The sequence below is a fragment of the Aedes aegypti genome, chromosome 3 (assembly GCF_002204515.2).
Source record: "Aedes aegypti strain LVP_AGWG chromosome 3, AaegL5.0 Primary Assembly, whole genome shotgun sequence".
NCBI lineage: Eukaryota > Metazoa > Arthropoda > Insecta > Diptera > Culicidae > Aedes > Aedes aegypti.
Genome location: NC_035109.1, coordinates 29154427 through 29276322, shown reverse-complemented (window position 1 = coordinate 29276322; position 121896 = coordinate 29154427). Strand labels below are relative to the sequence as shown.

At 37.6% G+C, this 121896-nt stretch overlaps 2 protein-coding genes across 8 annotated transcripts; both read right to left on the bottom strand.

Moving 5' to 3' along the window:
• Nucleotides 1-364: 364 nt before the first annotated feature.
• Nucleotides 365-8578, bottom strand: LOC5570781 (endothelin-converting enzyme 2). Of its 7 annotated transcripts, none has more exons than XM_021850140.1 (11): nt 8407-8578; nt 3336-3507; nt 3204-3273; nt 2491-3141; nt 2157-2427; nt 1505-2089; nt 1281-1440; nt 1170-1218; nt 909-1107; nt 676-840; nt 365-613 (listed from the first exon to the last, which is right to left on the bottom strand). In XM_021850140.1, exons 2-11 carry the CDS (start codon nt 3364-3366, stop codon nt 440-442), a joined length of 2355 nt encoding a protein of 784 aa, XP_021705832.1. In that variant the 5' UTR covers nt 3367-3507; nt 8407-8578; the 3' UTR covers nt 365-439. The 7 variants fall into 7 exon arrangements, with proteins under 7 accessions (XP_021705832.1, XP_021705833.1, XP_021705834.1 ...); XM_021850141.1 differs by having other exon boundaries at nt 3336-3429; XM_021850142.1 differs by having other exon boundaries at nt 3336-3411.
• Nucleotides 8579-16025: 7447 nt separating this feature from the next.
• Nucleotides 16026-90022, bottom strand: LOC5571713 (neprilysin). Its single transcript, XM_021850139.1, has 12 exons — nt 89470-90022; nt 70682-70862; nt 49193-49295; nt 49000-49094; nt 22412-22964; nt 21420-22347; nt 21200-21359; nt 21084-21132; nt 20814-20881; nt 20615-20745; nt 16413-16577; nt 16026-16353 (listed from the first exon to the last, which is right to left on the bottom strand). The coding sequence occupies exons 2-12, from the start codon at nt 70725-70727 to the stop codon at nt 16177-16179; spliced, it is 2475 nt and encodes an 824-aa protein (XP_021705831.1). The 5' UTR covers nt 70728-70862; nt 89470-90022; the 3' UTR covers nt 16026-16176.
• Nucleotides 90023-121896: the final 31874 nt, after the last annotated feature.

Below are 121896 nucleotides of genomic sequence, written 5' to 3'. Positions count from 1 at the left end.
CAGATAGGAACAACCCCAGTGGTAAAAAGCAAAAGGTAAGTGAACGTCAAACATATGATCATATTTGTCAAGGTTCAAATTTGGACCTATTTTTATAATAATATATTTATATAATCGTTATTTGAGCGGAAAAAAAATGCCAAAGTAATAGCAAGAACACGCTTTTTCGTGTTATTGAATTAAAACAAGGTTTTATCAATAATTTTAGGGCCCCTAAATATAAATATCCCTTTTGCATTGTAGATAATAATACCTCTCGTAAGGTGTTCATAAACGATAAAACTTTATCATTTCTTTTTCAACGTATGTAAAATAGAGGGAATGCTAAATAATTTTCGGATTTCTGATACGTTGATAGCCCATATCCATTTACAAAACTCCAAGAGAAATATATTACAAATCTTTCACTGCTATTCTTAAGTACTCAACAGTCAACAGTTCACCACACGCGACACTTCCGCTTTGGATTCATTTTGCTGCCGCTAGGGCACTGGTAGGCTTCGCCAAACTCCGGCATGTTACTCAGCACCCCAAGGACCCGAAACTTGGACGGACTGTGCTCGTCTTTGACCAAATATTTGGCAACCGCTGGGCTTACCGTTTCGCAGTATTGCTGAAAACGATTATATTTTCTTGAATCTAAGTCATCTAAGTTTAACAACGCTGCAGACTTACATTCCCAAACGAGATGAACAGCAACTGTTCGTGAGTGAAATCCTCGAAGCCTGGCAACACTGGTTCGGGACCGTTGCGCTTCACGTACGCCTTGTAAGCGCGGAATGCTTCCCGAAGTCCTCCGTTGTCGGCAATGTTCTCCCCGAGCGTCAGCGTACCATTGATCTGTGAATCAGGGAACTTAGGTTCAGAAAGATTCTTGCACGGAGATTTCGATGAGTGATGTTTCATACAAATGCCTTCGCTTCCGGAAAGTAGTACGAACTGTACTGCTCCTCTAGACACTGGGCGCGCTTGTCGTACTCCTGCAGCGTATGGTTGGACCACCAGCGTTTCTCGTTGCCGTATTTGTCGTAGTGGCGGCCTGCGTTGTCGAACCCGTGGGTCAGTTCATGCCCTAGAACTTCCCCTAGGGCACCGTAGTTGAGCGCACTGTTGGCAAATAAATTCGCGTTTAATAGTATCCGAGTAGATAATACAAGTGAGATGCTTACTCCAATCCAAGGTAGTAGAACGGATACTGAATGATGGCTACTGGGATATCTGAGGAAAGTTCAAAACATTACAAGTTTTAAAAAGGACAGACCACCTCATCGACAACTTACTGATCGCGTTCCGTTCGAAGATGTTGTACGCATTGACCACCGTTGGGTCCATGTCCCAAACTTTACTGTTCTTCACCCGCCATGAACGCAACCATTCCGTATTCATGAACTCCAAAGCGGTAACCCAGTTTTCCACGTGATGCGTTGGACTGATCTGCAACTGTAACGAAACCCCCATTTGTACTCACAGAACCAACCTTCAACCCAATATCCCTTCAAGCTACCCCTTGATAGTGCTCCTCCAGTTTCTCATCGTCCAGAATCCACTCGGGGAACCCGATCAATGACTTCATGGCCTTGGACTTCTCCAGCGACTCGTACTTGGTATAAGCGTCCATCCAGTCCGTCTCCAGCACCATTTGGTCGAACTCGTTCCGTATGTCGGTCAACATCTGCTCCACTCGGGGCTTGGTCCGCTCGAGGAAGGTCTTGTCCGCGATCGCATAGCTGACGGCCAGTCCCATCAGTTTGTGGACGACCTGGGCACAGTCCTCCTCCAGCGTAGCGTCGTTGAACTCATGCTCCACCAGAAACGAGGTCACCGTTCCCCAAACGTACAGCTCAATCAGGGCCGGAGACTTTTCGGAGACTACATCGATCAGCTTTCCAAGGAACTCGACGTTCTCCGGTGTCATCTGTAGCTGTTCGTCACTGGAGGGCTTCACGTCCGGTTGGTTGGCGAACAGCACATCCAGATAGCGTTGCCACACTGGGTACGGCTTTTTAGGTTTGATGTGATTGTCGGTCGCATTTTGCAGCTCTTGAACGGTGTAGTACTCAAACTTGGCTTCCTCTTCCGACTCAACAAGCTGGAAATGGATCAAATCACTTATCAAATGGCTTATCCCTGAAATATCCCACTGTTATGGTTCAAACCTTCGGAAGCGACTGATGGAACTCGGCGAATCGCTCTGCCAAAACCTTCAGCTTGTCATCCATCTCGCTGGTATCGATGCTTGGATTAATCGCCTCGATGATCCTAGCGAACGACTCCGCCATTTCACTAGTGTCGATCTCATCTTCATCGTCCTCACCTGCTTCGTTGTCCGCACTTTCGTCATCCGACTCGTCAGTGTCTTCTGAGCTGGATCGTACTGCCTGTCGACGGTTGCGAGTCTTCGCCGTCAGCTTTGACCATTCGTAGGCTCTGTCCAAAGTGAAAAACAAGAACTTAGCGATCAACGATTGATCCCCACAACAGAAAACTCACGGAAATCGCAACTCATCCGGTCCGTAGTGGTACTCCAGCGTCAACCGATTTCGATTCTTGTCCACATGGTCCTGGTCGATGTTGAATCCCACGATCACGTTCAGACCCAACTTCCGTTGGATCTTCGCCACCGAGCTGATCCAGTCGTATTTGTACTTCCGATAGGAAGTCTTGGTATGGTTGAGCAACGTCGGCGTCAACGGGAGGTCGAACTCTTTAAGATATCGCTGAACTGCGGTGTAGCCGTACCGTTCCCGGTTGACTTCACTCAGGCACGCTTTGTACATCGACTTGGCCTGGGCGACCGGCTTAGGGTCCAACCGGCTACTATTGGCCTCCAGCTGAGTTCGTATATTTCGGTAGATCCTGGTTTGTCGCTCGTCATACCAGCTGTAGGCGCCGTGTCGTTCCGGACGTGGATGATCATCGGCCCAGTTTCCGCAGACGTACGAGTAGAAGTCCTCACAAGGATCTACGTTGAGGTCCATGTTCTGCTTGAAGGCGGCCGCTGAACGGAGACATTCCTTGCTGTGGCAAACGTCCGGAAGGCTCGATGTGTAGCTGTAGATGGCGTAGACGATCGACGACAGGATGACCACAGCCGCGAGGAGTATGCAGATGAAGAACCGCCGGCAGAAGACATGACAGGAGCTAGATTGGGAAGGCGTGGTAGATTCAGAAGGTGGGATGGATCAGAACTTTTCGTGTCATACCTTTGTTTGGTGAAGGTCATGGCTGTTGGCTGGAATGTCTTGAACTGTGCGGCTGCTTGCACGTTCATTGCTGCAGAATGTCATAAGTCTATTACACACGTCTTTTTTTTTATAAAAATATGATAATCTTACCCATGAACCTGTCCTCAAATTGCGTGGCCATTTTCTTCAAGTTCTAATACCTTACGATCTGTAGAAACTCATTGAACTAGAATACGAGCACAACCTTAAAGATCCCGTTGATAACACAGGTTTACAAAATCAGATCAATTATTGGATTGATCTTTCGAGTTCCAAAGAAATCCTGAGAAAGTTTCTTTCAAAATTCTGAGAAGACTTCCTTCGAAATCCTGAGAAATTTTCCTTCGAAATTCTGAGAGAATTCCTTTAAAATCCTGAGAGCTTTCCCTTCAAAAACCTGAGGAAATTTCCTTCGAAATCCTGAAAAGATTTTTTTCAAAATTCTGAGTGAATTTTTTTTGAAATCCTGAGAGGATCTCCTTCAAAATTCTGAGAGGATTTCCTTCAAGATCCTGAGAGGATTTTCAAAATCAAGAAAGGATTTCCTTCGAAACCCAGACAGAATTTCATTCGAAATCATGAGAAAATTTGCTTTGAATTCATGAGAGGTTTTCTTTCGAAACCCTGAGAAATTTTCCTTTGAAATCCTGAAAGGTTTTTTTTCGAAATCCTGAGAGAATTTTCATCAAGATCCTGAGAGGATTTCCTTCAAAATCCTGAGAGGATTCCCTTCAAGATCCTGAGAAGATTTCCTCCATAATTCTGAGAGGATTTTCTTCGATACCATGAGTGAATTTTCTTCGAAATCATGAGATAATTTCCCTCGAAATCAAGAGAGGATTTCTGTCGAATCCTGAGAGGATTTCCTTCGAAATCCTGAAAGAATTTCCTTCAAAATCCTGAAAGAATTTCCTTCAAAATCCTCGAAGAATTTTTTTTTTAAATCCTGAAAGATTTTTTTCGAAATCCTGAGAGGATATCCTTCGAAATACTGACAGGATTTCCAAAGAAATCCTGAGAGAATTTCTTTCGAGATTCTAAAAAGATTTCCCTCATAACCCTGAGAGGATGCCTTCGAAATCCTGAGAGGATTTTTTTTCAAAATTCTAAGAGGATTTTTTTCGAAATCCTGGGAGAATTCGCTTCGAAATCATGAGAGAATTTTCATCGAATTCATGAGAGGATTTCTTTCGAAATCCTGAGAGGTTTTCCTTCGAAATCCTGAGATGATTTCCCTCAAAATCCTGAGAGGATTTCCTTCGAAGTCCTGAACGGATTTCCTTCGAAATCCTGATTGGATTCCCTTCGAAATCTTGAGAGATTTCCTTTGAAATCCTGAGAGAATTTTCTTCGAAATCGTGAGAGGATTTTCTTCGAAATGTTGAGAGGATTTCCTTCGAAATCCTGAGAACATATCTCTCGAAATCCTGAGAGGATTTCCTTCGAAATCCTGAGAGGATTTTTTTCGAAATCCTGAGAGGATTTCCTTTGAAATCCTGAGAGGATTTCCTTCGAAATCCTGAGAGGATTTCCTTCGAAATCCTGAGAAGATTTCCTTCGAAATCGTGAGAGGATTTTCTTCGAAATGTTGAGAGGATTTCCTTCGAAATTCTGAGAGGATTTTCTTCGCAATCCCGAGAGGATTTCCTTCGAAATCCTGAGAGGATTGCCTTTGAAATCCTAAAAGGATTGCTTTTGAAGTCCTGAGAGGATTTGTTTCGAAATCATGAGAGAATTCGGTTTGAAATCATGAGAGGATTTAGTTCGAAATCCTGAGATGATTTCTTTCGAAACCCTAGAGGATTTCTTTGAAATACTGAGAGGATTTCCTTTGAAATCCTGAGAGGATTTCCTTCGACATCTTGAGAGGATTTCCTTCGAATTCCTAAGAGGATTTTTTTTCGAAATCCTGATTGGATTTCCTTCAAAATCTTGAGAGATTTCCTTCGAAATCCTAAGAGGATTTCCTTAGAAATCCTGAGAGGATTTTCTTCGAAATCCTGAGTGGATTTCCAACGAAATCCTGAGAGGATTTTCTTCGAAATCCTTAGAGGATTTTCTTCGAAATCCAGAGAGGATTTTCTTCGAAATCCTGAGAGGATTTTCTTCGAAATCCTGAGAAGATTTTCTTCGAAATTCTGAGATGATTTTCTTCGTAATCCTGAGAGGATTTTCTTCAAAATCCTGAGAGGATTTTCTTCGAATCCTGAGAGGATTTTTTTTCGAAATCCTGAGAGGATTTCCTTTGAAATCCTGAGAGGATTTCCTTCGAAATCCTGAGAGGAATTACTTCGAAATTCTGAGAGGAATTTCTTCGAAATCCTGAGAGGATTTTCTTCGAAATTCTGAGAGGATTTTCTCCGTAATCCTGAGAGGATTTTCTTCAAAATCCTGAGAGGATTTTCTTCAAAATCCTGAGAGGATTTTCTTCAAAATCCTGAGAGGATTTTCTACGAAATCCTGAGAGGATTTTCTTCGAAATCCTGAGAGGATTTCCTTTGAAATCCTGAGAGGGATTTCTTCGAAATCCTGTGAGGAATTTCTTCGAAATCCTGAGAGGATTTCCCTCGAAATCCTGAGATGATTTCCTTCGAAGTCCTGAGAGGATTTCCTTCGTTATCCTGAGTGGATTTCCTTCGTAATCCTGAGTGGATTTCCTTCGAATATCCTGAGAGGATTTATCTTGCAATTCTGAGAGGATTTCTCTCTTAATCCTGAGAGAATATTCCTCGAAATCCTGGGAACATTTCCCTCGAAAATCTGAGAGGATTTACCTCGAAATCTTGAGAAGATTTCCCTTCGAAATCCTGAGAGGATTTTGCTCGAAATTCTGAGAGGATTTCCTTCGAAATCCTGAGAGGATTTTCTTTTAAATCCTGAGAGGATTTTGCTCGAAATTCTAATAGGATTTCCCTTGAATTCCTGATAGGATTTTCCTCGAAATCCTGAGAGGAGTTCTCTCGTAATCCTGAGAGTATTTCCCTTGAAATCCTGAGAGGATTTCCCTCGAAATCCTGCGAAGATTTACCTCGAAATTCAGAGAGAATTTACCTCAAAATCCTGAAAGGGCTTCCCTCGAAATCCTTAGTGGATTTCCTTTAAAATCCTAAAAGGACTTCCTACAAAATCCTGAGAGGATTTCCATAAAAATTCGATGGGGATTTGCTTCTTAATCCTGTGAGGGTTTCCTTCGAAATCCTTAGTGAATTTCCTTCGAAGTCTTGAAAGAATTTCCTTCGAAATCCTGAGAAGACTTCCTTCGAAATCCTGGTAAGATTTTCATAGAAATCCTGATAGAATTTCCTTCGAAATCCTGAGAGAATTTTCTACGAAATTTTGAGAAGACTTCCTTTGAAATCTTGAGAGGATTTCTTTCGGAATCCTGAGAGGATTTCTCTCGATATTGTGAAAGGATATCATTAGAAGTTCTGAGAGGATTTCCTTTGAAATCCTGAGAGGATTTCCTTCAACATCCTGAGAGGATTTCCTTCGAAGTCCTGAGAGGATTTTCTTCGAAATCCTGATTGGATTTCTTTTCAAAATCTTGAGAGATTTCCTTCGAAATCCTGAGAGGATTTCCTTAGAAATCCTGAGAGGATTTTCTTCGAAATCCTGAGTGGATTTTCTTCGAAATCCTGAGAGGATTTTCTTCGAAATCCTGAGAGGATTTTCTTCGAAATCCTGAGAGGATTTTCTTGGAAATCCTGAGAGGATTTCCTTCTAAATTCTGAGAGGAATTTCTTCGAAATCCTGAGAGGATTTCCCTCGAAATCCTGAGATGATTTCCTTCGAAGTCCTGAGAGGATTTCCTTCGTAATCCTGAGTGGATTTTCTTCGAAATCCCGAGAGGATTATCTTCGATATCCTGAGAGGATTTGTCTTGAAATTCTGATAGGATTTCTCTTTAAGTCCTGAGAGAATTTTCCTCGAAATCCGGGAAACATATCCCTCGAAATCCTGGGAACATTTCCCTCGAAAATCTGAGAGGATTTACCTCGAAATCTTGAGAAGATTTCCCTTCGAAATCCTGAGAGGATTTTGCTCGAAATTCTGAGAGGATTTCCCTCGAAATCCTGAGAGGATTTTCTTTGAAATCCTGAGAGGATTTCGGTCGAAATTCTTATAGGATTTCCCTTGAATTCCTGATAGGATTTTCCTCGATATCCTGAGAGGAGTTCTCTCGAAATTCAGAGAGGATTTACCTCAAAATCCTGAAAGGGTTTCCCTCGAAATTCTGAGTGAATTTCCTTTAAAATCCTAAAAGGACTTCCTACAAAATCCTGAGAGGATTTCCATAAAAATTTGATGGGGATTTGCTTCCAAATCCTGTGAGGATTTCCTTCGAAATCCTTAGTGTATTTCCTTCGAAGTCTTGAGAGGATTTCATTCGAAATCCTGAGAAGACTTCCTTCGAAATCCTGGTAAGATTTTGATAGAAATCCTGATAGAATTTCCTTCGAAATCCTGAGAAAATTTTCTACGAAGTCTTGAGAGGATTTCCTTAGAAATCCTGAGAAGACTTCCTTTGAAATTCTGAGAGGATTTCTTTCGGAATCCTGAGAGGATTTCCCTCGATATTGTGAGAGGATATCCTTAGAAGTTCTGAGAGGATTTCCTTAGAAATTTTGAGAGAATTTTTTTCGAAATTCTTAGAGGATTTCCTTCGAAATCTTGAGAGGATTTGTTTCGGAATCCTGAGAGGATATCCTTAGAAAGAAGAGGAATCCTGAGAGTATTTCCTCCGATAATCTGAGAGGATTACCTAAGATTTTTTTTAGGTCTGGAGAGATATTTTTAGAATTGTTAAGAAACCTAGTTTGTTATTTTGAAGGTAATTTTTCAGAATACCTGAATTCCTCTCACCAGTGGGTGAATTCTGGCGAACAATTTCTTTTAAGAAATCAAATTTTCTTCCATTACTCAGTAGCAAAAAAATTTTCTTCGCTTCGGAGAAAATATGCGCCGGAAGGTCTCGTATTTTTTAAACATTTGAATAAATCCCATAGGAATATTCCTTGTAGGAAAATCTTGTTCTAAAATGCGTCTGGGTTATCTTCGAAGTCTTGTGAGTATTACACTTTTTCCTGTTTTCACTTCTCAGCATTACAGATTTTAAATTATTTTCCACTGGTTCACTTCGTATCACCAAATCGATCCTAGTAGCCCTTCATGTGGAACTCACTTGCCCAACACTTTCACTGATCAAAGCAATCGCTTCCGAAACACTCCGCAATGAATCTTCTCGCGCCGAAATTCGATCACCGAAAACCTGGACCACGAGCAACTTTTCAACAACGGCTACTTCGATCGCGCCTCCACGGGTGACTGCTTCCGCAGAATTACTCGACTTAGCTACTGACGCGGAACACTATCTCTATAGCGCCCTATAGGTACGCGATTACGATGATGAATCATATTTAAATCGCCGAGCGTGTCTCTTTGTAAATGTAAACATTACATATTCTGAATGTGACGATTTTTTTGCCTTTAATTGTGCGCGAGCGCCTACCTTTCCGAAGGATGGAGTTCTCGCGCAACGCGTAACGGATATGGGGGATGGATGGGATCGGTTGTAATGGGAGAACTGATAACGTGATTTGCCGCCGCTGGCTGGTTCTACCGCACAGAGGCTCAGTTTTTTGAAAAGCTGGTAAAAATTCAATTTCTTTAAACTAGATTTCATGTTGTGAAACAAACACGGAGAAAAGTGACATTAGCTTGGAATAACCACTTCGTTGGTTGAAATTTATGGTCGAAATTTGGTTGTATTAAATTGTATTTTTGTTGATTCGAAGTCTACATTTTTATTGAAACAAACTTGTTCGAGAATTTTGAAAGAAAACTGTAGTTCATTATTTTCGGATGTCAAATAGGGGCACATGTTGAAAAACCTTAACTATTCCATCTTCACTAAAATCCGTGTAAATTTGGCTTTTAGCATAGATTTTTCTGGTGGATAACGCATTGTTGGTAGATTTAACATGTCTTCTTTCGTTATCCTCATTAAATTGACAACTACTATTGTAAGTATATCAAATGACATTTCGCATTAACATAACATTTTTTTTATGTCTCAAGCAGAAATATACCGCTATTTTCTGAATTTAGAATTTTTGAATTATTGCCGTTTCCAAAAATATCATAGCCCGTCTTGATTTAGTGATATTGGCTGTTGAAAATGCATAATTAGTCGATTTACGCCAAATCGCATGCAAGTTTACCAGCTTGTATTGTAATTTATTTCTTTGAAGAATATTTAACAATAAAATTCCACAATACTTTCGATGCTGGAATTTATGTTCAAATACTTTGGAAAAGTATTGTATCTTGCCAAACATAATACATCATCATCATCATCATCATCATCATCATCATCATCATCATCATCATCATCATCATCATCATCATCATCATCATCATCATCATCATCATCATCATCATCATCATCATCATCATCATCATCATCATCTCATCATCATCATCATCATCATCATCATCATCATCATCATCATCATCATCATCATCATCATCATCATCATCATCATCATCATCATCATCATCATCATCATCATCATCATCATCATCATCATCATCACATCATCATCATCATCATCAATCATCATCATCATCATCATCATCATCATCATCATTCATCATCATCATCCAATCATCATCATCATCATCCATCATCATCATCATCATCATCATCATCATCATCATCATCATCATCATCATCATCATCATCATCATCTCATCATCATCATCATCATCATCATCATCATCATCATCATCAATCATCATCATCATCATCATCATTCATCATCATCATCATCATCATCATCATCATCATCCATCATCATCATCATCATCATCATCATCATCATCATCATCATCATCATCATCATCTCATCATCATCATCATCATCATCATCATCATCATCATCATCATCATCATCATCATCATCATCATCATCATCATCATCATCATCATCATCATCATCATCATCATCATCATCATCATCATCATCATCATCATCATCATCATCATCATCATCATCATCATCATCATCATCATCATCATCATCATCATCATCATCATCATCATCATCATCATCATCATCATCATCATCATCATCATCATCATCATCATCATCATCATCATCATCATCATCATCATCATCATCATCATCATCATCATCATCATCATCATCATCATCATCATCATCATCATCATCATCATCATCATCATCATCATCATCATCATCATCATCATCATCATCATCATCATCATCATCATCATCATCATCATCATCATCATCATCATCATCATCATCATCATCATCATCATCATCATCATCATCATCATCATCATCATCATCATCATCATCATCATCATCATCATCATCATCATCATCATCATCATCATCATCATCATCATCATCATCATCATCATCATCATCATCATCATCATCATCATCATCATCATCATCATCATCATCATCATCATCATCATCATCATCATCATCATCATCATCATCATCATCATCATCATCATCATCATCATCATCATCATCATCATCATCATCATCATCATCATCATCATCATCATCATCATCATCATCATCATCATCATCATCATCATCATCATCATCATCATCATCATCATCATCATCATCATCATCATCATCATCATCATCATCATCATCATCATCATCATCATCATCATCATCATCATCATCATCATCATCATCATCATCATCATCATCATCATCATCATCATCATCATCATCATCATCCTATAGGGATTCTATCAGGAGGGTACATTTGGGGATTCTATCAGGAGGGTACATTTGGGGATTCCATCAGGAGTTATTCTGGGGATTTAATCAGGAGCTTCTCCAGGGATTTCATCATGCCTTCCTTAAGGGATTCCACCTGCAATTCCTTCAGAGATTATTTATATCAGGAGTCTCAAGGAGTTCAATCAGGATTTCTCACCAGGGACTCCTATAGGAATTCCATCAGAAGTTCTTCTGGAGAGTTAATCAGAAATATCTTCAAAGATTCCACCTAAAATTCCTTCAGAGATTATATCGGGAGTTCCTCACGGAATCGCATAAGGGTTTCTTGAAAAACCAGCAGTACTTCCAGGGCTGGACCGGGAATTTTACCAGAGTTTCACCAGATTAACCAAAAAAATCCCAAGTAGTCCACAAGATTTTTTTTTTTTTCAGAAAATCCACCAATAATTCCGTGAGAAAATCTACCAGGAATTCCGCGAAGGATTCAACTAGAAAATATTCTTTACTCATACTTTAGGTATTTTATCTGAAAACTTCTACAGAATTTAAAGAAAAATCCTCAAGAGATTCCCCTTAAATTTTTTTCAGAAGATTTAACAAAACATTTCTCTTGACGCCTTCAGGTTAAATCCCTGAGGAGACACCTGAAACAATTGCTAGTTATTTTTTGAGAAATCCATGGATTAGTTTCAGAAATGCTTGGAGGAATCACCAAAAAAATTGCTGAAGAAATTCCTAAATATATACCTGGAAGAAGTTGGAAAGGATTCTCTAAGGTAATTTTTGGTGGATTCCTTGAAGAAATTCTTGCAAGAAATACCGAAAGGAATCCCTGGAGGAATTGATGGATAACTTCGTTCAGGAATCCTCGGAGGAATTTCTGGTAGATTCTTGAAATAAAAGAATCATTTGAAGATTCCCTAGAAAATCCCCACAGGAAAATCTGGAGCAATCTGAGAAAAAAATGCAAGCGGAATCTTTAAAGGAATAGGTGGAGTTCCATGGAAAGTTGTCATGAATTATTTGCAGTATTTCTTGCAGAATTGGAATTCTTGTTGCATTCCCTGAAGGAAGTCATTGATGAATTCTTGAAGAAACTCTGAGTTTCCTAGTGAAATTTGAATGATGAATCCTTGGAGAAACTCTGAGCAGAATTACTGTTGGAACTTCAGGAATAAATCTCTGCAGGTATTTTTGTAGGAATTTCTCGAGAAAATCGTTTGGAATCCCTGAAGCAATCCCTGGAAGAATGATTGTATTGAAAGATTGAAAGATTTTCGGGAGGAATCTGTGGTGCAATTTTTCGACGGAACTCATATAGTAATTTCTTGGTAGGGATCCCTTAAGCAATCTCCTTAGGATTTTTTTAAAGAATTTCTGGTGGGATCGCAGGAAATGTATCCTGAAAGAATTTGTTTGGGGATTCCTAAAGTTATTGCAGAAGGAAATCTTAAATAAATCTCTGAGGGATTCTGTTGGTGAAGTTCTTGAAGTAAGCATTGAAAAAATCTGTAGAGAAATTACTAGAAAGAATTGATGCAGAAATTGTTGGTGGAATTTCTGATAGAACTCCTGGTGAAAGTTAAGGAAGATACCCTGGAAAAAGTCATGGAAAAAGTATTGGTAAAATCCCTGGGGGAATTTTTGGTGATGAATTTCTTAAGAAATCTCTTAATAAGTTTCGTAATGTAATGTCATATTCGTGGAAAATTCTGGATGGAATCTTTGGAACTAACTTCTAAAGGATTTTCAGAAGGAATTTTTGAAGAGTTTTATGTATGAATTTATAGAGGCAATCTTGGAGTAAGCCCTGAAGAAATACTGAAGAAATCACTTGAGTTTTTTTTTGATTGATCTTTGAAGATCTAATACATCTTTGAAAGAATTCCTGTTGGAGAAATCCTGAGAAAAATCATTACAATTTTTCCTGGGGAAATCACAGGACTAGGGGAGAAGCATTAATTTGCCACCTACAAGAATTCTGTGCTAATTTTCGGATACAAAGTAGGCCGAAATCTTATGAATGGGTCGACATTGCTGCTAGGTCGAAAATTGGTGCTTTTCCCCTAATTTTTCGACAAATTTATTGCGATACGATTAGATATGAAATCAAATTATATCACTTGAGGTGTGTTCTGGTTGAATTCCTTGATAACTTTCTGAGGGAAGTTTCTGTTTCCCCCGAAATCTTTATGAGAGTTTTTGAAAAGTAAACTCCTAGAATAGATTATTTGAAAAAAAAAAAAAAATTATGGAATCCCAAAGAATTGCATAGTACAATTTCTGCAGGAATCCTTACAGGACCGAAAAATATTTCTTTGGTAATTCCTAGGATAGCCCGATAATTATTTAAGACAAATTACTTTGAAAAATTCCTGCCAAAGGCTACGCTTGGGGATGTTCCTAGTAAAATTTCTGAACGAATCCTTGAAAAATTCCTGGAATGATCCTAGCAGTTTCCGGTAGGATTACTCAGAATGATCATAAAAATTAGAGTTTAATGTAAACTTCGTAAAAAAAACTCAAAGGAAAAATTAATAGAATTTCTGAAATGCTCTTGAAGGAGTTCTCTGAGGTATACTATGGGCGATCAGGTGGCCAATAATCGAAAAAAAAAAAATGACTTGTTCTGATCGGTTCTTCTTGTGAATCATTCCATAGTAAACACTTTTGTTAAGATATTAGAATATTAAAGCAATATCTTTTGTAGTTTCATTGATACAGTATGCCTAAGTTGTTTTCAAGAAAAACAAAAATAGTGCATACACAAGGTATAAGTTGGATGGAATATACTGCATAATCGTAATATTTTTTGAATATCTCTATACACTAATCGAAAGCCTACTTGAAAAGCTACTTAAAAAAATAAAATGAAATCAAAATTCGTACTGTAGTTCAGATAAATGTGGAAACTACACTGAAAAACATATTCGATTTTTTATCGAAACTTCACACATCCCATACTGTTTTATCCCAAGTTGTCCCAGGCTAACATGTATTGCCAAGGGTATTTTAGGATGTAAACTAAAGGATTGTGAAGAATTTAGTTGCATATATTTGATTTTTTTTTCAATACTTTTGACAATTTTCTTTTATTATCAGCTTAAAATTATTTCAGGGGATAATTGAATATCGCCTTATGATTCATATCATCATTACTATGTAAGCTCTAATATTTTAATGGTTTTTATAACGTTAATTGTATAAGTGACCTATATGCATAATTAGTAAAACAACGCATTTTTTGCAATAAGCCCTTTACAAAAGTTGGTCTCGATAACTAGTTTATTTAATACAAACATCAAATTTGTACCACAAAACTTATATGTATGCTAAGTATGCTGTTTCGCTCAAGAAGAGCAAAGAAATTCCTTGACTTAATGGGTCAAGCAATTTCCTACAGAGGATCCCATTTGAAATGACATTTCTTTTAAACTGCGTACTGCGATCGGAAAAATGTGATTTTCTGGACCATTTCTTTTAAGAAATTTTTCACGCATCGCGGTAGGCGATTACTTTTCTTGTCAGTAGCAAACCGGCCTTTAATCAATAAAGTTAGTGCTCAAGTGAAACTCCAAGTTGTTTGAAGTGTTATTTCGTCCTCCGTCCCAATACTATAGCCTGTTAATTCAGTTTAACCACCATTAGAAGGTTTAAATTGTATCCCTATTTTCTGTTCATTTTTTGTATTTCATTTATAGTTTATGTAGGCAATTACGGCCTTTTTATCTGAATTGGTTAAAAATTCTTTCTAATAAAAATATCCTGAAACAAAGTTGTAATGTTTGAAATTCATTATCTAGGATTTCCTCAAAGTATGCACCGAATAAAGTTGGAAAAATATCGTTTCCAATCGATTCGGAGCAGTTGTGAGGTTTAATCCGACTTTCGTAGGAAGAAGTGCCACTGCGCATTGCGAAACGACAACCTGCTAGCGGCTTTGGCTCTGATGTGTGGAACCGGTTTCGGATGGGTAATTTGACAAATCTGGTCACGCGGTTCGATACGCCAAAGGCAAAATCGCTTTGTGGGGGTTTCCTTTGGAATGCAGCGAGCGAGATGCGAAAGAATGAAGGGTCAAATTTCCGCTTGGGAGTGATCATTGTGGGAAAACAGTAGGCTTTGCGTCGGTGAACCGTGTTGTCAAGCAACCGCCCGTTCATTACCTTGCTACTGCGATTGTAGCAATTTTTGTTTGATTTTAGATAGATGGCTTGCCTCTCGAATGTCAACATCATAAAAACGAACATTTATTTTTCACTTAGCAGTTAAAATTCTCCCTTTTAATGACGACAATGTGAAGAGAACGCGGCGGTTTGTTTTGAATCACGCTGCTGGATGCAAAGCGCATCGTAACTGCCTACCGGTCGTGACATAACCTTAAAATTACAGCGAACCAATTATTCAAAGAATGCGACGATTGTTCGTGCGATGCCAGAATGGAAACCTGTTTGCCTGTCTGGAGATTACACCTGTGATTGTTTGAACAGAAGCTTCTCAAAAAATATATTGTTTAATATTATTAACATTATTTATATTATTTATTTATTTATATTATTTATACTTCTTCTTCTTATTCTTCTTGGTATTAGGTCCTCACTGGGACAGAGCCTGCTTCTCAGCTTAATGTTCTAATGAGGACTTCCACAGTTATTAACTGAAAATTTTCTTTGCCGATTGACCATTTTTGCATGCGTATATCGTGTGGCAAGTACAAAGATACTCTATGCCCTGGAATGTCACGAGAAATCTTTACAAAAAGGTCCTCGACCGGTGGGATTCGAACTCACGACCCTCAGCTCAGTGTTGCTGAATTGCTGCGCGTTTATCGCTATGGCTATCTCGCCCCAGTTGTACCCAGTTCCAATGTACCAGAATTGAAACCCATTTTCTTCTGAATATTATATTTGAGAACGTTCAAACAGAAGCTTCATAAACGAATATTCAATTTCATACAGACATCGGCGAACAAGTTCGAAGAAAGAAAAAAAAACGAACCTACATCAACCGTGAACAGCCTGGAACAAATGGTTTATTGCACTTGAATATATATCACACCTGTTGCGAGATCAAAATTGGTCGAAAAATCTACTCTGCTAAAATCACACAATTTGATTGCTTGGGGTTGTCAGAATCCAGAAGAAACGTTTTCACCAAATCCGGCACTTATCGGCTGAGGGATTCATCCCGCTGCCCGCTTTGCAGCCGAACGTTTGACTGAATTCCGGTGAATTACTCAGCACCCCTTTGAGCCGAATCCAGCCCGGACAGTGGGTGTCATCCAAGGCGGCCTTGGCCGCGGACGCCGTGTGCGATTCGCACCAAAGCTACGAAAGAAAGGAAGGAATTTTTGAGGAAAGGTAGGCGTGAGATGATTAAAACTCACGTTGCCATAGGAGATGAAGAACAGCTGCTCGTGGGTGAAGTTTTCGAACCCTGGTAGAAGCGGTTCCTTCTTATTGTTCTTCCGGTAGATTTTGTACGCCTCAAACGCTTCCCGGACGCCTCCGTTGTCGGCGATGTTCTCTCCCAAAGTTTGAAGTCCGTCGATCTGCGGAATGAAAGTGTAGTTTGTGAGTCAAGTGTAATTTGTGAGTCTTCGTATGAAACGAATTGGATTGGACTTGGACTTGGATTTGGATTTGGACTTGGACTTGGACTTGGACTTGGACTTGGACTTGGACTTGGACTTGGACTTGGACTTGGACTTGGACTTGGACTTGGACTTGGACTTGGACTTGGACTTGGACTTGGACTTGGACTTGGACTTGGACTTGGACTTGGACTTGGACTTGGACTTGGACTTGGACTTGGACTTGGACTTGGACTTGGACTTGGACTTGGACTTGGACTTGGACTTGGACTTGGACTTGGACTTGGACTTGGACTTGGACTTGGACTTGGACTTGGACTTGGACTTGGACTTGGACTTGGACTTGGACTTGGACTTGGACTTGGACTTGGACTTGGACTTGGACTTGGACTTGGACTTGGACTTGGACTTGGACAAAATCCAAAATCCAAAGTCCAAAATCTTAAATCCAAAATCCAAAATCCAAAATCCAAAATCCAAAATCCAAAATCCAAAATCCAAAATCCAAAATCCAAAATCCAAAATCCAAAATCCAAAATCCAAAATCCAAAATCCAAAATCCAAAATCCAAAATCCAAAATCCAAAATCCAAAATCCAAAATCCAAAATCCAAAATCCAAAATCCAAAATCCAAAATCCAAAATCCAAAATCCAAAATCCAAAATCCAAAATCCAAAATCCAAAATCCAAAATCCAAAATCCAAAATCCAAAATCCAAAATCCAAAATCCAAAATCCAAAATCCAAAATCCAAAATCCAAAATCCAAAATCCAAAATCCAAAATCCAAAATCCAAAATCCAAAATCCAAAATCCAAAATCCAAAATCCAAAATCCAAAATCCAAATCCAAAATCCAAAATCCAAAATCCAAAATCCAAAATCCAAAATCCAAAATCCAAAATCCAAAATCCAAAATCCAAAATCCAAAATCCAAAATCCAAAATCCAAAATCCAAAATCCAAAATCCAAAATCCAAAATCCAAAATCCAAAATCCAAAATCCAAAATCCAAAATCCAAAATCCAAAATCCAAAATCCAAAATCCAAAATCCAAAATCCAAAATCCAAAATCCAAAATCCAAAATCCAAAATCCAAAATCCAAAATCCAAAATCCAAAATCCAAAATCCAAAATCCAAAATCCAAATCCAAAATCCAAAATCCAAAATCCAAAATCCAAAAAAATCCAAAATCCAAAATCCAAAATCCAAAATCCAAAATCCAAAATCCAAAATCCAAAATCCAAAATCCAAAATCCAAAATCCAAAATCCAAAATCCAAAATCCAAAATCCAAAATCCAAAATCCAAAATCCAAAATCCAAAATCCAAAATCCAAAATCCAAAATCCAAAATCCAAAATCCAAAATCCAAAATCCAAAATCCAAAATCCAAAATCCAAAATCCAAAATCCAAAATCCAAAATCCAAAATCCAAAATCCAAAATCCAAAATCCAAAATCCAAAATCCAAAATCCAAAATCCAAAATCCAAAATCCAAAATCCAAAATCCAAAATCCAAAATCCAAAATCCAAAATCCAAAACCCAAAACCCAAAATCCAAAAAACCCAAAATCCAAAAAACCCAAAATCCAAAAAACTCAAAATCCAAAAAACTCAAAATCCAAAAAATCCAAAATCTAAAATAAGCGGGTTTCATTGAAATCCTGAGAGGATGTCCCTTTAAATCCTGAGAGGTTGTTCCTCTAAATCCTGAGAGGATTTCTCTTGAAATCCTTAAAAGATTTCCATATGAATTCTGAGAAGGTTTTTCTTGAAATCCTGAGATGAGTTTCTACGAAATTTTGAGAGGATTTCCCAAATCCTGATATGATTTTTCTCGAAATACTGAGAGAATTTCCCTCGAATCTCTGAGCGGATTACCTTTGAAAACCTGAGCGAATTTCCCACTAAATCCTGAGTGAATTTCCCTCGTTACCCTGAACGGATTTTTCTCAAAATCCTGAGTGGATTTTCCTCAAAATTCTGAAAGGATTTCCCTCCAAATCCTGAGCGGATTTTCCTCTAAATTATGAGAGAATTTACCTCAAAATCCTGAAAGGACTTTCCTAGAAATTCCGAGAGGATTTCCTTAGAAAACCTGAGAGGATTTCCTTCGAAATTCTAAGAGGATTTCTCTCGAAATCTTGAGAAGATTTTCTTCTAAATCCTCAAGATTTCCCACTGAATTTTGGGAAGATTTCCTTTGAAATCTTGAGAAGATATTTTTCTGAAATCCTGAGAGGATTTCCCTCGAAATCCTGAGAGGATTGCCCTCAAAATCCTGAGAGAATTTTCCTCTAATTCTTAACAGGATTTCCTTCGAAATCCTGAGAGGTTTTTCATTGAAAGCGTGAGAGGATTACCGTCGAAATCATGAAAGGATTTTTCTCGAGATCCTGAGAGGATTTCCCTCGAAATCCTGAGAAGAACTCCCTCGAAATCCTGAGAGAATTTCCCTTGCAATCCTGAGATGATTTTTTCGAAATCCTGAAAGGATTTCCCTGAGAGGATTTCCTTTGAAATCCTGAGAGGATTTCCCTCGAAGTCCCGAAAAGAACTCCCTGGAAATCCTGAGCGGATTTGCCTCGAAATCCGGAGAGAATTTCCATCGAAATTCTGAGACAATTTTTGTCGAAATCCTGAGAGGATTTGCTTCGGAATCCTGAGAGGATTTTCTTCGAAATTCTGAGACGATTTCCTTCGAAATCCTAAGAGGATTTCCTTGGAAGTCCAGAGAGGATTTTCTTTAAAAAAACTCAGAAAATTTCCCTCGATATCCTGAGAGGATTTCCATCGAAGTCCTGAGCGGATTTCTCTCGAAATCATAAGAGGATTTTCTTCGAAATCCTAAGGGTATTTCTTTCAAAATCTTAAGAGAATTTCTCTTGAAATCCTGAGAGGATTTCCCTCAATATCCTGAGAGGATTTCCTTCGAAATCCTGATAGGATTTCCTCCAAAATCCTGAGAGGATTTTCCTCGAAATCCTTAAAGCATTTCCTTTGAAATCCTGAGAGGATTTCCCTCGTTATCCTGAGAGGATTTCTCTCGAAATCATGAGAGGATTTCCCTCCAAATCCTGCGAGAATTTTCTTCGAAATCAGGCGGGGATTTTCTTCGAAATCTTCAAAAGATTTCCATCGATATCCTTAGAAGATTTCCCTTGCAACCCTAAAAAGATTTCCCTCAGAGGATTTTCTTTAAAATACTCAGAAAATTTCCCTGGATATCCTGAGAGGATTTCCCTTGCAATCCTAAAAGGATTTCCCTGAGAGAATTTTCTTTAAAATACTCAGAAAATTTCCCTCGATATCCTTCAGAGGATTTCCATCGATATCCTAAGAAGATTTCTCTTGCAACCCTAAAAGGATTTCCCTGAGAGGATTTTCTTTAAAATACTCAGAAAATTTCTCTCGATATCTTGAGAGGATTTCCATCGACATCCTGAGAGGATTTCTCTCGAAACCTAAGAGGATTTGCCTTGAAATCACAAGAGTATTTATTTCAAAATCTTAAAAGAATTTCCCTCGAAATCCTGATAGGATTTCCTCCAAAATCCTGAGAGGATTTTCCTCGAAATGCTTAGAGCATTTCCCTTGACATCCTGAGAGGATTTCCCTCGTTATCCTGAGAGGATTTCTCTCGAAATCATGAGAGGGTTTCCCTCGAAATCCTGAGAGGATTTCCCTCGAAATTCTGAGATGATTTCCTCCGAAAAAACATTTGATCCTGAGAGTACTCCTGGGGATTCCTTTAAAATTGCTTTTGAATCCTTAGACGACTTTCTTCGACATACATAGGAATGCTGTTTGAATATTCTTTGATATCTTGAATGTATTTGTTTGAAAATTCTAAAAGGATTTCCCTTAAAATCTTTGTGGGGATTTTTTTTCTTTTAAGACTTTTTAATATTTTTTTCCCTAAGTCGAATTTTGTTGAAAAATTACTATAAATTCTTAACTTTAGAGCATTTTGAAAGAGCACAACAAAATTACTTACGTAGTCTTCAGCTTCTTCAATGAAGTATCCGTTGTACTGCTGGACAAAACATGCCGTCCGGTTGACGTACTCCCGTACCGTACTGTTGGTCCACCACTGTTTTAGGTTACCATCCTTGTCAAACTGCCGACCTGTAATGCACGTGATTCCCAAATTACAATCGAGAACTATTCCTTCAATCGCTCGAATCCCAGCTCACCACTATCGTCAAACCCGTGGGTCAACTCGTGTCCCAACACCGTTCCGATCGCTCCGTAGTTCAGCGCCCTGAAAGTTAGATCAGTTCGTCAGCAATACGGCACCTTCTAGGGGATCCTCGGTCAAATCAGTGACAACTAAGCAGTTTCGGAAGTGGCAGGCAGTGCTAGTGCTATGAGGGTTCAACTCTCACTTCAGGTGCAGTGGAGGAAGTGTTCGATATTCGAAAACCAATCCATTACCCAAAAACCAAACCAACAAACTCGCTTACTCTAGACCCAGATGGTAGAACGGATACTGCAGGATGGCAATCGGAATCGCTGCATTCCAGGTCGGGGATAACTGGATAACGTGACACAGTTTATCATGATTGTGAATCATACTTACTGATTGCGTTGTCCTGAAAGGCGTGGAATGCGTTTACGTTGGTCGGATGGGTGTCCCAGCTTAGGACGTTCTTCATCCTCCAGCGACGCAGGAATTTAACGTTTCGAAGCTGGATCAGTTGAACCATGTTGTCCAGGTGTTGCGTGTCGCTCAAGTTGATCTGTAATTTAAAATCCGTCATTTCCATGTATCTTCTTGAAAAGATCCTCAGTCTACTAACCGCATCGTACAGAAGCTCTAGTTTGCCCTGATCGAAGATCCACTCCGGAAACCCGATCAAGCTCCGCATCGCCTGTGACTTCTCCAGCGTTGAGCTCTTCGTCTTCCAATCCATCCAGGTGGTGTCTCTGACCAGTCGTTCGAAAGCCTTACGGATATTGTTCAACATTTGCTTCACCTTGGGCTTCGTATCCGTGAGGAAGTTCTGATCCGCAATGGCGTAACTCACCGCCATACCCATCAGCTTGTTCACGGCTCCGGTGCAATACAGCGATCGTGGAGTGTATCCTTCCGTCACGATCATCGTCTTGTAGTACTCGTAGTGCAGCCGGCGGATCTCGGCCGTTGTGTGAAGAATGAGCTCTTCGACCACCGTCCACCAGATGAACAGCTCGATGTGAACCAGAGGAGTTTGCGAGAGGTAGTCTGATAGCAAACGCAAATAGAGAATATCTGCGTTGCTAGTGAGGATCTGATCCCGACTCAGATCAAGCTGTGCCTCGGGTATGCCTTCGAAGACTTCATTCAGGTACCGTTCCCAAACGGGGAACGGGTCCTTCGGGAAGATGTGCTGATCGGTCATGTTCTGCAGCTCGTGTACGCTGACGTAGAGAGTGTCCTGCAGGTTGAGTCGATCCTCCGTATTGTTGGTTTTGGAAGCATTCTCTGCTTGCTTCTCCATCTTCATGAGAGCCTTGGACATTTTGATGTAGATGTCGGCCGCTTTTTGGAAGTTGTCCGCCGACGGTTCTATCTCTGCTTTGGAATCCGTGTTGTTCACTAGAATCTTCATGGCTCCAATCATGAAGTTCTTGTAGGCTTTCATGTGCTGGGTGTCCTCCACTTCATCATCTACGTAGTCTTCCTCGTCCTCGCTTACTATGACTTTGTGCTTGGCCCGGGACATGTGCTTCAAGATGTTGTCGTTGCTGAAAAAACACATTTGAATCGTAATTATAGCATTATAGAACGATCTCACCATTCCCAACTTACAATGGCAAATCCGATCCCTGTTCCGGAGTACCCAGCACCAATCGGTTTGAGTCCCGGTTTTTAGGATCGGGGAACACGTCGAACCCGATCATGATATCCATCCCGAGTATTTGCTTCACCTTGGCCAACGAGCGGATCCAATCGAAGTCGTAGCTCTCGTAGTCCACCTGCGTGAGGTTCAGCAAAGTCGGGTAGTTCGGCAGGAAGTACTCACCCAGCAGTTTGAACAACGGATCGTACCCCAACGAGTCCATCGCCGTCAGATTCATGCATCCCCGGTACATGGCCCGGGCCTGCATGACCGGTTTCGGATCGTCGAAGCTATCGTTTCGCTGCAGATACTGGCGGATGTTCCGCAGGATACGGGCCTGCCGCTCGCTGAACCAATCGTAGCTGGTGTAGGTTTCCGGCCGGGGATGATCGTCGGCCCAGTTACCGCAGGTGTACGCGTAGAAATCTTCGCACGGGTCGACTCGGCGGTCCATGCTCTGCTGCAGGGCGGCGGCTGCACGAAGGCACTCCGGACTGTGGCATACGTCCGCTGGGAAGTGAACTGTTTGGGGAATATGGGATAAGTTAATGGGAGTCAGTGGTCGCCGGAAATTCTCCTAGAGAAATGTTTAGTTTTGAAGATATCTATATAAGCACAATCGATATCATGGTCTATGCCAATTTCCTAACTTCCATGCAAAATAGACCAAATATGAACGAGTCGAAAACTAGTTATTGGATTAATATGAGCCTCCTTAATTGTTAAGGAAGAAATTACCGCAGACGTGCAAATAGGGGCCTTAAACTTAGGCCATGAAAATGTTTTCTATGGATTAAGCCCAAAAACCCTTTTTCCGGTTTTTAAGATTATGCCACAACTCTTGGTTTAAACTCAATTTTTAGGTGCATTTTGTTTCCCGTGTACCTTTCAAAATGTCGGATAGGAACAACGAAACAACTCGTATAAAAAGAAAACCCCATGAGGCGTTTTTCTTGATTAAGTGCACGTTGAACATAATCAGAAGTGTCGAGTTCAAAAATTCAAAATATTTTTCATATTAAAGCTTAAATATACTATGACCGTTATTTGAGCGGGAGAGCAGTAACAGTAGCAGTAGTATGATCTATCTGGGTTTTCAATTAAAACAAGCCTTTATCAACAAATTTAGGACCCTATTGTGAAATCACAAGAGGCAGAGCAACAGCTGTTCCTGCCGATACGATTCCAAAATTTCCAGATGGGATTCCTATGGCGCTCGAAGATTCTATCCCTTTGGGCCTAATGTTGTTAGGCCAAATGCCTGCAGGCATAAATCCATTAGGCCCAATGCTGTTAGGCCAAACATGAGTAAGGTTAAGAGTGATTTGTTCAACTATTAGTCAACAAAAATGTTCGTTGAGAAAGACACGATAGAAACAAAGAGTCGCTATGTCGATAAAATTAAAATACCAAAAAATCCGTTAAATCAAAATTGCTAAGAGATTTACTAAAACAATGTTATGGAAAAGTTATGCACTAAAATAATATTTTGACTTCAAAAAATATTGGGAACAAAAGATCTTTTTGTATGATGTTGATGAAATTATTAGAAGACTAACCACCAGCACTACAACACAGCTCGGAAGAAATGATGATGTTAAAAAAACTCATCTTCTATAGGGTTTTAGTCACCATTGAAGGTATAATAACTCTTCTCATGACGAAGTCATCTCCAACTTTGCAGTCTATGACCGAGACCCTTCCATTTGAAGATGGAAATCACGGCGGAGTGTATGCAACGTAATTGTACTCATGTAGATGTTTACAGAAAGATGTCAAGTACTACTATAATTAGTAGAAGTACAGTGTGATGCAAAACAATTAAATAGAATTAAGTAGACTAAATAATACACTGAGTTTGATATTACTCAATCCTTAAATTATTGGTCTTAAGACTATAATTAGCGTAGGCCATTGGATGAAAACATGGTGTTCTATGACTAATCTGTAATTGTATTTAAAGTGGGTTATTCAACAAACTACCTTTAACAGTCAATTAACCAAGGGAAGTCAAACTCTTGATTTAGCTTGAGGTTATAAGCTGACTAAAAACGCTTCAATAGTGTCTGAATTTATGATACCGGTGAAAGAAACCCATGATAAGATCTGCAAATCTAAGAACGACTTTGAAAATCCATAATTAAACTCTAGAAAACCTCTAACAATGGCTTAAGAACCACGAAACAGTCTGAAAAAGCAATTAGGATCTTTCAAAACCGACTTGAGATCTTAGTAACTCTAGGAACCCCCTTGGGATCGTTTGGAAGTTACTTGAAAATGCAATAGTGCTCTTCGGCAGTCCTTGAAAATCCTTTGAGAGCTCCATTCAAACTTTTGAAATCCCATTGAGCTCTGGGAAACCCCTGCGGAATTCTTATATTACACGCGTAACAAAAAATGACATTGTTGCGTATCTCAAGTTTCTCTAGTTTCTCTAGTAGAAATACTGGTTTCATTGATGTTTGCATGAAATTTAAAGTATGATTCATCAATCTTCTTGTGATCTAATCCACCAAGGATGCAAAATAGAACTTCAACTTTCATTTCAGATATAATTTGGTTGAAATTGCAGGATTAAATTTAGATTAAACTGATTTTTTCAACATGCTCGCAGTCGCCTCACAAAATTTTTCATTCTTCTTATATGGCAACATAAAATCATCAAAAAATAACTTTTGAGCATCGAAAGTATTATGTACTTTGTTGATAATAATTGTGATACATATAAAAATTGAATTATGTAGCAATTTAAGCAAATAAATTGTCATATCAGTTGGAAACTTGTATGCAAGTTGGCTGAAATAGTCAAATTATGCATTCTAAACAGTCAAACTAAAACTAAACGTACTATTCCGAAACCGATCTTCCGACTTGGGTTCCCAGTATATATCATGAAACTTGAATAGTGTTGTGGTGTTGAGTTGAAATTTTATTGAAATCGGCTGAAAATTGTGGAAATTAGAACCAAAAGATCATGAGAATGTTGTTGTGCAGGGACAGGAACGCAAAGGTTAACTGAAAGCTTCCTTTGTCAAAGTCGTCATTTTTGTTTTTGTACACACTCAATCACGATTTGCTTGTTCGGTAATTTTTGACGTAGAAGTACGTCTCTCTTCTCTATACAGGAGTGAAATTGGATTTTCAAAACCAAGAGCGTTACGTTGGCATGAAATATTTTAAACGTTTATAACTTTTCGCTGGCTTAACGAAATTTCTTGATTAGCATCTCAATCGAAAGCCAAGACATCAAAGCTTCATGTCGTTTACTTACTGAATCCCACATACCTGTCCAAATAGTTTAATAACTGTTTTAAAAGAGAACGTTGATTTCAAGCAAATCTATAAATAGGGGTGACTAGAGAAAATTTGACGTCATTTGCTTTTCACTCTCCGATTGGCTCACATCTCAGCAGGCGACAGATCGGCTTGTTCTGACCGGGCGTGCTTCTCAGGCACAGACATCGATAGTGAAGGACGCCCCCGTTTGTCTTGCTTCGCTCAAATCAAACTGTCGAGCGAGCGAGAGAAGATGCCGTCCGAAGCTAAAGCCATCACCGCTGCCACCGCCTAGAAGAAGAAGAGAAGCAGTCCACAGGAGAAATTGCGGTCGAACTGTGAACACGGTCGGGCGAGTCTTTCTCGCTTTGTGGTTCACCGCTTGTTTGCGTTCACCCAGCCATCGTCATCGCCGCCGCAAATTTCATCGGCCGAGGAGCTGTTGACCCGCGCTTCAAAATTTCGACTCGTGATAAAATCAGCATTGGTGGTCAAGAAGCAATCCCGTTAGGAACAAATACCAGAAGCCCCCTGAGTTTTGCTGGTCCGAGCAGTGTTATTTATCCGTAACAACATCGAAGCTAACAAAGCCATCGGTTCTTTTCAGAGCCATCAAATTTGTGGAAAAGAGTTAAAAGAGAAATATTTCCGACTTTATTTATAACTTCTAGTATTCCTAAATCAATTTCACGGCCTCATACAAAATTTCATTTGTCGTGAATAATTTATGACTCAACCATTTGGGATTGTACTCGCGGACGCTGCTGCAGTGCCGTCGGGTGAGTGCTCATCATTTCACAACGATTGCAAAATAGAGTGGCTTTTCCAACAGCGCCTTTTATGTTCCATATTTTATGGGAACACTTTGATTAGGAAAATTATCCCATGTGACAAAATTGCGACATATTTAGAATGCTTTTGAAAAGACATTCTCATTGAACAATTGTAATAATTTTGGCACCCATGGATCAGAAATTTACCGTCATAATAAAGAAAACTATTGATTACCATTATCTCGTATTGAATATTTAGTTAATGTCAACCCTTCCAGCAATTCATGTTCGACCAATTTCTCACGCATTAGCATTCTCCGCAATTTTCAAGTAATTCCAAGCAAAACACATTATTGGCACTTACCCATTTCCCAGATTGGTCGATCAGAAAGCGAAGAGCACAAAAGGGAGGAGCATCATCTGCTATTCCAATGTTATAAAACATGCTGCCTTCGTTGGATTCAGTTTCATTCCATTTCCGCTTTCGAGCTGGTAAGAGCTCCTCCGAACTTGCTTAGCGAGAAGTACCTCGCTGCTAGGAGCCTGCTGAGCTGTTAATCCAGAATCTGGTTTGTGATATCGCTCAAGATTTCAAGATTGAGCTACGTTTCCAGATTTCAACTAAATCCCTGTGTACGCTACTCTGTTGCTGTTGTGTACCCATGAAATATTAAGCTTGTTTGTCGAATAAACAGAGAACTTATTCACATCTTCTTATTCTTCTTCTTCTTGGCATTAACGTCCTCACTGGGACAGAGCCTGCTTCTCAGCTTAGTGTTCTTATGACACTTCCACAGTTATTAACTGAGAGCTTTTGTTGCCAAAGTTTCCATTTTTGCATTCGTATATCGTGTGGCAGGTACGATTATACTCTATGCCCAGGGAAGTCAAGAAAATTTCCATTACGAAAAGATCCTGGACCGACCGGGAATCGAACCCAGACACCTTCAGCATGGCTTTGCTTTGTAGCCGCGGACTCTAACCACTCGGCTAAGGAAGGCCCCAACTTATTCGCATGCATTTGCAACTTTTTCGATTTTCCATACAAAATGACCAACTTTGGTAAGTTAGATCTCAGTTATTTATGGAAATGTTTTCGAATGAAACATTCACAGAACATCATATGTAACTCGAATTTTAACATATATTTTTGAAATTTTTTCCAATCACAAGTTTATAAGTAATAATGGTTTACTAAACTGTAATTTTCGACGAAAAATTCAAAACTTTTTATCTTGAAATCTGATAGCCTTACACAAAAACTGTCTTCAACAAACTTATTCATCTCGTCAAAATCTACAACTTTTCTGAAGATACCATGAAGCTATTCCTTCAATATGTTTAGTTATGTCAATCATAAAAAATCGTCAAAAAAATCACTTTAGTCAAACCGTTACTGCTTTTCAACGTGTGATTGGAAAAATCACTCAAAAACATATGTTAAAATTTAAGTTATGTCTGATATTCTGTTAAAATTTCATTCAAATCTGTCCATAAATAACTGCACTGAGCCAGAAATTGCGTACGAATTTCATAAGAGAACGCTTGTGGATTGATTTCTTGACTGGTTTTCTCTCTTTCATAAGATTTCATAACACAAAACGTCCGATATTCACAAGAAATTCTTGTCGTTATCATTAGAGATCTTATGAATATTTTTATTTTCCTAAATTCAAAGAGCGATTCTCTAAATACATAATGGTATCAAAGAATTCCATAATTGATATCTATGATCCTTCATAAGAGTATCTTATGATATTATACCTATTTATATTATGAACGCAATGATCGATGGAAGTTCACAAGTTTTTCTTATGAGTCTCATTAGATGCTTCTTATGTCTTTATTCCAAAAGAATTTCGTATGAAATTCTTACGTGGTTTTTGATAGGAAGTCGACTGTTTTTCACAAGTGTTGCTAATCATTGTCATACGCGCGCTTATGAATCTCAATCGTGAATATTTTGTTATTAGCATCTCTCCACGTAATCCATAAGATCTTCGTATGAAATTGTTAAGAAAATCGTACTCCATTAGATTGTCTTATGAATGCCAATGATCGATGCGTTTGATATCCAAAAAGAGTTTCTTATGGAATTATATCTGTCTATGTAATGAGTGTTATTTCATAAGTCAGTTGTGGAATGTTATAAGATTCTCGAATGAAGAACAAAATACTTCTTATGTCGTTATTCCATAAGAAATTCTTATGTACCTCATACGTTCTTTTCCTCAGTGTGAGATATAGTTTATCAAAGTTGGTCATTTTGCATGAAAAATCAAAAGAGTTTTAGTTTTTATTTCTCAGCGAAGAATCACACCATCAACGAAAATAGCGCGAAAGCAATAACCAATCGCGTGCGAGCAGCGAACGGAGTGACGAAACAACCAAGCGAGAACCCCACCACTCGCCATCGGTGAACGGAGCTCGAGCAAATAAAACCACTGGTTGTTCTGCTCCCAGTTCATTCACAAATCGAACGGCATAACGAACGGATCAAGCAGCGGAGCAGCAAAGAAGAGTGCGTGAAAGCCACAGCAGTGTGCGAGAAGCGAACGGAACCAGAGAGCGAAAGCAACAACTGAAAATCATTCAGTGGACGGACTAGTAGTCAGCGCCAACCGGCGACCTGTTCGAAAGTAACGCCAGCAAAATGTACACCATCTGCCTCTCCTTACCATTCATATTCTTGTACTTGATGAATTCAATGAAATGGTTTGGTTTGGCGATGGAGCAAAGAGTTATTAAGGATGATTTTACTTAACAAAGAGTTGTTGATAAATATTCCAATCAATAAGAGTTGTTTTGAAAAATTTCACTTTTATCAGAAATTTCTGCTTTACCAAAGAGTTGTTAATGAAATTCCTGCAGCGAAGGGTCGAGTTTCTCCCCACGAATATTTCCAGCCAGGACCAGGCATGGAGGACAATCCATCCCGAGCATCACGGCCCCCGCTTCCAAAATTCTCGAGTACGGAAATTGGAAAATTAGTACATAATGCTCATCTTGTACATCCCTTGCCAAGACATCAATTTCATATAGCCTATTTCTCAGATTAACGCAATAGACTAACATGTAGAAAAATTTCAGATCAATAGTTGCTTATTACAATTGGTCAGGAAACAGTTTATTGAACAGTATTTAAAATCTGTCGCAATTTTAATACATTTTCCAATTTAATACTCGAGAATTTAGGAAGTGTTCCCCCATTATATGATAAATCAACGATGCTGTTAGAAATACCATACAATGCTGAGTAGCATGATGTTATTACGTTCCGACGGCGCTGCAGTGGTAAATTCTCAAATTCATGTAATTATGTGGGGTAAATTATGTGAACCAAATTGTAGTATACCGCGATATTTAGATCATTATAGATAAATCAGTAAATATCATCCAATAAACCCTTTTATGAACGTATGTTGGCCCTGAAAAGGGCCGATTGAGCTTGGATGCTGTGACCACGAGTTTACCACGAGGCGAAATCTAGAAGCGCGGATCGGTCAACCTAGAAATCTTGAGCGATTTCACAGACCAGATGCTGAATTGGCAGCTTGAAGAATAATAGCTCAGCAGATTTCTAGCAGCGAGGTACTTCTCGCTGAGCAAGTTCAGAGGAGCTCTTACCAGCTCGAAAGCGGAATTAGAATGAAACTGAATCCGACGAAGGAAGCATGTTTTATAACCTCAGAATAGCAGATGATGCTCCTCCCTTTTGTGCTCTTCGCTGATCAACCAATCTGGGAAATGGATATGTGCCAATAATGTGTTGGGCTTAGAATTACTTGAAAATTGCGGAGAATGCTAATGCGTGAGAAATTGGTCGAACATGAATTGCTGGAAGGGTTGACATTAACTAAATATTCAATACGAGATAATGGTAATCAATAGTTTTCTTTATTATGACGGTAAATTTCTGATCCATGGGTGCCAAAATTATTATTATTCGTCCCCTTAATGCTACAACTAGATAACTCGAAAATCAAAATTTTGAGATGTGCAACTTTGAAAGTATGACCGTTTAACAAGGTGATGGTTAATCGCAGAGATTATGATTGAAAAATAATCTTTAACTTGTGTATTTTGAATCACACGCTTAAGACCTGTGGATATTTTGCAGATCTAATTAAGAAAAATGTTTTGACATATTGAAGTCAAAAATTTCAAATTTCGAGTTATCTAGTTGTAGCATCAAGGGGACGAATTGTTCAATGAGAATGTCTTTTCAAAAGCATTCTTAATATGTCGCAATTTTGTTACATGTGATAATTTTGCTAATCAAAGTGTTCCCACAAAATATGGAACATCAAAGACGCTGTTGGAAATGCCACTCTATTTTACAATTGTTGTGAAATGTTGAGCACTCACCCCGACGGCACTGCAGCAGCGCCCGCGAATACAGTCACAAATTGTTGAGTCATAAATTATTTATGACAAATGAAATTTTGTATGAAGCCGTGAAATTGATTTAGGAATATTAGAAGTTATGAATAAAGTCGGAAATATTTCTCTTTTAACTCTTTTCTACTAATTTGATGGCCTTGAAAAGGGCCGATGGCTTTGTTAGCTTTGATGCTCTTACAGATAAATAACACTGCGGGATGTTATCAGTTGATTGCCATGGTCAAACGGGGAATCCTCAACTCAAATGTATAAATTTGAGCAAGTTATTTGCTTAAACGACGAACCGAAAGTTTCGTGACGTGGATGGCGCACAACAGTAACAGGTAGTGGATCACCGGGCTTATGTCAAAATCTGATGATGGCGGCGATGACGATGGCTGGGTGAACGCAAACAAGCGGTGAACCACAAAGCGAGAATGACTTGACCGTGTTTACAGTTCGACCGCAAATTCTCCTGTGGACTGCTTCCTCTTCTTCTTCTTCTTCTTCTTCTTCTTGGCGGCGGCAGCGGTGATGACTTTTACTTCGGACGGCATCTTCTCTCGCTCGCTCGACAGTTTGATTTGAGCGAAGCAAGACAAACGGGGAGGTCCCTCGCTATCGATGTCTGTGCCTGAGAAGCACGCCCGGTCAGAGCAAGACAATCTGTTGCCTGCTGAGGTGCGATCGAAGCGGAGAATTGAAAGCAACAAAAGTCTGGATGACTATGACAAAAGTCTGGATCAGCAATTGGTATATGTTGGTTTGTCGCGGGTTACTACACTGCAAGGACTATTTTTAACAAACTCTACCAATTCTTCCCAGTTCCATCACGCCAAAGGCAGCAATTCCAAGGGTTGACTTGAGGAATGAGCTGCAGCGCTTAGGCAATCATCGATTAGTGACGCTTTGAGACGTGCTAAATGCTGATGCAATGGATATTGCTACAGACCATAGCACTGGACCGATTCAATCGATTATCACGATCGAAGCACCCGAGCCATCAAACATCTAATCTACTGGAGGAGTTTGGCGAACTACAGCTGGAGCCAGAAACCGATCACCCAACCAAGCAACACAAGGAAGCAACGACCAAACAAACAAATTCAAACACCTGGCATTATTCCTGGAACACCATACACTGGTTCTCGAAACCACAGAACGACAAATGGTTCTTTTCAGGACTACCAAAATGAGTCCAAAAAGAGTTAACTTCTGAAAACTTCATCCGATCAATAACAACACAAAAATAGTACACTTACAAATTCATACACATGACAAATCAAATTATTAATCATCGTAGTTCTACGTCAACCCCGCGGTAATGTAGTAGACATTACCCACCCCAATTTTTTATACTGGGTACGAGTTGTAAACCATAAAAAATACCGAACTTTCAGCTTTTTGATTAAAAACTTGTGAGGTTCAGTAATAATTTTTAGTTTTTAATGAACTACGGTGCCGTAAGGTGAACTATTGGTTTTGGAAAATATTCGCATTTGGAAATTATATTGAACGATTGGTCTGAACTACTATTTTTAGGTCCCAGTTGCCCCGGGGTACATTATTATTTTCAAGCTTTCCAACACTATTTTTAAGTAGTACTAGTGATCCCGGCAAACTTCGTCTTGCCATCAAGTAGGCTGTTGGAAAACGATTTGAATCACCCCATACAAAATGACAGGTCCGTTAATTCTCGTTTTTTAGACTTTTCTGGTGAATATCTTTGGATTTTGATGCACACAAACACGTCGAAACCCTTGTCGAACGAAGCGGAGAAAGAATCCGTAGACCCGTTCGTAAGTTATTTCGTGACATACAAACACCATTCCAATTTTTATTTATATAGATTTCCATCTCCATTAAAATTCGTAGGAGATTGGAAGATCGGCTTATTGTTTTTTGTTCTCATACAATTGAAGGTTCTCATACATACGAAGTGAAATATTGCTGAAAAACTTTCAAACTGTTGTTTAGAGCAACAAGTTATTGTCCTCTACACCCATTGATCCCAACTTGCGCTCCTGAGGGTTGTCAGCAGTCCAAGCACAACTTAAATTAATTAAAACCTTATCCAGAACATTGAGTATGGAAGTTTTACGGAAAGTTACCAAAGAGAACAAACTATACCATCAACATTGTTTTCTGAGGCCCCCACAAGACTCTGGCCCCAGGGCCCCCACATTTATAAATCCGGCCCTGTATGTAGTAAATGATAAGCGTTACGTATTGGAGCGATCTAATTGCACGTCTGATATAACCTCGAAACTCCATATGAAAAAATGTCAACAATTCCAGCAGTGAATGTCAACTCGAAATCTAAACGGTTCCAGCAGTGAATGTCAAAGAGCAGGTTAGTCAATTGACCGTGATGAAAAAGGAACAGAGATAGAGAATTTTTCGTGAATAGGTGAAATGAACTTGCGTAGTACAAAGAATTAGTGTCTTGTAAGGGATTTTTATGTAGTTCACCTTCGTTTCTGTAGTTTGTTTTACTGGGTAAGTGATGAGAACATCGCTCCAGTGATTAAGGTTTCTTTGATTCTAGGAATTTGTATTTAGAACTTTAGTGATATTGATTGCCGAGAAGTATAACAGCTTATTTAACGCTGCCGGTCTCTCTTCCAAAGTTCTTTAAAATTAACCCCTCCCTGGAAAGGTCTTAGGCCGGGCAAACCTGCAAACTACTGGGTGGTCTTTTTTGACGTAGAAGTACGTCTTTCTTCTCTATACAGGAGTGAAATTGAAATTTCAAAACCGAGAGCGTTACGCTGGCATGAAATATTTTAAACGTTTATAACTTTGCACTGGCTTAACGGAATGTCTTGATTAGCACCTCAATCGAAAGCCAAGACATCAAAGCTTCATGTCGTTTACTTACTGAATCCCACATACCTGTCTAAATAGTTTAATAACTGTTTTAAAAGAGAACGTTGATTTCAAGCAAATCTATATATAGGGGTGGCTAGAGAAAATTTGACGTCATTTGCTTTTCACTCTCCGATTGGCTCGCATCTCAGCAGGCGACAGATCGGCTTGCTCTGACCGGACGTGCTTTTCAGGCACAGACATCGATAGCGAAGGACGCCCCCGTTTGTCTTGCTTCGCTCAAATCAAACTGTCGAGCGAGCGAGAGAAGATGCCGTCTGAAGCTAAAGCCATCACCGCTGCCGCCGCCTAGAAGAAGAAGAGGAAGCAGTCCACAGGAGAAATTGCGGTCGAACTGTGAACACGGTCGGGCGAGTCATTCTCGCTTTGTGGTTCACCGCTTGTTTGCGTTCACCCAGCCATCGTCATCGCCGCCGCAAATTATCGGCCGAGGAGCTGTTGACCCGCGCATCAAAATTTCGACTCGTGATGAAATCATCATTGGTGGTCAAGAAGCAATCCCGTTAGGAGCAAATACCAGAAGCCCCCTGAGTTTTGCTGGTCCGAGCAGTGTTAGTTATCCGTAACAACATCGAAGCTAACAAAGCCATCGGTTCTTTTCAGAGCCATCAAATTTGTGGAAAAGAGTTAAAAGAGAAATATTTACGATTTTATTTATAACTTCTAATATTCCTAAATCAATTTCACAGCTTCATACAAAATTTCATTTGTCATGAATAATTTATGACTCAACCATTTGAGATTGTAATCGCGGACGCTGCTGCAGTGCCGTCGGGGTGAGTGCTCAACATTTCACAACGATTGCAAAATAGGGTGGCTTTTCCAACAGCGCCTTTTATGTTCCATATTTTATGGGAACACTTTGATTAGGAAAATTATCCCATGTGACAAAATTGCGACATATTTAGAATGCTTTTGAAAAGACATTCTCATTGAACAATTGTAATAATTTTGGCACCCATGGATCAGAAATTTACCGTCATAATAAAGAAAACTATTAATTATCAATAGCTCGTATTGAATATTTAGGGAATGCCAATCATTCCAACAATTCATGTTCGACCAATTTCTCACGTAATAGTATTCTCCGCAATTTTCAAGTAATTCCAAGCCCAACACATTATTGGCACATAGCCATTTCCCAGATTGGTCGTTCAGAAAGCGAAGAGCACAAAAGGGAGGAGCATCATCTGCTATTCCAAGGTTATAAAACATGCTGCCTTCGTTGGATTCAGTTTCATTCCATTTCCGCTTTCGAGCTGGTAAGAGCTCCTCCAAACTTGCTTAGCGAGAAGTACCTCGCTGCTAGAAGCTTGCTGAGCTGTTAATCCAGAATCTGGTTTGTGAAATCACTCAAGATTTCAAGATTGAGCTACGTTTCCAGATTTCAACTAAATCCCTGTGATCCGCTACCCTGTTTCTGTTGTGCACCCATGAATTATTCAGCTGGTTTGTTGAATAAACAGAGAACTTATTAACATCTTCTTCTTCTTGGCATAACGTCCTCACTGGAACAGAGCCTGCTTCTCAGCTTAGTGTTCTTATGACACTTCCACAGTTATTAACTGAGAGCTTTCTTTGCCAAAGTTTCCATTTTTGCATTCGTATATCGTGTGACAGGTACGATTATACTCTATGCCAAGGGAATTCAAGAAAATTTCCATTCCGAAAAGATCCTGGACCGACCGGGAATCGAACCAAGACACCTTCAGCATGGCTTTGCTTTGTAGCCGCGGACACTAACCACTCGGCTAAGGAAGGCCCCAACTTATTCGCATGCATTTGCAACTTTTTCGATTTTCCATACAAAATGACTAACTTTGGTAAGTTAGATCTCAGTTATTATGGAAATATTTTCGAATGAAACTTTCACAGAACATCAGATGTTACTTGAATTTTAACATATATTTTTGAATAATTTTTCCAATCACAAGTTTGTAATTAATAACGGTTTGACTAAACTGTAATTTTCGACGAAAAATTCAAAACTTTTGACGTAGAAGTACGTCTTTCTTCTCTATACAGGAGTGAAATTGAAATTTCAAAACCGAGAGCGTTACGCTGGCATGAAATATTTTAAACGTTTATAACTTTTCGCTGGCTTAACGAAATTTCTTGATTAGCACCTCAATCGAAAGATAAGACATCAAAGCTTCATGTCGTTTACTTACTGAATCCCACATACCTGTCCATAGTTTAATAACTGTTTTAAAATAGAACGTTGATTTCAAGCAAATCTATAAATAGGGGTGGCTAGAGAAAATTTGACGTCATTTGCTTTTCACTCTCCGATTGGCTCGCATCTCAGCAGGCGACAGATCGGCTTGCTCTGACCGGGCGTGCTTTTCAGGCACAGACATCGATAGCGAAGGACGCCCCCGTTTGTCTTGCTTCGCTCAAATCAAACTGTCGAGCGAGCGAGAGAAGATGCCGTCCGAAGCTAAAGCCATCACCGCTGCCGTCGCCTAGAAGAAGAAGAGGAAGCAGTCCACAGGTGAATTTGCGGTCGAACTGTGAACACGGTCGGGCGAGTCATTCTCGCTTTGTGGTTCACCGCTTGTTTGCGTTCACCCAGCCATCGTCATCGCCGCCGCAAATTTCATCGGCCGAGGAGCTGTTGACCCGCGCTTCAAAATTTCGACTCGTGATAAAATCATCATTGGTGGTCAAGAAGCAATCCCGTTAGGGGCAAATACCAGAAGCCCCCTGAGTTTTGCTGGTCCGAGCAGTGTTATTTATCCGTAACAACATCGAAGCTTACAAAGCCATCGGTTCTTTTCAGAGCCATCAAATTTGTGGAAAAGAGTTAAAAGAGAAATATTTCCGACTTTATTTATAACTTCTAATATTCCTAAATCAATTTCACACGGCTTCATATAAAATTTCATTTGTCATGAATAATTTATGACTCAACCATTTGAGATTGTACTCGCGGACGCTGCTGCAGTGCCGTCGGGGTGAGTGCTCAACGATTATAAAATAGAGTGGCTTTTCCAACAGCGCCTTTTATGTTCCATATTTTATGGGAACACTTTGATTAGGAAAATTATCCCATGTAACAAAAATGCGACATGTTTAGAATGCTTTTGAAAAGACATTCTCATTGAACAATTGTAATAATTTTGGCACCCATGAATCAGAAATTTACCGTCATAATAAAGAAAACTATTGATTATCAATAGCTCGTATTGAATATTTAGGGAATGCCAATCATTCCAACAATTCATGTTCGACCAATTTCTCACGTATTAGTATTCTCCACAATTTTCAAGTAATTCCAAGCCCAACACATTATTGGCACATACCCATTTCCCAGACTGGTCGATCAGAAAGAGCACAAAAGGGAGGAGCATCATCTGCTATTCCAAGGTTATAAAACATGCTGCCTTCATTGGATTCAGTTTCATTCCATTTCCGCTTTCGAGCTGGTAAGAGCTCCTCCGAACTTGCTCACTATTGAGCTACGTTTCCAGATTTCAACTAAATCCCTGTGATCCGCTACCCTGTTGCTGTTGTGCACCCATGAAATATTTAGCTGGTTTGTCGAATAAACTGAGAACTTATTCACATCTTCTTATTCTTCTTCTTCTTTTTCTTCTTGGCATTAACGTCCTCACTGGGACAGAGCCTGCTTCTCAGCTTAGTGTTCTTATGACACTTCCACAGTTATTAACTGAGAGCTTTCTTTGCCAAAGTTTCCATTTTTGCATTCGTATATCGTGTGGCAGGTACGATTATACTCTATGCTCTGGGAATTCAAGAAAATTTCCATTACGAAAAGATCCTGGACCGACCGGGAATCGAATTCAGACATCTTCAGCATGGCTTTGCTTTGTAGCCGCGGACTCTAATTAAACCACTCGGCTAAGGAAGGCCCCAACTTATTCACATGCATTTGCAACTTTTTCGATTTTCCATACAAAATGACCAACTTTGGTAAGTTAAATCTCAGTTATTTATGGAAATATTGTCGAATGAAACATTCACAGAATATCAGATGTAACTTGAGTTTTAACATATATTTTTGAATAATTTTTCCAATTATAAGTTTTCCAGTAATAACGGTTTGACTAAACTGTAATTTTCGACGAAAAATTCAAAACTTTTTATCTTAAATTCTGATAGCCTTACACAAAAACTGTCTTCAGCAAACTTAATCATTTCGTCAAAATCTACAACTTTGCTGTTTAGTTATGTCAATTATAAAAAATCGTCAAAAATTCACTTTAGTCAAACCGTTACTGCTTTTCAACGTGTGATTGGAAAAATCACTCAAAAATATATGTTAAAATTTAAGTTATTTCTGATATTCTGTGAAAATTTCATTCAAATCGGTTCATAAATAACTGAGATATGGTTTATCAAAGTTGGTTATTTTGCATAAAAAATCAAAAGAGTTACAGTTTTTTTGACGTTGGATAACGTCCTTCGGCAACATATGGGGGTACAATTTCAAAAAACGAAAAATTGAGCATGTAACGAAAAATGGTCAGGTTTTGACCGCTAAAAACTCAGCAATTTGTCGATAGATTTTCAATATTTATACATCAATCGATCGGAAATTTATCTACGCGTCAATTCAAATTGAGGACAATATTGATTATTGGCAACGAACTATTGAAAAATCGTAAAATGTTGACCCCTTTCTTATTCAACCAATCACGTTCAAGCACAGTTTTGGGTTCCGCTTCCCACTATAAAAGCGCACTGGTCCTGCTTCTTCCCTCAGTCTTCTTTTTGCGGTCGAATTGTTTACACGATCGGGCGAGTCATTTTCGCTTTGCGTTTGCTCCCGCCGTCACAGTTCAATTTGTGTCGTCGGAAGAGGAAGACGCAAGATTGATTTTCGGCGGCGATGACGGCGAACTACTGCCGCTCGGAAAAGCGTCCAAGCCGTCGTCATCGCCGCAGCAAATTTATCCGCGCTTGCAGATTTCGACTTTGAATTCAGCATCGGTGGTCAAGAAGCAAGCCCGCTAGGAACGAAATACCACAGGCCCTCTGAGTTGCTGATCCGAGGAGCTGCTTCTAATCGAGCGTTGGACTTGTGAAATCGCTCAAGATTTTAAGAGTGAGCATCGTTTGCAGATTTCGACTTATGCCCGGTAATCAACAACCCGTTGCTCTTGTGCGCCATCCACGTCACGTCATTTAGCTGGTTCGTCGTATAAGCAAATCGGCGCTTTTCAGGGCCATCAAATGTGTTGAAAAGAGTTGAAAGAATAATATTTTCGACCTTACTACATCTTATATTTCTCAATCAATCGCACAGCTTCATACAACAATTAATTTGTCATGAATTTGATACTGTATTCGCGGACGCTGCTGCAGTGCCGTCACAACATTTCACAATGATTGTAAAGTAGAGTGGCATTTCCAACAGCTTCTTAAACTTGCCATATTTTATGAGAACATATGTAACAAAATTGCGACATATTTAGAATGCTTCTGAAAAGAAATTCTCATTGAACAATTTTCATCATTTTGGCACCCATGGATCAGAAATGTTCCTTCATACAAAAGAAAACTATTGATTATCAATAGCTAACCATTGAATATTAGAAATTTTTCTACGAATCGATTCCAATAATTCAAACTATTGATTCTCATGAATAAACTTTTGAAAAATCGATAAATATCAAGGCATGTCTTATTTTCCATAGAAAAGCACATTTTTCTTGTGTATTCCTGACACAGACATCATTGCGCGATATCTTAGCCACTTTCGTCATTCAAAGGGAAACGCCCCTTTCGGTCTTCTTCTTACTTCTCTTATTATCTCGTGTTCAGTCGAAGCCAACCAAACTCGCGCATCAGTCAATCGTAGACCAGCAACCGGAGAAGGACTCATATCGGAATAAATTTTACACGTTCGTCGCTGCTGCTGCTGCTGCTGTTTATTCCCAAGCTAAAAGCTGCGGGTTCCGTGTTATCGCTCATCATGGCCCTTGGCATCCAGCTCGCCCATCGAATTTGTTGAGAATGTGTCCAGAAACCTTGATAATTACCGTCGGAGGAGTGAGCATACCATCGAATACAAGGATGGACAAGAAAGCACAAAATTACCGACGGCATTTCAATTTAATCGTCTTCGGTGAGCTTTTTGTGTGTTTCTGTCTAACAATGGAATGAAAACCCAGTTTGATCGACGGTGACTACCAACAACCGTCCTTTTCAGGACGACAATTACATTTTAAAAGAGTTGTGAGAATTTTCCACCGTGAAGAGCGACATTACTGATGATTGGATGTAATTGATTCAGATTTTGGTCAGTCATTTGCACGCAACCACAAATGGGACATGAATTTCCGATTGTGCGCGCGCGGGGCAATCGTCGACAGTGTGTGCATGAGTCGGATAAATTGCGAACGGCACTTGAATGAAGAATCCCTCCCAGTTTGTTTCGCATTTAATGATGATTGCATAATGCCGTTATCGCCGTCGCTACCTACATGATACTAGAGCGATCAATATCAACTCGTCGAACACAGAGCTAAAACTAATCAGCAACAGCTTTGTTGACGTTTCGATATGGTAAGACATTGTCGATCGAATGGAAATACACAGACAGAAAAGACTGCGAAAATGCTACCGCCGCCCGACCCGAACGACGGGAATCTATGTTAAACTTTGTTTGCCATTTATCTCCGTTGAAAACTAATCATCCGATACTATAATTGATAGCTAAATAAATTATTTAATCAATTGTGGCCCTGAAAAGGGCAGTTATTTGAAATTGTGCTTCAATGCAATTTCAGCACGTTCGCCACGGATACGACGAGTATCGAAAGGCTTCGGATCCCACTTAAGCAATCAATCTTAGTGGATCATGCGTTGACCTTCAAGCGGAATATTTGTTTGTTGAGCAAAAATTATCGCTCATGCTTCTTCTTCCATCTACCGGTTGAAGAGTTTATCGAACCAACCAAATAATAACACAAAATGTTCATAATAGGTCAGAATTGACATGCAACAAATAGTGCGAAAATTGATTAGAAGAGCACTTATTTTCCTCCTACAAGAATTCTGTGCCAATTTTCGGATTTTCATACAAAGTAGGCCAAAACCGTATCGAAAATCGGTCGAAAGTTAGTGTTGGGTCGAAAATTGGTGCTGTTCTCTCAGAAATCTTTCATAAGTTCGTGACGGTCTCAAGCCAGGAAATAGAAGATGCTAATGTTATCCAACGTCACTTTGGCGGTCGTATCTCGGAAACAATCTCTTACTTTTGACGTTGGATAACGTCTTACGGCAACATATGGGGGTACAATTCAGAAAAACGAAAAATTGAGCATGTAACGAAAAATGGTCAGGTTTTGACCGCTAATAACTCAGTCATTTATCGATAGATTTTCAATATTTATCCATGAATCGATTGGAAATTTATCTACGCGTCGATCCAAATGGAGGACACTATTGATTATTAGCAACAAACTATTGAAATATCGTAAAACGTTGACCCCTTTCTTATCTAACCAATCACGTTCAAGCACATTTTTCGGTTCCGCTTCCCACTATAAAAGCGCACCGCACCCTGCTTCTTCCCTCATTCTTCTTTTTGCCGTCAGACTGTGAACACGGTCGGCGAGCAAATTTCGAGAGTCATTCGCGTCCTCAGTTCAGTTTTCAATAGGACGCGAATACAACACGCATTAGAACCGAAGAACCACGCATTTCGGAGCCGCAGCAACTGAAGCCGCTCATTTGAGTGCACCAGCCAGCATAATCGTTTTCGGCCAGAAATCGTCGCTACCAGCCAGTGCTCCGCTGTCATTGCCATGCGGGAGGCTAGCGCGGTCATTCTGGTTCATTAGATCGAGCGGCACAGCCGTCACCGTCCGTGTAATATTCCCTAATTTGTTCGAGATGGCTGAAGAAAATCGACCAAAGCCGCTTGTTGAAGCGCACATCGTCATCCGCACCGCTAATCTCATCGGGCGAGGAGGATTGAAACCAGTGCACCGTCAAAATATGTCCGTGTTACGCAAATTCAACAACTCAATCGGCCCTTTTGAGAGCCAACAAATGTGTTTTAAAGAGTTATTTGTATAATATTCCCTAATGTGTTTACCACATACTTGCTATAATCTCTTAATTCATCTCATAGCATCATACAATAATTGATTTATTACGAATAATTGACAATACGGCAATTTGAAGCTGTTTCCGAGGATGCTGCTGCAGTGCCGTCGGGTTGCAATAACAGCATAATGCTAATCTGTACATCCCTTACCCAGACATCAGTTTCATATAGCCTATTTCCCAGATAAGAAAACGAAGAATATGAAAGGAGGAGCATCATCTGCTATTCTAAGGGTATAAAGCATTCCTCCTTCGTTGAATCTGGTTTCATTCTGTTTTCGCTTTCGAGCTGGTAAGAGCTCCTCCAAACCTGCTCAGCTCCTCGCCACCAGAGGCAAGCTGTTGTACGAGATGGCTGAAGAAAATCGACCAAAGCCGCTTGTTGAAGCGCACATCGTCATCCGCACCGCAAATCTCATCGGGCGAGGAGGATTGAAACCAGTGCGCCGTCAAAATGTGTCCGTGTTACGCAAATTCAACAATTCAATCGGCCCTTTTGAGAGCCAACAAATGTGTTTTAAAGAGTTGATTGTGTAATATTCCCTAATTCGTTCGAGATGGCTGAAGAAAATCGACCAAAGCCGCTTGTTGAAGCGCACATCGTCATCCGCACCGCTAATCTCATCGGGCGAGAAGGATTGAAACCAGTGCACCGTCAAAATATGTCCGTGTTACGCAAATTCAACAACTCAATCGGCCCTTTTAAGAGCCAACAAATGTGTTTTAAAGAGTTATTTGTATAATATTCCCTAATGTGTTTACCACATACTTGCTATAATCTCTTAATTCATCTCATAGCATCATACAATAATTGATTTATTACGAATAATTGACAATACGGCAATTTGAAGCTGTTTCCGAGGATGCTGCTGCAGTGCCGTCGGGTTGCAATAACAGCATAATGCTAATCTGTACATCCCTTACCCAGACATCAGTTTCATATAGCCTATTTCCCAGATAAGAAAACGAAGAATATGAAAGGAGGAGCATCATCTGCTATTCTAAGGGTATAAAGCATTCCTCCTTCGTTGAATCTGGTTTCATTCTGTTTTCGCTTTCGAGCTGGTAAGAGCTCCTCCAAACCTGCTCAGCTCCTCGCCACCAGAGGCAAGCTGTTGTACGAGATGGCTGAAGAAAATCGACCAAAGCCGCTTGTTGAAGCGCACATCGTCATCCGCACCGCAAATCTCATCGGGCGAGGATTGAAACCAGTGCGCCGTCAAAATGTGTCCGTGTTACGCAAATTCAACAATTCATCAATCGGCCCTTTTGAGAGCCAACAAATGTGTTTTAAAGAGTTGATTGTGTAATATTCCCTAATTTCCCCTTTTCAGGGCCACAAAATCAATGAAAAGAGTTATTTTGAATTAATACATTTGAAAAACAATTCTTCAATATAATCTCCCAAGCTTCTGAATACATGTAAAGTGATTATTTTGTATTAACACAAAATAATAACACACAATGTCTATAATAAATCAGAATTGACATGCAACAAATAGTGTGAAAATTAATTGGATTTTTAGCAAAAGAAATGTTTCATAAGTTTGTGACTGTCTCAAGCCAGCAAATAGAAGAAGCTAACGTTATCCAACGTCAACTTGGCGGTCGTATCTCGGAAACAACCTCTTACTTTTTAAGTTCCATCACGCCAAAGGCAGCAATTCTCCCAAGAGGGTTGACTTGAGGAATGAGCTGCAGCGCTTAGGCAATCATCGATTAGTGACGCTTTGAGACGAACTGCGTGAAATACTGGATCATAGCGGCCAAGCCTGCATGTTGATAAGTATCAATGTACAGAGCCTAAATGCTCATGCAATGGATATTGCTACAGACCAAAGCACTGGACCGATTCTATCGATTATCACGATTGAAGCACCCGAGCTATCAAACATCTAATCTACTGGAGGAGTTTGGCGAACTACAGCTGGAGCCAGAAACCGATCACCCAACCAAGCAATACAAGGAAGCAACGACCAAACAAACAAATTCAATCATCTGGCATTATTCCTGGAACACCAAACACTGGTTCTCGGAACCACAGAACGACAAATGGTTCTTTTCAGGACTACCAAAATAAGTCCAAAAAGAGTTAACTTCTGAAAACTTCATCCGATTAATAACAACACAAAACTAGTACACTTTCAAATTCATACACTTGACAAATCAAATTATTAATCATCGTAGTTCTACGTCAACCCCGCGGTAATGTAATAGACATTACCCATCCCAAATTTTTTAGAAGTGGCGCTTAAGTCATCCACTGACGGACGGGAAGCGCGACGGACTGGCGGGTTATGTTGTCAAAAATGCTCTGAATTGTCGAATTGAACTCATCCTCCTACATACCCTACCCGACTATGGGTACATAACAAAATTATATCACCTTATGATATTATAATATAAAGATTTTATCGAACATAGGTTGATACAATGTTGATGCAGAATGTTCTTAAAATAACTAAAATTATAACAAAAAAAAATATTTTATTTATATAATAAATATAATTTAATGTGATTTAACTCTAAAAACAAATAAAAAACATATCAAACTCAGTTATAATTATTTATACAATGTATCAAAATTATAATACTGTGTAATATACGAGGTAACTCGTTTAGTTACGAGTTTTTTGATCAAATATCAGATAATTCTAATAAGACAAGATATTCCGCACAATAAACAAAAAAATGTATGTTTTGCTATAGAACAAGCAATTGAATATTGTGTAGCAACAAGTTATTTTTAATCACTTGCAATTATTCAATTATTAAATGATGATCATAACATTTTGTTAACAAATCCAAGAGATTGTTTTTTATTTTCCCCAAATGAAAACAAAGTTACTCATTTTTATCATAAGTTAGTTAATATTTACTAAAAAAGACATGATATGATTAACAACAATATAGATATACATTTTGTTGGTTGGTTGGTTTGACTTTATTAACGAGATTTTTAGCCCTAGGCTAGTTCATCTCGGGACCAACGGCTTTACTTCCCTTCCGAAGGAAGTCGTCACTATAACTTTTTACGTCATAAGTGACTATGTCGGGGATGGGATTCGATCCCAGGTCCTCGGCGTGAGAGGCGAGTGTTCTAACCACTACACCAGGTCCGTCCCCATATACATTTTGTGTAAATGTTGAAACAATAAAGAATCGGATTGAAATGAATGGATGGAAAATCTCAAAACCAAATAATCGTAAGTCTAGAAAAAAGTAAATTTCCAAATATTATAACTTATTGAAATGCACTGATATGTGTTCAATTTTATTATAAAACTGATAAAAATAAACAAATAGGAACATGTTCAAAATAAATATAACATATTATGATATATTTTTGTTTTAATACTTTCTGTGGATAACAGTGTCTAACAATATTACATCATAATAAGATGTGTAAATCATATTCTGATGAAATTTCATTTTATTTTTGTTATATGCCTCTAGTTGGGCATCCTACTTAAACAATCTCTCTATCCCGTGACGTTTATGAAGATAGTTTTTGTTCCCTCTATCTTCTTAGGTAGACATTGAACTAACATTCCTTCCCTTTCCCTAGCGATTGTAAGGACATAGCCAGGTGTGCAATGTGATGTGTGTTTTGTTTATTTCTATTATGTAGAAAAAGACGTTTATCCCAAACGTTATTTTGCGATAATATATTTTTTTCTTCTTCTTGGCATAACGTTCTCACTGGAAGAGCCTGCTTCTCAGCTTAGTGTTCTTATGAGCACTTCCACAGTTATTAACAGCAAAAGTTGCCATTTTCGCATTCGTATATCGTATAGTTACTACAATGATACTTTATGTACAGGGAAGTCAAGGAAATTTCCATTACGAAAAGATCCTGTACCAACCGGGAATCGAACCCAGACACCTTCAGCATGGCTTTGCTTTGTAGCCGCGGACTCTAACCACTCGACTAAGGAAGGCCCCCATAATATATACAGATTTTTCAAAAAACAATAAAGCTGAGCATTGTACAGCCACCCACGATTTGTACCAGTCGTTAATGCTATGCTAAATGGCGGTAGTGAACATGTGAAATTGAGAACAGATCAAAGTTCGTGTATTCGCCAAATTTGTTCAGACAGTCAAAGAAATCCGGACGGCAAACAATTTGATTCGTTGCTCTCTCGATCATCCTATTATAAAACACATAATCATTGTTACTGCGGTTCAAGGTAGCCATGTAAACCAACTTTACTCCGGGTCTTCACCCGATATCGAATGGAACATCCAGTTATGGCGGGTTGACTGGACCTATATTTCATGATGTTTATAAGATATAATGTACAGAATGTTGTTTAGGAAGCCATTTGGAAGTAGAAGTGATTAAGGTCAGAATCAATCAATTTTCAAATTTAGATCGGTTTCATATTCTAGTGTTTCAGGTATGATTTACTTCATGTACGAGTAATTCAGGCCTGACTAACATCATATTCAAACTCTTCAAGTCAAAACCACTTTATATCCAAGCGTTTTATATCTAGTTCAGTTCATATTCAACTGTTTCATGCTTGATTCACTCAAATTTCAAGTGATATCAAGTGGTTCATGTCTGGTTCACTTCATTCTTAAGTGTTTCAAGTTTGATTCACTTTATATTCAAGTGATTCATGTTCGATTTGATCCATATCCACTTGATTTTGGTATGAATTACTTGATATTCACGTGATTCAGGTTTGAAATACTTTATATTCAAATATTTCAGGTATGATTTGAGCAGGAATTCGTTCATATAAATGGCTTTCTGCTGAACATAATGACTCATGCAGTGTAGTGTAGTTACCACCGTTGTGAAAATCCTCTATTTCATGTTTTTACCAAAAAAATATGCTTCGTCATGAGTATTCGTTAGACTGAAAGGGCCGAGCATGTAATTAGGCCAAATTAATTGAAATTAAGAAATAATAGTCTGTAAAAAAGAAAGGAAACATTTCTGATCCCTGTTAAGTTTTGAAAGTTTTGGCCTAATGACTACACTATGGGTGACCAGGTGGCAAATAATCGAAAAACTGAACGTTTCTGATTGGCTTTTCTTGAACAACAGAACATAGTAAACACTGTTATTAAGGTAATCATTAAATATAAAAGCAAGATATTTCTTAGTTTTATTGATACATTATGTCAAAGTTAGATTTTTTAAAGAAAAATATAGAATTTAATGTAAAAAAAAAACAAGGATACATTGAATGGAATTTATTGCACAATCGTGATATTTTATATAAATCTTTACACACTGTTAGAAAACTTATTAAAAAAGCTATCTAAGAAAAATAAAATCGAATAAAAATTCGTACTTAAGTTCGGGTAAATGTGAGAACTACATTTAAAAAAATATATTCGTTTTTTATTTAAAGTTTATACATCCCATACTTTTTTGTCCCAAGTTGTCCCAAGCTAAAATTCATTCCTAAGGGTACTTTTAGATGTAAACTGAAGGATAGCAAACAATTTACCTGCACATATTTGCACTTTTTTCATCTAGTGCTTTTTGACTTTTTTTTTGTAATTTTTAACAATATTCCTTTGATGGCGGCTAAAGATTTTTTCAGGAGATAATTAATTATCGCAAAACGATTCATGTCATCATAACTACGTGAGTTCTGATATTTATAGTGTTTTTTGCTGCGTTTAACGCATAAATGGCCTATATGAATATTATTATCACAACTCATTATTACACTATAGTCCTTTTTCAAAAGTTTGTCTCGCAAACTTGTTTTTGAACACAAAACATCAAGTTTGCATCATATAACTTATACATTGGACATGAGAAGGCAAACATATTTATGGCCGCTAGTGTATATGAAAATCGCCCATAGTGGACTAATTTGGCTTAACGAGCTTCGGCCTAATGACTTGACGGTAGTAACGATTATTGCAGTTGTGCGGTTACAACTAGCGTTGGGCGATTTTGAATCGATGTTCCTAAAATCGATGTTTGGAGCACCTAAAATCGGATGAATCGATGCTTTTCATTCGATTTTTTTATTCGATTCATTTTGTTGAAATCGTTAAATATTTCTTAATGAGTTTGTCGAAAAGAAACCATATTTTGAACTTATCTTGGAGTAGTAAATCTGTTTGATTGATTTTCGAAACAGTTTTGATTGAAAGATTTGAAATTTGATTTGTTGAATTTATCTAGAAAATCGTGATAAAAATAACATAGAATTTTAGTTTGTTTTAAACTATGCATTTTATTGATTTAAACCATAATTTTGTTTGTGCAAATTTCAACCCAAAAAACTGTTTGAAATTAACTGAAAAATGGTTGAATTTAACACATATTTTTCTCCGTGCATGTTTGGAGTCTCCGTGCAAAATTATTTATTTCTCTCATATGGCAAAATAAAATACTTTTCTAAACCAACAAAAAATAACTTTTGAGTATCGGAAGTATTCCGAACTTTGTTGATATGTATTGTTATACACATGAAATTTGAGTTCTGAGGCAAATTAAACATATAGATTGCCGTACAAGCTGGCAAACTTGAATGCCAAATTTAGCATTTTCAACAGGCAAAATCCCAAAAGCTAGACGTGCTATGATATTTCTGAAAATGGCAGCTGATTCAGCAACTCTAACTTAAGTAAATAGCGTTATTTTGGTGCTTGAGACAAAAGCGTGATCCGCAGTGTTATTGAAAAACTTGCAGAGATCTTCAATATCCTAGAACATTTAATTGCCTGATGAAATCGATAAAATGGATGCAAAACAGTAAACTAATTCATTCCTAAATATAGCCACAGCTAATGCGATAATACTGTCTTGATAACGTAACAATGGATTAGTCTTCTCATGCGATATGAAATATTTAGTCTGATATAATTACACGGTAGTAAACGACTATTCCTTTTGTGATAAAGCTCCTGGTAGTAAAAAGTACAAATGGAAAGAATGACGACACTTCTTTAATTCCAAAACCTGAATTTGATTCTATATAACTGACTGTTGCAAAATTTACTTAGTTGATTCATAGATGTCGCAGTTGCATCGCTGTTCAGAAATCAATAATGTTGCCATTCTTATATGTAATCTTTGCTATAAGTACTAAATATGCGTGATGAATATCAATATTCATATAAATATATACAGAACCCGATCCCTTCCCCGCGGATAATGACTCCATACTCACGCAGACAGGCAATCACGATGATGGCAATCAGCAGAATAAGGATGATAACGATCAGGGCTATGAAAATAGATTTGTGATAATAGCGCCGGCGAAACCTGCCAAAGAGAAACACACCCGTGATGAGCATTCCGAGAAAATGCCGCCAACTGAAAGTTCGGTTGATTGAAAGGGTTTGTTGCTTGTTGGGACTTACCTGGATTGCACTCCGACAAGGTAGGGATTGGCTGCCGCGTTGCCGGAAGCCGAGATTGCAGTGCCATTGTTGTTGTTGCCATTTATTTTGCTGGGCAAATGGTCTGCGTTGGAGGAAACGAAAAAAAACAGAAACAACGGAATAAAATCATTTATCTCAATGATTATACCCCAGATAAGCAGACGTAACACTGACTAAATACCATTTAACCACGGTTTAAACAGTCAATTCAAATTTACTTTGTTCCATACCTCACAACCAGGGGCGTGCGCATCGTTTCCCTCTGTGTGTGACGTTTCACCCCAACGCCTTCTGCAGGCTTTGTTGCACATAACCATGTTGGTCTATGGACTTTAAAGGAAATTGTCTTGAATCTGTCTGTGATTCTACTGTATTTTACTAGATTATTTTCAATGACGGAACATGACATCATAGACAAATAAGTGCAGTAGTAGAAAGTGGCTAAAGTGTTGTGTCGGTTTGTCTGTTATGTCACTTTGTTGTTTGGGCAACTGTTTTACAGATGTTACATCTGTTTGTCTATGGAACCTTAAACAAAACAGTTATAACCATAACCCACAGATAGATTTTTATGTTACGAATTTTCCTGGAGAAAATATGAATCGGATTACTCCGCCGAAAACTGTGAAGCCGCCTGCTTTGTTTGAATTTTTGTAGCCTCCAGTAATTGGACCCAAGTCAGAGTAGGCGGCATGACAAAAGCTTCTCCACGCAATCGATCGCAAAATTTTATATAAATGCCATTATCAAAATACAACACATGGTTCATCCTTCCGAGAAATTCGTTAGCGAAAACATAATACATTCTCTATCTCTCCACTGTTTCCCTCACGGCTCGGCCACAAATATGGAAATTCAATTATAATATAAGAACCACTGCCACAATGATCCGAATCGACAGTTTAGCTTGAAACACACTTTTCACTGTTCTCTTTGATTTTAGACGTATGATGCCTTCAGAGAAACCGTTACGAAACTCTGAGTTTTGCATTTTCTTCGAAAAAAAAAGATGGAGGGTGGTCTTTAATCAAGATTACATTTTGAAACATCTTTTTGAGTAAATGAAAACGGAATTTAGCCATATACATATTATTTAATTACAACTACAAATTGTATCGTTTGACAGATACACGTATTTTGACCTCAAGACCTGTAAGGCTGTCTTCAGTGTCGTGTGCTAGTCGAGTCTTTTCATCATTTTTGTAGGAAAGGTTTCGAATTAAGTTTCAAATTCAACTTCAGATTCTGTTTGAGATTCAGTTTCAGATTCAGGTTCAAATACAGTTTCAGATTCTATTTCCGATTAAGGTTGAGATCCAGTTTCAGGTTCAGTTTTAGATTCAGATTCTGTTTCCGATTTAGATTTAGTTTAATATTCAGTTTCAGAATCACATCAATTTTCAAACAAATAGTTTGATACCAAATTTAATCTATATACATAAAAATGGAGTGGTGTTTGTATGTCACGAAATGGCTTCCGAACGGGTCAATCGATTTGAATGATTATTTTTCCGTTTTGTTCGTCAAGTGTTCCGACGTGTTTGTGTGTATAAAAATCCCAGGATATTCACCGGGAAAGTTGGAAAAACGAGCGTGAACGGAACTGTCATTGTGTATGGGACGATCCATAGCGTTTTTCAACAGCCTACTTGATGGCAAGACGAAGTTTGCCGGGCCCACTAGTGTTAAATAAGAACCACCCTATTAATTTTTCATCACACGTCTAAAATCAACGAGAACAGTAAAAAAAACAAATTTCTGCTAAATCGTCGATTCCGACCGCTGTGCACTGTCGGTTCCAGGTCCCTTAGGTGCTCAAATTGAAATGACATGCCGCGGTTAGCAACCGGTCTTTCAGCACGTGCTGACGGACATGTTTGTCTGTCATCCGCGGGGTCGTCTGGGGTCGCGTCGGTCGTCCTTTCGGTCATTGCTCCATTTAGCCATCATCATTAAGTACCGGATAGTTTGTTGCAGATTAGGATCGAGTAGCTGCTAATGCTGCTAGTGAAATGCCATAAATCAAATCAATCATATCGATTGGGTTAACCGAGGGGTGATCCGCCGATACGGATTGACATGTGTCACTACCGAAAGGGATTCCCCTAGTTTGCCAGTGGCAAACCCCTCGAGTTTTATTTGTTTGGAAAAGGCCTACTGCGAGGCTGCTAGAAACAGCTCCAAGTAGGCGAGTGAGTGCACTGTTCGACATAAATAATGCAAAGATCGCGCTCTGCCGGGTCGGAGAATTATGGACAGTCACTCGGTCAGTGCCATTTGCAGTCCTCCTCGGCCACACAGGTCGGCTTTGTTACGGGGGAAACCCGTCAGTCCGAGTCCGGGTAGTTACATTCTCAGATAACGGCCAAATTTGTAAGGATGTGAAATATGTTTGTTATGCATACACACTTCCGATGTTGTTCTGGCGATGCAGGGTGTTGTGTTGTGAGGTGTTTGAAAACGGATGTCTACTGCAGTGTTTCCTAATTCTGACACTACAATAATTGTTTGATTAGAGCTCTGTTCTAAAATTTTCCAATGCAATCAGTTTATCTGTTCTGCTTTGCCTTTTGAATCTGCTTTGCCCATTGGCCTTGCTTTGATTTTTGACTCTGCTTTGCCTTTTGATTCTGCTTTGCCTTTTGACTCTGCTTTGCGTTTGAAATCTGTTTTTCTTTTCGACTGTGCTTTGCCTTCTGGTGCTGCTTTGCCTTTTATCTCTGATTAGCCTTTTGTCTCTGCTTTGCCATTTGACTTTGCTTTGCCTTCTGACTCTGCTTTGTCTTTTGACACCGCTTTGCCTTTTGACTCTGCTGCGCCTTTTAACTCTGCTTTGCCTTCTGGATCTGCTTTGCCTTCTGGGTCTGCTTTGCCTTTTGACTAAGCTTTGCATTTTGACTTTGCTTTGCCTTTTTACTCTACTTTCCCCTTTGACTCTGCTTTGCCTTCTGACTCTGCTTTGCCTTTTGACACTGTTTTGCCTGTTGACTCTTCTTTGACTTTTGACTCTGCTTCGCCTTCTGACTCTACTTTGCCTTTTGACTCTGCTTTGCCTCTTGACTCTGCTTTGCCCTTTGAATCTGCTTTGCCTTTTGACTCTGCTTTGCCTTTTGACTCTGCTTTGCCTTTTGACTCTGCTTTGCCCTTTGAATCTGCTCTGTCTTTTGACACTGCTTAGCCTTTTGACTCTGCTTTGCCTTTTTACTTTGCCTTTTGACTCTGCTTTGTTTTTTTACTCTGCTTTGCCTTTCAACTCTGCTTTGCCTTTTCACTCTGGTTTGCCTTTTGATTCTGCTTTGCTTCTTGACTTTGCTTTGCTTTCTAACTCTGTTTTGCCTTTTGACTCTGCTTTGCCCTTTGAATCTGTTTTGTCTTTTGACTCTGCTTAGCTTTTTGACTCTGCTTTGCATTTTGACTTTGCTTTGCTTTTTGACTCTGTTTTGCTTTTGACTCTGCTTTGCCTTTTGACTCAACTTTGCCTTTTCACTCTGGTTCGCCTTTTGATTCTGCTTCGCTTCTTGACTCTGCTTTGCCTTTTGACTGTGTTTTGCTTTTTGACTCTGCTTTGCCTTTTGACTCTGCTTGCTTTGTCGTTTGACAAACCTCGTTTGGGAAGCCCAGCTTCTGGTGAGAAGCTTTCCAAGGTTCTGGTGAGAAGCTTCCCAAGCTTCTGGTGAGAAGCTTTCCAAGCTACTGGTGGGAAGCTTTCCAAGCTTCTGGTGAGAAGCTTTCCAAACTTTTAGTGAGAAACTTTCCAAGCTTCTGGTGTGAAGCATTCCAAACTTCTGATGAGAGGCTTTCCAAGTTTCCGATGAGAAGTTTTCCAAGCTTCTTATGAGAAGTTATCACGCTTCTTATGAGTAGCTTTCCAAGTTTCTGAAGAGAAGCTTCCCATGCTTCTAATGAAAAGATTTTCATAATTCTAATGAGAGTATTTCTTAGCTTCTAATGAGAAGATTTCTTAGCTTCTGATAAGAAGATTTCTTAGCTTCTGATTGTGAGCTTTCTAAGCTTCTTATGAGAAGCTTTCCAACATTTTGATGAGAAGCTTTCCAAGTTTCTGAAGAGAAGTTTTCCAAGATTCTGATGAAAAGCTTTGAGAAGATTTCTAAGCTACTGATGAGAACTTTTCCAAACTTCGGTTGAGAAACTTTCCAAGCTTCTGATGAGAGGCTTTCTAAGGCTTCGATGAGAACCTTTCCAAGGTTTTGATAAGAAGCATTCAAAGTTTCAGATAAGAAGCTTTCCAAGCCTCTGATGAGAAGTTCTCTTTGTTTCTGATTTACTGATGAAAAGCTTTCCAAGCTTCTGATGATAGCTTTCTAGCTTTTGACGAGAAGCTTCCGAAGCTTCTGATGAGAAGCTTTCCAAACTTCTGGTGAGAAGCTTTCCTAGCCTCTGATGAGGAAGCTTTCCAAACTTCTGATGAGAAGTTATTCAAGCTTGTGATAGATGTTTCCTAGTTATTTGGTGAGAGCTTTCCTATCTACTGGTAAAAAGCTTTTCAAGCTTCTAGTGAGTTTCTTTCTAGTTAAGTTTCTGTTAACGAGCCTTCTAAGCTTCTGGGAACAGTCTTTCCAGGCTACTGGGATAGTCAATCTTTACAAGCTTCTGGGAGAAGAAGTTTTTACAAGTTTCTAGGAGAAGCCTTTTCAAGCTTCTGGTAAGAGCATTTTGAGTTTTTGAGCTGTTAAGAAAAGCTCTTCACTTCTTCAGGCTCTTGACTCATGCATTGTCTCGTTTCTTATCTCATCTCTCGTCCCTCCAAAATTCGAGTAGAAGCTTTTCTAGCTTCTGGTAGAAGCTTTCCAAAGCTCTGCTAGAAATATTCCATACTTCTGGTAGAAGATTTTCAAGCCCCTAGTCGGAGCATTCCAAGCTTTTGAACTGTTGAGAAGTTTTTTCAAGATCTTGTCTCATGCCTTGTCTCGTCTCTCGTCTCTCATCTCTCGTCTCTCGTCTCTCGTCTCTCGTCTTTCGCCTCTCGCCTCTCGTCTCTCGCCTCTCGTCTCTCGCCTCTCGTCTCCAAAATCCAAAATCCAAAATCCAAAATCCAAAATCCAAAATCCAAAATCCAAAATCCAAAATCCAAAATCCAAAATCCAAAATCCAAAATCCAAAATCCAAAATCCAAAATCCAAAATTCAACATCCAAAATCCAAAATCCAAAATCCAAAATCCAAAATCCAAAATCCAAAATCCAAAATCCAAAATCCAAAATCCAAAATCCAAAATCCAAAATCCAAAATCCAAAATCCAAAATCCAAAATCCAAAATCCAAAATCCAAAATCCAAAATCCAAAATCCAAAATCCAAAATCCAAAATCCAAATCCAAAATCCAAAATCCAAAATCCAAAATCCAAAATCCAAAATCCAAAATCCAAAATCCAAAATCCAAAATCCAAAATCCAAAATCCAAAATCCAAAATCCAAAATCCAAAATCCAAAATCCAAAATCCAAAATCCAAAATCCAAAATCCAAAATCCAAAATCCAAAATCCAAAATCCAAAATCCAAAATCCAAAATCCAAAATCCAAAATCCAAAATCCAAAATCCAAAATCCAAAATCCAAAATCCAAAATCCAAAATCCAAAATCCAAAATCCAAAATCCAAAATCCAAAATCCAAAATCCAAAATCCAAAATCCAAAATCCAAAATCCAAAATCCAAAATCCAAAATCCAAAATCCAAAATCCAAAATCCAAAATCCAAAATCCAAAATCCAAAATCCAAAATCCAAAATCCAAAATCCAAAATCCAAAATCCAAAATCCAAAATCCAAAATCCAAAATCCAAATCCAAAATCCAAAATCCAAAATCCAAAATCCAAAATCCAAAATCCAAAATCCAAAATCCAAAATCCAAAATCCAAAACAAAATCCAAAATCCAAATCCAAAATCCAAAATCCAAATCCAAAATCCAAAATCCAAAATCCAAAATCCAAAATCCAAAATCCAAAATCCAAAATCCAAAATCCAAAATCCAAAATCCAAAATCCAAAATCCAAAATCCAAAATCCAAAATCCAAAATCCAAAATCCAAAATCCAAAATCCAAAATCCAAAATCCAAAATCCAAAATCCAAAATCCAAAATCCAAAATCCAAAATCCAAAATCCAAAATCCAAAATCCAAAATCCAAAATCCAAAATCCAAAATCCAAAATCCAAAATCCAAAATCCAAAATCCAAAATCCAAAATCCAAAATCCAAAATCCAAAATCCAAAATCCAAAATCCAAATCCAAAATCCAAAATCCAAAATCCAAAATCCAAATCCAAAATCCAAAATCCAAAATCCAAAATCCAAAATCCAAAATCCAAAATCCTAAATCCAAAATCCAAAATCCAACTCGGAATCCTGTGAGAATTTTTCTCGGAACCCTCGGAATCCTGAGAGGATTTCCCTCGAAATCATGTGAGGGTTTTCCTTGCAATGGTTAGAGGATCCTGAGAGGATTTCCCTCAAAATTCTCCTGTCTTGTTTATCATGTCTCTTGTCTAAGTTTTAGTTTCCTTCTTTCGTCTAGTTTCGTCTCTAGCATCATTTCTTTTCTCTTCTCCACTTTTGTCCCTCATCTTGTCTCTCATCTTGTCTCTCATCTTGTCTCTCATCTCGATAACCACGACATTCCGTAAGAGATTAACCAATTTCCCACAAATGAATTTTCCTTCTCGTTTGGTTGGACATTCCTGTTGTTTCGCTCCAAGTTATGATTGCATGAATAATAACTCGAGCGAAGTCTTTCTGGGAATGCAGCCCCCCCCCCCTTTCAATAATGGGAGGGCAAAACGATATACCTAGGAAAGGAATTCACTCGTTCCGTTTGTTGTTACTCGTGTGCTCGCCACCAACTCCATAATGATGATTATTTATTCAGCGTTGAATTGCGTGGCACTGATATGAATAATGATTTACTCTGTCGTCTCGGTACAATAATGTGTGAGGTTTCCATGCTGTTAATGGCGACCGAAGCCCGCGCTGTCGTTGTCGGTTGGAATTCATAAGTGATGGGGGTTTTCGGTGGGTTCGGGTCCGAAAATAGCGAATGTGGTTTGAATCATATTGAAATAATTGAAGTATGATTTATGGATCGAGTGAATGATTGGCAGAATCAGGTTTTCTTTGAACCGTTGGCCTAGAATATCAAAAAATCTTGCGTTATTGAAGAATTCAAGTAAAAATAGGGACTGCCAATGCGGAAATGTAGTTGAAAGGTATAACTCAAGCATGTAATTTCTGCCGGCTTAAATTCGAATTAACACGAATGCGCTTAAAAACTTTCCGACGAAATAAACTGTATGAAAAATTATACCTCCAAGAGAAAAATCATCAAATGAAATCGAGCTTTATATCCCTAAGTTTCCTACCTAAAGGAGCAAAAACTACCATCCCATGTACTGTAAAGGACGCCCAAGCCACCCACAATTTTACCACTTTTTCAGCAATACTGACGTAACGGGGAAATCTTTCAATTCTGCCATTATAGCTAAAAGTTTTCCCTACCAAAAGCCACCTTTCTGGCGGAACTAACTCACAGTTTTCCAGCAGAAATGGAAGCCACTTCCCTTTTGCTTTACTGTAAAGTACCTCCATAGCCAGTACTGTCGAGCGACGCCTTGAGAGCAATTTTCGGCTATTAAATTGGCACAACAATGCCAAAGTTTTTTTTTTCATGTGCAGTTCATCCTTCTTCGAGCGAAAGAAATGCCGGAAAGTCGGAGACGACAGTGCTGGTGTATGATATATACTACTTTTCAAAATAATATAACCTCTAACAAAAATTAAAACAATGACTGATTTCTAGTGGAATTACAATGTTAAACATTCGGGTAATTATCAGTTACACGTTTTGAAATCTAATAAAATTGAAATAGGGTAAGTGTACCAGTTATGGCCATAGTGGTTCCCTATTTGGCCATACGGGATAACTTGAATGTCTCCAAATTTTGGAAGGTTTTGTGTGTTTTAGTAGTAAGATATAAGATATATCTTGATGTTAAAACATTCGAAAAGATTTAAAATGTAAAGGTTATTGAAATTTCACATTTGGCCAAATAGGGAACCACTATGGCCATAACTGGTACACAATGAAATATTCAAGAATTTAAAAACCTTTGATTTTTTCAAAATATATGTAAAATATGTAACATGAAGATATTAAAATGTTGCCTTGAGGAACACCCGTTATAATAGGAATTCTTTCAGACTTGGAATTCTGATAATTAACCTGAAGTGTACGATTTGACAGATAACTTTGGAAAAATGAAGTTTTTTATTTTACAATCAAGCATTCATGATTATAAATCTTCGAGAAATGCTTGCATATCAAACACGGTAGAATCCTTTTTCTATGTCTAGAAGACCAAGACCAGCAGAATAGCCTTCAGATTTGTTGTAACGAATAATTTTTGTTACTCGTAAAAGTTGGTGAGTGACATGTCCATATCGGAATCCGAATCGTTCATTGGCAAAACTTGAATTTTCGTTGATGTGGATTATCAGTCCGTTTAAAATGACCTTTTCAAAAAGTGTACTGATGGAGGAAAGCAAGCTGATTGGACGATAGCTGGAAGCTTCTGCATGATTTTTGACCGGTTTCAAAATTTATACAAGCTTGACATTTTTCCATTTGTCAGGAAAATTTACCAACTGAAAGCATTCGTTAAATATATCAACAAAAAATGATTAGCCACTCTCTGGAAGTTTCTTGTTGAGCATGTAAACAATTCCAAAAATGTCACTGTTTTCAATTATCAAATGATTACAAGTTTGTATTGCTGGCAACACTGACAACCTCAAGCTTTCGGCAGGAAAACTTTTTCTCCTCCGCTTACTTGGATCGAAGCTTGGAAAGACGCCGGAAAATGTGTTGGCACAGTTTACTGTGGTGTGTGAAATTTTCGCCCAAACGAACGACTATTCGGTTTCACTTTATCATCACGAAACCAACGTTCCCATCAATTGGTTTTCCGGTACGTCCGACATGCCCACAACCGGAAGATATCGAAACACATGCCAAATTAGCTAAGTGCCAACACGTGCAGAGAGCAGAAGGCTTCGCCGGATCTTACCCCTAGATTTAACTTTGGCAAAGCATTACTTAGTTTCGGTCTTCCAGATTTTGGAATTTTGCAGGGAAGTTGGTTGCAGTTGCAGCTGATACAATCGCTCGTACAAAAGCAAGTTGACATTGACAATGAACGTTCCAAAATATCAAAACCCAAATAGTAGCTGTACTTAGGCATCGGAACAGGGCAGCCCCCCAGAATTTTTTATGAACTTAAACTTAAAAACGAATAAAAAACAGTCTTCATTACTCTAGCTAATTGATGTAGAGTCCCCAGAGTCATCCAGGCCCCCTCCAGAATTTTGGATGATAATATATATTAAAATGAAAAAAAATATTTACATAATTCTAGAGTGAAGAAAAATCTTCAGATACAATTGACAAATATTCAGTAGTTACGTTATTTTATTCTGTTAAACAATAGTGGGAAAACCTTGCTTGTCATACAAAGCATCAGTGTGACGGTTCTGTCTTCGGTGAAACGTGCGACCATCGAAATATTAATCGTCCGGCTGTCGCTCGACAACTTCGTTGGAAAAAAAAAATACTGTGATACTAAAGACCGTCAATATGCAGGAAATGCAGTTCCTTTAATTCGTATTTTTCGAATAGTACAAAAAATACTATTTCAAATGTTTTAGCATAGAGCAGCATTCGACTTGCTATATGATTTCTTATGTTCTTGAAGGTGCCCTAAATAATTACAACTTGGAGGGTCCATACATAATTACAACTCGTATAAAATAATACAACTCAACAAAATTAATAGATATTAAAGCTGACGGCAAATAAATAAATAGGCAAAATTACTAAAGGAACTTCTTAGATATAAGATAGCTGGAATTATTGACAAAAACAAGACCTTATTCATAACACATATCTTCAAGGAATTTCAACCTGGTTAAGGCTAGTACCAAAAGTTTGAAAAAAATATCGGCCATAGTTTTTCAATCCAACAATATGTTCTTTCTTTGTTTTCGCTTTGATTTTTTTTAATAATTTCTTGAATTATATTCAATTGCTTAAGTTCTATACTACGTTTTACCTAGAAAAAAATGTACAGTCTCAAGAATTTTGGTTTAATAAAATTCGTTAAGGTATATTTAAGAGTGGCTTTAGACTTTTTGCTACAAATCTCTTAAAAATTAGTCAAATAATATTGTGAATTTTTTTCATGTTGAAGTTGATCCCGAAATTCAACTAAAATATTTATACTTAATCTTTCAAAAGTTCAAACTTTGCCTTAGCCAATTTTCCAAAAAAAAATCATTGATTCTGTCAAACTTCTTCATATAGTTTTCCCAAAAATGTTATTAAAAACTTTATCGCAAAGTTCATCAAAAGTTCTTCAGAAATATTTTAAAAATACATAGTAAATTGCATCACAAATTCTCCTTTTTTTCTGTAAATTCTTCTTCAAATCCTCGGATTATATAGGAATTATCTATAAACAGTATTTTTGGAATGCCTTTCTGCTTTGAAACTTAAGATAAAATTTATTGAAAACTCCCATGAATACTTTTGCTCCCAAAATAAGCATAGCGGTAAAGTAAATCTGTGAAGAAACATGTAGAATAATAACTAGGCAGGGAATAATTAAGAAATTTATAAAGATATTCCTTGAAACATTACCTTAGGAATACCTTTATAATTCTGCAAAAAATCCATATTCTGGAATTGAATTCTTGTGTAATTCCAAGGCGGAATTCTTAAAGGCTTTTTGGTAGAATTATGGGGAATCTAGAAGTCAAAGAAGGAATTCTTCTTGATTTCAAGAATTATTTCTTAAGAAGATTCTGATGGAGCTCCTAGAGAAATTTATTTTTTAATTCATTGGAGAGGTTTCAATTATCCTGCAGTTATTCATCTCCAGAAGAAGAAATATAGATAATCATTTATCTATGGTTGTTTTGTTATCTATCTGCTTTAACATTTTGTTGTTTCTCCTTCTTTGGCATGACGCTTTCTCGAGAAACTTTGTTAAAAATCTTTCTCCAAAAGCAACATTTTAAAGAATCCAACGGAAAAATAATAATTCTAGTAGTATTGAATAAAATCAGGATTTTTATACGTATGGGTCCTGATTTTTTAAAGTCCATCAAGAATTCCTCAACGAATTTCCAAAGTAATGCACAAATTTCCTCTAAATGTAAAAATATTCCCTCAAAAAAGTTTGTTTGGAATTTCTGCAAGTAGAAAAAAATAATTTTCAGATTTATCAGTTAGCCATACTACCATGAAGTTTCGGAGTTCATGCAAAACATTTTCTAACATGTTAGAAACAAACACTTTCAGTAAAAATTCCATCCGTTTTAACATCATTGCCCATTACAAAAGACGATAAAAATATACAAGGTTTTTTGTAGTTAATCTTACACAAGAAACCACAAAAGCTTTTTCTGTGAGGTACATCGTCAGGAATTTCACCAAAAAGTATCAAAAATTCTATGGTGAACTCATGAAATTCCTGACAAGAATTCAGATTTTTTTCCAAATACAATTTGAACTTCAATCAAAAAAATAGAAGTCAATGAGATTCGTAGAGCAATTTGTAAGGATTTTGAGGCATTTCTGGAGAAGTTTTTTAGCCAAATATGGAAAGCGGATGGATTTCAGGTATTCTTCAAAGAAGAATCCTTGAATAAACATTCGGAGGAAAATATGGAGTATTTTTTTAAAAATGAAAATATATTCTCATATATATACCTTATGGAATTTCTGGAGAATATTTTATGAGATGTTCAAGAATGAATTTTAAAATCCTTTTGGAAATCTATTAAAAAAAATGTTTTTAAAATTTCCAGAAGAATCGATAATGCTGTTTAAAATAGAAAATCTTTGGAAAATTCTTGGGTGGATCTCTGATGATTTTTTTTCGAAATAACCGACGACATTCCAGGGGAAGCAATACTATAGCTCTCTAAAGTAATCTCTGAACAAATTTCCCGGGAATTTTTAGAGTATTTTTACGGAAGAGTTTATGAAAGAATAGCTGAACGTATTTCGCTAAAAATGTTGAAAAGATTGAATTTAAAAAATAGGTAGGCGTGATTAAACAAATTTTAAAATATTAGAGAGGAGTCTGCGAGAGAGAATTTTGAAAGAATTCGAGGATCAATTTCAAATTGATTTTCAGACAAATCTTCAATTTTTTGTGAAAATAAAGCAGATATTCGGAGGAATGCTATCGACAGAGGGAACTGGCAGTAATCTGTTATTGGCTTTTGGCTTTTTTTTTTTGGATTAGAATCCTAATCCTTGAAAAAGGTGTTAAATACATCGAAACGTCGGGCAATTGAAACGAATCAGCTTTTGATTTACACTGACTGCAACGTCAATAACAGGTTACTGCCAATAAAGCAGATAGATTTGTGGAAAACTTTTCTGACAAATCACTAAGGACATTTTCCCAATTGAATCTTATGAAAATCTGGTAGAATATTATAATCTTGAATTAATCATCCAACTTTTTTTGTAGGAAGTCCTGGATAATATTTGTTGCGAATTTTTCGAGCAAACCTTTATGAATTTCTGAGGGATTTTATTAGAGATTTTCTGAAAGATTTGGTGAATAAATCTGAAGAGTAACTTTAGGAAGAATCACGAAGGCAAAGTTTGAAAAACCTTTAAGTGCACTCTCTGATGAGTTTGTGGGAAGAGTCCAGTATTGGTGATCCTGAAGACAGTTTTGGTAATATTTATTGTACTATTTTCTGGAGAAAAACTCAATATATCCTAAAAAACCTCAACAAATTATTAGTGAACAACTGGATTATATTTTCAACCAAAAAATTAAATTTTATGTGTAATAAGTATGTAGTTTACCTTCATGGAGAAATGTTCAAAATTTGGAATTCTCCAAGAGCAAATTCCAAGAAAAAATCTGTTAAATAATAATTTCTAATCCCGGAAATGATTTTCCGTGGGAGTTTCAGCAGATACTTAGTGAAAACTGGTAAGTCCAGAATGCTCGGATACTTTTCGTTGAAAATTCATAATTCTAAAAGTACATTACTTTTGGCGTGAATTTTGTTACTAATTGAAAGATCTACGATTGAACAAGAGGAATAAAATATGTGTGGCTCATTAAGCCGTCACAATATGGTTTTGAAAGCTGTCACACTTTTTGTAAAAATTTGCAAAAATTTTTAGGTGTCCTCTATGCCCGGATACTAAATTCAGTTAACTCGTACAAGTGAACCAGTTGATGAAAATTCAAACCAATACCATACACTGAAGATATAACATTTGTTTTTTCTGCTTCATATAAATTGATTATTGTTTTATGCACGTTTATCGACAAAATCAGTGTTTTCCAGGGGTCCAAATTTAAGCTTAAAACTTCCATATAAGTGTCCGGCTTTTAAAACACATGTCTCTGTTTCATAATCTGTGAAGACAGAAATGTCATATTCTGTGTAACCAAATAAATTCCCAATAGGTATTGTATTATGGTGTTAAACTTTTTAAATTACTCTTGATTTCTGAAAAAACGGCTAGTGTCCGGGTATAGAGGTTGTCCGGTCATACAGAACTCTCCCCTAAACGCGTTCTGCGAGAATGTGCTGGAAAGGCTCGGAAATAATTCATGAATAGATCCCCGATATCTGAAAAGTTCCTGCAAGAATTACAAAGAGATATTCCTCGTGAGTACTTTAGAAGAATTCTTGAAGGATTTTTTACTGGATTAAATATTTACTAGATTGAATATTTTCCGTAATGAAAATTGAAAATTACAAGCAACAATATACAGGATGTGAGACAAAATCACAAATATATAAAATTTATGCAAACTACGAATTTTGTGAATATTGCGAGCGACATTACTTCGGTAAGTCAACAAATTTGCTAGGCCCCCCTAGGCCCACTCCAGGGAAAAATCCTAACTACGCCAATGGTCATATGGCATAAAGTCGTTTGGTATAATGGTCGTTTGGCATAATGATTCTGAAACCTAGATTGTCTTAAGATGACATTCGTTTTTACGTTTCTATTGAATCTTTCTGATGACATCGAGCCTGTTTTGGAGCCAATTGGTACAAAATGACACTTTATTCAACAATCATATGCTCTTGAATCAACTAAAGAATATTAGGAAAGTTATTGCCAATAGTATTTTATTATTTAACCAGAAATTACAGTTCTTTCAAATATCAATTCTTCTTTTGAGTTTCGCTATTGGAATATTTTTTTTCACTGAAAATTTTGATATTTTTAGCACAAATTTACCCTTCTTTCAAACGTTCCATGTTTTTCATTCTGAATATGATGTAACCATAATTGAAGGTACAAAAACAATTGATTTAAATTTAAATAAATTTCATCTTCTTTTATACATAGGCTGTTCTTCGGAGCTATATTTTTTTGAATACTGTTTTGTTTCCAACTGACAAAAAGACGGCAACCGACAGCATCGATCGGTTACTGCCAGGGTGGGTGTACTATTATAGCACCTATTTAAACTGCACCACTTTTCGGGGAAACGACATTCGGGGAAAAGTGGCACAATCACTTCGATGATTCTGAATGCAATTTTTGATGTCTTTTCGTTTTATTATGCAGCAATTATTTTTGGCGTCCAATATTCTATTGGTTTTATCATTAATTTTGCCTTCTTTAAAAAATAGGCTGTTCTTTATATTTGTACTCTTTTCAAATTTTATTATTTAGTAAACCTTAATGTTACGACGTTAAGACGTGCTGTTATAATGGTTATTACTTAGAACCTGCTAATATTCAACTTATATTATTTTTGAAAACGCATGACCTCCTTTCGAGATATGCTGGAAAAAATATTATTTCAATCCCAAATTTTCCATTCTTTCGATAATAGACGGTTTTTTTATGTACACTTCCAAATTTAAAATTTATATTGAATCGGTAAAAACATTTTGCCACAAATGTTTCCTTTTAATAATGTGTTGTTCATTTGAGTTATGCTGTGAGAAGATTTTTTTTGCATTAGAGCCTTAAACATTTTGAACGAAAAATAATCTGCTCTCGTATATAGGCTATTTTTGCACTATGCTGCATTTATAGATCTTTGGATTAGAGCTGTAATATTTGGCAAATAAATTTTCCCTTCTTTTATCAAGTAATTTTCATCAAGTGTTACGTCAAAACTGGGACAGAGCTTGATCCCTTTATTATTAACAGCGAACTTTCTTTGCCAATTAACTATTTTCAAATATGTTTATCGCAACAAGCTCAAAGATACTCTATGTTCTGGGATGTAGAGAAATAATCCACCAGACCCGTCATGAGTTTTTATTAGTAATGCTCTCTAAAGTTACAACAAATTTTGGCAAATCTCTGAACAAACTCCACGCTAGTTGAGTTGTTTTGCTATGGGCTCGTTGGTGTTGATCTCGGTAAAATATTCAAAAAATGTCGATTCTAAATTCTATTTTATTCTAAATCACTTATTATGCCTAACGGCCATTATGCCAAACGACCATTATGCCAAACGGCCATCATGCCAAACGACTTTATGCCAAACGGGGAACAATCAGCAACTGATTTATTTTTTCAAACGAAATAATTAAATTAGTTTTGTAAAAGTACGGTTTTGATTTGTGGTTTGCCTGCGCAGTGAAGCTAGTGTACTATAAGAACCGAAATTAGATATAGTGATTCTATAGGCAAATGTGTTCCTATATAATGCCACAGGCTTTATTATTTTTTTTATTTTATACTAATACTAGTGGTCTCGGCAAACTTCGTCTTGCCATCAAGTAGGCTGTTGAAAAACGCTTTTGATCGTCCCATATAAAATGACAGTTTCGTTCGCGCTTGTTTTTTCAACTTTCCCGGTGAATATCCTGGGATTTTTATACACACAAACACGTCGGAACCCTTGACGAACAAAACTGAGTAAGAATCATTCAGATCCGTTGACCCGTTCGTAAGCCATTTCGTGACATACAAACACCATTCCATTTTTATTTATATAGATTTGTTCTTGGCTATGCGGCTAATAGTACACAGAACCTACTCCAAATTTTTTTGCAAAAACAGGGGTGAGGATCTCTGTAGTTAACCTATGCTATCAACAAAGTTCATAACATTTTCGATGCTCAAAAGTTATTTCTCGACAATGTGGAGAACTCTTATATGTTTCCATATGAGAGAAACGAAGAATTTTGATGGAGACTGCAAGCATGAAACTTCTCAGTTTAGTATAATGAAAACTTTCAAAGATCTTCATCAAAATTTCATCAAGGAATTTCGCCAGTGATGTCTGTTTTACTGGCGAAATAACTTGATGAAATTTTTGGAAACATTTCGGAACTAATAAATTTTTTTCAGCTATTATTTGCAAAAGTTAAATTAAAGTTAGGTTCACAATCTGAGAAAGACTTTCGTCAGGATTCCTTGGCCGGATTTCCAGAATTGATAGAATTTGGAAGAAATGTAGGCCACACAAAACGCTAATAGAGATTATGGAGAAATTTGTTGATAACTAATTTTATGTTGAAAAAAATACTTGGTGAATCTTCAACATTCTAGGCCAATTTAAGGTTTTCTGCTGGAATGATGTCTGTAAGAAATGTATTACCAATGTAGGGGAGATTAGGAGACTCGATCTCACTCTAATTTCCTGGGAATCAAAACAATTCAATTCTACATAATTTTATGCAACACTTCGTTTATACGACAGACAATGTCAGGGCTTGAAATCTGTGAGATGGTATGAAGAATAATATTTCAGGAGCAAATTGTTAGAAATCTTCTGTATTGTGTCGATCAATGTGTGTCACCAATATTCGTATGGAAAACGGGTTTGGAAACTTCACAGTCCATTTTCTCAATGCCTACTTTTTACAGATGGGACTGACTTGCGATTCACGACAGTATAATCCCATATGAAGCTGAATCATAGCAAACAAACTCATGAATATTTCTTCTCTCTTCCTAAATCGTCTTTGGGCCACCTTTAAATCGCTACCCAGAAAGCTGAAAATTTCACAGAACACTATTTTCATTGTAAAGATGGTAGCAAGATATCCCTTTCGGGACGAACCAGCACAATTGTGCTGTTCGGCACCCATGATATTACATCGTGTTTAGAAAACAACAGCTCAGTATAAACAAAATGTAAACAAACACCGTAAGAATTGAAAAAGTTTTGTTTGTCGCAAGTTTTCAACTATTCGTTTTTTCTAGGTATGCACAGATACGAATCGAGAGTGAAAGAGTCATTCTTTGAAATGGTGAAGACATAATGGGAATTGTTTCACACAGCAAAGATTTCTGGAGGGACAAAGTGGGACCAGCACAATGGATCATCGAAGGTAGTTTTTGTCAGTGCTCACCGCATCAAAACAAAGGCGCCACTGTATATGGGATTTAACATTGTGACAGCATTGCTGTTCTGTCAAACACACAAGGCAACGGTGGCGCTATCTATGCTTTCCATAGCGACCGTTTTGGTTATTTTAATGATCCATTGTGCTGGTGCCGTCACTTACCCGGTCGATGTTCGTTGTGGACTACCAATTTTCATTTTCAGTATTTTGATCAAGTTAAGTGGCTGAATCTGGTTCTAATGTCCACAATAGTGCATTAAATTGCATTAAAACATGAATGAGTGATTACATACGAATCATAAAAATTATGTACCTTAGCTTAGCTTAGCTTAGACTGACTACACATATCAATGGTTGCTATTCCGTGATTGACCGAAGTCAGTGAAAATGCACAAAGAATCAACTAGAAGTTCGGCTGGGATTGGCCATAATCTTCTTCAGTGTGCATAATTCAGTGCCTCTATTTATACAGGGTCAATAACGGCGCCGGCCACGTCCTTGCAGTCAGGTGGGATTGGGGGAAGGAATGTTAGTGTGTAACCTTTGCTTTTTGGAGACCGTGTTTGCCTCTGCATCTCCACAAAGGTTACTGGGAGGGATGTTTGTTAATGGGGAGGATCGTTGGGTCATAGGATTCACTTTGATAAGCGATTAGACCATGATAAACAATGATTTGTGAGTTATATACATGCTTATACGTAAATATAATATTTTCATTTGATATGAACAATTTCTATGTAGAGGAAAATTATGCCGACACTTGAGGTGACGAACCATTCAAAGTTTGTTGAACAAATACCTAAATGTAACATTCCTACAGCTGTCAGGACGAAAGCATGTGTTATTATATTTTTCTCATTTGAAAAGAAACAAAAAACTCGATTGGTTGGGTCATCATAGAACACTCTTATTATTATGCCGACACTTACAGTGGCGAACCATCCAAAGTTTGTTGAATAAAGTGAACCTTTCGCAAGTCTACACTTGTAGTGTCGAACCATTCAAAGTTTTTTTAATTACAAAAATAAAGGTATGTAAGAGGTGTTCTGAAAAAAAAATGTTAAACATAAATAAATCATGAATCAGAGTTTGTGTCGACACTCACAGTGACGAACCATCCATAGTTTGTTGAAAAATCATATTTACATCCCACCATTGTAACGATTGAATGTGCAGTCATACATATTTTATAGATTAGAAATAGTAACATGAAACGAGCTCACCAATTGATCCGTTATCCTTGACTGAGCAGCCACAATCCACTTTCGGCTTCACTCGTTTGCTCGGCTATAAAAAAGCACTCAGGAAAAAAAAATAAGCGCGCGACCCAAAAAGAATAAAAAAAAAAAAAAAAAAAACTGTTCGGGCTTTCTTGACGCACTGCCCAGGAGCAAGCGTCAAGGTTGAAGGATCAAACAGAACTCCGAATCATAAAATTATGTACCGTACAAAAACTATGTAACAAAAATCCAAAGCTTTGGTTTAAAACCTTTTTTTATAAGTCCATATTTGAAATAGATTGGGAATCACATTTATTGTCTTAAATCTCCTATAGCAAAGTTTAAGAAACAGTAAAAACTTTGGGGAACGTTCAAAAATTACGTTAATTATTTAGGGAAGTGGGGGTGTACGAAAGTGTGACAGTGCATGTACTGCTTGGGAAAAAGCGTGATAGTGAGCATAGGAAGGATTTCGATAGACTTAAAAACAACGGACGTAATATTTGAATGTCCCCTTGCTTTGATAATCTGTGAATTCATTGTTGAATCGATAATCCATTTTGATGTTCTACAATGCATGCTGGTTCAATATCTGCTATAATATTTATGAAGTTGGACAACTGGAGCTGAAAACCTTTACTTTCTATTTGCTTCTGAACTGTAGAGTCTTTTATATGGCATACTATTGAGGTATCCATCCCATGCTGGCAAGTCTCTAAAAACTCTTGAAAGGTCTCTAAGGTCTTTGTTTCAATCAAAATTATCTTTAAAGTTTCTTTTTTTCGTTATTCTGATTGCCGTGAATCCGGATGCAAGAATCTGCAGGCTCCAGAGAAAAATTCAAAGACTCTAACGCGGCTATTCAGCAGATTTTTCAATAATTTAGTCTAACCTATAATAGTTTCCTCAGGGATTACCCTATTTTCTTCCAAAGTCTATACTAGGAGTTTCTTCAGATTGTTTTTACTAATCCTTCAATTGAATTGTACAGTTGTTGCTCTAGGAGATCTTAAAATAAGGGGCCTTTGGGCCATGGCCACCTCAGCCACCACCCCTAAAAATGCAAAAATGTTGTTTATAATGTTGATCTACGAAATGCGTTTTAAGGACATATAGGAAGGAATCCCTGTCATGGCAGTGAAAATGGCTTCCTCACATATACAAACACATTTCTAGAAGTCCACATTATTTCTCAAAATATTTCACTTACCTACACTAAGCTCACTCCAAAATTGCTAACGAGGCGTCAGAACACTATTACCTTACGATTTCCGTAGTTTTAACACTAGTAGCTGGTGGAAATTTCTTGAACCGTGCTAATTTTCAACACGGACGTTTAACTTTGCTACCATTGTTTACACTTTTCCGCCTGCGAACGAAAAACACTTTTCGCTGAATGTTACTACTTTCCCTAAACGCAGAACCTCCAACACAGTTTACTTTCACTACTTGTTAATTAAAGAACAATTACTGGTTGATTTCTGATGAAAACAACTTAAAATTTCACCAAACCGTGCTATAAACAATCACTTGATCACAGCATTTCGCTTTTTTTATTTTTCTAATTTTACGCCGGCTGCTCGCTTGCAGGGCTGTCAGATACGTTGATGGTTACGTACGACATCAAGCAATCTTATTTAGTCGAAGGGGAAAAGACTCAAATTGAAGTAGCGATTACTGTCACTGCAACAACGTCTTATCAATTATAATTTCACTATTACCAACAAATAGGAGAATATTTTTTGTGAACCACTACTTTTATACAGCCTAGGGCTGAAAATCTCCTTAATAAAGCTATAATAATAATACTTTTATACAGTAATTAGTGGATTGAAAGGAGTTTCACCTTAAACTGGGAAACTTTAAATTTTTGCAGTACTATGAAATACTCAACTAAACTATTAGGTAATGTATGAAGTTCTGGAGTCTATATTATCCGCTCATATAAAAAAGAAAATATCGTTTCGTTTCGTTTACCTTGAAAAATGTATTGATATATTCAAAATTAAAATCTGGACTTTATTGCCGTACGTATAGTGTTGCAAAGTAACTAGCTTTATTGATCAAAGAAGTGAAGGTTCAGTTCCCGCTGCAGTGTTTTTTTTTTCGTCATGAACGTATTACGACTGTGTCATTTGGCGTTGCATGCTAGTGCTTTCCAGGTAACTTTCTGTGGTAGGATTGACAGCTAAAAGTGCCCATGCAACCGAAACGTAAGGGAAAACAAAACTTACGAGTATGGTCAGGGGTCATTCAAAAATGACGGTCATCATTTAGGGGAGAGGGGGGGTTAATGAGAGTGTGACAATGCATGTATTAGGTATTGGAAAAAGGGTGACAGAGTGGGGAGGCGGGGTCTAGAAATCCCGAAAAACAATGGACGTCATACTTGAATCGTCCCTCAGAACTTTACATTTTCCTTTATAATCGAACGGTCTCATCGTTTACGAAGCTTTAAAAACTCATAGCAAACCAAAAAGCCTGCTGATCGCAGCTGTCTTATGGATTGTCTTTTTAGAAGCATTGTCAGTGTCTTTATTTTCAAATATGATAGTTTCCAAACATTTGAATACATTCGAAAAAAAAAATTGTTTTATGTAACTGTTATGGTTCATAAATTGTTAAACTTTCCGAATATGGGTCATTCGGCTTATTCGGATCAAAATCCTAACTCTACTTTGAATGTTAATGTTACAAATTTTTACTGAATGATCGCTGTTACCCTTATATTAGTACATGTGTTCTAAAGGGGACCAAGTGTCACCTAACTTTTCGAAACGCTTTATAAGACATGTGAATAAAAGAACAGAAAAACGTCGAATGCACAAAGGAAACCTCCCTCCAAAATCCTAGCTACGCCATTGCTTACCATCGTTCCTGTGGACGTCTGTGGTCCAAATCCTTTGCGTTGACATGTGGCCTGCTTGGATGTTAGTTAGTTTGGGAGTTAAGTTGTTGCTCTTCTGGTCGCCCCGGCTCTCAAGAAACAATGCTCCTATCCAAGCTGGCTGGTATGCGATGTGAATCAAGTTATACGCCTACTGTGGGTCCTATGAGAATGGAAAACCGTGAAAGGAATTATTGTTACTATGTTGAATTGGTCTCGAGGATTCTCTTTAGTACGTCAACTGGGAGTTTGCAAGCTTAACATCTTTATGCGGGTGTTATTTTTCGTACAGTAGACAGATGAGAGTTCTCCAGTGGGGGTGTGAGAGAACAAGCTTGAAATTTTGGCATACATACTTGGTTCGGTATTATCTCAGTATTATTCTCGAATGGGATTTGTTGTTAACACGGAATAATTGCTCATCGTCGTTGGCAACCAAAGAGTCAATTATTTCATATAGTATGTACCGAGAAGTGCCTTTATTTGAGAGACACTTGCTGCTAGGCTACCGCATTTCTGTGCATTCATGTTCGAGTCAACCTCGATATGTTCCTAGACTCTCAATGGATATGCTTTGCTCATGGTGCTGAGACAACTATTTCTATTATATGATTAGATTAATTGAAAAGGCATTGGTTGTGTGGCTGAAAGTCTACCGAGCCGGTGTGGATTGCAATTTTTGAAATTTAATGACTTTGTCCAAAAGTTGGCAAAAATGTGGAAGAACACTAAGCTAAGAAGACTTTGTACCAGTCAGGATGTAACATAGGAAAAAAGGAGATGTCTCAGAAATTTTTCCACACCTACTGTTGACAAGAACACTAGGCGTGCTCTTTATGATTCAATCTTGTCATAATCGTATTGGAAAACCAACGACTGAATGAACGAATGCACGCACGTACGCACGCAAGCGAGCACGCAAGGAATTCATACAATTATAATCTATGTCACTTGTCGCATTGACAGTGCGACAGGTGCATTACTTTCCCACGAACCTCGGCAGAATATGTGGAATGAAGGTGCAAAGGCTCATTATTCACTTACTGGGACAAAGCATCGACCTACATTCATCCTGGTCTAAGTCCTGACGGTGCATTATCAAACAGACAGACCGCTGGCTCCAATTACATAAGGCGGGTCGTAATTGAAGACCGTTATCCTATAGTGACAGATCAAACAAACGTCGCTTGAGTATTATATGTTTTGTTGTCTTAAATTAGATTCTTTTGAACGGTTAAAGCGTCACCGGTTTTGATTGATGTTGGTCGTTGATGTAACGTTGCTTGTCTAAGAAGTCTACAAGTATTATTATTTCGCTCGCCATCTATGAGAGGTCGTGGAGTTCTCTGCATCTTTCTTAAGTAGGTGTTCAATTGATCATCCTTTCCAGCTCCCCAGCTTTCGCAAGGACGTGGCCAGGATAATTCTCGACTGCTGGAGGCTGTGTCAATCTTGTCTGAGAGTAAGAGATAAGTCCCAAATCTCTGACTTTGGAAACGGACGGGAAGGAGGCAATCCTCATACTATGGTCCAGGGCTGTACCACCCACGAATTTGTGTGAAATGCTTAATGCTAATGCTAATGGAGAGTCAAGGATATGCCCATTGTCATTTTTTTCACAATCAGTACATAAATTTGCACAAAAATCTGTCCCGAAATTCGTCCAAGAATCAGTTTGTATTTCTTTAAGATTATTTTGTAATTGATACTATTAAGATGCTTCAATAAATTATATCGGGAATTATATCAAGAAAATTTCAAAAACTAAAAAATAATCTGCAACTGATCTGTAAAAGTTACTCCTTTTTATGGCACCACTACACTATGGGCCAGGGACGCAATCTGGCGGGACAAAATCAATAACTCGGTAACGAAGCGTTTTCGGTATTTGGTGCATTCGTCAAAGTTTTTTGTAACACCGTGGACCATCTACTGACATAAACGGATAGTTCGTAAATTGTTCGTATAGGTGGCGCCACAATCTAACTTTTTACTGTGACGTTCTGGAGACTTGACATTTTCGGCAAAGTTGTTCATTTTAATAAAACAAACGACTCTCTCGAAGACGTCATAATTCCACAGCCTACTGATTTCGAGTTATTGGCAAAAGTATAAAACATTAGTGAAAAACGATTTTTCTCACCGAATTTGACATTTTTACTAAGAACCATGTCATATAATATTTTTCGCTGATAAATATATAACAAACATAAGCTCTGGTGGAAGAAAATTAATAAAACGACGCATACAAATTAAGAAATCATGAAAAAACTTGAAAAATAGAGCAATTTTTAAACCTTAATATCTCCAAAAGCGTAAAAAATCGCAAACTCAAATTTACAGGCAACATTGAACAATACTTGATGAAACAAATGTCAAAATTTCAGAGAGGTATATTTTGGTGTTTTTGAGATTTTTATTTTTTTTACGGTTTTATTTTTATTACGCGATTAATATTTTCTTGCCAAATACTTAAGTGTATTTTAAAACTAGCGGAAAAATAAATTTAATTATTTCATGATATTATTATATTTGCTCACTGTACAAGCTGGCTTTGGATTTCATCTCGAATTCGTCTGTTACAGTTTTACGAAAGCTCAAAATTTAAGCAAATCCGGTGATTAAACACATATTTAAGGTTAAACAACCTAAAAGTTCTCAAAATCGAAGGAATCTTCAATTTGATACCTCTGTCCAATCTCCAATCTATCCTCTGTTTCGAAACATCCAAGGATCAACGCTCTTTCCGCCTTAAAACAAATCTACAAGACCCGGACAAGAGATCATGCACTCTAAAATTTTAGTATTTAGAGATATCGACTTGAATATGCTTTAAAATTTGGTTTTTCGTATTAAAAGTAACACATTCACAAAATAAATTTCTCACCTCGAGCCATGATGTCAACAATTAACTGACACATGATCAAGTTTTTCATCACATACTATATCATTTGAATTATTGAACAAAAACAAATTTGTACTTAGTTTTAAACTACACTTTCATCAACATAACTCGATATCAACTAAAGAAACTGCTCTTAAACAGAATTTCATGGCTACTGTGATGACTTTAAACAGTTTTCTGAAAGGTTTTGTTCCATGACTCGTTACTTCTTTCAGATTGATTCATGGAAATTTAACAGTATTGAAGTAATATAATCATTGTAAAAAAAAGAAAAAATCTTAAAAAACACTAAAATATACTTCTCTGAAATTTCGACATCCGTTTCATCAAGTATTGTACTAATTGCCTGAAAATTTGAGCTTGCGATTTTTTGCGCTTTTGGAGATATTAAGGTTCAAAAATTGCTCTATTCTCCAACTCTTTAATGAATGTTCGAATCCTCTGAGCAGAATCTCAAATAGAGAAACTTAAAAGTAGATGGAGTACCGTGTACCTTTTAATTCCGCTCCTAAATGCTTATCTTTGACAGATACGCGTATTTCGACTACCACTTGCAGTCTTCTTCAGTGTCAGTTACTCGTATCCACTCATTGTATCAAAATGAACTACTTTGCCGAACATGCCAAGTCTCTAGAACGTCACAGTAAAAAGTTAGATTGTGGTGCCACCTATGCGGACGATTTGCGAACTATCCGTTTATGTCAGTAGATGGTCCTCGGTGTTATAAAAAACTTTGTCGAAGACACCAAACACCGGAAACGCTTCGTTACCGAGTTATTAATTTTGTCCTACCAGATTGCGTCCTTGGCCCATAGTGCAATAATTATTAAGTTCTTCCTGAGTAAATTTTATGAATATTAATAACATCTTTTAGAAGAAACTTTTCTTGAAATCTTTGTAAATAATTATTACATATTCACTATTTTTGGAGGAAATATTAGAACTTATATGAAAACATCTAACGTATTTTAACACTGCACTTCAAATTATTATCACTTTGCAAAGGAAAAAGGGGAAGAAAATAAAATACTTTTGAAAACCACTAGTAATGATGAGCTAAGCGTAACCATTTTGAAGGTAACTAAATAATGTCATGTGACTTATCAAAATGCAAATTATTGCATTCAATGGCTAATGGCACAATTTGGATCTAATTTGGCCACTTTGAAATTGTAACCTCGATTTCAATTCCCATTATGACCACTTAGGCGATTAACAAAGGAGTATCTTCAAGATTTCATTCAAAAAGTTCTCCTGATATTTTTCCAGGAATTTCTATATTGATTTCTCATTATTGCATTGTATGGGATAACTATTACAATTTTTTAAAGGAGACTTTTAAGAATTCCTTCAGATATACTTTAAGAGAAATACTCTCTTGCGAAAAATTTCTCAAGAAATTCCTCAGAGTTCTATAAGTTATAATTCACAATTCTTATAGTATATTTCCAGAAATTTCCATGACTTTTGTAGACTATTCCTTTAAAATTTCTGCAAGAAATCTGTAGACAAATTATAAGCACGAGACTGAGCAGTTCTTCCACAGAATGCATTACCTCTCAAATCATGAAATTTGAAGTGTCGCATGATAGTATTTACTCGATTCCAAAAAATGGCTCCGGAATCGGTTTCCCGGAACAACCGGAAATTTCGATCCGCGCATTGTAGTGACCATGATGTACTTTTAGACATCCATCTACATCGTTATAGAGCTAATAATTGTAATTTTGCTGATATCACATTGCAAATCTACTTCTAATCTAATCTAATCTAAGTTGGACATTTTGAAACACCCTTTTGATGCCGGAACCAGGTGCCTAATCCTAAGATTCTGACCAAGCCCTCAAATTAGAAAGATATCCGCTTTTTGTATCGAAATTTGGTTCAAAAATATCCAGAAACAGAAAAATTACATCCAAAAACGTGATTTTTCCAACTCTCGTTTAGGTTCGTGGAGATGTAGAGATATACTCGGTCTCTTATAACAGTGGCTGTTCAACATTCCTTCTCTTCCTCGATGACCGAAAGGACGTGGCCGGTGAGGTTTTTGACTTTTGAATTTTGAGCTCTCGATTTGTGCACATTGAGAATGATAAGCTAATCCCAAGCCCCATTTATTGAATCTCTGTACAACTTCGAGTGTTCTGAGATTGTTGTTTTTGTTTCAGTTACACGGGTAGAAATCAGAATCCAAAAACAAGATTATGACTCATGATATCATGATTCCAACTTCGTCTTATGAAAATACACCATGATTTGCACTCATGATATCATGAGTCAGATTGCCGTAACGCAACACACGCGTTAGGTTTTTGAAGCTGATTGCTCGGAATCATGATTCAAATGCCAAAAATGCTGAGTCGCGCATCCGTTTTGTGATCGATAAAATAAAAAAAAGTTAAAAATTGCATACATTGAGATTCGAGCCAAGAACCTTCCGATTGTGAGCAACGTACTCTACCACTCAACCGCTTCGTCATCTTGAATTAAGAGTGATCGATACGAATGAGATGAAGCAAAGTGCGCCGCTTAGTGTTTTCACACTGGATATTACGCTCATGAGGAATCATGATTATGACTCCAGGAACCATGATTTGTGATCCTGATATTATGACCTAACCAATTTATGAATTTCATGATTTGTAAATCATGGTGTGGGGATCAGATTTTTATCCGTGTACGGAGTAACAACTACGAATTTTACGGTCATCTATGCCCATACTCTAATATTAGAATGAAGAAAAGAGGTATTCCTAGAGTAATGTTTAATGAAATTCCAAGTGGTGACGGTTAAATTGCGTCCAAAACTGTCCGTCGTTTACATCGTGCGGTACCAACGGTCGCCCCGGTATGACCTAGAGCAGCTTATCTCGTATAGGTCTGAGTGAAATCAAAAACACTAAAACCCTTACCACTCAGCCAATACTTAACGGACTCAAAAATTTTTTTGACGGTTTACTGGCCCACATATCTGTTTTCTAGGAGTGGCCGGAGGAACTCAGGAATACTCCTATAGCCGGAGTTATTGCGGTTGGTCACTGGGTCAAGTCGGGTAGAAGAAGGCAATTTTTTGGGACATGCCAAGTTTTTTTTTAATTTATTTATTAGTATCATTCCAAATATTACATTCATTTCTTATATCTAGGTGTTCTGTGTTATTAGAAAACACTATTATCCTAATTTGGTAAAACAAATCTAAGATTTTTATTAACATTTTATTAACAACATATTATTTCATTTGCCGTAGCATTTCAGATTTTTTACAGGTGAGTTGATTTTACCTGCTTATAAGAAAAAAAAAAAGTTTTTTAATTAACTTAACCTAAACATGAAACGCATTAATCGTGGCAATAGAAGATTGTAACGATTTTTGCCTGAAATTATTAATTATTTTATTTGACATTTGTTCCAATGTTTCAACATTGGATATTCTATGTAACTCATTAGTACTATACCAGAGAGGAAGCTTCAGAATCATTTTCAAAATTTTATTTCGAATTCTCTGCAGAGCTTTCTTCCTGGTATTACAACAGCTAGTCCATATTGGTGCAGCATACAACATGGCTGGCCTGAAAATTTGTTTGAATATCAAAAGCTTGTTCTTAAGACAAAGTTTTGATTTTCTATTAAGTAGTGGATAGAAACATTTTACATATTTGTTACATTTGGCTTCAATGCCCTCAATGTGATTTTTGAAAGTTAAATTCTTATCTTGCATGAACCCTAGATACATAACTTCATCTAACCAATTTATTGGAACCCCTCTCATCGTGACATCATGTATACTTGAAGGTTTCAAATAAAGAGCTTTTGGTTTATGTGGGAATATTATTAGTTGAGTTTTGGAAGCATTAGGAGAAATCTTCCATTTCTGCAAGTATGAAGAAAAAATATCCAAACTTTTTTGCAATCGACTACAGATGACATGCAGACTTCGTCCTTTGGCGGAGAGGGCTGTGTCATCCGCAAACAAGGATTTTTGACATCCCTGAGGTAACTCAGGTAAGTCAGATGTGAAAATATTGTATAATATTGGTCCCAAAATGCTGCCTTGGGGAACACCAGCTCTTACAGGAAGTCTTTCGGATCTGGAGTTCCGATAATTAACCTGATGTGTACAATTTGACAGATTATTTTGAATTTTTTTTTAACAATGTATGTTGTAAAATTAAAGTTTTTTAATTTTACGATCAAACCTTCATGCCAAACACTGTCGAATGCTTTTTCTATGTCTAGAAGAGCAAGACCAGTAGAGTAGCCTTCAGATTTGTTGGAACGGATCAAATTTGTTACACGTAAAAGTTGATTAGTGGTCGAATGTCCATGGCGGAATCCGAACTGTTCATTGGCAAAAATTGAATTTTCGTTGATGTGGGCCATCATTCTGTTCAAAATAACATTTTCAAAAAGTTTACTGATGGAGGAAAGCAAACTGATTGGACGATAGCTAGAAGCTTCTGCAGGATTATTGTCTGGTTTTAAAATTGGAACAACCTTAGCATTTTTCCATTTGTCAGGAAAATATGCTAATTGAAAACATTTGTTAAATAGGGTAAATGATGGCTTCGGCACTCTGAGGGTATTTTCGGCAGCACTAACTTATCGTCCTTGTTAAGATTTTTCTACGGAACAAGAGTTACCTTCAATGTACTCAATATATTCCTTGAACTATAATCTTCCATGTAAGCCTCATCTTTCACAAAAATATGATATAACATGGGTTTTATCATTGAATGAAATAAATGCTTACGAAATTATCGTCATTCGTGAGCTGCCGAATAAAACAATCCAAGAACAGCTTAAGAAAAACTCACCATTTTGAAAGGTCCAATTCTCCGCTACAATACCAATTTTTCACACAAGCTACGCACCGATCACTCATGCACAATTAAACTTTTGATTTGTCTATAAAACACTCAAAAATACTGAATTTTCATGCTTTAAATCACAAATTAAAATTAATGCACTTTGCTTTCCTCGGCAATCACTTTTTATTACGGGAATAGGTTGCCAGAAAACCGTATTCAATTGCGGTGTATTTTTTATTCACAATTTAAATTCATTGAAAAAATCAAACACAACTAATTAATGCATTGGAATTAGGCAACAAAGCATGCATTGGTAATAATTGAGCCTTTCAATACTTTCCTTATCTGAAGATTGTAGTGCATAAACTTCAATATACTGAGAAACATATAAAATATACGTCTTTCAATAGGTAAACTATTTTGGCAACATTCCTGTTGTTCTACAGGCAATCAGAGGATGATGTTTTTGTGTCAAGTCATAAGTGCATTGATTTGCAAAGGGCCTATTCTGATTTTCTCATACACTGAGAATAATATGAACGTAAAAAAATGTAAAAATAGCCTGTAGAATTTTCAATTTCGCGTTGCCTTTAAGCTTTTTTTTTGCGCATATACACTAGGGTGCGGCTTATTTTCCAAATGTCTGGACAAACATTTCAAAAGGGCACATCGACATTGGTAAACATTGGCTTTGCAAGGCGCTGTTGAGCCCAATCCAACTCGATCACGCTCACCAATACCGCTATCAGGAAGAGCTAACATCAATCTTTCTGATAGTGGTGTTAGTTTGCGTGGGAGGGCTAAGAAGGGCTCAACAGCAACGTTTCTAAAAAAAGGCTCAAGACCTCTTGGGCCCTTTTCAAATGTTTGTCCAGATGTTCTCAAAACCGAAAATTCGTGTGCTCTTATGAATTCAAATCATATTAGAAGAGAAACCGCAAAGTTTGAGCCTTTTGGCTTTAAGATTTAAATATTTATTTATTCACCGTCTTTGACTACAGGTGACACAGACTGAAATTTTTATATTATGAACTTTACTTAAATTCTATCTCTTATCCTATTAACAATTTAGGGGTAACGCATGCGTCTTGAAGGTGAATTTTCAAGTTATAAAAAATGGCCTTCAGTGAAGTCACCATAACTCCGGTTATTTCTCACCAATTTCAAAAATTTTAGCATCATTTTTTTCAAAATAAAATTTATGAAAACATTGTAGAACATCAAATTTGTCTTAAATCGAAACAAATCTTTGTTAAAAGTAGTTTTCTCGAAATTTTTCTTCATTTTACTGGAAAATTCATATTTGTTTGACCATAAGTTCATAAATACTCAACCTATTTCAAATATTTGCACAGTCGAAGCTTGTTATAACGGGCTTTAGGACATTTCGTCGAATGACATTTGGTCGAAAGGACATTTGGTCGAATGGACATTTGGTCGAATTGCTTTGGAATCTTTTTTTTTTTCGTCGAATGAAGTTTAGTTGAACGGAAATTTGATTGAAAGTTTATTTTCAAATGGTATATTGAAAGATCATTTGGTAAAATTGATTATTGTTTCCTAAGTTTTGTAAAGTTGGTTAGATAACGATTTTTTTTTTTGATAATCTGGATCATTAATTGTTGTTAAAGGAAAATGGGACATGCCTAATTATAATTATTTTTTATACATCTTTTAATTGTAATTTGAAGCTATACCAAAATCTAGGATATCGATGATTATTCAAATGAACTTTTTGGAAGCAGTTTTTTTGTACATTGACTGAAATGTTTTGCTCTAGTGAGTTTATTATTGTTTGAAAATATAATCATTTTTTTAAAAACTGCTTAGCAATTTATTTTATTACTCCATGATGTGAACATAATGTTTTCATTATTTATTATTATTTTAAAATGCCATCGTTCTTCGTAATGAACTGCTGATCTTCTGATTATAATGGAAGCATTCGGAGAGAGTGTTTGAGATCTTTCTTTGAATTCCGGGTCTTGCAGCTTACGGACGTGGGTAAGATTTTTGGATGCGGAAATCAGAATTAAAACGTCAGGAAATATTTACTTTAAGGAAATCTTTTATGGTGAAGTGAATGTTAGGTGTCGATAACGCTACTTATGGTTAATTGGCTTATTGTGAATTCCTCAATAAGCTTAATAACATTCCTCAAGTAAATATATGGTTGCTGGCAGTGTTGACGATCTTTGGTGAATAACAGAGTTTGTAGTAGAAGCTTTGAATTATTAAAAATGAAAATTGTGCTAATTCTATATATCGAGTAAGGAAAGACGAGTTAACTGAGGCGACAAGCTTCCATTTAAGATCAGCTTATTTCGAATCGCAGAACATGCCTGAACAAAATAGCAGCATTAAACGTCAAGAACGCAAGAGGTTGACCAGTATGTTGGGAGAGCGTCCATCAAATTGAATATCAACATTTTGCTAATCGCATATAGATTGCTGGTAAAATGGCTGATACTTTTTCAATTATTCAATCACTCCTGCTTTAGCGACAGAATGCTACTTTTAACGATAGTGAAACTAAACGTAAAACATTGTTTCCATACTATTCAGACTCGACCACTATTTTTTCCACGAAATGTCGGTTCGACCAAATATCATATGCTTTCTGTTGCAACTAAACCTTTTCGACCAAATGTCCATTCGACGAAATGTCCGTTCGACCAAATGTACTTTCGACCAAATGTCATTCGACTAAATGTCATTCGACCAAATTTCTTTCGACCAAATGTCATAGATTCGTTATAACGACATGGCAAGGGAGAGTCGTAATAGAGAATTGTCGTTATAGAGAATAGTGATAACATTAAAATCTTTTCAAAGGAACGGAAAATGTCACTATAGAGAGCTTTTGTCGCTTTTAAAGTGGTCGTTATAACGAGCTTCGACTGTACATTAGCGTGGGACAAAATTTAGATTGTCGCTCCAGACCACTTTTTGGATTGCATTTGGGTCCCATAACAACTGTGCAAAATTTCAGCTCGATTGGTGAAACTATATTTTAGCGCCAGCCGTTCAAAGTTTGTATGGGATTTACTATGGGAAAACTTACTTTTGCAAGGAAAAATCGCCAGAGGTCGCCCATTGTCTTCTATAAAAATTCTAAACGCAGATCTCGATAAGTATTTTTACGATGAACAACATTGTCGAAAACTGCAAAGCCATCCGATGCTTGTGAAAAAAGTTATTAAGCATAGACTATTCGGAAATTTTGGCCAATTTTGTTATTATTGTTATTCCTTTACGTGTTAAGCAACGTCGCCTTGCCAATAGGTTTTCAGTGAATAACTTTTTTCACAAATGTCGGATTGTTTCGTGGTTTTCGGCAATGTTCCTCATGGTAAAAATACCTATCGAGGACTGTGTTCAGAATTTTTATAGACGTCAATGAGCGACCTCTGGCGATTTTTCTTTGCAAAAGTAAGTTTTCCCAGTGGGGACGGACCTGGTGTAGTGGTTAGAACACTCGCCTCTCACGCCGAGGACCTGGGATCGAATCCCATCCCCGACATAGTCACTTATGACGTAAAAAGTTATAGTGACGACTTCCTTCGGAAGGGAAGTAAAGCCGTTGGTCCCGAGATGAACTAGCCCAGGGCTAAAAATCTCGTTAATGAAGTCAAACCAACCAACCTAAGTTTTCCCATAGTAAATCCCATACAAACTTTGAAAGGCTGGCGCTAAAATATAGTTTCACCAATCGAGCTGAAATTTTGCGCAGTTGTTATGGGACCCAAATGCAATCCAAAAAGTGGATTGGAGCGACAATCTATTTTTTTCATATAACAATGTCCCAGGCTACTGTACATGTTTTTGAAGCAAAAAATAGTTGTTTCCGTACTGTTCATACAAAATATGATTCTAAAAAATGGCTTTGGCTTAGTTTTGTAACAAAAACTACTCGAAAACATGATTTTTTAAACAAAATGGAATATATGTTTTTTCGCCAAAAATTAATTTTTTTCTATTAAACTTGTGCTTATAAAGCATTTTGTTTTAATTACGAGTTGAATAGTGCATATATTATTTTAACATGAGCAAAAATATTATTGTTTCAAAATTATTTAAAAGTTGTTGACAAGTCCTTTTCAAAGGTTTATCAAATGAGGAACACAAGTTTCAGCTTAAAAAATATTGTTTAACTGACAAAAATAAAAAAAAAACTGACGTTTGTGCAGTTTTTGTTGAATAACTTGGTCAAATCATTTATTTTAGTGAAATGTGTCGTATGAAAAGTATGTAATTAATTAAGTAAGCTTCAAAACCATGCAAAAAGATTGGGAATCGGTTGAGTATTCATGAAGTTATGGTCAAACAAAGATATTATTTTAGTAAAATGAGGAAACATTTGGAGTAATCTACTTTTTATTGAAACTAGTTTTGATTTTACACAAATTTGATGTTCTACAAAGTTTTCATAAATTTAGTTTTTAAGATAATGGTGCTGAAAGTTTCAAAATTGGTTAGAAATTACCGAAGTTATGGTGACTTCACTGAAGGCCATTTTTTATAATTTGAAAATTTACCTTCAAGACGCTTGGCCCTTCAAATCTTAATATTTTTGGCTCAAACTTTGAGGTTTCTCTTCTAATTTGATTCTAATTCCTAAGAGTACAAGAATTTTTGATTTTGAAAGATAAGCCGGCACCCTAATAAACAGTAGTGTGAGTAGCGTAAAGGGGCATGCATGTAACCCATTCAAAAGCAACTCTGAAATTCAAGTAATCCGATAATCGTGTTCCGTGGATTTTTCTGGCAGAGCACAACATTATGAATCAATTAACCATGACGTCATGCTGCAACTTCTAGGCTGGATTCTATTTATAACAGCAATTCTGTTCTTAGTGTAGTCTGTATTTTTCTGCATTGGTCCTTTCAACGAGTAGAACATAATGGGTGACGTTTAATTTCAGGATTTGTCAACAAAGCCGAAATGTTACCAATACATAAACTAGTTTTTGCGCAGTTTTGGACTGCCGAAGTGAACAATTTTGTTGCCGACAATAGTAATTGCATTGCCGATAAAAGAACAAGTGCCTCGTGACTTTGGTGAGGAAAAATGGAAGATTAAGAGAATAAAATAGTGTTTTGTGTATAATAATTAACAAATGAAGAGTGCTCAAGTGTAGTTAAGGTGTCTGCTGCTAATTGTTGTGCTCTATTGTTGCGTAAAATTGCCCTCTTAAAAGTTCAGCTGCTTAGGCTGCTGACAATACGTAACCCAACTAACATTCACTCATTTAAGAAACACCATTATGGCAGTTTTATTCAGCATCATGTTTAATAACATTTTAATAATTTTCATGGCCAACCTTAGTTCAGGCGTTGTTCACACAAATTTGGAGAAACTTTAAAGCATGTCGTCGAATTCCAACTTTATTTTTCAGCTTTCAAAACGTTTTACAAGCATTTAGTTCAGCTTTTATAGGACTGGTCCAAAAATAATTAAAAACAAATAAAAAACAAAAAAATATTTTTCAGGCGCTTCAATTAAAATGTAGTGTACACAATTATCTTGATATGACAACCATATTTAAAAATCGCCTGGATACTGGATTCGAACTCGAGACCTTCCAATCGTCAGCGGTATGCCTTGCCATCTGCGCCATCCTAGAATTGATGAATGAATCGTCCAGTGCAAAATATAAACCTCTCATAGCTGAATATTGATCTTGTTTGAGCTTCTATTCGACATCGTCTAATTAACACATGGTACGCTAATCAACAACTGAACAAGCATATTATTCAGCTGCTGTTTAGTGCTGATCCAAGCTGTTCAGTCGGCTATTTTTAGCGCACAGTGAGAAAATGTCTGTCAATGATGGTCAAAAATAATGTTTATTCACACAAAGTGAAATCAGTCTGAAATGATTAAGTTGAATATGCATCGAAGCCAAACCTCAAATTTTCAAGAGCACAAATCTAGAGAACCAGACTAAGCAGCGGTTCGTATTTTTCATAAACCTATTATGAATATATTTAAATCATTTGAAGTGTTCTGAAGACTATGCGCCTGAATAGAAAAATGTTCGAATATCTTGACGCGTGGGATTTTTTCCAGAAATGGCCAAGTAAATCATTTTTCTTAGATCGCACTATTCAGTTGGGAAGAAATGTCATTTTAAATATAGCTCGCTATAGATATTTATTTAAAAATTTTCTGTCAAAGAAATGTCCACTTTTCTTGTACGGAACAACATCCAGCAGACGAAAAAAGCTTAGCAATAGCTAATTATAATATGGATAGCAGAAAGTGATAATAACCTGAGAGATATAATATGTAAAAGATCTGGAAACGATATCTAAAATTAACTACATACAAAAATCAAACAAAATGTTTATGTTGTCTTCAGATTTTTTATGTCAATCAAGTTAATATTACGCTTTGTTTGTCAGTACTTCGCTCCTACTAGGAATACTTAGCTCAAATGTTTGTTTTTCAAAATAATCCTACATTTCTGGAGGCTGACCATGTTTATTTTCTGATCGACTATTCAAAAAGTTATGAGAAAGCATAAGTTATAAGCTTTGAAATGCATTCGGAACTCAACACACATTTCGGATATTTTGTCCATTTTTGAAATTTAGCTATAGTGTGATCGCTTTTACAAGGCTTATTTATTACTATTGGATCAACTATTCGTATAATATACCGAAGCTGAATTAGGATTTTATAAGATACTTATTCAGCTCTTATTCATGCTTATGTTAAACATGTGGAAATAGCTAAAGTGCGATGCAAGTAAAACGTTAGTTCGTCTTCTGAATATCTTTTTATACATATACATTTGTTTAGTGGAATATTAGCTTTTTAATTGTGGGTAAACATGTCTTGTTTAGCTCATTAATAAAACAATATTGACTAGTCGAATGAGAATCTTTGGAAACGTTTAATAAGTGGCGATTCAACTTTTGTTCATTCTAATGCATAACGTTGAACATTGACCTAAGTTTGTGTTAAAAAAGCACCTTCTCAGCTCTTTATAGAGCAAAATTTTTATTCAGCTGTCATTACCATTATTGAACAATAATTAAACATGCATGCTTGTTTGTGGCTCTGAATTGTTAGTTGGGAAGTTCCCCTATATCAACTCAAAATGATAAGCTACTTTCTGGAAGTTTTTTGATGAGGATGTAGAAAATTCCATCATCGCCAGCAGCTTTCATATTTTTGATTTTTTTAATAATAGTTCAAACTTCTTCCAAGTCTCCCAGGCATTTTCGAAAACGTTCTCTTGATTGAGAATATTTTCGAAGTCCTGAGTAACTTGATTTTCTATTGGACTAGTAAGTCCTAAATTAAAATTGTGCGTACTTTCAAAGTGCATAGCAAGTTTTTGAGCTTTTTCGCAATTAGTTAGTAATAATTTGTTTTCCTTTTGCAATGCCGGTATTGGCTTCTGAGATTTTTTTTCAAGATTTTAGATAATTTCCAAAAGGGCTTAGAGCCAGGGTCCAATTGAGAAATCTTATTTTCAAAATTTTTGTTTCTTAACTGTGAAAAATGTTTCTTGATTTCTTTCTGCAAATCTATCCTTTTAATTTCCATAGCAGGATCGCGAGTGCGTTGAAATTGCCTTCTCCTCACGTTTTTAAGACGGATCAAAAGTTTAAGATCATCGTCTATAATCACAAGCGATCGTTAACTGAAAAATGAGCATTGTTCGATACTCTACCAGGCAAATTCTGGAAACGACCGTTATCGTAACAAATATTATCTTTCATATGCCTGGCACGAGCCTCAACGACTCTCTTGCGCGAAGGGCAAGACCAAAAATTTGACTTATGATTGCCCTTGCAATTGGCGCATAAGAACTTATCGGTATCTTGCTTCACTGGACAGACGTCCTTAGCGTGAGAAGAACCTCCGCAAATCATGTATTTAGCATCCATGCGACAATTTTTTGTACCATGACCCCACTTTTGGCACCGACGGCACTGAGTGGGGTTCTGGTAATTTCCTCCAGGTTTCTGGAAATGTTCCCATGTCACACGGACATCAAACAAAAGTTTTGCTTTTTCTAAAGCTTTAATATTATTTAGTTCTTTTTTGTTAAAGTGAACTACATAATATTCTTGAGAAAGCCCTTTCCGAACAATGCCAGATTGGGTTCGCTTCTTCATAATGATTACTTAGGGGTTTATTTTGTAAATCGAGCAGATTCATGTGACTCGTTTGTAGTCACTGTCGATCAAAGTGAGCATGGATATTTCAGATGTCACCGGTCGACTCCCATAGTAATCTAGTCACATAGAGTGACAACTGTCGATAAACTCGAATGACAGAGCTGAGTCAAGTGAATTTTTTGGTCGACAGCGACCCCAGTCGAGTCATTTTGGTCGACTCGACTTATAAAATAGGGCCCTTAAACTGGAGAAAATCCAGGTAAATCATTTATTTCATTTTTGATCTCTTCAGGTGACTTATAGTCACTTGAGAGACCTTTCAAGACGACTTTGAACAAACGTTCAGTTTTGTCGTCATAAGTAAAAAAAAAAAATGTGCTTATTCTCTTCAAGATGTTTGAGAAGAAGTTAGCGATCTTTAAGAGTTTCCGGCAAAATGCGACAGTCTCCTTTCTTTGCGATTTGGAAGGAAACCTTGATTCCCCTAATCTGCCGTGAATCGCAAGTCAGTCCCATCTGCATTTTGGTCAAAATTTAGTTAAGTTCAGTTTTCAACACATCTTCAATGCTCTTTCAGCTGCATTAATGAGATAATATGATTTGTTCGGAAAAAATAGGAAAAACAGCAAGTCAATTTGTCCCATAATGAAATGTAATCGCATATCAGTCCCACTACAGATTTCCGCACCGTGTAACACAAAAATGAATCGTGTTTGGTTCATCTTCATATTTTTCTCGGAAAGATATCGTAGTAAAACGTAAATTGTGAAAATTTTATTAATATTTGACCATGTTCCAATCCTCTGGAATTTTTTGAATATTCGTATGAAAAACGAGTTTGGGAACTTCAAAGCCCATTTTCTCAATGCCTACTTTTTACAGATGGGACTGACTTGCGATTCACGGCAGTAATGGAGTTCAAGATCTCCTGCCTAAATCGCCCAAATTCTGAACAACTGACCACGATAGGCGGCACTCTGTGCTTCCTCACTTGAATCAAAGAGCCTGGGCTAGATTTGGTGATCGGAAAATTTGTCTAGAGCATCGAACTGATTGCTCATTTCGATACTATTATTCATTTCACCCTTGGAAGAAAGTTCGCATTCCGGAGAAACGTCTTCCATTCTTGCCACGTTTAGTGACAGTTTTAAATCCCACTTTTTTGGAAGGAAGTTGTGAATTCAGAGATGCACCCTTCCTTTTGTTTGTAGTTGCAACCATGTATAGTGAATAAACGAAAGAAAACGTGACCTTCGAGAGGTTTTTTCCCAAAACGGTGTCCAAGAAGGATTACCACCGCTAGCTTTCGCCAACGGGTCCAACGAAAAATCGAAGGCACGGGTCCAAACAAGGATCGTAAAGGAATCAATAGTAGAAAAATAGTAATGAAAAGTACTGTTTTAGTAGCACTGAAAAGTACTGTTTTATTGCTTTAGGTAGTTTTAAAGAAAACTCACAGGAGCAGAGAGAATGGACCGATGCACAAGTTCACTACTTGACGTTTATGCGGAGCCGTGTTATTTATGTGACCATGGAACCCAGTGAATTCGGCACCGCTCAAACGTCAAAATAGTGAACTCGTGCATCGATTCATTCGTGTACGCACAGCACGAAGGTACGATGCGCACTGTTGAATTAACATTTCTTTTCAACTGCTTACTGCGATCAAAGAAAAATGCTTTTCTTGAGCATTTCATGCAATAAATTTCCCACGCATCGAGGTAGGCGTTTATTTTTTTGTTGAAGTGCATACTTCCCCTATAAGAAAAAAAGCTTTCAAATAACTTAACCGAACTTAACATTTATATATAACGCATTGTTCTAATGTTTCAATACTGGATATTCTATGAAACTCATTAGTACTATATCAGAGAGGAAGCTTCAGAATCATTTCCAAAATTTTATTTTGAACCCTCTGCAGAGCTTTCTTCTTTGAAGATGAAAAGCTTGTTCTTAAGACTAAGTTTTGATTTTCTATTAATAAGTGGATACATACATTTTACATATTTGTTACGTTTGGCTTGAATGCCCTCAATGTGATTTTTGAAAGTAAATTTTTATCTAGCATGAACCCCTCTCATCGTGACAACATGTCTACTTGAAGGTTTCAAATAAAGAGCTTTGGTTTATGTGGGAATATTATTAGTTGAATTTTGGAAGCATTAGGAGAAACCTTCCATTTTTGCAAGTATGAAGAAAAAATATCCAAACTTTTTTGCAATCGACTACAGATGACACGCAGACTTCTTCCTTTGGCGGAGAGGTCTGTGTCATCCGCAAACAAGGATTTTTGACATCCCTGAGGTAACTCAGGTAAGTCAGATGTGAAAATATTGTATAATATTGGTCCCAAAATGCTGCCTTGAAGAACACCAGCTCTTACAGGAAGACCTTTTAGACTTGGAGTTCTGATAATCAACGTGAAGTGTACTATTTGACAGATAACTTAAGATTTTTCTAACAATCTATGTTGGAAAATTAGGGTTTTTTTTATTTTACAATCAAGCCTTCAGATTATCGAATGCTTTTTCTATGTCTAGAAGAGCAAGAGCAGTAGAAAATATTCAAAGCTTATTAGCGCTTCTTAGTAGCGTTATGTTGAACTAAGCAGACGTAAAACAAAAATAAGAAAATCTTTAGATTCTCCCTAGAAATTTCTACAAAAGTATTTCAAAAATTCATTCAGAAATCCTAAACAAGCTCTCACAGCATTTCCGAGATTTGGTCGTTCTTTCAAAAAATAAAATAAAAGAATTCTATTCAAGTGTTGCTAGTTCTCCCTGATGTAAAATGCCATGAATAAAAGCAAGGAGAAATAATATTTCAAGGCAACTAATAACAATCGTTCCAGCCATAATTTGCATTGTTTAGAGTCCTTGCCAAATACCCGAATGGCGCATTGAAGCACCAATACTTACCGACAATGATGCAAGGCAAAATAGCACTTGCAATTCAACACACACAACAGCCCCAAGGCTCCTTGTGTCAAGGTTCGCTAAACCGAGCTAACGAGCCTCCAAAAAGCAGTTGCCGCCTCTCTTCGATGTCTTCAAAGACCGTTGAAAGAACCCACTCACGAATAGGACGTATTCCACCTCATTCAGTAGAATGTCTCCAACGCCTCTTCGGATACTTCAGTACCGCACTCAAGCCCGGAATCGGGATAACGAAGTGATTTTAACTTTTTATTTCGCACGGCCTTTTCAGTGACAAAGTGATCGGAAAAGGAACTTTTTTGTCCCCTCCACAATCCAATTCCGGAACGCGACGCGCCCGGAAACAAATCCAACCGTTGGTTGTTCGATCAATTGCACGCCGCCAGGCAGACGTCGTCGGAAAGGAGATGGACGGACACCAGCACACTAAAAAGCACTACAGAGAGAGCGCACGTGGAGAACCGGAGTCGACCGTGTGTCCGTGCAAAACACCAGACCAGACCAGACTAGACCACCACCCATCGGAGGACAGGGCAGGACACCACATCATCGGCCGATCGGCTGGACTAGAATCGGAAGCGAACGGATTGGATTAGTGCGGTGTTCTGTCGCACTGTGGGGTGTTTGGGCAATCTTGCTGGCCAAAAGTGTTTCTCGAGACGCTTCTTTTTTTCTTTTTAATTTATTTACAAGGAGTGTATGGAAAAGTAGGCGCAAACATTCAAAATGGTATACTTCAAAGCATAGTTATTTTTTTCAAGTTTTTCTACAAACAAATATATATTATGTCATCTAGTATTGAACTAACCAACATTTTTAAAAAAATATGTCGTCTCAATATAAAAATAGCTAGATTTATCCAGCATTTATAAAAAATCAGCATAATACACAAATAAAATTTATATCAAACGAAAAATTAAGAAAAGGTTTTTCTATCGACAAATATGTTTACTTGATACACCACTTAAAGGGTGAACACGAAATTATTGCGGCACCGAAAATGTCATGCCAATTTTCTTATAATGTTCAGAATCGAACCAAAATTTTAGGGTAGTATATTTACTACCCTATATTTACTTAAAAAAAAATCGATGGAGTGTAAAATTGGAACAAAATGGACAGAATTGGCCTCGTACCACTCCAGGACACTTTTAGAACAGTGGCATGATGCCAAATCTGGCCAAAACATCGGGTCTTCGTCGTGCTGCTGTAAGAACAGCAAAATGCGCTTCTCGATGCACTCAGATTTGTAGATCTCGCCATGTGCCCTTTGTCACGAAAGGCTCACTCCTCAGTCCGCAAGAGTAGATGGCCGGCTCACAGGCCTCTCACTCTCGCAGGCCTCTCAACTTCCACAGGATTTCCTAAATTCACACCGGATCCTCTCAGAATTTCCTGAGGATTTCCACAGGACAATCACAAGAATCCCAGCATTCCCGTAAGCTTCCAAGTGTATTTTCAAACAGTTTTGTGGCTATTTCCGTAGGTTTTCCACACCATTTTCAAAGTATTTCCACATTACTCTCAAAGGATTCCCATTTAAAGTCCAAGATTCTCACAGGAATCCTAGGATTCCATTCAATCATTCTCACTGAAATTCCAGAATCGTCACTGGAATCCACACTGGAATCCCAGAATCAATACTGGATTTCCAGAATCCATGCTGGATTTCCATGATCCATAACTAAAATCACGAGATTCACACTGTAATCTCAGAATTCACACTGGAATCCCTGGAACCACCTTGGAGTTCCCGGATCTACTCTGAAGTCCCAGGATTCATACTGGAATCCAAGGATCCTCACTGGAAACTAAAAATCCCCACTCTTAGTCCAATATTTACATTGAAATCCTATGATCCACACCGGGCATCCTTGGATCCACACTGGAATCCTAGGATTCACATTGAATAAGGATAAACACTGAAATTGTATAATCCACAGTGGGATTCCAAGATTGACAATTGAATCCAATAGTTCACATTTGAGTACCTAGATCCACACTTCCCAGGATTCACACTGGAGTCTCAGGATCCAAAATGGATGTTCAAGTTCTACTCTGGAGCTACAGTATCCACACTGCAATCACAGGACCCACACTGGAAACCCAGGATCCATACTGAAATTCAAGGTTCCACACTAGAATCCTAGGATCCACCCAACAATCCGAACAACGCTACAGTCAAACCTCCCTGAGTCGATATCTGAAGAGACCATCGACTCATGAAACAGATTTTCCTCGGAAAGCTGTTTGAGGGGATATTTTTGGCTTTTTAAGTGATTTGAAGTGCATACCAATTTTTAGTTTTGAGAACTTTTGAAAAATAAGCCACACTCCAATATAGAAGCCCCAGGTTCCACATTAGAATACCGGGTTTTACACTGGAACACAAGGATTCACACTAGAATTCCAGGATCTACACTAGAATAACAGAATCTACACTGGAATATCTGGATCTTCTCGGGAATCTAAGGACTTACACTGGCTTCCAGGAACCCTTTAGGAGTTGTCATATAAAATCTAAATTACGATCGACAGAGGATAAAATTAATAAACCGAATAGGGCATAAGTGTGTAAAATTTCACGCCCCCGTTGTAATAAAATGGGACAGACTAAACGAACTCTTGAAATTAGATTCAAAGTATACATTGCTGAAGTTAAAAAAGCGGGTAATGACATTAAATCAAAAGTGTCCGAACGTGTTTCCCAAGATGAACATCAAGTGACAAGCGATAACATAAACATCGTACGAAGCGTATCTTCGTCTTGGAAACTAGACGTCGCTGAAAGTTTAGAAATTTACAAACAAGAACCTTCACTATTTCTTAATAGGGATCAAGAAAACGGACAGTTAAGGCAGTTTGTACCTAAGAACTATAGACGAGTATTCCGATCTACTTTTTTGTTTCTCGTAAAAGTAACTGACCTCAAAATAGATAACTGGGCAAGGCTGACAATCGCCAGATTTGTCAACGACTGGCGACGAAATTCAAAAAAAAAAAAAAAATCATAGCCATTCAGTATAACAACTTGCAGGTCGTCGTCTTGTGAAATAATCTATGACTAACTTCAATCCAAAACCGTCAACAAACTTTTTTTTCTTCATACCTGTTGCTCCCCTTCTGGAAGTAAGATGGCGTTTATTATGTATTCGCTTGCTATGCATCAAACGATGAATTCTCCTCACATTTCAACATTAGCTGTATTGGTAAGCGCGTGCATATGGCGATAGAGAAATCGTTAGCTCGATTCCAGACTAATTTTGTTTTATTTTTTCAAAAAAGGCTCATAATCTATCAACGACACGATTTGTATTTTTAGTTGATTCAGAGTTCCCGAAAAATTATTCGATCATAACGAAGGAGGCTGATTTGTTCGTCATGACGCAAAGCCTATGTGACGGTTCGCTGCAGCAAATAGTCATCCAACGCTGGTTGCGTGACGAAGACGATTTTTTTCAGTTTTGTTGCCGACTTTTTTCCATTTGACGGTGAAGATTGTCTACTGGGCGTTAATGGATTAAGTTCTCAGATTTCTTATCAATAATGTTACGTTGCAGACCTTTAAGTGCTTCATTCTATTAATGTCATTTCAACCTGATTGCCGTAGAACGTAAGGTGGATGTACCGGATAAGTTCGAATAAGTTTTTGCAGATAAAATCACTCGCAAGCTGATGATTTGGGAAACTTTCTGCGGTTATGTAAGAAAAACGTAACCAGTTTTTAACACCGGGACAACAACAAGGACAAGTTTACAAAGAAAAGTGTATTTAGAATAGAATTTTCACATTTATTCAATCAAAAAAGGTCCTACAAGATTCTGACCCGACTAAGCTAGCTGCCAATACAGATCATAGAAGGATATGGTTTGGTGGATGTATGATGTAAGCACCAAATTATCCATATAGACGGATTCCATGTCAAATCGGTCAGTCACAGAACTCGACCATCTTCGATTTGGATTAAATTTTGCACATGTTTTTGGTATGGCAGAATAAGTGTTTTTCATAGGAAAATTGATCATTTTGACTCAAGTGTAACTTTTGAAAATGGCCTATAAATTATTGCATGCAACTTATTTGAAAAATTCTAATTCCGAAACGGTTGATTTTAGAGAAAAATGTTCTATGAAGAAGTTGTAGTGAAACGTTTGGACTATAAGAAAACAATATACACTGAAAAAATATTTTATTTATTTTCATAGAAAAATCAAAACTAAAACTTGAATTTTAAATTACACAAAAACCCCATTTTTAATATTTTTTAAATTTCCTACATAGAATTCATTTCATTTATTTAGTTAACATCTACACAGATAACACTGAATCAACAATTTCACGCCACAATACTCGGTTCGTGGCCGCATCTCTCCATCCTCGGTTCTGCCCCACGCTCGCCAAATCGATACGCACTTGATCCGCCCACCTAGCTCGCTGCGCTCCACGCCTTCTTGTACCAACCGGATCCGAAGCGAACACCATCTTTGCAGGGTTGCTGTCCGGCATTCTTGCAACATGCCCTGCCCATCGTATCCTTCCAGCTTTGGCCACCTTCTGGATACTGGGTTCGCCGTAGAGTTGGGCGAGCTCGTGGTTCATCCTTCGCCGCCACACACCGTTCTCCTGCACACCGCCGAAGATCGTCCTAAGCACCCGACGTTCGAAGACTCCAAGGGCTTGCAGGTCCTCCTCGAGCATCGTCCACGTTTCATGCCCGTAGAGGACTACCGGCCTTATGAGCGTTTTGTACATGGTACATTTGGTGCGGGCGTGAATCTTTTTTGACCGCAGCTTCTTCTGGAGGCCATAGTAGGCCCGACTTCCACTGATGATGCGCCTCCGTATTTCACGGCTAACGTTATTGTCAGCCGTCAGCAAGGATCCAAGGTAGACGAACTCGTCGACCACCTCGAACGTATCCCCGTCTATCGTAACACTGCTACCTAGGCGAGCCCTGTCGCGCTCGGCCCCACCAGCTAGCATGTACTTTGTCTTGGCCGCATTCACCACCAGTCCAACTTTTGCTGCCTCGCGTTTCAGGCGGGTGTACAGGTCTGCCACCTTTTCAAATGTTCGGCCGACGATGTCCATATCATCCGCGAAGTAAACAAATTGACTGGATCTCGTAAAAATCGTACCCCGGCTGTTAAGCCCGGCTCTCCGCATAACACCTTCTAGCGCAATATTGAACAACAGGCACGAAAGTCCATCACCTTGTCGTAGTCCCCGGTGGGATCCAAACGAACTGGAGTGCTCGCCTGAAACCTTCACACAATTTTGCACACCTGTAGCATGTTTATTTTAACGCATTTCAAAAAGATCATAATTTAAGGATCATGACAGCTTACATTGCTCAACTTCTAGGAAAACATTCCCACACGCAAGTTAGCTGTACTTGCATCTTCAAAGCATTTGGTACATGTCATTTTTCAACTAATCGACTAGGTTTCATTTTTCACAACCCATCGATTATCCACATACCACACAACTTGAGCAACTTATTTTGTTCTCATGACGAAGCGCATTCATGCTGAGAAGCTTCATATTTCAATTCCCATAAAGACAATTTCTACTTTTGCCTTTGCACTGATTTGACCCGACAGTGCAACGGCCCAGCGAACACACATGTAAACGTTTACCCATCCGTTTGGTAAACGCCTTCTTTTAAATTTGTATTCTATGATTGGTTAATTGATATTGGTTGTTTCAGCCTTCTCGTAATATAGTGGAGTACTAGATTAAGCTCGAGGTTAGCTGTAAGATTGACTTCAAAATAAAAGACAGAACATAATCAACAACCATAGAGTCAAGTTGACTAATTCCGATAAGTCCTTTATGGTATCATACTAGACACCTTCCATTGTCGCTCTTATCAGTCTCGTGAGCTTCCCGGGAAAGCTGTTCTCGTCCATGATTTTCCATAGCTCTACGCGGTCGATACTGTCGTATGCCGCCTTGAAATCGATGAAAAGGTGATGCGTTGGGACCTGGTATTCACGACATTTTTGGAGGATTTGCCGTACAGTAAAGATCTGGTCCGTTGTCGATCGGCCGTCAACGAAGCCGGCTTGATAACATCCCACGAACTCGTTTACTACGGGTGACAAACGACGGAAGATGATCTGGGATAATACTTTGTAGGCCGCATTTAGAATGGTGATCGCTCGAAAGTTCTCACAGTCTAACTTGTCGCCTTTCTTGTAGATGGGGCAGATTACCCCTTCCTTCCACTCCTCCGGTAGCTGTTCTGTTTCCCAGATTGTGCCTATCAGCCGGTGCAGACAAATGGCCAGCCTTTCCGGACCCATCTTTATGAGTTCAGCTCCGATACCATCCTTACCAGTAGCTTTATTGTTCTTGAGCTGGTGAATGGCATCCTTAACCTCCCTCAAAGTGGGGGCTGGTTGGTTTCCATCTTCCGCAGTACTGACGAAGGCATTTCCTCCGTTGTCCCGTCCTTCATTGCCTGTGCTCTCAGCACCATTCAGGTGCTCGTCGAAGTGCTGCTTCCATCTTTCGATCACCTCACGCTCGTCCGTCAGAATGCTCCCATCCTTATCCCTGCACATCTCGGCTCGCGGCACGAAGCCGTTGCGGGATGCGTTGAGCTTCTGATAGAACCTACGCGTTTCCTGAAACCGGCACAGCTGTTCCATCTCCTCGCACTCCGTCTCCTCCAGGCGGCGTTTTTTCTCCCGAAAGAGGCGGGTCTGCTGTTGCCGTTTCCGTTTATAGCGTTCCACGTTCTGCCGGGTCCCTTGCTGCAGCATGACCGCCCGCGCTGCCTCCTGGCACTCCTCGTCGAACCAATCGTTCCGTCGACTCCGTCCTACGTACCCGACGTTGCTCTCAGCTGCATCGTTGATGGCTGCTTTTACTGTTCTCCAGCAGTCCTCAAGAGGGGCTTCGTCCAGCTCACCCTCATCCGGTAATGCAGCCTCGAGTTGCTGCGCGTATGCCGCTGCGACATCCGGTTGCTTGAGCCGCTCTAGGTCATACCGGGGCGGCCGTCGGTACCGTACGTTGTTAACGACGGAGAGTTTTGGGCGCAGTTTGACCATCACCAGATAGTGGTCAGAGTCGATGTTAGCGCCACGATAGGTCCTGACGTCGATTATGTCGGAGAAGTGCCGACCATCAATCAGAACGTGGTCGATTTGCGATTCTGTCTGCTGTGGTGATCTCCAGGTGTATCGGTACGGAAGGCTGTGCTGGAAGTAGGTGCTACGAATGGCCATATTCTTGGAGGCGGCAAAATCAATTAGTCGTAGGCCGTTTTCGTTCGTCAGCCGGTGGGCGCTGAACTTTCCAATCGTCGGTCTGAATTCCTCCTCCTGGCCAACCTGAGCGTTTAGATCTCCTATGATGATTTTGACGTCGTGGCTTGGGCAACTGTCGTACTCGCGTTCAAGCTGCGCGTAAAAAGCGTCTTTATCATCATCAGTGCTTCCGGAGTGAGGGCTGTGCACGTTTATTATGCTGAAGTTGAAGAACCGGCCTTTGATCCTCAACTTGCACATTCTCTCATTGATCGGCCACCACCCGATCACGCGCCTCTGCATATCACCCATCACTATAAAAGCTGTTCCCAGCTCATGTGTATTGCCGCAGCTCTGGTAGATGGTATGGTTACCTCTAAACGTTCGCACCATCGATCCCTTCCAACACACTTCCTGCAACGCTACGATGCCGAATCCACGGTCCTTCAGCACGTCGGCGAGTATGCGTGTGCTCCCGATGAAGTTGAGAGATTTACAGTTCCACGTACCGAGCTTCCAATCGCTAGTCCCTTTACGTCGCTGTGGTCTTCGCCGATTGTCCCGGTTCGTATTCTCTCGTTGATTATTCGTTGCTTGATTTTTTTACGGCTGGCTTGCAGGGCCTGACACCAACCCCCTAGATTTCCGGAGGACCATTCCCCCTAAATGTTCGGAGGACCATAGTGCGCAGTTTAGCTTAGAGTCCTTCTCTGGCACTCGGACGATGATCAGCCGCCCCTGACATGGGGAACAGACGCTGTTGTGAGCCGCTCCTAACATGGAGTACAGACGCTCAAGGTTTGCAGAAGCAAAAGCAAAAGCAACCCCCCCCTTCCCTGTCAGCATACGACCAAAGTTCCCACCGGGGGTTGGTTACCCGATCTTCCCTAAGGTTACTCGTACCCCGGCCAGTACCGCGAGGAGGTAGGGATAGGAGTTGCTGGGCAAGAGGCTAAGGACCGCACAAAGGGGTCTATTTTATTCCTTCAGGTACGCGAGGTACCAATGGTACGCCATGCCCAGCCATTTACCAACCTTCCTACATAGAATCTTGATAGTAAAAAGATGTTTGGGACAAAGTTACATGATGAAGAAATTTTTAATAAAAAAGTTTTTCTAAGAACAACTTTTGGTCGATTTTCAAAATTTTGATATTTTGTCAAAATAAATACGTTCTGATGATACAGTAAGCATCTTGAAATGATTCTAAGCCATAATGATCATATGAATAATTTCTCTTGAGGTAACCATTTTCGAATTATATCGAGTTTAATGCCAAAAAATTTTGTTTAAATATTAAAATAGGCCATTTTCATAAGTTATTCGCGTTTCTTCATTAATAATAATACGTTTTCGAGAGAAAAGATCATATTTCTTTCGACTTATATAATTTTCCTGATGGAGAATCACGAATAACTTATAAAAATGATAATAAATCTTCGAGCTGTTTAGTAGAATACCTATAAGTAGATAAAAAACCGAATTTAGTACTATACCATTTAATTCCACTAGAGTTTGTATCCTTTGACAGATACGCGTATTTCGACCTCAACTGTAAGGCCGTCTTCAGTGTCGTGTACTAGACTCGACTTGAAGAAAACCATCGTATGCACACATTATATATTAACACTAGGTATAAACGTATTTCCCTACCCATTATTTTTTTTAACTTAAAATTTATGAGCTTTAGGTACATACCATCCCTCTTTTGTTGAAACTTCAAATGCTGAAAGGTACATCACGGGAACGATTAGTAGGTACCAAGTTGAATAGCCATGTATTGCCGTTGCCGTTGTCTCTGTTGAGTAGCGTCGTAGGTACCTGTTTGCAAATTTCCAGACTCTCCGCCACATCCAGTTTCCAAGGAGAAGAAACATTTCTCAAAATTTTGATATCGGCCGTCGTAATTGTATGTCCTTCTGAAAAGATATGTTCTGCCACCTTAGATTTGAAATCGTATGTCATCCCCTTGTCTATCGTCTTCTGAGCTTTTCCTATTTCCGCTAAGTGTTCCTTGAATCTAACCTCGAGAGACCGCTTTGTTTGACCAGCATTTAAAGTTTCAACAAAAGAGGGATGGAATGTACCTAAAGCTCATAAATTTTAAGTTAAAAAAAAAATAATGGGTAGGGAAATACGTTTATACCTAGTGTTAATATATAATGTGTGCATACGATGGTTTTCTTCAAGTCGAGTCTAGTACACGACACTGAAGACGGCCTTACAGTTGAGGTCGAAATACGCGTATCTGTCAAAGGATACAAACTCTAGTGGAATTAAATGGTATAGTACTAAATTCGGTTTTTTATCTACTAATAAAAATGGCCTATTTTAATATTTAAACAATATTTTTTGCATTAAACTCGATATAATTCGAAAATGGCTACTTCTAGAGAAATTATTCATATGATCATTATGGCTTAGAATCATTTCAAGATGCTTACTGTATCATCAGAACGTATTTATTTTTACAAAATATTAAAATTTTGAAAATCGACCAAAAGTTGTTCTTAGAAAAACTTTTTTATTAAAAATTTCTCCATCATGAAACTTTGTCCCAAACATCTTTTTACTATCAAGATTCTATGTAGGAAATTTAAAAAATATTAAAAACGGGGTTTTTGTGTAATTTAAAATTCAAGTTTTAGTTTTGATTTTTCTATGAAAATAAATAAAATATTTTTTCAGTGTATATTTTTTTCTTATAGTCCAAACGTTTCACTACAACTTCTTCATAGAACATTTTTCTCTAAAATCAACCGTTTCGGAATTAGAATTTTTCAAATAAGTTGCATGCAATAATTTATAGGCCATTTTCAAAAGTCTATATCCAACCGATCCAAAAGTTTTGGGCAATAACCAAGCGTACATCCAAGAAATGAGTCAAAATAATAGAAACATTGTCTGGCTGTGATATTTTCTTGAAAGAATGACAGATAAGTTGAGTAATTTTTTTCATACTTTTGCCTCGAAAATCAATACAAATGCTACAAAATGATACTATCCAGCTTTTAACGCTAGCTCTAAAATAACGGAGGATGATTTGAATTTGATGTTTCTTGCCTACCGATTTTATAGTTTAGGTTTGATTCACAATCATTTTAGATTGTTGATTGAAATGTCAATAATATTCACTTGTTTTCACTTAATTCTTTTCATTTTAGGTATCAGTTAACTACAATTATACACATGGAAAGCGTTTTGAAGCCAAACTAATAGTGATGAGGAAATTTAGAATAACATCATTTTGTACATAATCATTGTATTGAATATTCTAAAACAGTCAGCAATCATAACGAAATACTGACGGGCTTGGATGTAGGATACCTCTTGTGAATTGTCGTGAAGAAAGGGAGACTAAAACATTACATGCACATTTCCAAAAGTCTAATAGGTGAGATGTTCAAATATTGATCTTTGGCATGGTCTTGTTGTATTTTAGAATGAAATACATGCTTTTATATGACCATATATATTCGTGATTGGCGGAGACTGGCCGTGGAATTTGCTTCCAGTCCATGATCCAACACAACAAAAACATGACACATTATGGTAAAGGATAAATATTGCGCTATTTGTTACGCAGTTCACTCCAGCAATAGTGAAAAGGGTGTGGAACCGCTGTAGCCACGAAATAAGCTATTGTATCAAGCGAGATTATCCCCTGAACTCTTCGAATGTACAAATACATTCACTGACCTTCAATGATAAGTGTTTCACAGAATGCTCGAATAAAATTATATGATTACGTCAGAAATTACTTCGTTTTGTTTGTAACAGTCATTCACGTAGTTCATGTAGCAATAAATAAGTTGATCTTGATATTTTGTCCCTCTGAAAACTGCCAATCACAAACCTAAAGAGATCCAAAGATTTTTATTTCCCGCAACACAGATATTGTTTGACGTTTCAAACAAACAACATTTTTGAAATTACAGCATCGCGAAGTTTGCTTTGATTGAACCGTAAAAATATTAGGTATAGTGTAGACAAGAAAAGTAAAAAAGGGGTGATTCAAAATTTATAGCAAGCTAGCGTAAAAAACTGAATAAGTAGCGCTGTTTTTTTACGTTTTTTTTCCTTTTGGAGAAATTACAGAATAACAGCACATATGCTACATATGAACTGCTGTAGTCATGAAAGACTCGTGAGTTTCGCGAAAATCAAGCCAACTACTATTACCCTATACACAAAGAATCAACTAGAAGTTCGGCTGGGATTGGCCATAATCTTCTTTAGTGTGAATAATGTAGAGCCTCTATTTATATAGGGTCAATAACGGTGCCGGCCACGTCTTTGCAGTCAGGTGGGATTAGGGGAAGGAATGTTACTATTTGGGGACCGTGTTTACCTCTGCATCTCCACAAAGGTTACTGGAAGGGATGTTTGTTAATGGGGAGGATCGTTGGGTCACAGGATTCACTTTGATAAGCGATTAAACCATGATAAATAATTATTTGTTAGATATAAATATGTTTATAAATATAACATTTCCAATTGATATGAAAAATTTCCAAGTAGAAGAAAATAATATAGAAGTGAGGAACAATTCAAAATTTGTTTAACAAATAAGCAAAATTCCTACAGCTGTCAGAACGAAGCTTTTGGCTGGACCATCACAGAACACTCTTATGCCAACACTTAGAGTGGCGAACCATTCAAAAATTGTTGAATAAAGTGAACGTTTTGCAAGTCTACAATTATAGTGTAGGAATATTAACAGTTTGTTGAAAAAATCATATTTACGTCCCACCGTTGTAACTATTAAATCTGCAGTCATACACATTTTACAGATTTGAAATAAAAGCGTGAAACAAGTTCGAAAGCACCAACAAGACGCGAATCCGACTCATATGCTCGGGCCATATAGAATGCGCAATCTGAGGGAAAAAAATGACGATTTCTCGGGCTTTCTCGACGCACTAATTTTTGTTGATCAACTTCATAATCAAAATAGTAATAATTCATCAATCAACAATAAATGATCGGTAGAAATAATGTTCTGAATAAATATAGGATATTGATGGTTCATTTTCCCATATAAAAATATATCAATAAGTTTCATGCAACTAGATAATCATAATGATTCTGCACTGGTTCAAATGCTATAAATACATGAATAAAAATACTTCACAAGAAATATTGGGATTTTGTAATTGAAAACTATGTCTACCCTATGACAGTAATATATATAACTCTTTTCAGGATTTCTGATGTGATTATATAAGTCGATGTAAACTTTTGCCATTTCTCGATTACTTTTTCAAATCGGCGTAAGTAACTTTCATACGGTTTTGAGAAAATTAATTAGGAAGAATCATAACCTGTCTTCAAATACTGTTTTAAAATGAATCCCATTTTTAACACTTTTTTGCCGTGTACATCGCTTAAATTTGCATGCAATCAGCTTACGTTAAAATACTAGGTAATTTCTATCGTTTCCCATGAAAATTGTATGACAAAATGATGAGCCGTTTCATTCAGTTACTTACGATGCGATTGTACCAGCGTAAAACCGACTCAAGTAGTGTTTTGTTTTGATTCGTGGTTAAGTCACTTTGTCTCTCCATACAGCGGAGCGGCGAGAGTAGTGGTTAGATTGCAAAAGTTAAAAATCTTACTTTCGTCGTTTTGTAAATTTTGAAATTAAATGTTCTAAAAGTGAAAAATCGAGTTGGTACGTAGGATTGATTGGGTAAGTTTGTTCACTTTATGACTTGAGTCTGTTTGAATAAGTTTTTGAGATTTCAGTATGTAGACCAGCCCACGCTATGTCTAAACCAGCAGATTATGCAAATCGAATGTGCCTCGAATTTTTTTCCGCTAGAGTTCAGTATTTGGGTTATATTTTCATAATCGGAAGGTTTCAAAATATTCCATCGATGAAATTTTTGGATGGATTTTCATAGTCTTTATATGAAAAAAGTAAGAGGTTGTTTTCAAGATACGACCGCCAAGTTGACGTTGGATATCGTTAGCCTCTTCTATTTCCTGGCTTGGGACCGTCACGAACTGCTAAAAATCCAATGAACTTTCACACTATTTGTTGCATGTCAATTCTGATTTATTATAGACATTTGTGTTATTATTTTGTGTTGATACAAAATAACCACTTTACATGTATTCAGAAGCTTAGTCCGTTATATTTAAGAATTGATTTTTAAGTGTATACTTAATCATTGTTAATTTGGAGCAATTAATTCAAAATATTTGAATCATTCCTTAACAATAGAAAATATATTGCATTCCGACAGCACTGCAGCAGCGTCTTCGGAAACATTCCCAAATTGTCGTTTTGTCAATTATTCATAACTAATGAGAGATGAATTATAGCAAGAATGTGGTAAACACATTAGCAAATATAACACAAATAACTCTTTAGTACACATTTGTTAGCCCTGAAAAGGGCCGATTGAACTGTGAGAATCGAATAACTATTATTTAGTTCACCGACAGTTCTGTTGCTGTAAGAATTGCCAATACTGTTGCGCTTCATGGTAGAAATATTTTCAAAACTCTTTCAAAATTGAATTGTCGTCCTGAAAAGGACGGTTGGATTTGGATATCGTCGATCGCCATTCCATGCTCAGGTTTGATGGATTTAGTGCTAGTTTTGAATTCTGGTCTCGGTGATGGAGGTGATTTAACCTCAAAATCTGTACAGCGTACGGCCCTGCCACTTCAGAGCGTAGCCGACAGAATTCTGGATGACTTCAGCACACCGCGGGTTTTCTCGTAGATGAGACCGAAGGTACGCTTGACGTCACCACGGCGAGCCAGACGGCGGTGGTTTGGTGATGATGCAATTGATGTTGTCACGCAAAATCTTGCGATGACGCTTGGCGCTTCCTTTTCCGAGTCCAGTCTATCTTCGGCAACGATTGTAACAAAACTGATGCTTGGCCGCCGGCTCGGCTCCTTTTATGCGTTACGCAATGGATGAATTCTTCTTGCTCGCTCGCTGTTCACTGTTCGTCTCGCTCGCTCGCAAGAGAAGGTCATAAAAGGGACCGGCAGCCGCGCACATTCAATCATTCATTTGTTTCAATCCGTCCAGAGAACACTACGACGATGGCTCTACCAAGCAGACTGCCCGTAAGTCCACTGGTGGAAGCGGCCCCACGAAAGTCGCTCGCTAGAGCGCCTCAGCCACCGGAGGAGTCAAGAAGCCGTATCGCTATCAGCCAGGAACGGTCTCTCTGCGTGAGATCCGTCGCTACCAGAATTCGACGGAGCTGCTGATCCACAAATTGTTTTTCCAGCACCTGGTCCGTGAAATCGCTCAGGACTTCAAGACCGATCTGCGATTACAGAGCTTGGCCGTCATGGCCCTGCAGGAAGCGAGCTAGGCCTATCTTTGAGGCTACCAACATGTGCGCGATCCACGCCAAGCGTGTTACCATCATGCCGAAAGCCTTCTAGCTGGCTCGTCGTATCCGTGACGAACGAGTTTAAATTGAATTGGGACACAAGCAAAACGGCTCTTTTCAGAGCCACAACAATGCATTCCACGTAAAAGAGTTGCGGCTAGAGATATTTCACCTATTATTATTAATTAATTTATTTATTTAATTGCCAATTGAAATTTCGGATGATTAGTTTTCCAACGGAGTGAAATGGCAAACAAAGTTTTACATAGGTTCCCGTCGGGCGGCGGTAGCATTTTTGCAGTCTACGCTGTGCGATTATTTGGTTTCGATCGACAATTTCTTACCAAATCAAATCATCAACGAAGCTGTTGCTGATAAGTTATAGCTTTCAAATCGACAAGTTTATACTGATCGCTTTGTCATGCATGTGGTTAGCGACGACGACGACAACGGCATTATTCAATCATCGCTAAATGCGAGGCAAACCGGGATCCTCATTCTAGTGCCGTCCCCAATTTATCTCTCATGCACACAATGTCGAAGATTGCCCTGCAAGAGCGCGATGGGAAATTGATTTCTTGGCCCTGTGATTCTCGAAAAGCACTAATGTTGACGCTAATGAAAGATTGCATGCAAATGACTGACCGAAATATGAATCCATCACATCCATTCACCAGGAATGTCGCTCTTCACGGTGTAAAATTCCCATAACTCTCTTTCAAAATGAAATTGTCGTCCTGAAAAGGACGGTTGGTGGTAGTCACAATCGATCGACCTGGGTTTTTATTCCATTCTTAGACAGAAACACACCAAAAGATTACCGAAGACGATTTAATTAAAATGCGGTCGTGCGCGTGCGCGTGAAGTGGAATTTGATTGGCTTCGACTGAACACGAGATAATGGAGAGAAGTAAGAAGAAGACCGAAAGGGGCGTTTCCCTTTGAATGACGAAAGTGGCTAAGATATCGCGCAATGATGTCTGTGTCAGGAATACACAAGAAAAATGTGCTGTTCTATGAAAAATAAGACATGCTTCGATATTTCTCAATTTTTCAATAGTTTAGTCATGAGAATCAATAGTTTTCATTGTTCGAGTAGATTCGTAGAAAGATTTCCAATCGATTGGTGCAAGAATCTTGAAAATCTATCCGGGCGTTAGTAAGTTATTAAAAGTCAAAATCTAACCACTTTTCGTGACGCGAGCGATTTTTCGTTTTTCGAAATTGTACCCCAGTATGTTGCCGTAAGACGTTATCCAACGTCAAAATAGCTAAAAAGTGGAACAAATAAAAATTTCACCGATGGAATATTTTAAAAACTTCTGATTATGAAAATATAATCCAAATACTGAACTCTAGCGGAAAAAAATCCAAGGTACATTCGATTTGCATAATCTGCTGGTTTAGATACAGCGTGCAGCCATTGAAGGCTCAATAACTATTTTTTATGTCGTTTAGGTTTTGGCTCAGAAAACTTTTTATTGTTCAAATTTCAAAAGTATTGAAAGTCACGGTATAAGTAATTCAAAATCCGAGCGAACTTGAAACATGACTTTTGGCCAGTTAGATTCGCTAAATACCCCTTAGTACATCTCCTCCGTCCTCGTCCTCGGCGTCGTCCTCGTTGTTGTTCGATGGATGTATGTAGTTTTTATTGTATCGGACAGGGTGGGAAAATTGGTACACACTAAATGGAAAACCAGTAAAATTTCGAGCATTATTCCTATAACTGGTCTGTGATTTTTTTTAAAGTTTGAATCATTCAATGAAGACGAATGTTTCAGAAATCAGAGAAATTTTGCCGTCACCGAAAAATACCAATTAAGTGGAAACGATTAAGAGAACGGTGATCAAAACCACAGCAAGATTTTTTGAGTGTACCAACCCGGAAAGAGGAAAGGAAAAGAGTTTTCCTCAATGGCGAGAATGGACGGAATAGGCGGGCTGTGTATGTGCTTAGTGAGGCACACAATACACATGGTCCGTGAATAACGCTTGAATGGATTTATTCTGGAGGGGGTTCGCGGAGGAGACTGGCAGGTCCGAGGAAATTGTGAATTGATTGTATTATCTATTACCTAGTGACTGTTGAGGGTATGGAATGGAAAGTCGTGTATTCTTGGGGGAGCAACGATATAGCGATAAGCGATATAATTTCCTTATAATCAGATTTAGGTTGGATTTGAGATGGGGGACTCAGATGAGCAACAGTACCCGTTCTTTCTTTGCACACTGCACAGTTCGATTTTGATAACTTTTCCGTTAATATTCTTCACAAAGTTGTGTTGAAAGCATTCTACATGTTTTCATGATTGTGTATCACGTGTAAATTTTGGCAGAATTGTGTAAGGATTTCAACTATAAAATTTATGATATTTCAATCTCAAACCAATTACAACCTGTACAGGATTCGGAAAGTGCTTTTAACAATATCTTGTAAAAATTCTAACATAAATATTACAAGCTTTGCGAACAAAGTCCTGTAAGGATACCGGCAATAATTTTGTGTGGATTCTAGCCCAAATTCAGATATAATAACGATAATAATACTGTTAAGATCCCAATAAAAATCCTTCTATGCCAGAATCCTTTAAGGTGAAGATGCATCGAAGCCAAACCTCGAATTTTCAAGAGCACAAATCTAGAGAACCAGACAACGGTTCGTGCTGAAAATCTAATCGATTGGTCACCACCAGCGAGTGACCAGTGAGTAGCATTTTCAGAACAAACGGTTGTCTGGTTCTCTAGATTTGTGCTCTTGAAAATTCGAGGTTTGGCTTCGATGCATCTTCACGTTAAGCCCATTATGTGAATCAATCACCGTGCACCGAGAATGACCGCAGTGACGTTGCACACCCATTACCGGACTACATCGCCGCAAACAAAACAAGCAAGCAAGGATTTCGTGCCGGTTGCACTCATGCCTTCAGATCCGAAGCACAAATGCCCCGAAGGAATATTGAAATACTGGGTGCATCTAGGTAGGTATGTGGCAAAGCCATGGTTCCGCTCTCTAGTTGCATGGTGCCGCACAGCCTTTCGATTCTTTTTCGCAGCAACAATACCTACACGGCAACGCGGATCTACTCAAATCTGAGTTGTTTCAACGCAAAACCGTAGTTGAGCCCAATAACCCAAATTTGGCTAAATTTCCAAGGTCTCCATTAGGTACTTTGCCTTTATAGCCATAATAAAAATTTACTTATATTTGGTTTGATTCAACGCAAAATTGAGTTCATTCAACCCAAGCTTGAGAATAATGCATTTTACCCAAATTTGGCTTATTGGGCCAAACTACCCCCCTTGGGTAGGTGCAACTCTCTCTGTTTTTGACAACATTGGTGGGGAAGAGAGAGAATACCGAGTGATTTTGGGTTGAGAGAATAATCGATATACTTAATTTTGGGTAAAGTCAACTCAAAAATTAGGTAAAACGTTTTTTCCGTGTATCCTATACCCTAATGGCACACCGAGAGAAATCCATGGGAGAAGCTTGGCGTAAACGAGGCATGGTAACGGAATATTATTCTACGGTGCCCATCAGAATGAGCTGTTTACAGTAACTGGACATTCATTTCTCATCAAACTCAGTGGAATTTCTTGTGAGGGTTCACAATGGTCCAAATCGTCAGTTTGGCAAGAAAAAATCTGTTCGTTGATTTTAAATGCATGATGTCTTAAAATACAACGCTTGTCGATTGATGGGGTAGCTCCGCAGTACCGTCAGCAACAAGACGAGCAGTTGGGAAGAGTCAACGTTGCTGGAGACGTCGACAGCCTGTCCCAAGCAGCACATATTGTTACAAGTAGCTTACAGTAACGGCTACTTAATATATTCAATAGTTACAATATGATACATTTGCAACATGGAAAAATACTGCTATGTAACCGAAAAAGTGCAAAAAGTCGAGCCTTATGTAACTTGTTTGTTCGTTACATAAGAAGTTTACAAGCGACTGCTATGTAATTTGTTGATTACGCATGGGTTTTCCTGCGACTAAATAAATGAAACGGCGTTGAAGTAGTTGTTACTTTCTGACAGTTTTGGAACCGAAGAACCATTTTAGAATTGAATGTCAATAAAAGTAATACGTATGATTTTCGAACACGTAATTATTCACAAGTACATAATAGATTTAACATGCCGATTTGAATTTGTGGTGAAATTAATCATTTTACTTGCTCAAAATTGACGCGCTCATAAAATAGATATTAATTTTATATTGAATAACACACGATACTTGGATTGTTGAGATATTATTCCATTAGAACTCACACAAAAAAATGGAAATTGACACTGTTACTCAAATCAGCAGTGTTTTTTATTTTAATTTAATTGTTTGTGAAGATTGTGATTCCAAAATCAAGTTGTTTCGTGTCTCGCAGTTGGATTTTCTGGGTTGCCTATCATAAATCGCCATTTAATTTCATCTTGCTGCAGAAACAATTCCGAATAACTGTTTGAGAACAGCCAATCTAAAATGATGAAAACTATTAAGAAGCTGTTAGAAAGGCTGCAAATTGTAAATTTTACAATTTTAATCAATCACTGGAAAAATATCTATGAAAACAATTACTAGTCATTAAATAGTAAAGTTCTTATATCAAAATTCACAATACGTATGAAAACTTTTGGCATGTAGTGTTGACCACTGTCAGCAAGTTACTCGTTTGTTACACATCAGTCACCCAGAAATCTTATGTTATTTTGAAACTGATGTGTAACTATACTGAAACTAAATGATAAATGACACTGCTGTCAATAGGGGAAGGGTTATTAAAATGAACACCTAAACGATATCGTCTTGCTTTTAATGTGAAAAACGATGAATTTGCGAAAAATTATCAAATAATGTGCAAAAATCCTCAAAGCCAATTGACTGGAACCTTACAAAAGTATGAAAATTAAATGCACCGTCCAAGAAAGCACATGGTTTGTGACGTGCTCAAATGGCTCAAATAGCTCCAAAGAAGGCAAATTCAAGCGTGTGCTATAATAAGGGCACATTCATCGATCCTCTTCTCTGTGAATAGAGGTGACAAGATGCGGGTTTGTTAATAATTTTTCACTACAAGACGCTAGGAAGTAATGCAATCTTGCGTCCTGAGGTGAAACAACGAATTGAATTTAGAAATTGATCAATTTGTGCCAATATTAGTGACTGAGGGTAATATGCCCATGACAAGGAAAATAGCGATTTAGATGTGAAAAACATGCTTTTTTTATTATAATCGGATATACAAATATGTTCTCTATCAAATAGTAGAAACAACATCCATCCATTTGAGTATTTCTAGGGTTAATAAATCAATTAAAAAAATGCGTGCTTATGGGTCATCCGTAAACCACGTAGTCATTTATTGGGGGAGGGGAGAGATTCTGCCCAATGACCACGGTCCATACAAATTGTAAATTTTGTGTATGGACAAATGACTACTAGGGAGAAGGTGGGTCTAAAATTGGGAAAAATAATAGCGTTGTTAATGGTAGCCCCTTGTGCATTTCTGTGCTCTCACTTTAATAGGGCCTAACTAACATGAGTGATTTCTCTTCATCGATTCTGCATATATAATGCATACCTACAGGCGTTTGTTCTGATGTTATTGTTCAATAATAGATACATGCTGATGCCTAAAATTTACATTTGTAAGGTTCTAATTTGCGCGTTACTTCAGCGTGGCATTACGTTTGGTAGAATTTGAATTCAACAGGGGTTTTGCCCCCACGAGTTGATTAGGTCGAGTATAGTTCCTTCGATAAGTTATTCAAGGACAAATTTAACATATATATTGCACGTAATACAAACTATGACAGTACATAAGTGGACCCTGTTAGAGTTGGAATCCCAGAACAAATTTCAACAAAGAAGACAGCCACTGACTGCTGTCGTCTAAAAGTAATTAAGCTTAACAAAACACAATCATTTACGGGATTGACTGTTCAACGAGAAACTTGCAACGATCGACTCGCCACAATAATTCGTGTACGGAGGGTATTAGAACTAAGTTGGAGATGTTGATTTCGAAATTTTTGAAGTAAACATCACCTCCAAACACTAGCGATTTTGCGGTGGAATATTGACGTTTGATTACGAATTGTCTTGAGGACCCAAACACTTTAACGTTCAAGGATCCGTCATCGTAATCATCGAAACTTCAATAGACATTTTACTGTTCAAAACTGAAATTTACTCGTCGAAAATGTGTTCACTGTGTTTCGGTTGGAGAATAAAATACAGTGAACACATGAATATACGAAAAAACTGCTTTTGAAAATTATCGAGTTGATGACGGATCCTGCTCCCTCAAACGAATTCTCGTCATTCCGAGTCATCGGCTCAAAGATTGGCGTTTCCCACAAAAGTAGTAAAGAGAACATTACAAATGTAACTCGATGTTCTGTGATATGTCTACTCGCAGAAGTTGTCCTTCATTTATTAATTTGTTTATTAATTATAACTGGTTCTATCGCACAACATCAAAAATAGAGATGTTAATTAACGAAACTATGACAGCTAAATTTTCACATACTTTCATTGTCATTGAAATATTATGGAAATGTTCATTTTATGTTAGTGGCAAAACAAACATTTTTGAATTTTTTATCACAGTCCTAAAAAAACATCTATGAATGATTATAATCCCTTCGAAAACAGTTCTAAAGGTTTCTGCTTGTACATCATATCATTTCGATATTCACCTCATTGAAAAACCTCAACATCTCCGTGCCTAAAATTACATCAGTTTTAATTTCTGAACGTGGATCTGACTTAAATTTATCTCTGTATCAACAAAAACACTCTTATTTATGCTCTAAATCATCCGTGCGTAATAAAAATTATTAAAATTTGGTGTTCAATTTACCATCCTGTTCTTTTTTTCACCCCTTCCCCTATGACAAATGGTAAACAAACTTCATGCTGTTACACACATGTGACTTAGCAATCTGTATGTAACCTAGCGTGTTATTTGTTTCTTTGCAACCACAGATTTAATTTCAATGTAACTTATTCATTTTGACAGCTCTAGGTTAAGTTACATGCAAGTAAAAATGCAACACCTATGTAATGTAAACAAAGCGTAAGTTACAATGTAATAGTTTAGTAACCAAAATTGAAAGTAATCAATAAGATATGCTACAAATTATCTGAAATGCAACGGCAATGTAATTTGTTTTATTTTTCTAAAATATTGCATTTGTTACCAGTGCTACTTGGGGTGGGACCCTATCCACGAAGCTGTGACAACAACGGCGCGGGAAGTGATCGGCACTGGTCAACGACGAAGACGAAACGACTGGTTCGATGAAGAGTGCCAGAGGGTGACAGACATGAAGAATGTCGCCAGAAGCCGTTTTTCTTGTGGCCGGTACCCGACAGAACAGAGAGCGGTACAGGGCAGCGAGAGCCGAAGAAAAGCGAATCCACCGCAGAAAGAAAAGGCAGCACGAAGAAAGTGTGGTAGCTGACGCTCAAGAAAGCATGAACCGGAATGATATGCGGAGATTTTATGCAACGGTCAATGGTGCGCGGCACAATACCGTACCAGTGCCAGTCATGTGCAATGACCGAGAAGGGAATTTGCTGACCGATAAAACGGCGGTGGCTGCCAGGTGGAAGGAGCACTTTCAGCAATTGTTGAACGGTGAGAATGGAAATGTAGCGAGGAACAGGATGAACATAGATGATGACGATCAAGCTGTGGACCCACCGACCATAGGAGAGGTTAAAAAGGCTATCAGCGAGCTGAAGAACTGTAAGGCTGCTGGGAAGGACGAGATACCGGTCGAGCTTCTCAAGCACGGAAGCGAGCAGCTTTACCAGTCGATCCACCGAGTACTTCTGAAGGTATGGGAGGACGAAGAATTGTCTACCGGCTGGTTGGATGGCCTCATCCACCCTATCTACAAGAAAGGGCACAGACTGGAGTGTGCCAATTACAGAGGAATTACTCTGCTGAATTCGGCGTACAAAATTCTGTCGCGCATCCTGTTTAACAGACTGAGACCACTAGAGGAGTCCTTCGTCGGCGAATACCAAGCTGGTTTTCGTGAGGGCCGTTCGACAACGGACCAGATGTTTAGCTTGATCCTAGACAAATTCCGGGAGTATAACTTGCAGACTCACCATCTGTTTATTGATTTCAAGGCGGCGTACGACTCAGTGAAAAGAAATGAGCTTTGGCAGATAATGTCTGAAAATGGTTTTCCGGCGAAACTAATTAGGCTGATACGTGCTACGCTGGATGGTTCGAAATCAAGTGTTCGGATCGCAGACGAGGTGTCAACCTCGTTCGTGACGTTAGACGGATTGAAGCAGGGAGACACACTTTCGAATTTACTGTTCAACATTTCACTCGAGGGTGCTATTAGGAGATCTGGCGTGCAGAGAAATGGTACTATTATCACAAGGTCGCACATGCTCCTTGACTTTGCGGACGATATAGACCTAATTGGAATCGATCGCAGGTTTGTGGAAGAGGCCTTCGTGCCTCTGAAGAGGGAGACAGCGAGGATAGGCCTGACCATCAATTCTACCAAGACGAAGTACATGGTTGCAGGTAGAGATAGAGTCAGGCATGGTGGTTTAGGTGCTGAGGTAGTGTTTGATGGGGATGTGTTTGAAGTTGTTGAAGAATTTGTTTACCTTGGAACACTTGTGACATGTGACAACGACGTTTCCCGCGAAGTGAAAAGATGTGTTGCGGCTACGAATAGGGCCTTTTACGGACTACGTAACCAGCTTAGGTCCCGCAGCTTGCAAACCGAAACAAAATTCGCCCTGTATAAAACATTGATTCTTCCGGTGGCTCTCTACGGGCACGAAGCGAGAACGGTGAAAGAGTCAGACCGGAAAGCTCTCGGTGTTTTCGAGCGTAAAGTGCTGCGGACAATACTCGGTGGGAAACTCGAAAATAGTGTGTGGCGCAGACGCATGAATCACGAGTTGTATCAAGTGTACAAAGATGCGAATATTATCAATCGTGTAAAATACGGCAGACTTCAGTGGGCTGGTCACTTAGTGCGAATGTCGGAAGAAAGAATTGCGAAAATAATATTCAGCAGGGAACCAGGTAGAGCTCGGCGGCTTCGGGGAAGAACACGAAAACGCTGGCAGTACGCAGTGGAAGAGGACCTGGCGACCCTAAACGTTCGAGGCAACTGGAGAAGTTTTGCCCAAGACCGACGAAGATGGAGCTCTACAATACGCCCGGCAATGGCGTGATGCTACGCTGTAGCCATCAAGGTATCAAGGTAGGTATGTCTTAAAAAAAGTTGTTCGTAATTGAGTTTTGCATTTTTTTAGAAAAAAGGTGGGATAGATTCTGAATAAAACTTCTTGTTTGGTGTAATTTGTGGTTACGATGTTTAGCAAGCTTATTATGAATGTAATTACAGTCAACCCTCCATGAGTCGATATTGAAGGGACCATCGACTCATGGAAATATCGAGTCATAGAACAGCAATGCTATGGAAAGCTGTTTGATGGGCCCATCATAGTAACCATGAAATTAGATTTTTAGTATGGTCCCAGGAGGACACTTTTAATTTATTTTTTCATCTGAGCTTAATAAATCGATTCAATGAATTAAAACGTAGGATAGACTTAATGAAAGGCAGTTATTTTTATCTAACATTTTGTTTTTAGTTTTACGTACTTAAACGTGGTCTTGGCTAGAGCTGTAGAGGAAATAATGATTATATATATATATATATATATATATATATATATATATATATATATATATATATATATATATATATATATATATATATATATATATATATATATATATATATATATATATTTTGCTGAACATTGCAAGTTTATAATTGAGAAAGATAGATGCAAAATAGTGTAAGTGACAAAAGAAAATTGACTTCGAAATTAAGCAATTTTTCAAGTTATGAGTAAATTTGAGTGGAAACTATGGAATGCTAAAATACCAATAAAGCATGGAGTTGGTTTGATAAAAAATCTTTTAGCTGCATTTCCAAGACCATACTGTACAGCTTTGGCTGTTTTTCATACATAATGGTCAAGTCTGAAGGCCTGTATCTCCGCTTCAAGAGTTCCGATTTACCTGAAAACTTCCCCGCAAGAAAATAACTCGAAATGCTCAGCCCAAAATTAACAGCTATTCATACACACTAGGTCGTTTTTCGAAATTGCGAAATGTTATAAGTTCGTCATTGTAAAGTGCTCGTTTTGGTAAGAAAAAAAAATCAGGTAAAAATTTGAAGTCCGTACGTGGACGCTAAGTGGTCCCCCAACGGTCCTGAAGGTATTAGGCCTAGATGACCCCGTGCGCCAAATCGAGCTCGCTGCTCTAGTGCACGCAGCATGAGTACGAAAAGCAACCAGTAACAAATTGTCTTGCGCGCGTTGATAATCAACATTGAAGATTGTTTTCTTTGGGATGATTCAAATATTACGTAACGCAAAATTTGCCAATTTTAGACCCCTCCCTTCCCCACGTAAAAGCTTTTGTATGAAAAATTTGAAATTTTTGTATGGACCATGACACTACGGAAGACCCCCTCCATCCCCCTGTTGCGTCACGTAATATTTGAACGATCCCTTTGTAGTTCTGAATTTTACATCAGCGTGCAGTGTTATGAAGATATCCACATTATAAAATTTTATTTTACTGAAAATTCTATGCTGATTATCAATTTGTTACAAATGGCTTTTCGCACTCCTGTTGCGTACATTAGAGCAGCGAGCTCGATTTGGTACACGGGGGTCATTTACGCCTAATACCTTTAGAGTCGTTGGGGGACCACTTAGCGTCCACGTACGGACTTAAAATTTTTACCTGATTTTATTCTTACCAAAACGAGCACTTCACAATGACGAACTTATAACATTTCACATTTTTGAAAAATAAGAGACGGCCTAATACACACATAAGTTATGTATATTCAATTATGAAGAAAACGATTGAATTTTATATTCGCAATAATTTTTAAATGGTCATATTTAGAGCACTACAATCTTTTGCAAAAATTAGCAATATGATGACACATAAAACTGTGTGGAACGAGCAACACACTCGTTATAGAAATCTTCGAACAAATGCTCAAACTGATTACTCAGTCAAAATTCATGAGAGTTTATCTCTACATGTCATCTGACATAAGTGTTCCATGTTATAACTCTCCATGTGTCCGCTTCACCAATGACAGTTTTCTGTTGAATACGATCTGTCCATGAAACAAGCTATTCATGGAGATTCATATCAACTTCGATGGATAACTAACCCACGGGTTTTCAACGCAATGTGCCAGAATGTCGATTCCTACAGGAGATATTTCACTGACGACTCCCGGATTAAGGCTCAAGAATCCATCATTCAATCATTAGCAATCATCAAAATCGAAAACCAGTTTTTTCGATTGGTTTTGAAAATTTGTAAAACGATTATGGTTATTTTCCTCTTAATGGTCGAAAGATCATACATGATTACCTTTGTATGGGTGCCCTCACATTGTTTAATTTATGGCAATGAGAAGGCGGACTCTCTCACAAAGGGGGGCGCTGAGGAAGGTGAGATTTATGATAGAAGAATTTCACACGATGAGTTTTTTTTTCATTTAGCACGTCAAAGTTCTTTTCACGATTGGCAAAGCGATTGGCTAGATGGCCCTTTGGGACGGTGGTTACATTCCATAATTCCTAGAGTTTCCTTGCGAGCCTGGTGGAAAGGTTTGGACTTAAACCGAGATTTCATTCGCGTGATGTCATCCAACCATTACTCGCTAGATGCACATCTGTGCTGAGCAATATTTGTAATAGGTGTGGTTTTGGTTATGATGACATCGAACACGTAGTTTGGAAATACCCGGATATGAACGCTTCCAGAGCGCAACTTTTGGACACCCTTGCGGTCCTAGGTAAACAACCCTATGTTCCAGTTAGTGGACTCCCACATTGTGTTGGACTCCCACGATTTCGTCTACATGATGTCCATTTACGATTTTCTTTGCTTGTGTAGTATAAAAGTTTAATTCTCTTATGTTCTCTTCCCCAGTTTTTTTTTTGTTGGAATGAAGTTCCTGACCATCCGGTGGTCGAAACCGTCGAAAGAAGTTGGTACCAACGCCACGATTCGACAATTGGGTTGCCTCGAGATACCAGGATGAGCTACAGTGAACTTCGATACCTATTCCCCTCCCTGCCGATTCTAAAAAACATGTGACCATTAACCTCAAGCTGCCATGAGTACTAGAGTACGCCGTATTTTTCAAAAGCTCTAAAAACCAAAAAATCGTGAGCTCTACTGAATTCAAATCACATTGAAAGAGAAAGTTCAAATTATGAGCCAAAAATATTAACATTTAGAGGTGGCGCAAGCGTCTTGAAGGTGAATTTTCAGGTTATAAAAAATGACCTTCAGTGAAGTAAACATAACTTTGTTATTTTTCAACCGATTAAAAACTTTTAGCATCAATACCTTCAAAATTAAATTTATGAAAATTTTGTAGAACACCAAATTTGTCAGAAATCGAAACAACTTTATGATTACTCAACCGATTCCGAATCTTTTTACATGCTATTGAAGCTTATTCAATTGTTTCAAACCTTTCATTCATCACATTTTACTAAAAAATATGTATTGAGCTAGTTATACAACAAAAACTGCACAAAAACATGATTTATCATCGAAAAATGACAGTTTTTTTTTTAAATTATGCCAGTTAAATATTATCTCTAAAGCTGAAACTAGTTTTTCTCATATGTTAAACCTTTGAGAATCACTTTGCAACAATTATTAAATAATTTTGAAACATAAACATGTTTGCATATGCATAACTCGTAGTTAAGGCAAGATGCTTTATAAATATAAGTTTTATAGAAAAAATGCAATTTCGGGCAATAAACTTTAATAATCCAAAGAAATTTTTTCATTAAAAATCATGTTTTTGGGTAGTTTTTGTTGAATAACTAAGTCAAATCCATTTTTTAGAAAAATGTGTTTAATGAAAGGTTTGAAAACAACTAAATTTTCTTTAAAAAACATGAAAAAAGATTCGGAGTTGACATAGTATTTAAGAAGTTATGGTCCAATAAAAATGATTTTTTTGGTAAATTGAAGAAAAATCAGGATAAAAGTTTTTTTTTAACTAGGACTAGTTTTGATTTTAGACAAATTTGATGATCTTCAAAGTTTTCATAAATATAATTTTGAAGATAATGGTACTAAAAGTTTCGAAATTGGTATAAAAATAAGAGACTTATGTTTATTTCACTGAAGGTCATTTTAATAATTTGAAAATTCACCTTCAAGACGCTTGCGCCACTTCTAAATATTAATATTTTTGGCTCAGATTTTGAGGTTTCTCTTTTAATGTGATTTGAATTCAGTAGAGCACACGAATTTTTGGTTTTGAGAACTTTTGAAAAATAAGCCGCACCCTAATGAGTACCCTGGTTCCAACGCGTACCAACATTGATATCTTAGGCTCCGTAAAGCATCAAATGCGATTGAGCCTTTATTAAATGAATTAGTAAAAAAAACACACACATAAAATTGTGGAATGACATTTTTGATTTGAATTATTTTTTTCGCAAAATGTGATAGGTGAAAAGTTAGTGTTTGATTTTTTGTTGAATTTATATGGAGTATGCGACAGATTATGAGTTGCGTAAAAATCGGATCACTTCAAGCCGAGACCCTAGCCTCTAAACTCTAAACCATTTTGTATGGAAAACGTCAATGCATACTTCATTCTGCCCATTACTGTATATAGGGCAACATTTTTTGCAAGAATTTCGAAAATGTTACCTTTAAAACTGTAAAAATACCCCTAAAAACTCGATGTATGTAATATACACACAAAATTTTAATTTAAACAAACATAGCATTTCAGCAAAATTGTAATTTGTAATTAGATCTCCAACTTCTTCATGCATAACTTTTTGGAGAGATCTGATACAAAATATGTAGAAATGATAATAAGATTGATAAGATGTATTGCATCTTGTTATATTCTATAGCAGGGGTTTCCAGACTTTTCCACTCGCGGAGCACTTTTAAGAATTTACTTGTCTCTTGGAGCTTAATTATTTCTACAAAAAAACAATGGAGCACCTTATTTACCAGTGTCTGATCATTAAGTTATAAATAGGTGTTTTTATTAGATACGTACTTTTAAAAATTTATGCTTTGTTTTTTGCAGAGCTGGTAGCGACTGAGTTTCTTAAATGTATAAAAAATAAAAAACAAAAAGAGACCAAACAAACAAACACAGAACAAAACAGGAATCAATAAGATAGGATAAGATTTTTTTGTAATTCATTGCGACATCTTGATCAGAAAGAGGATTTTAACAGAATGTGTTTCGCTGATATGATTTTTTTTTATACTATTAGTTGGTATAAAATATGTACCGTTATAATTTCAAATAACAAAAATATTTACAAAATTTGCAGGAAATAAAACAAAAATATAACAAATCCTAATATAGTTACCGTTTTGACTCACATTCCGAACACTTAAGGCCAACAGTGTCTTCGAATGTATCTGATGGGCATAAATTAGCCGATATATGTGAACATTTTAATTTCTTGGTAAAGTCTAACTGTTAGCTGTAGGCTGTGCTGATAAAAATGTTTGTTTAAACTTGTTTAGTATTGTTCTTACGTAAAAGTATGGAACAACATTTTGATTCAAACGCCGAACACTGGGTTAATCGAACACCCTGATTCAAATTCCGAACAGCACGAATTAATCGTATTCAAACGAATAATTTCGTAAATAAATTTATCTAAGCTAGTTTTACTGGCCTCGAACTAGAGAATTATAACTACTCCCGAGGTATAAAACCGATTGGAAGACGTTTAAATTGACTGCCATTTCCTGGTAGTTTGATGACATATTTCAGCGAAACATTTCAACTAGATCGCCATAAAAAATCTGAGTGTTCGGAATATGACTATGTTCGGAATTTGAGATAAAACGATACAACAAAATTTTTGCAGTATGTAGTCCAAGAATGTTACAAAATAACAAAATTATATAAATTCAATTATTCATAACTTCTGATGTTATTAATAACAAGCTTACAAATGCATTGTCAAAAATATAACAAATTTTGTTATACATGTGATTCAAAAATTTAACAAGTAAAGAACAAGATGGCAAAACTATATCAACCTCTCTTATTTTCAACTGATGTTGATGGAAATGTGTTATAATATTGTTATGTGGTTGGGATAATACATGTTGTGATGTAATTTTGCTCAAATTACTATATGTGTTATTTTTTTTTTTGAAATTTCCTCCAGAAACTTTATTATACATTATTTAAGGTATTTGTAAAAAGATGCTTTGAGATAATTCTCCATAGAGTTATACGAGAGTTCATCATGATTTCTATATGGGCTTTATGAGGAATTCCTATAAGTGTTTTTGTTTTCAAGCACACCCTCAGAAATTATCTCAGAGATATCATCAGGAATCATTTAAAAAAAACTTAAGCAAATTCTAGAAAAAAAAAGTCCCGAAGGAGTTATTTCATTGATTTCCTAGGGTTTTCTCCAAGATATACGTTTGAAGATGTTTTCTTAAAGAATTCAACCAGTAATTTCTCCAGGTTTCCTCCATTCAGAGTGTTTTTAGAAGGAAGATCTTTCTCAAGCGTTACGACTCATACAAAAAAATATTTTTTTCATACAAAAAGCGTTACGGAGGGGGGGGGGATAAGCATATAAAACCTCTTCTGGAAACCACGGTCTTAGGCTAAAGGAGGATTACGAAACTGCAAAAATGATGCAGATTTTTTCACCTTTTCTTAAACCGTAAGCCATCCATAAGGTTAAACAAGAGTGCCTGTAAACAAGAGTGACGTCATGTTCCAATTTTGACAGGTCTCCTGCTCAATTGGAGCACGGATTTGTATGGAAATGGCAGTTCGTCGCTGTTCCAATTTTGTCATTGATGCCACTCTTATTTAAATCCACTATGGGTTAAACCAGCTTTGAGGCCTAAGCGGTGGTGAAAAAATCACTTGTTAATGGATGAAAATTGTAAATATGTGATGTTTGCAGGGTTTCCCATATTGTATTTTGAATCTCTGGTTCGTTTTAGCCGCAATTGGAGAATGTTTCATTGTAAGGTGTAAGACAAAAACAAAATTTAATCGATTGGTCACTAGCTGATGGTGACCAATCGATTAAGTTTTCAGCTTAAATGGATGTTCAGTTCTCATGATTTGTGCTCTTGAAAATTTGAGTTTTGGGTTCGATTCATCTTCACCTTAATGATAGTTAGCGTTTTAACAGACCCTTTACCGCTTTTACCGGGTTTGAAGAATCAATTAAAATTTTTCTTGATAATTCAAAGCTTTTTACGTTACGAAATTTGTTAAATTTTCATAAGACTCCTCAAAAGTGCAGGGCATACAAAATGAAGTGCCGACGATATTTTCCGCCAGATAGACCAGGTACACGGTGACTATTGTTCTGCTGATTATTCTCATTTGTAAGGTACAGTGGGGGAAGTGTATCAGTGGGGTAAGTGGATCATTTGTCCATATTGAGCATAAATACTTGAATATGTTAAATGTTTTTGCACCATTGCATCGTTTTAGGTTATGTTCTTACGTCCACATTGATATTAATGCAAAACTGGTACTACACGTACACTAACACAAGCAAACTTGTTGACTGCAAAAATCAATTAATTTTAAAATTGTTTTCCGTCAATCAAAAATCCATTGTATCTCTGCCTTAAATCAAATTCTACTAGTTTTTTCAACGCATGGTGAACATTTCTGTTCTTATTGAATGAATCACAATGAAAAATATGTGATTTTATAAATAAATACAGATATATTGGACATGATACACTTACCCCCACTTTTTAATGGGGTGGGGTAAGTGGATCAAGTATTATTATAATTTATTGGCAGACTGCTTACAATAATTTGAATAAGTTTGAATACTCGCAAATATTGTTTTGTTTTTACTTTTTCTCATTACCAGCATGAATTTGTCTAATTGACTACAGAAAATTTGAATTAATACACTTAAAATTTATGTTTATATTTCTGGTGCAAGAAAATATAAGAGAATGAATATGGCAAAATTCAAACAAAACTATTCGTGGTTTATTAAAGCTGAGTTGTAAAAGAGCAAAATATACAAATTTTCCAATTGAAAACATAATATACACCTTATTTGACCATATAAATTGTTCTAGACAGATAATAGAAATACATTCATAAATAGAATAAGAAGATTTCAGTTTGTTACTCAAACATAGATTTAACTAATATTTTTAAACTACCAGTGTTTTTCGAAAACTTCGTTATGAATAATCCTACAACAATTCAGTATAACTTTTGTTAATATATAGAAGAATTTTATCCAAATAATTCTAGCTACAATGTTTTTTTTTGTTTGAATTTGTGTGAACTACTGTATTAATATTCTTAATCATATAATTAAGACACTTTTTAATTTTTAAAGCATCAAATCATGACATAACTAGCACTAATAACAAGAACGAGAGCAATATCATTCTGAGTATACATAATCACACCGTATATGTTTTGCGAATAGATTTTTTTTAGTGGTGATCCACTTACTCCACTATGGTGGAATAAGTGGATCTTTTGGCGCAAATTTTCAAGTCCCTCATACTCAATACATAAAAATCAGAAAAATCTAAATAAATGATGATTTGAAGTATATTAGTCCCTCATTTGTTATCCACAGAAAAAAGTTTGAATTACATTATTCACGTAAGTTGACTATTGATTTTTCTGTATCCAC

Coding starts and splice junctions, on each gene's coding strand:
- LOC5570781 (XM_021850140.1), bottom strand. CDS start 3,366: ATGGCCACGCAATTTGAGGACAGGTTCATGG. Junction 3,274..3,335: donor ATTTGAGGACAGGTTCATGG/GTAAGATTATCA, acceptor GACATTCTGCAG/CAATGAACGTGCAAGCAGCC. Junction 1,441..1,504: donor TGGAGGAGCACTATCAAGGG/GTAGCTTGAAGG, acceptor GTTTCGTTACAG/TTGCAGATCAGTCCAACGCA.
- LOC5571713 (XM_021850139.1), bottom strand. CDS start 70,727: ATGTCAACGCAAAGGATTTGGACCACAGACGTCCACAGGAACGATG. Junction 21,360..21,419: donor TAGAGCTTCTGTACGATGCG/GTTAGTAGACTG, acceptor TTTAAATTACAG/ATCAACTTGAGCGACACGCA. Junction 16,578..20,614: donor TTGAAGAAGCTGAAGACTAC/GTAAGTAATTTT, acceptor TTCATTCCGCAG/ATCGACGGACTTCAAACTTT.